Below are 144,179 nucleotides of genomic sequence, written 5' to 3'. Positions count from 1 at the left end.
CTATTTATATCTCAGTCATTCGAAGATTTGCATGTGCACTTGACCTTATGCAGAGTAAGTATTCCATCTATGCAAATGGCATGACAATAAGCACACAAATTAATCTTTGTAAAATTAAGCAATATGCTTATGGGGAAAAGATCTATAATCTGCAGTGACTAGCAAGAAATCTACACTCATCACTATGCTGCCCGTCAGGATTACTCAGAACTTTATAGTGGTGGGAAGGGGGAGGCTTAGGATGTCTGCTACAAAAAGATAGGTTTCTATTCCACGAGCAGCTTGCAACACAGGATGAAGGGAAGCAGGGTTTTTTTCACTATAAAGCAATGGTGTGAATGCATAGAGAAGGATAAACATTATGTATCTCTTTGATAACTTGTTAACGTAGATAAATTCAAATCTAAATGTATAAGGCCACGCTAGAAGCTTTTCACTTGTATTTTATACTGTAACTGCCAATTAAAGTTTCTCTACCAACAATTTATTCTGTTGAGAATAGTATGATGTAGATAAGAATTCTGGAACTGTAGTTCTTCCCCAATTGAGTAGACAAAAGGTAGAGATTTTCAAAAACCTTCTAACACTTTTTTTTTTTTTCTAAAATACCATTCTAGTGTATTAACACACTTTAAAATTAAGGCTCAACTCCTGATCTTACAATTATGCTTGTAAACGCATTTAAAAATTGGTATCTCTGTGACCCTGCCACTATCAAAATAGAGGCTTATTGCTCCATCATGTCACTTAAGACTTCCTCCCGAAGTTGACTGTCTCCTGAAATGCAATACTTTCTAAATCTCACCTATTTTCTCCAAGAATGCTCATGATTTGTTTGCCATAGCAGTACAGAGGAGCCTAAAGACTTGGTGCATCACCACATGCTTTATATGGAAGGTCCCAACTGAGATACCAGGCTGCCTACATTTGAGTGTATCTTGGAGACAGAAAGTGGCAAACCAGTGGGCGCGAGACCACAATAGAGACTCCTTTGTCAAGGAGTTTTACGGTGTACACATGCTATCATTGTGACACTTCATTATCGTGTTATGGTTTCATGCTAAACAAGGAAGAACTCTTTGTCTTTACTATGACATTCATGCCCAGAACCACAAAGACTATAAATATCAAATCCATCTCCAAGTTTCATGTCTATTTGAATAATTTGGTTAAGAAACTATAAAAAAGATAAAACAAATTGAAAATTCTGATAGCCTTAGTATATTCTAAAGAGTAGATCTCTAAGACCATCTTATTATTGCAGTAATTTTTATTTAATTACTATTTTAGGTAATTATACTGCCTGGTAGCTGAGTGACAGTGACCACCTGTTTATCCTGTTCCATCCTGTAAATCAGGTCAGACTGAAACCACTTGTTTTGCAGTATTCTGCCTTTTAGAAGGGTGATGAAGGAGACAAAAACTGGCCTTGGCATTTTGAACAGGCGTATAAAACACTTTTCTAAATGTAATTTCTAGTTGGTTTTTTTCCTCTGTTGCTTAAACATCAACTTGAAACATATATAGTTTTATCCTATGTCTGAGCTTGCTGCAGGAAAGAATTGTGGGTGTCAGGGGACTTGGAGGGAACACAGTAATGAAGATTTGACACCATCAGGCTGATATAAACACACTATGATGGCTTTCTCTAGAAGGGAGAGCTACTGTGTTGTCCACACCTACAAAAGCCATTCATTGGGACCATGGGATGCAGTTGAGATACCAAAGCTCAAGAGATTATTAAAAAGCCCTCTCTCCCCCAACTAAAAATACCCTACACTCCTGCCTCTTCAGCTTCTCTTTCTATCAAAAAGGCTTTTTGACTTGGCTGAGAATGTCACCATATATTACATTTCAAAAAAGCACAGGTTTGTAAAAGTCCAATCCAGCAGCTGCACTCAAAGCATGGCTACAGATACTGGCGAATTCAGTGCAGTGTGAAGCCAAGAAGTACCTTCCTTTTTGTCCAAAGCGTCCTGCAGACAGAAGGAGCGCATTCTGCTGCCCATTTGTGTAATAATCTAGAGAGAGTTCAAACTTTGAATTCTGGGCTTTCATCACCCTTAAATAGTTAAAACCCACAGCACCCACATTTTTCTTACCCACCAAACTAAAGGCAGCACAGGTTGGGGTTCAGTGCTCTCTCTTTCACCTACTGCCCCCGCACAAGGAAAAAATGCTGGGTATGGCTCCAGGAGGATGACCCCATCTGGGGAAGCACACACATGTAAAACAAGGAGAATCCTGACTTTTGTTTCCCAGACCTCTCTTTTTACTTTTTTTAATTTTTTTTTAACTAGGCACTTCTTAGATAAAGCAGAGAAACAGTTGCTTGAGTGATTTACTGAAGATGATCTCATACCTTATTTCATGGTATTTGTCACATGAGTTATCGTTGATCCCCTGTTGGAAAAAAAGATTTCAAGTGCCTATTCAGGCTGCTGCCTCACAGTTTGATTTTTTCTCGTGCCTAACCTCGTGCCTAAACATGGACTGCATTCACATAATTTCCCATCTTCTTTGTCCAAACTGTTATGAGTGGGATGTGTTCACCCAAAGTACTTGCTGTACAGAAAATTGCTCTGACTAACCATACTGCTGTAATAATGCTCTGTCAGAAAATGAGAAAGGGGGAAAGGAACAATTATTAGATCTATTAATAGGACCAAATTGGAGAAGAAAACACTTATCCACAGTTTTACAGCCAGCCATCCCTTCATGATAGCATAAGTATAATAAAATCTCCAAATGTAAAATTTCTGAACTTAGATTTAAATGGTTCAAATTTATATTTTGTGGTTTGAGCTCATCTCTAGCAATTAATCACTGTTTCTTTAATTATTACTTGGTGATACTGTGCAATTTCACAGTTTCTGCAATTTCCTATAGATTACTGTGCAGCTACCTTTAGTAAGTGATTTATGTCTGAGAAAGCCATGGAGTTCCTGTGCTTTCAAGCACTCAGTTCCTGGCTGTAAATGTTCATAAATTTCTCAGCTTAAGAATGCGTTTTCCTATATTCTCCTCGGCTCTGTGTTGTAAAGGGTGTCTCAGTGGGTTCTGGAGCTAAAAATTTTTGCTGTTCTGAAATGTCATTAATAATTTTACCATTCTTACTGAGAATTTGGAGCATGTTATTTGTAGGATTTTTTTCCACCTTTAGTATAAAAAAGAAAAACCCACAAAATCAAACAACTGCTGTTCTTTGGCCTTTCTAGCTGGGTAACTAGCTTTCCTTGATGGCTTTAACTTCCTTTTCCTTGTCTTTTTTTTTTTTTTAACAAATAATAAATAATAATAATCATTAATAATATATAAAAATAATTTTAAAATTCTAATGACAATCTGTTGTTTCCTTGTACATCTCATACTTCTTCAAACATTAAGTTGAACTCTTAGATCATCCCTTGATCACCAAACTACTTAAGCATGTATTTACATATTTTCACCAAAGCCAAAAAATGCGTAGACTGGAATATGTTCCAGTAGTTCCTGTGCCAGGGTCAGTCAGAGTGTCTAGCACTGTGCATGCTCAAGCCCTGATCTGATTCAAATACTTGAGGCTTTGGGCTTATGAAATCATGGAGCGTGATTATGAATACTGGTAGTAAATACTGGGAACTCAATTTAGCAACAAGAAACGGAACTTCTGTATCTCAGCCATGTCAAGAGATTTCTGTATTTCTTACAGAAAAGTTCAGAAAGTGCTCCTACTGGATTTGCCTTACAGGGCATTCCTCTCACTCTGCAGATGAAATAATGCTGAAGATATCTGGGATGCTATTCATCTGACAGAATGTCTGTAAACATCTAAAAAAAAAATTTTTTAAAGTCTACAGTCACCATCTAATCTTCCTTTTTGTAGCTGAAAAGAATGAGAAAGAGGTACTTCCTTCAGACTCAGCTCACTGCAAAACAGACATCTAAAACTGGTCTGAGGAACCCCTCTCAGAGAGTAACTATTTCTCCCATTGACTGCTAAAGAAGCTGAAGTGTAGATGCGAGCAGCTGGAGGAGATTAATCTTACTCTCGGAGTACAGATACTGTTTTTCATGGTGCCCAAAGCTCTATTATGGGGGATAATAGAAAATCAGGCTAATCAACCTTATCTGTAAGATAATTTCTTGGTTTTTAATATAAGAGCAATTTCTAAGTTTTGAGCATATTTGTAGTAATGTAGATAGCAAATCAGTTTTATCAATCGAATTTTTTCCTCATTGGCTTTGTGAAGTCTTAATTTCTCTCGCTCTCTCACCCTGTGACATAGCTGCAGGACCTTTTCTGACATCTGAAAATCTCCTGAATTTTAGTTGAATAAAGTAAATTGAAAGCATGATAAAAGATTTTTCAGATGCTTAAGGGGTCCAGATCGGCCTGAGGATCACACTGTCCTGTGGGTAGAAATTTGACTACATCATGAAATGTTTGGATATGAAGACTAAATTCATCCACTAATATGTGAAATATGGGTTTGATTTTCATAACATTTTAAATACACATTTCATTCCATGGTAACATTTCTAAGGAGGGTACTTACTCTACAGCCTCTTCTTGAAAAGAGTATGTCTACATTAGGGTTTTAGGTCAGATTAGGAATGTGTTTTTGAGATGCTATCCCAAGTTACTGCGAACTTCGGTTTCCATCACGGAGCACTCCCAGAATAGACAAACTGGATTACTTTCACATGAAATCGAGCAAGCCATGTGCTCTGGGAGCACCTCTAGTGCATTCTAGCTGCTATTAGACATTTAGTCCAAGGAAACAGATCAGAAGTAGTCCAAATCAAAACCTCCAAAGCACATATAGTGCAGACATCAAGGCCTCAGCTGTGGCTGTTTAACTCAACTGATCTGCTATTCTTGTGCTACCTGCTTCTGTGAACCTTGCCAGAGAGTCAACACCAGTTGTGATTTCAAACCAACAGCTGCTCTAAAACACAGATTTCTGTACCCACACGTTGCCCTCAACACCATTCAGCTCAGTTAAGTTTTAACTGAGGATGCATAGGGTGTAGATAAATTGTAAGTGTGTGTTTTCCTGGCTATTGTTTGACTGCTTCCAGTACACGTGCCATCAGTTTGTGAACACAATCTAAAACTTTATCAGGAGTTTGGTTTATACCCTGAAATGAGGGGGAATGGCAAATGTGATTTAGTCCAATGTGAAATACTATCCTTTTTGAAACTTAAGGTAAAATGCCTTTTAGTTCTAAGTCAGGATTTCGCACTGACTTTAAAGATTAATAGAGAGCAAATTTAATTTAACACTTAATTCGAAAGAATTATTAGTATTCCAGAGCTTCGTTTATTGACAAACAATAGTGAGATCCCCACATTTTATTCACGCATATACAAGACAAATTAATATTGTAATATCTTTTTGTTTTCTGCCAGAGCATGCTAATGGAAGGAACTCAGAACACTGGCATCATACACATTTCATTAGTAGACATTTCTTAGAAGAAAGTAAGGACTAGTGGCCTAGAACTGACTTCTCCATCTGAAAATAGTGTAATAAACTGACATCAGAATTGTATAACATTATCATAACAAAAAAAAAGACATACTAACATGCTAACAGAAGAAGAGTTGTTTTCAGTGTCTTTCAGCCAGTTAGATAACAGTATGTAAAGATAGCCCATACAGATATAAGGACTCTTGTCTTTTTTTTTTTTTTTTTTACTAAATACTGTATAAAATCTTGAACATCATCATAAAAAGAAGCTTGTGCATTTTCACTCCATGAGTTGTATTTCAGGTTTATACAGAAGTAGGAACACAAATTTATAGCCAAAGTATATGACTGGGCACTTTGTCAAGTCCCAGAACATGCTCTGGCAGTTTGATCATTGAGATAGGCATTTGACAAGAGACAGGTCATTGCTTGTGTAAGAAAAAGACAGAAATTTTACCTCCCTCAGCTCTAACTGCCCTGCAAAGATCTTCTAATGGAACCTGATTTCTTTACCTATTGGTTTCCAGTGTTTTATATTTACAGACTCGGGTCAGTATCTTAATTATCAACTTGACAATTAATCCTTGTTAAACTGGTATTATTCTGCTTTGCTTTGGAAACCTCAAATAGAGTTGCCAATACACCCAGCCATTCTGCAAATATTCAATCAAAATGGCCACAAGACTGCTCCTATGGAATGAGTTGTGAGGACCTGACAGTAAGCTGAGGGGCAGCATAAATTGTTCGAGTCCCAGGTTAGCAGCTACATAATGTAGCAACAATAGCAGTTACTGACAGAGCTCTGTTGGAAAGGGAAGATGCATGGCAGATGCTACAGTGTAATTTCTTGCTATCAGCAGAAAGCATAACAGGCATTAATCCACTGGTTTAATCAGAGGTAATAATATGTCCAGGGAGCTACTACTTCCAAGGCGCAAGTGCAATTGCTGTCATTGTACATTCGTCCTAGAAGGCTCTTTAGGCAAGTGCATGTCATAATATTTTAGGAGCCAAAAGAATCTGAGTTCATGTGACTTTAATTAGTAACGTATTTCCCTTTTTTTAAAAAGAAGGAATGGAAACATCATAAATCATGGTGTCTAATCTCATTCATTTTCTGTTGTTTGAGAACAACACCCAGGGCTTTTGAAGTCTGTGTATTATTTGTTTCACAGGGGAAAATGAGATTATAATAACCCTCAGAACAGCTTAGACAGAAAATTCTGTTGGTTTTGGATATTTTTATTTTAATCCAATCCAGTTTCTCTGTGCCATGAAGGAATCTGTGTTTGGTTTAGGCAGAACCATCTTAGATACCACAGTTGCTTCAAATTGTGCAGCTCATTGAGACAAAACAAAAAGTCTCTTGATAATTGATGACTGAATAAACAAAGAGGAAACTGGAGGCAGATGTGTGCTGGAAAGCTTTCTGAAATCCTAGGATGGGATGGGGGAGAGTTTGATTTTGATTTTAATCAGAAGCATCACAATTCTCTCTTCACCCTGAACTTTTCCTACTTGACATTTTTTGTTCTCAGTCTTTGTTGGGGAAAGCATCGCTGATGTTTAATTTTAAGTGAATTTCCAGTAGTAAATCTAGAAAGATTTTAGGCTGGCAGCTGTGCAGCCTCAAGCCCTCCCTCTGCAAAACAGGCTCTAAAGAAGGAACAGCATAAATCCCTCTAACATTGCCCTGCCAGAAAGCTTCTTCCTCGACATGGAAAGATCATCTGCAGGAATTACTAAGCTACTAGCACCTTTGTCCATCTGGTTTTTATATTCTTGCTGAAGCTGCCTCAAGAGTAACAAGATGTGCTGCAGGATCTCATATTATGGACACATTTAACTCCCTCCGTAGGAGCTACACCAGAAGCACAGGTTCACATTGGCAGAGCCCATCATTCAGCTCCTGTCTTTATTTCTCCTGCCTGCTTCTCTTCTGCTTGAAAACTTGCCTGCCTTTGATAACAAGTATGCATCTAAGATGGCTGGAGGAATAGTTTCTTCAGAAATGTTTGACAAAAATTGTCCTCCTGAAATTAGATCCTGTAATTACTTTCAGTAAAAGATGAAAACTTGAGACCCAAATCCAATAATTTTAGTGGAAATCCTTTGCCTGGTAACAAGCTTTAGATTCAGAAAAGCTGTTGCATTTTTTGCAGGCACAGTTGCAGAAGGTCTGTACACTTCATTATTTTATGTGGGATGTGCATCGCTCTGTCTCTCACTGAGTTACTCCAGCATGTGACAGGAGTCCCCGGTGACACCTCACAGCAGGTTCAGCTTGGCTGAGTAACCTCAGTCACAGAGGAAAATGGGATTATGAGAGACACACTAAGGCTCACCTGAGGAATTCCTATGGCATCTCTGAATCCAATATTTCCAGAAGGAAACTGAAATTTTGTTTGTGGGAGAAAATGAGCGCTAAATTGCTCTGAGCAATAGAAAGAATCCCATTGGAATTCAGAAACTTTTTGATAAAAATATTTTGTAGACAAAAGTCCAGTTTTCTACCGTGTTTCTTGATTGAGCTTATTCACTTAGAGCTAACAGGCAAGATCTCTACCCAAATGCAGTGACCCTGCTTTGTGGTAGTAACTTATCTGACATAAAGTATGACAAAGTCGGGTTAACACAGGGACGTGGATGACATAATGGGAGTGATGGAGCTGATGTAGAAGTGCCTGTGTCAACCGTAGGTCAGTGCTATTGTGTGGCTTGTGAGAGTGTCCTGCTGATGGAGGAGCTGTCTGATTGACAAGATATAAAACTCTGCTCCTCACACCCTCTGCTCACTGATGATCCTGTGGCATCTCTTTCGTAAAAGCAGTTATTAAGGTACTCTAAAAAAGCACTTCTTCAGTCATAAAATGAGTAAGTCGGTCTTCTATTCCCTTTAATGGTTGGCACAATGTGTAGCAACACATTGCTCTAAGTTGGATTTAATTGGGCAAGGTACAAGAATGAAGGAGGGGTTTAGTCATCCTCCCTCTGTTTCAGGTTGGCCAATGCAACACCTGCTCCCACATTCCAGGCTGCTTTCTCCCATGAGTGCTAATGCACGAACACTTGCCAGTTACCCTGTGATTATAACCAAAAAAAAAAAAAAAAAAAATTTAAAAAATCTGGATTTGATCAAGTTTCCCAAAGCCAGGCCATCGTCATCAAAATGAGAACGCCTATCTTGGTAGAACCGTTTTTTGTCTACATTTTCCCTGTCTTCACAGAGCTACCCTAAAGTGTTGGCTGGTGTGTAATGCAAGGCTTTGTGGCAAGTCATTTGTAATTTCTCCTAGGCAAAATATCACAGCAATTTGTGTCTGAGTCTCAGAGTGCCTGAGAAGTGCAAATGTCAACCCAAAGGGGGAACTCAAATGTGTATCCACTACATAAAGTAGCAACACTGGAAGAGGGAATTGGCAGGTCCTGTCTTCTGTAGTTATTAAGTATTGAAACAGTCACTCCAGTCCCAGTGGATCTCTGAAAGCATCTGGATATAGCTTATCAGACAGTTAGAAAAAGACTATGAACAAACTAATAACAAACAGTCACTGTTCACTTCAGGACTCTCACTCCTGCATTTGATTTGGCTCACAAGCACCTGACCAACTGTTAAACCACAGAAAGCTACTGTAAAGCTAGTTTATTTTTTTTTTTAAATCTTAAACAAAAAAGCCTGACTTTAAAGCCAAAAATGAATAAAATTTTGAAATTATAGCATAATCTGCTCCAATTAAAATCCCACACTACTGAAACAGCATTCTTACACTGTCGTCTCTGAACCAGGAGTACCCATGAAAGTTGTGTAACAAAATCCAAGAGCAGACTGTGAAGCATAGTCAAGATCCCTGTTCTCCCTCGTCCTGGGAGCATGTCATAACTATTACACTACAAAGTCATTTCACTCTTGCACACACGTACACAACGACCCTTGAACTTTTTTTTTTGCATAAACAGGCTGTTCCTGCTCAGCACACCTAATGCTGCAGGCAGGAAGTTCTGCTGGGAGCTGTGAGCTGTGGGAGAAGCGTTTCCCCCAGCCACCAGTGAAATTTAGTCTGCCCGTCCCATCCCATCCCATTTTATGAATAACCCATGTAAATGCTAAACTTCTATATAAATTCCATGCGCAGTTTTATTGTTATATAAAGAAAAGGTATCTCTTGTTCTCCTTGTCCTATTTTGTAATGGTCAGCACTAGAATTTGTGACAAGTCGCACCCTGTACCTGGAACGTGCCAAGAAAGCTGACTGGAATGAACACAGGGGGACTCCTGTAGACGAATGCCTCACATCTAGATGCAAATAGGACGCAAACACGAAAGCAGCAGTGGCTTCTGAGTTCTGCCCCAATCTGAGGTGCTTTTGAGCAAGCTCACACTCAGATCTTTCAGACACCAACTGGGTTTTAAGGTTAAAAAGCAAGAAAGCAAAACAAGAGATTTGGAGCAGGCACAGTGTTGAAGAATTTTCAATGTCAAACAAAAGCTAAGTGAGAGTTTTCAGGGTCTTACCCTTGGATTTAAGCACAAAATCCTATTTGGAATTCGTAAATCCCGTTTCAGAAACGTTTTTTGGATCTCGTCCTTCACATCTTGATGACCTATGCCATGTTCTCACGTTCAGAAAGAAACAGAGACTGGTAGGTCTCATCTGTAATAGCCATGCTTAGCAGCTGTAGGCTGCTTCTAACCATCAGCATTCTTCAATTATTAATAAAAGTTTTATTAGCCATGAGTCAAAAGCTTCTTTTTCTGTCAAAGGACTGGGAAGATAATTTTTCTTTCTAACAGTAGATGTTTTAAAGCAATAATCCAAAATTTAAACCACATTCAAATATATTAAATGCAAATCCCCAGATAATTAGCACATTATATAGTTAAGTTGCTAAATACATAATATATCGAATAGCTATTTCTATTAAAGAATATCACAAATAATTCTGTAATGAAAATCATGCCTTGTTTTTCTGCTTTATAGAGACTGTTCTTATTCTAACACAGTACAAGATGTTACTGTACAAAATTCATTCATGTTACCTTCTAATCTATTCTTAGGAAGCATTTTAATAATAACACCTGTTGTTCTAATAACAATTTTCAGTCTTTATTGCTTATGGGATTTAAGGCTAATCAGAAATGTAACACTTCACTGTGTGTGCGAGTGATTGATCCCAGTATATAAAAGATATTTTTTTTCCCAGTGCAAGGTATTCCTGTCTTTGTACTTTGCAACTACTGGCATTAACAAGAACCTGGAACGAAATCAGTGCAAATCAGAAATATGTACTGAAGATTTCCTATATGTATTTGCTGCTTTGTCTCTCGCAGGAGAGACTACCCCTGCATTCCCCAGCTACATTATCACACGCTATAGAGGAGGAAGTGCAATGAATGCAGTTGGTTTATTCCCCCCAGGAGTTCCCTCTGATAGAGTATGTCAAAGTACTCCCAGCCGTCAGTCTGTCAGGTCTGCTCGGATGTTTTGGAAGACAGCGTGCTCTGAATGGGAATGTAACAATAGCAGGCTGATTTTTCAGCAGCCAGCACTGATAACTCTGATAAACAATCTTCTTGAGGTAAGAAGTGACGCATATCAGAGGTTCCTGCCTTAGACGCCAAGGTTATTTGTCATGTAATTGGATATTGTTGGAGAAAACCATAATTATCCCAGATTTAAAGGCATAAGGCCATCTAGTTGATAATATGTGGTCAAAGATAATAATTTGCTGCTGATTCCACTTTAATCTTTCCTATTCATTTACTTTTAAGAGCTATGACCTAACCAGGTAAACACAGCTGTGACTTACTGGCTTCATGATTATTGCTAAATTACAGACCTGGCACTCTTGGAATTTCATCGCTATGGTAGGGTAAAACTTAGGCTGTTTTAATTCAGAAGTCCAGGAAGTTATCAGTTGACAAAAGCAAGGAACACATACATCCCCCGGCAGATGTGGAGGTCGAGTTCTAGCTCCAGCCAGCAGAAAGCATCTGTAGTGAATACCTGCTGTTGCCATCAAGTTCTGCCTAGATGCTGGCGTATTTCACCGTGCAAGTGCACTAGGCGCTCCAGATGATGTGCAAGTGGGGTCCATCGTTAACTATGCCTGAATTTGCCACTTTCAGCTGACCCTGAGCTGCTCAAATGGTGGGAAACCTCACAGGACCTAGGCAGTCTGCTACTCCTCTTTCCACCTATCTCTCATTCCTGCTTCTGCTCTCTGGCTGCTCAGTCATCCCTCTGATGAAATTGTGTTAGAACTGGGTCCCAGCAGTCCTAATTGTCCCTTTGGAACTGTAGTGGGAGTTTTTATCACATTGCCTATTGACTGGCCCAGGAGATTCTAGGAAGTAGCTGGTTTGGCTGCCCCAGTGTGCTGAGGCAATTAGTCATCTGGTGGGCTACCTCCTGCTTCCAGGAAGTCAGGGACTATCACATCACAACAGGTTCTAGCTCCTGCCCCCAGGGAAACAAACACATGAAAGCTCACGAAGTTATACCAAACAAAGTAATTCCTCTGGCTCAGGCCAGCTGCAGATCCCAGCAGCCTTCTCCCTCACATCTTCTGGCACCAGAAAATTGATATACCTCTTCTTCTTCAATGCTTTGCACAATCATGTGATGGGAAGTCAGATTCCCTACTGTGCTTGCTCTCTCTTTCATATGCTAACGCACACTTTTCTGTTTCTTATTATAAACATCCTCAAACCATCTACATAAGCATTACAAAACCTTCATTGTGTGTAAATCCTACAAATCCTGTATGCTACTTTTAAAGATAGGTTTTTGTTTGAACGGCCTCTTGGTTGCTCACTTGCTTTTTCATATTCCTAACATGGCAACCATACATTACAATACTTTCTTCCCTAAAGGCTGCACAAATAAATGAGGCTTTGGCTTTTCTCCAGATATTTTCCTATTGTTAACAGAAATATCTGTTTTTAGACCCTTTCCGTTCTTCCGTAAAGGTAGCCTTATCTTCTTGATCCATCAGTAACTGTTCGTTACTGATGTGGAACTCAGGCTCCTTGAGGTAGCCTTTCCTGTAGTTACTGTTTCTATCATTAATTGTCCCCTGAAACTTGGGCTATCCAAATGGGATTTGATGTAATTCCTTAGGGTTATATAGGGAAAAAAAAAATTATACCAGACTTCTTTGGAGGTATTAGTTTTGTTGTCTTATCATCATGGAATAGCTGTTAATGTTTGTAAGCTGTGTTCCTGTCATAGGCTGCATATGGAAACAGATAACCCTGGCTGAAGCTCTACGTGGTTTTTGGTGAGCGAAGTGGGAAAAGTTTGTGAGACTGGTACTGAGCCAAAATATCAAGACTCATATAGATCCTAGGCTTGTTTAGTCATGTTTTATGCATAGATCCAACATATTTTCATGCATATTTTTTCACGCGTAGATCCAACATATTAAATAAATTTACAAAAGAAATTATGGAACCTTGTAATAAAAACATCTCCTGGTTCTGAAGCCTTTGACTATATCCTCTTACTTCATTAAATTACTGTTTAAGAAGGAGTTTCATCTAGGAAAAGGAAAGAAGACAGGAGGCAATAAATAACAGAAAGCCATTGGAAGAAGTGGTTGAAGAGTACAAATGAGGGATCACAGCACTAAGCAAGGAATTTATATTGTACAATACTGAGAGTGGTAAATTCCCTTCACAGTTAGCACATAGCATTGCCAGGGGACCAGCATGCTTTCTCCTTACCTCTTTTGTACCTTTATATGTCCACAGTAAGAATGTTTATATCTGAGGCTTCCTGACAGTCAGCAGAAAGGCACAGGCATTTTGAGAGCTCTTTTCAGCTCATAGTATAGCAATGCAAATATCCCACATGAATCAAAAGAGCTATTTCTGTTGGTTAACTAGAAGGGATACGAGGATGACTAGCTCAAGAGTTTCCTCCCCTGTGAGGAGGAATAGTAATAAGAGAGGGTATTAAGACTTAGAGGGGGCTTACATGTATGAAGAATCAGATGTCCAAGACACTTATCACTTGTCTGCTCAAAACCTTCTGATGTCCTTCTACTGAGGAGACATGTTTAAAAACAGACAGTTCTGATTATAGAATAATTAAGGGAATTTTAAAACTCTTGATTGCAACTTGTGGTGTCCAATCTTTGCTTTTTAAAGGTGATCACAGGTAATTCAGCCAGAGGCGTAGAGAGGGAGCCTGATATTTATGGTTTTAATTCTCAGTGTCCCACATGTGCTTGTATGGGAGTGGGTGCGTTTGTCTTGCCTTTCTATGTCTGCACACATACCTACTCCACATACATGAGCATTAGTGTATATATAGATATTTTCTAGAAAATATGCAATGCTCATTGTGCAGTACTAAGCAAATACAAGGAACTATATTGTGCATGTAAAAGGCATTTTACATGGCACAATAGAGAAAAATCACTAAATTGGACACAGTCCATGAATGCAGATAATATTCCATGACACAGGAGGAATTACTCCAGCAAAGAAACACGATACCACATATTTAAAAATGAAATTTGGCTCTTTAAGAAACGATGATACCTTTTCCTCAGCTATCATACCTTTTCCATCGTAACTTAAAACCCCAGGTTATGATTCTATGATACCAATGTGCAACACATTAAAAAGATATCCTTCTTAGTCAGATGATACTTATTCATTAGTTCTTTAAAATCAATTAATTTTGCATGCTTCTAACTGGACTGTCTGGAATCAGGACACCGAAATCAGCAGTCCTCTTAGAAACCTGCCACTTCTAGGTTTTAAAATCTACTGCTTCATAATGAAAAGGGATATACTACATTTAAATTAATTTAGTGTAGTTCAACTGGAGGAATTTTATGTAAATTCTTAGCAAAATTTAACAACAAAATGAAACAAGTCTCTTCTGCAATGTGGAAAATAGCATCTGTGCAAGAAATGCATGGAAATTGCTTACAGATACTCAGAATGACAACTTTCCAAATTCTATTACTGCACATCAGTTCTGCTCAGAATGAGGCACCGTTACTTTCAGATGAGATGGCAAGATCTTCTTCCCACCCAAGGCCACATACAGCTGGAGCAGAAAAATCACACACAGGAATTTCTGCCTCCCTGTCTTATTGTTCCACAGCTCTTCACACAGTTTAGCCCGTGTCGAAAAGCATTTAAGTGCTAGCTCCTCTCAGAGATGCACATCCCTTCACTTACGATGCAGGCTGGCGTGCCTCAACATCAACAGTACTTTTTCGGTATTTAAGTGAGAAGGCAAGGATCTGTTGCAGCTCATTTCAGTGCTGCAGCACACAGTGCTGGCGACAGGCCAGACAGGGCAAATTCAGAGCACGTCTTGCTTCCAGAGCATCTCAGCCTCCAGCTGGGCCCACGGCTTTGCCCAACATGGGCCAGGCTGCAAGTGTGGGCTGCGGCTGCCAGCTCTAACTATTCGGTTGATCCATCAGTGATGGCAGAGCTGAAATAAAAGATGAGTTAGGTAAGCACTCTTCCCTGTGCTAAATTAAGGGAAATTACTTATCCCAAACAATACAGCGGATAAAGTAACTGAGTCCTTTGTTACTGTGGCTATGAAAGATGATTCTTAGAATTGGTCCTTATCCCACTTTTCTGACCAGAACTGATCCTTATCCCATTCTTCTGACCAAAATATTGCTTTGACCACAACACTACTTTAACTTTTCCCTCAAATATATTCAAGTTACATAGATACAAATAGCATTTATACTCAAGCCTTTTCAGTAGTGTTCACGCTCCAGCCATGGGTGAACAGCAGAGCTTATAGCTATTGCCATAGTTTGCAACTGTCCCCTCACCTACTAGCCCAGACATTATTGACAAGACAGGACAAATAACAGAAGAAAAAATAAGTGTTCAAATGCAGATGAACAAAAAAAATTTGTAAATACTTCTTCAGAATAAAAGCAACTACAGATGCAAAACACTTTTTTGTCAATAATAAGTGGCCTGGACAATAAGATAGCTGGACATATCCAACACCTCTTGAACACTGCACCTGCTGAGGACTTCAGGGGTGGCTGCAAGTACTCCATCCCTGCCCAAACCTGGCCCAGGGGAAGGCTGCTAGCATGTTCTGCAAACTGACACCCAGGCCTGGAGGTTAGCCAGGGAGACAGTAATTTGCAAGGTCATACAGGGCTGCCAGTGCTACCTGGCCTGAATCATAGGCATTGCAAAGTGATGAACTCCCACTTGACTCCCTGAAATAAAACACCTCCATTTCTGAACCAGGCTAACTGTGTCACATTTCAACATACATTTGTTATTTCTACTGTCCAGTCAGTTGCACTTGAACCCTGAGGGTGACCAGATCGCTATAGATCTTCGTAGTCCAGAATAACTATGTTTGAGACAGATCCTTAAAAATAAAATAATAAATAAAATAAAAAATAATTTAAAATTCTGAATGTTTATTTCGATTTATCTTAGCATCTTGGAATTCACACGGAAAACCTAAGATCAAAATTTTCTTATGAGCTTCTCCTCCGTGGAAACAACTGAAGGGTAGCACCTTCAGCACCATTCCCATCCTTCCACTTCTGATCTCAGCAGAAACTGAGGTGCACAGCAGACTCCAACATTTATTTATTTATTTAGAAATCAATGGAACATTTTGAAACTCAAAATAAAAAGAAGGAGAGTTTGGTCTTTTGGATTTTAGCCAAAGATGTGATGAATTCTACTAAACAATTGTTAAACAGCAATTGCTATAATTTAGGGTATCTGGTCTGTGCCATATGCTACCCCCTGTGCATTATTCTATTAGTTACCTAAATATCAGCAAAAAACTTTGCTGGTTAAATTATCTAGCTGTTTTCCCGTGGCTCCTCTTTGACTCAAAGGGAAGACACAGGCTCTGTGATACAGTGATTCAGAGTAGAAAGCTAATTTGGGTGCTTTGAATTGTACCCTTGGTGACTGCCTCATTCTCCCTTTAAGTTAGCGGCCAAACTGGGTATCTGAAATCCATGTTGTGAAAGTCTCCCTGTTTCTTCAACTGACCTTTGAATGACGATTAGGACCTGTCTGTGTAAGATCTAGTAAAACAAGACTCCAACCACACAGACATCTGTTACCAAATTGATTTAATCCAAAATGATTTGTACTCCCACATATACACTGAAGTATATTGGCATTTAGTAAAAAAGAAAAAAAAATTAGGAAAGTTATATTTGGCTTTATGCTGCAGGGAAATGGCAAAAATAACCTAAAACTGATGTACATGTTAAATAAAACTTCCATTTGCCTGTAAGATTTAAATACATAATCTACGAAGTTAATATTTTTCATCTTATCTAGACAAACTATCACCTGCTTAATAAATGTCGGCTCCTTTCATTATCTATTTTATAAAATAAAAGTAATTAACCATAGTAAATATCTACCAATCACTGAATGTATATAGTTCTCTTTCATTCATTCTCTCCTGTTTCTCTTCATAGTTTAACATTGCCTCAATAGGGAAATTTCTGCCAGTTCCTCTTACCACGGTACATCATGTTCCATTGGCCCCAGCCACAGGAGAGGTCACTAACAGCAGAGCTACTAAGGCTGGCTTTTACTACCGTGGGTGCAAAGATACTTGAGTGCTACAGAGATGCTGTCAGGTCTTCTTCTCTCTTCTGTGCCACATACAAGCCGTTGAGCTCTTTACCCAAATGCATCCTCATTCTTGCATTCACATTGTCCAGTGCTTGCTCTTGCTTCCACACACTTTCAGATAGAAAATGTTCAATAAGATAGCTACAGCAAGCTGAAATTTTTTCAGTGGAGTAATTTTTCCTCAGAAAAGGCAGTGTTACAACTCTTTTCTTAAAAAATTAATTTTACTAACATTTTTTCTGTGAAAGTTGCTTCTCATTTCTCATTTTGTTAAGAAAACAACGAGCATTACACTCTGACCTTTTTGGGTAATTTTCCTTCACTATTATTTTGTTAATTTATTTAGAATTCAATATTCTAACATGTTTATTGAAATGTTATTCAAATACCAGGTTAAATGTTATTCAAATATCAGGTTATAGGATCTGTTATTCTAATGCAATGTTTTGAAGTTATCTCAACAGAATACTTGCTACATCAAAAAGCAAAAAATTTTTTCTCAGAAGTCATTTACTGCTAATTTTTTAATTCTGCCTGATGGACATTCGGTTTTAACTTCTAATTTCTTATAAAAATAAAGTCTGACATTTTCATAAAACAAATTCTGCTTTCCAACTTGCTACTGTTAACATTATTTTTATGTTAGCAATTGTATTCTGAACTAAGGAACCATGCTTTTTAAAAGAAAAATATAAGAAACCAGCAGGCAGTCCTAGCTGAGCATGCACTTCTGTTTATGCTGCGACTAGAAAAGGAAGTTTATGTTCATGCAAAAATGAGACTTAAATAAGTATTTTCTATTGGACTTCTACAAGCACATGTGGTGGCATAGTTGGAAACCTGAGATTTAGATGTTAAAAAAACAGCTAATGTAGATGGCAAATGTCAGCAAAGGAGATGCAGTTCATTTTCCAACTAATTGGCATAGGAAACCAGTGGTTTAATAGGGTGACAGGCCAACTGATGTTTGATTTTTTTTCCACGCAGTCACAAAATCTGGTAAAAGTTACATCACTTCCTTGCACACTAGCCCCGCTAAATTGTTCCCTGTGCCAATATTCCAGCTGAAGTTGGAAATACTGGAGGATTTCTTTCCCTTTCTGAAAAGCCAGAGTTAACGGTCGCTGAAACTAGTTTCATCTGGTATTACTTGAACACAGATATTATACTTTAAAAATACCAGCAAAAACTATGTAACATGTTTCATTGAAGCGCATAAGAAGTTCCTGATAAAAAATAAGAGAAACCTTTTTACTTATTTAGTACATGCATAATATCCCATTAAAAACAAACCAACATTAGCAAGAAGACTAGACCTCTATTTGGACTTTTTTTTAACTCTGATTTTGTGACATAGTAACAAACACTCTGTAACGTCTCCACTTTTCAAAGCACTCAAGAGTGTGAACAGAGCTGTGTGGAAAGTGAATCCAGAACTGGGGAGCACAGTTGTCCCTGGCAGTTCAGTGCTCCTTAGAGCACCAAAATTTTCTTTCCTTGGCTAGTGAAGTCACACAGCAATATCTCCTTCAGTCAGCTTCTCTGAGTGTGAACAGAACTTTGCAGACTTCAAAATGGGTGACTCTTTGCCAAGCCCATGCTTGGGAGAGAGAAGACAGTCAGTGCCTGTCATTCTAAGGATCTGAGCTCAGTTTCTGAATTAAGCATCTTCAGACTGCAACTGCGGGCGGCAGAAAATGTGGGAGCAATCCCGATTATGTTTAGCTCTCTCATCCCATCTGAAGGTGGCTGAAAATGATTTTGTTGTTGTTTCTAGAGGATCTCTGTCAGCAGAAGGCAAGCTAAAGAGAGCAACTCAAGTCTCAAAATGGTGAGATTAAGTAACCAGTGATACCTTGTAATTAACTTGGCATATGATATTGCAGACCTCAGAAAAATAGATTGAGCACAGGCAAATATAGTCCCTAGCATTGAATAGATAGTGAAAGGGAGACAGAAATGTTGTCCTGACTGTCTCACCTGAAAAATTCTGAAGTCGCATTGCTGCTGATGGAGAGAGATGTTTATGGATGTCAATACCATGACCAAAGCTCATATTTTGATGCATGGCTAAGGTCTGGGGAAAAAACTGTATACAGTACAGTATTTGCATGACCATCTTATCAAAATAACTGGAATGCTTTCCTCTTTTACTAAGCTTTTGATCAATTATGGATTTTTTCAAAAGTAATGTGTGTTACAATCACTGTGCGTCTAAATGAATACTGCTATCATGAGAGCTGTGCGGAGCCATGCAAAATGATGTGTGATTGCCTGGATTGAAAAAAAAAAAAAAAAAAAAAAGTAACAGATATCTTAGGAAACATTGGAAAACATTTATGGTTTTACATATGGTCAGGATATCTTGGAAAGCACACTACAGCTGGAACTGCATTACTGAGAGCAGCCTGCCCAAATACATCTGAGAGAAACAGTTTTTCCAGAAAGCCTCCCTTCCATCTGCAGATCTAGTGGATGTCTTTAACCAGTTATAGGTAGCTTTTCCTCCTAGGTTATCTACTTGGAGTATTTTTTCTTTCTGCAGCATCATCAGCAAGGCTACATTTCAAGTGGAAGCTGTAGTGAAGAAAAGAACCATGTGTTTGCATGATTATCAATGGGGTTTGATAGCATAGTAATAAAATGCCAGCACAGGGGTGACATCAGAGCTCCAAAGCTGCTGATCCCAGTGGAGCTACATTTACACAAATGCATTTGTAAGAAATGCAAAGAGCTTGATTACAGTAAATATGGCCTGATTTTGCAGTCATGAGAAACTAGGTCAGAGGCAGCTTAGTTTATCACTAGGATGTTTGTGCATCATTGTTAGACCTTTCCCACGGCTTCCCAGCTGTATCTCTTGTCCATCCCCACAGCAAACTGTACTCGCTGCTGTCATGCAAGATGCAAAGAGGGAAATGAAGCCATAGCACTTCTGTGAGAGAGCCAGAAAGCTGATGTGCAGATCGAATAAAGACACACAAAGCATGGTTACAGTATGGGCATAAATGTAGAAATGGTGCTCGAGTACCATAGCTACACTTCATCTGAAACACATATCTGTATTTGTCTCGCTGTAATTTGATGGCCTAGGTATTCAACTCGACCGAAGTATCACACTTATTTAGTCACTGCTAGCAATAAGTCTGCAATCAGAATGTACATGGTATCAGGCAAAATCCAATTCAGTTGTGTTACTTTAATCTTGCATTGCAAATAGGAATAAATTTGGGAGAGTTCCACACAAGGCCTTTCCCTAACCTATGCCATCCTAATGCTCATGATAGGGTCTAAATGGAGATAAATTCACAATGAATTATTAAAGTCAAAAAGACAAAAACTAAAGAATAACGAGGAGTAGATACTCTGAAATATTAATATGTGCAGCCATCAAATATCTAACAAGTTGAGAAATATGTATTGATTTTTTTTTAAATAGTGCTTCTTTTTCTAGTCAAATATTATTTCCTCTCCATTTTGAAGGCTAAAAGGAAAACTAAGTTATCAGATCTTGTGATAACTGATTAACAAATGAAGGAGCAAGCCCTATTATTCCTCTATATTTGTCATTATATTTGTGTCCCATTTATTCTTACTGCACTACATTTTCTTTGACAAAAAGTCAATCTAGATATCACTTAATGCAGATTTTTCAGCTACTCACTTTATTTTCACAACTTCAAAGGACAGGAAAAGACAAAATCATAGTTGCAAGTGTTTTCCATATACCATAAGGGGCAAGGATACCATAGGCTGTACAGCCACTCATGCCGCCTCATTAAGGTAATAGGTGAAAGAAGAAACATTTCAAATGTGGCGCATCTCTCATCTTTCAAAATGCTGACATAATTTTTAGATACGTTTGTCCCGACTGAGACAATATGTATGCACATGCTCAGCTTTAAAGATGGCAATGATCCTTTTGAATTCATTGAGACTAACCAGTTACTTAATATTAGTTATCTATTTAAAGGATATGCATCTCTCATCTTGTTAGTCCCATTTCCTACTCAATCTTCTTTTACCTGTTCACAAAAAGGAATCCTGCAGGACACAGCAGTTATTCTTGTCATAAGGGTTACTACTTAAAAATGATGACCTGCATTTACACTGTCTTGTACAATAGGTTATTACTTTCTGCCTACCTGATTTCTACCTACATCTTCAATTAGATGCAGAGTTCTTAACCTCACGCTCCATTACCTTAGTCTATTATTAAGCATCCATTGCAAAAACGTTGCAACGATCACTGTGTAACAGCTTCTTTTGGGATGACAATGAATTTTTCTTAAATCTCTTGGCTTTACCTGGGCACAGGTAAACCTTGCTTGCTTGTAAGAACTGAGGAAGGAGATAAACTAATAGAGTCCCTCAGATACATTGTACAACACACTTAAATATAGTGCTGGCAATTCCCTTCTTACTTCTCCTTCAGCTTGTCATTATTATTTTCTTATTATGGTTTATTAAGGCGAGATGAGTCTATTATCTGATATCTGTTATTTCCTTTAAAGCCACATAGAATTTCACTGTGTACTGTAGGAGATTTTAAGCATCAGACTCAGGATACTAAACTTTTAATTTTCCAAAGCAGGCAATGGAAAAATTACACAACTTCACTGTTTCAAATTAGTTATGGGCTTCTGTTTATTTCTTTACCACAAGCATTTTTGCTTAGTTAGTAGTACAAATTGTTAATCATAAAAATGTGCTATCTGTCTCACATGTGCTGAGAATGAAAAAGGAATTGGCTTCTTGCCCTACAGAACTCAAGCAATCCTCACTTCTCCGTTTCCAGAAACTTTTTCCACAGAGACTGATTGATCGATGACAACAACCAAAAGATTACTGTGAACCCATAGAACACCACTGCCTGTCTTCAACGTTTCCCAGTAGGTGAGACTTTCAAGGAGTGATGCTGTGCACAGCTCAGGCAACAACGAAAAGTGCATCCTACCATCCCCTTAGAAATTTGTTTCGTTACTCTTGACAGTGAGATGGTAACAGATAAAAAAAGTCCTACTATGTACCTTGAATATGCATCCCAAAAAAATGTTAATTAATTGTGAAGAATTCATAGTAAAAATATTAAAATAACATCAGGGTCAGGAAAAAAGTTCTGATATAGAGTTTATAGAACTTAGTATGTCCAGTCTAGAGCAAAGATATAGAAATGGTCCCCAAATAAATACAAAATTATTCATATTTGATAAAGTATTGGCTGTGATAGAGATAACTAAGAATATTTGTTCTCATTAGTAAGAATAAAATTAATAGACATGTGGATTGAGACAAATGTGGGGCAAAGAATAAGAAAACTATACCAAGATTTCTAGAGCAATGAAAGAAATCTTCCAGGAGGTCATTAGAAAAATTCTTGCAATATCTGCATAACTGTGCCTGCTTCTGTTTCTTCTGTCATACTATCCAAGCTTCTTAGGCACTCTGTTCCCTTGTCCCTTCTAAAGGTTACACACTCACATTGTTTTCGCTAGTGCTCCTTTTAGGCTGCCCTGCAAATGCGCAGCATTCTTTTTTTTTTTATTTTATGGGTAAGGACTGTGCCCCAGCATTCGCAATCTTCTCTTTTAACTTAAACTCACATCACAGCCCTGAAGCCTTCTAAAACTTGATCCCAGTGATGGTGTCATCACTTGGTTCTGACCCTAGGCAATGGCCTAGCCTATTGTCTCTGCATGACTCTGTGACCCCTAGGACAGAGGCAAAGACATACTTTTCATAAACTGCTACTGATCTAAGATGATTCCAATAATAAGTGCCATTTAAAGACATGTGCTTTACATTTTCTGAAAGTCAGTATCTGGAGGTCCTTGAAACCATTCTGTACATTTGGATAACTTAATGTTTGCTAATCCCTTAAAAAGTTCGGTAGTCTTTTTCCTCTTTTTTTTTTTTTTTTTCCTGGGAATGTACTGTATAAATAGACAATATGAAATCTTTTCAGGTGTCTCTTTGGGAATGTACTCTTAGTAAGTTGTGACGCAATGCAGTGGTGTGGGTTAGCTGAAAGAATAGACAAAGTTTCCATTAATAATGAATCTGCCACTCTACTAATTCATGAGCCATTTTTTCAAAATTCGGCTATCAGATAGAAGTGAGAGGAATAATAGAATATAACTTCTCCTTCACAATGGTCTGTTAATACAGAAAGGCAAAGACGCCTGTACTCTAAGGAAGCTGTCAGCAAAGTTGCAGGCCGGAGGTCCCAGTACCACTCACAGTACTGGCAAGCAGGAGGTCATTGCTCGGGAATGAAGCTTGGGGAGGGAAGCAAAAGGAAAAAGCTGGGGGGGGTGGAGGGGGAGAATCAAGGATCTTTCTTCACCATTCTTTTTTTACAGCTTTTGTGTGTCTGGACTGATTTGTTGTGGGAGAGCTGCTGGAGACAGTATATTTGGCACAGGACAGGGTAGCTCAAAGCCAAAAGGATGGTGCTATTGCCAGTTAAAACCATGGTTTTTTTTTTTTTCTTCTCCTTCCCCCTCCCTCCTTTTTCTTTGAAGGAAGGAAAAGAAAAAAGAGGAAGAAAGGGACTTGCAATCAAAACCAGAGCAGTGGGTTAACGACGGCCCTGCAGGCTTCAGTAGACTGGAAAGACACACGAGGCACTTCCTCTACCATCTGGCATGCAATTCTGCTGCTACTGCTCTTAGTACATAACTTCGGAGTGAATAAGCAAACAAGTAAAACTCTTTAAGAGACACCAATTATGAAACACCAGCTATTAATCCGTCAGCTTACTCGCTTCCCTTTTCTCCCACCACAGTATTCCTTTCCTCAAGTCTTTTCCAGTTCTCATGTCTACCTGTGAAAATACGCACTGCCTTGTCAGATTACTCCTTTTGCCTTTTCGTTGGCATTGCTTCTCAGGATGAATGAGGGCCAGAGCTAATACATTTATATTTCTCTTGTAATCACTTAAGCTTCTTTGACTCGGAATTGGAGAGAAATGCAGCTAGTAGCAATAAAGCCATCCATCTCTGTTGAAAGATTTCCTTCAAGTTCAGCTGGAAGTGAGAATGCAAAAGAGGAGTTTTAGGTGAGCTGAGCTTGCTCAAGGACTGTTTAAAATTCGGTCACAAATGGCTGTGTACATGGCCTGGTAGGAATAGGTTACATTTTAATTCTGATGGCTTTTCTCAAGTGCAATGAAAAGCGTCATGTTGAGGTCAACTCTTGAAATGAGGTAAATCATCACAGCACAATGGAAGAAAGAGAAACAGAGAACTTGAAAAATCTGAGCATTTTGTCACTTAAAAGTCTCTGAAAGTGATGCTACAGCTGATTCCTTATGCTAAAAATCTCATCATCAGATGTGTATCTTCCAGGCTTCCCTGTGAGCAGCTCGTATCTGGCTCCGTTCTTACAACAAAAAAGACAAAAGGAAAGTAATCAGTAACAACAAAATCTTGGATGAATTAAGGATAAGTAATCACTGAATTTTAGTACAACTGTGAAGCACAAGTTTCGTAAGAATAAGATGTATCAATTTACAGGCATAGCCATTAATGCCAGGCAAAATTTTTTACACAATTTAGTTTTTTCATTCGCAACTGCTGATCCTTATACTGGTCAGAAAGCAGGAAAAAAAAAAAAGAAATGCCAGGCTATCTAGAGCAGTTACTTTCACTTGACACTCATTTTCCCAGAAAAAAATACATACTGTCTATTAGGTTTATTACATAGCTTCTTGAAATACAAAACTATAACAACAACAAATCACAGCTTCTGTTTGGTTTTTGACTGGCCTCCTGCTTTGCACCTGTAGAACTGTAAGTGAAAACAAATACAACAATTAATGCTTCGATTCTGACTGTCTGATCCTATCCACAAGGCAGGTACACACCCAAGTGACCCAACTACAGGTGGCACAAAACTTTTCACAGTTTTAAGAACACAAAAAGACAGTGTAGATTTTGGAAGCAGAAGATTACTGTTGCTGCCATCAAGAGGGTTGGTGTTCTGTTAAGCACTCAAATATTCAGATATTCATCTAAAAATTGGGCTGGGCATCTGTGAATACATTCTCTTCCAAGATGGTTGGCATGATTTGTATCCAGTGAAGCTGGAAATGGCGTAGGGATAGCCCTTCTTTCACAGTGCTCTGGCACTTCTACTCTTTGCCCCAGTGGGGAGAATGAAGTGCAGAGGTAAACAAAGAGGAAAAAACAATACCTGAAAAAAAAAGTAACTGCAACTCCTTGCAGCTCAAAACCAAAATGAAGTAGTTGGGGTGTAAGGTTTAACTTGCCCAGTAGGCAAGCAGTCTTCTAAGACTTTTGGACATCAGTTGCCTAGTTTATCCATCTCTAACAGGAACAACACTGCTTTAAAGAGTAATTGCCCAACACACGCTAATATGAAAAACCTAAAGTATCACAAGAAACTATACGAACCTAAAAACAATAAAATTTTCCTTCCCACAAAATTATAACCACAGACTGTATGAATGTGTTAATGCATGTGCTACTGTACTGCACATCATCTATTTGTTTTCTTTGTTCTTAACCCCTTTGTTCCAAGAGTCAGGATATCCTGATGCTAAGGACTCTGCAAAATAACAGTTCAACAATAGTATAATACTTCAGAAGCGCTTCACAATTTTCAAGACAGAGCCACCTGAAAGTGTAGTATGCTAATAGTATGGCATTATAACCTGCAGGCAAAATTGGGCTAGTTTTTGAAAAGCATTAGTTGTCAATCTGAGGTGGGAACATTAAGATAAGCGAGGCAGAGGATCCTAAAGGAAATAGCACACTGCCCCTGCTGATGTTGGCACGAGGAGGAAAGGCTTGTGAACTCTGTTTTCTACATGTAAGGGTGTTTGTCAGCTTTCAGTCCCTTCTCTTGGCTCCTCTTCCCCTGTGAAGAAAGCTCATGCCTCTTTGCCAGTTTGTTTTTCCATCTGGAGAGAAGGCAGAACATTGAATGTAACCCAGAGAAGACAAAGGTATTAACTATGCATGCTAGGAAATACTCCAATGCCCACTAAAATCCCGCTAAGTAAGTCTTCCACAATTTTATGGAAATATAAGTGCTGGTGCAAAAGCCTACTCCCCACCTCTCTGCTGTATGCTCTGTAAACTAACAGCTGAAGGACGAACCAGTACGGACAGCGGGCTGAAAGGGGTACACTGTATAAAGGCAAAATAAAATCTCTGCAAGTCGCGAGGTCCCTCCCGGTGGGGAATCCCTGGAAGGGACGGGTGCTGCTGCCGCGGTGCCTGTCCAAAGGCAGCCAACATGCCCAGGGAAGCGCTCGCTGGCGGCTGCAGAGCCCCGGCACGCCACCTCCTTTCTGCATGAGACACAGCACTCCCCCGGGCGGCTTTGCCTTGTTTTTAAAGATTAGCGATGAATAATTGTCTTCTCGTTGGAGTCTGTGAGCGATCGCTGCCACCAGGCAGTGTCCTAACGCGAACCCATTCAGGTGAAGCTGTGCAGCCCAAGAGACGAGGACGCGGGGCAGACCCCCGCACCCTCCCCGAAACCGTAATTTCAGCAACCCGTTCCTCTCCGACTCGTCAAGCGCCGGCACCTTCGCTGCCCTTCTGCGTGCTCGTTTTGGGCACTTTCCCTCGGGTCGGCGGGGCCGGCGGGGGCACCGCACGCTGCCGGCGGACTCCTGCCCCGCTCCCGGCCCCCGCAGCGAGTGGCGGGACGTGAATCACCCCCTTTCCTCCCGGCCGGAGGGCAGCCGAGGTTACCGCGGGGTCTGACTAACACGCCAAAACCCCCACCGGCTCCGTAGCCAGCCCGGCGAGGGCGAGGAAGGCGGCGTGGGGGGGTGGGGGCTCCCCCACGGCATCACGGCGGAGATAAAGTTAAAACCGCCTCCTCCCTGCCCTCCTCCTCAGTGCACGGAGGGGCGTGAGGGGTGGCTCTGCCCGCCCAGCCCCGCTGCCCCCGGCTGCCGCTGCCGGGCTGCGCCAGCCCCAGCGCCGCGCCGCCGCCGCCGCCGGCAGCAGCAGCAGCAGCAGCAGCAGCAGCGGCGGCGGCCCGAGCCCCCGCCCGCGCCCCCGGGGCTCGGCGCTGCGCCGCGCCGGCATGAGCGGCGGCTCCGCGCCTGCCCGCCAGCCGCTTCGCCCCGGCTGCCGGCGCCTGGCGGCGGGCTGAGGGCGCGCAGAGGGCGGCGAGCGCGGCGGCCGGAGCCCGCCGCGCCTTCCTTCCGCGCCCGCAGCGCGGGGCCGGGGCCGAGGCCAGGGCCGGGGCCGGGCGGCGGGGCGCGCCCCCTGCGCAGGCCGGCGGCGGTGGGCGGCCGGGTGCCCCCGCCCCGCTCTGGATGCCCATCGCGGCTGCTCGGGCCGGGGGGTGGCTGCGGCTCCCCGGCGGGGGGCGCGGGCCAGGATGCCGGTGCTGGAGCGCTTCTTCCCCGCGGCAGAGCCGGGCAGGCGGAGGAGGACGGGGGAAGAGCCGATGCCCTTTCCCATGGGCAGCCTGCCCGGTTATCAGCAGGGGACCCTGGCCTGGGACTTGCCCGAGATGATCAAGATGGTAAAGCTCGTTTGGAAATCCAAGGGGGAGCTCCGCGGGGCGAAGCACAGAGGGGGTTTGGAGAGCGAGGATGCCCTGGGCGGTTCGGCAGGTAGGTTTCCCCCCGCCCCGCTGCTCGGGGGAGCCGGGGAGGGGGATGAACGCGGCTGCGGGCCGGGGAGTCGCGGCCGGAGGCGGCCCGTCCCGCCGTGGGGCAGACCCGCTGGGGCCCGGGGCTGCGGGCGCGGGGCGGGTTGGAAAGGCGCGGGGCCGGGGAGCGGTGCCCGGCGGGCGTCCCGGGTTAAAAACGTGCTTTTGGCAGCTCTCGCTCCCCCCGCCTCCCCCCCCCCCCTCCAGCGGACATGCACCCGCGGAGCTTGTGCCGGCTCTGGAAGCCAGGTCCCTTTGCCGATGGCGCTCTCCCCTGCAATCTGTTGAGTGCTTTTATAAGCCGGGCGATAAGAGCTCAGCTAAAAACTAGAGCGAGGAGCACCGCGCCTTTGAGGCCGAGCTCAGCCGGGGCAGCAGGGCTCCGTGCCGGCGCGGGGGAGCCTCTCCCCGTCCCGCACGGAGCTCTGCAGCGGCGGCTCCGCCGTCGAGGTGCCGGGAGGGGGGGGGGGGGGGGGGCGGCGGGGCGCCCCGGGGGCCGCCGGGCAGCTCGGCCGCTGCAGGAGCTGCCGGTTGTTTTCTTCCCCGGTTGTTTTCGCTGTGGCTTTCTAAACGCACGGCCTCCGCTCTAACGCCGCCAAACTTCACCCTGGTGTTTGAATGCTCTTGGCTCGTTTCACATGATCTTCCCATGCTCCCCATCCCCAAAGCGGAGCGACACCCTTACGGCTTGTGTGGTGGTGTGAGCTACCAGCATTAGCAACTCGAGACCTGCTCTTGGAGTAACGCTGCCCCATCCCACTACTTTCTCTTTGAACGTGGTCTATTACTGGCTAAAGACGACATGCTTTTTTGTTAACTGTGTAAATCTTGCCTGTCAGTTTTTTCCTTACACACTAACACTCACAGGGCCATATGGCACCATATCAAGTACCACCTAGATGCGTTCCTGTGTGACCTACTCTAGGTGGTCCTGCTCTGGCAGGGGGGTTGGACTAGATGATCTTTCAAGATCCCTTCCAACCCCTAACATTCTGTGTGATTCTGTAATTGAAGTCCAAGTTGGACTTCTTGTGTTTTCATCAGGTAGAAATGAGTTGTCATGTTAGCATGGTACTTCTTCTGATCAGTTGATACTGCATCTTGTCCTGTGCTCCACATTGTTTGTGGTTCAAAACCTCTTGCCTTCCGTTGGAGACAACCTCTTGCCTACTTCAAAACCTCTTGATTTCTGTTGAAGTTAGGCTCACAGGACTATGATCGTCTCAGTATTGGGTGATTTTTTTTTTCTCCTGTCATTGTACTACCACCACTTAATAGACTTACTGAAACAGTGGTGTGGCTTGTTCCTTCAGCACTCTGGATTATCTCATCTCTGCAACCTGATCACTAAACTCTTCGGTGCTTTCAGTCTTCAAAGATTATGCCTTCATCTTCCTTTGCTGTACCCTGTATCAAGACTTATCATTTACATTATTTTGTACCAGAATAATTTAATTTGTTGTGTAGAATAACCTCGTTGCAGGTATTTCAAAGTGCGTGTCTGTGTAGGTATGTATTCTCTGTGTGTGTAACTATGTATAAACTTGAATAGTAAATAAGTATCTGTGTATCTCTTTTGAATGCCCAACAAGGTTTGCTGGTTGGTCATTGTGTGTCCATTATTTCAGACATTTGCAGTTAAACTAAGAAATGCGTGGTTCACTTCTCTTTTGAAAGAGGGAAGATAAGTTCCGAGGAAGATGTACAACCTGCCACCCCACTCTTTGGTAATCACTTCAGTTTGAAAGAATAATAAGTAAGAGTGTTGCGGATAAAGGCATAGGAGAACAAATTGCTCTCTAAGACTTGGAGCCAATCAGCTGGGAGTGTACTGTAGCCAACCAGGGAGACTGAGGTTTGTGTGGTAAATAGTGAGTGTTCAGGGATGGACTCTAATCAAACAGAACTTAAGAAATGCTGCATTGGTTACACCTCATGTATGAGTAACAGTGGTTTTTCAGTATGCTTATGTTATATCTGGTGAAATTAGTTTCATTAGGTAACAAATGAGATTTGCCTTCAGATTCCTGGAGGCAACTAAAAATGTGCATGAATGTACAGAGACAGATTAGTCCACTAGCAGGATATGAGTAACTTGCATGTACTCAAGTGGCTATTACCCGTATCCTGTGAAGGGACGGTCCTCTTCATGGTGCCAGATCCTATTTGATAAGCTCAGTTGACTTGCACCAGTACGAATCAGAGCAGAAGATGACTCTAACTCTCAACACTTTAAATACAAATCATCAGACAGTTTGAGTGAACCAGACCTGGGTTGCTGGTTTTTCCTCTTCAGCAACAGTCATCCTAGTAGTCTTCCCTCTTGTGGTTTCATTTTAGTCACTTTAAGTACATTGGAGTATGTGGGAAAACCAGTAAATGCTGAAATCTGGTATACTTAAATAGGTGCAAAATCAAAGAATGCAGAAATGGGAAGAAAAGATTATAATTTGGAAGGATCAGTAGTATGAGGTATTCGGTTTCATGTTTGTGTGGTGTTTTGTACGTGTTTGGCTCCTTTAAAAAAAAAAAAAACAAAAAAACAAGCGCCTTACATCTTATAAAAAGGCAGTACTTCAATAGGAAATCAGATTTTCTTCGGGTGAAGCTAAATCAACTTTTCCTCAAGGTACTGCTAGCTAGGCAAATGAAGGTTGATTGTTCGGTAGTAGAGTTCACAGCACTTTCCACATCAAGAGCTTCTTCATTTGAATGTGTAAGTGTTCATGTGATAACTCATGTCCTATTGTCACATCCTCATGAAACTACTTTGCTTATGGTAGGGAAGAAGGAAACAGATATGGATTCTGGAAGGAAACCGTCAGGATTTCTGCCTTGCTTGATCATGTTAATAGAGATTTAACTAAGCAAATTCCCTTGTCCTAGCTGGAGTGATTTGACTCGGCTTTGGGTTGGCTTTCTGGAAAGCAAAAATTCTCTTAACGATAGGTAGTGAGGAGAAAGGAGAGCTATATCTGGACATGATGTCAGTTCTGTGGATGGCAATATCTTGGGGACTCATATAGCCGTAATTCATACCGCATGCCTCTTCCCTGAGGTAGGAGTAGAGAGCTGCTAGAGAGCAAAACTGGCTGTGTGTCCTGGGCTCTCAAATAAAAAAGCTATATCTGGGTCTTTCATCTTGTTCAATATTGAGAATAAACTACTCAATCTCCCCACAAAAAAAAAACTGTGTTTGCAATACATCATGCAGCATATAGTTGGGATGAATGAAGAACCCAGATCTCACAGAGGCTGCTTGCCTGGTGTTTCTAATGATGACTTACTTTCCCTTCCAAAGCCGTCAAATTCACATCTTGAACCTTCTCTTATTGCTGCGCTGCTTTTTAAAGTTAGTATCAATTAAGACTGCAGACCTTTATCCTGTTCCTGGCCTGCTGTTGCTTAGTAACTCTTTTTTCCCCTCTGTTTCAATCCCTGACCAAATCAGCACAAAACTGTGGTTTGGTGAAGACTCTTTCCGGCTGTGCCAGAAGCCGTTTCACATACTCAAACTGGCCATGTGATGGTAAGAAAGTGCAGTAATGTAACATAATTAATTTGAAAAGCAGTGGGAAATGGGTATAATTCAGTGTCATACTTTAAAGTGTTTCAAATAGATTATTTGCAAGCCAACACTTTTTACTTGAATAACAGCATGTGTTGATATTACTACAATTGAATTATTAAAATGATTCTTAACTGAAACCATGTTGATCTTTAGGAGGGAACGGTCTTCTGTTTATGACCCGAACTTTATCACCCTCTCCTAGAGTTCAATAGCAGCTTTGCAGATTAAACAAAGTTGATCAGGCAACAGGTTCAGGTCTGTCTCCAAGAGTTTTCCTTATGAGCATTGGCAACCTCTTAAATTTAGAGTGATCATCCCAGATAACTCCAATGAGACCTTCTGTACTGAGTCTTGCACATGTCCAGACATGCAAGACATTCAGAGAAGGTGCAGTGGTACTTAGAATTATCAGGGTCCATTGAGACACTGATCTCTGTGGGTTTTTTTGAAATAACTCTGGACGTTTTTTTCGACCTATCTCTTTCTGTCTGTAGATGTTTTCTCAGAAATGTAGGTTCTGATTCATGCATGCATCACGCTCATTGTTAACTGCTGAGTCCCTTTGCCATGAGGAAGAAAAACAAGCAGTACCACACATCACTCCTACTACAGTTTGCTGCTGGGAAAATTCCCCCCAATTATTGGTGTGCTGTTTAGTTCTCTTCAATCAGCTGTCTCCTTTCCAGCTCAATAATCTGTTCAAGCTTCTTGCCATCATCCAAACTGACTTTTCTCTTTCACACTTTATAGCTGCGTGCTGAGCAATCTTGTGATACACCTGTTAGAGAGCTCAGAGTTAAATCATCTATGTGCTTCTTCACTGGTTGCTTGAAAGTCTTCCCTGAAGTTATTCACAAGACTTCCCAAAGACTCAGCTCTTCGATGATAAGGAAACATGCCTTCTACTTCATTTTTCTTTTGCAATGAACAGCTTTTATCATTCTGTGCAGTAGCTTTTCTGCACATGTTAAAATAAGCTTCATGCTTCCCCTTCCCATCATTACTTATAGAATCAGAATGATTTGGGTAGGAAGGGACCTTTAAATCACCTAGTTCCAACCCCCCCCCGCCATGGGCAGGGTCACCTTCCACTAGACCAGGTTGCTTGGAAGCCCTATCCAGCCTGACTTTGAACACCTCCAGTGGTGGGGCATCCACAACTCCCCTCGGCGACCTGTACTGGTGTGTACTTTCTGAATCATGTTTAGTTGTGACATCCTGAAACTCATGTGTGCTTTTGTAGTCCCACTGCAATAACTAATAGTCATTAAATGTTTGAAAATCTGAATCTGTGAACTACTAAGAACCAAATGGGGGTTTGGCTAACAGCTTAGAAAGCTCATCATTTTGTGTAGGTGAGGTTGAGCAGGCAGGTGCCACAGATGTCGATCCCAGCAATAAATAAAACACAGGAACTGTCAAATGGCATTGTATTCACATCTGACCAGTCTTGTGTTATTCCTCAGATGGGAAACATTCGTATCCTACTGAGAGATGCACAGCAGGCAGAAGGGCAGCTTGCTATATCTTTCTGAGGTTAGGTTAGGTTTTCTTTTCTTTTTTTTTTTTTTTTAAGGCTTATGTTGAGACTTCTTAAATCCATTACACTTGCTAGGGATAAAGAACGTGAATTTGATAGAATCAAGGCTACCTGTGGCAACCTTGATTGCTCTCTGACTGTTCTGTTGACACTCCAGCCCCTGAAAACGGGAAATATGCTCTTCTATATTCTTGTGAAGAGCTGATTAAATCAGTGGAACTGTGTGTAATGGTCTCAATAAGAACAGTGAAATTAGGCAGTATGCAGTAGCACTTCTATAGTGCATGTATGTAGAACAAGCAATAAAAGACTCAGAATTCAGACCACGTCTGTAGGTAGTGCTATTCAAACATAGCTCTTCAGTTTACTGACTGAACATAGGTTAGTAGTACATATGATTTGGAGTTCTTTTTTTTTCCAAAATACTTTACTAATTAGAGAATTGGCTTCAAAGATCAAAAAAATCATTTTGAGACATTGAATCATGGTCACTGTTTAGATTCTGGTCCTTTTTTTAGCACCTAACTCTTTATTTAGAAGGATTTTTAAAACATAGTGTAGAATAAGAAGTTGAACTGATATTAGAAGTCTTTGGTTTTGAACATGTCAAAATGAGCTGATGTGTTTGTCAACCAAATTCTCTTTATTTTGAGGGTGAAAATTTTCACTCAGCTATACCTTTAAGTGCTGAACCACTCTCTCCTATTTTGTTCCTATGTACGTTTCCTGTTGTGGATTTGTTAGGGTTTGGGGATATTCAGAATCACAGAGTCATAGAATCGTTTAGGTTGGAAAAACCTCTAAGATCCAACCATTAACCTAGCACTGCCACGTCCACCAAAGTAAGAGCTAGTCCAGTGGTAAACAGTAGAGAAGAAATAATCTGAAAATTTCCAAATGGTCTTTCAGTTCATCCTTGCTGGCACATTTTTTGTTTGCGTTATTGTGAATGTTGGAAAACAAAATTTGTTTGCAGAAATACTTAGAGAAGCTCTTTGAGCAGCTGTTCAACTATGTACAGCCACAACAGAAAGGAAAAGATTACAATATAGAGTTAAGACTTCAGGGTAAAGTTAGCAGATAAAATGTAATTGCCCAGGTTGGGTGTTGGCCAGCATGCGGAAAGCAATGCTGCTGGTGTGCTAGAAAAGTGACAGAGGTTTTATTGATATGTTGGTTGACTCGGAGACAAATCAGCAGTCTGCTAAAAACTATAAACACAAATAGAGCAGATTCCGTTAAGCTGTAAAATGGTGGCGAGATCTGTTGCTTTTAGTGAAACTCTTCTAAATATCAGGAGCCAAAGATGTGGCTTTATATGTAAAAATAGTGTTTCTAAAGGAAAATTTCCTGCACTATAATACAAACAAGCTTTTTGACGGGGTTTATTTTGTATGCTTGTTTGCTTCATTAGGGTTAAAGCTGATAGATTTATCTTTGGTAAATTGACTCTTAAGTGCTTTATACTCTGTGAAGAATTAAACTGATAAATGGCTACCAATAGAAAGTAGTAGTGATATTAGCCATGCCTGCCTAGTGGTGATAATTTTCAGTATTGCTTTCTGTATTGTGAGAAACGTTTAAAATGCACGGTGGGAGGCTTGATACTGCATCCAACTTCCAATGTTTCTGAAGTAGGAGAAGAGCATCGTATGCAACATGTTTGCTATTTCAGTGCTCCTTCATAACAAACTTACAGCTTGTGGTCTGTCATACTTCTTAAAACTGTGTGCTTGGAGCCATGCATCCCAGACAGCATTCTGTAAGCCTGCTTTATGAGGTGTGAGTTTGGCTTTCCAGGCAACACAAAGAAAAGGGTGCCTGTGTCACCATTTTCTCCACTATGATCTATTCTGACCCTCTCCCCAGAGTTCTGCATTCAGAATGTACTAAACCATGTTACTCAGGATTGCTCACTTGCTGCTTAACTGCTGTCACATTTCCATCTTTATGAACAGGCAAACTTGTCTGAATTGAAGACACACTGCAGGAACTCCCCAGTGTCAGCTTCTTTAGGTTGACTGAAAAATCTCGATTGACCTCAGGCTGTCTCTTCACAGCAGTTACGCACCCAGTTCTGTCAGTGATGCTGTAAAACATATTCTAGTCCTCCTGTCTTCCCTTGGTCTGGACTAAAACTTGCAGATATTTTAAAGAAACCTTCTTGAGACTTCCAGCTTGAAACATGCTTCAACATTTGTTAAAAACTTTTTGTAAGTCGTCCTAACCTTGTTCAAAAAGAGCATTTTAGCCTGCTTAATTATGGGATAAATTACAGCAGCTTTTAAGTACTTGGCTGGTTCTTGGTGTAGATTTGCAAATGCAAGACAAAAACGTCTCAGCTCTTCTTTTTTTCCTTAGCTTATGACATAAAATTTCTTCTGGGACAAACAAACTCTGTATGAGAGAAGGAATAAATCCTTCTGATTAACCTGGATAAAGCATTCTTTCAGCTCTTCTGTGGACAGCCAACTATTGTTTTCCCTCTCCCCTCCTCAAATCACGGTAAGATCACAACAGTTCCTTGTCTTAACCTGTCACCCGCTAGGAAGAGGCATCGTCCTGTGAAAGCTTCTGATGCTGCAAAGCTGAACATAGTGTGGTTGAAGGTGCGTACAAAGAGGAAGGTCAAACACAACAAAGGTTTAGCAGGCTCATCATCAAGAGTGTTGCTGTCAGATCTGCCCCCTATTACAGTAGCAATAAAAGGGCAAAACCCTTCCATTGCTGTTTGAACAGAATATCCTAAAATTCAGGTATCCTCCAAAGTTCTCTCAGAAAATGAAAATTTTTAAATCAGTTCGCACAGGTCGCTGGCAATCCTTGTGAGTGCTGTCCTGTGGGGACACACAGTTCAGATGGTTCAGATCACACTGAAGCCAGACAGGGTCTTTCCAAGGACATGGATGGGCTTTGTTCTAACTGGGATGTTCAGTGGTAGTTCTAGGTTAAACCCTGTGGAAGGTGTACTCTTAAATGTCTCCTTATACACAGGTGACCATGTGGAGAAATTGCCGTAAACTTCCCCAGCTCTGATCCCTTCTGAAAGGGGAGTGTGTAAAGATCTGCTTCCCTTGGGAGAGTATGAAATCCTTTCCTCTGTAGCCAGCTGTGGCTTGTGTGGAGGTAATGCCTCTAAAATTTCGTTATGTCAGTGTTCTCCTGCTTTCCATGACCTAAGATAAGGGCAAAGTATTAACTCTAAGACCTACTTAAAAGATGATCTGTGCAGGTGCAGTTAGAAACGAAGTGGTATCCTGGAGGGTTTTCAGAACGCACTGTGCTGTGGCAGGCATTGCTTCATTCCCTGTTGCTTAAGCGCTGCCTTGAGATTGGATGTTTTGTTTTCAGCTGCTGGAATTACAGATCAGCCAGAATAATTCTAAACTGAGTACTACACAGTAGCGTTTGAACATTGATCTTGAAAGTTGAATTGTAAAGTAGGTTCATCTAAGTAGAAGGAATTAATTTTAAGCTTGGTGGAGCTGTGTTCCAAAATGGTGAAAAACTAGTGTGTTGCACAGATGTGCCAGGTGAATATTCAATTAAAAATCATACAGAACAATTGGAAAATGCAGGTGCAGAACATCTTTTAAGCCATCAAAATTTCAACAGGTGCAGAAAACACCTTAAGTACACAGTCCACTAGCCTGGTTTTAATAGCTGTTGGCTAAATTCTTCCTTGTTTAATAAGAAGTGCTTCTGTGAGCAAGCTTTCTGTTAATTAAGGTTAGCAACAGTTAGTCCTTGAGAGGGTATCTGTGCATGTATCTTGATTATCAGGAGACCTGGTTCAGTGAAGCACCCAGGTGCTTAGCCAAATAGCTGTGTGTTCCAAACTTTGCTTATCCAAACATCTTCCAAACAGTTCATGTGTGCAAAACTTAAGCTGGAAATCTCGTAATTATAGGCTTTCATGGAAGATTTCTTATTTCCTGCTTCCAGCCTGAGTGGATATACTGCAGGAACAGCTGCCTCCACAGTAATTCTGCAATCGTGTTTCTAATTGCAAATGGAACTGAGAGAATAAAGGGGTGAGAGAGACTGGGCTTCTGTGAAACACCGAAAAGAGTGATTTGATCAAGCTTGGGTTTTGCATGCAGGTTTGTCTCTTTTAAAGAAGAGGTGGGGGGTGGGGGAGAGTTCTGTACACCCTGTTTGCAGATCACTTTAATGGTTCAGATGATGTTCAAGCACGCTAACAGCAAGAAACAGAAAACTGGTTGTGAGACGTTCTGAACTTTATACATGCTGCACGGCTACTACATTTGTTTTATCTTCTTCTTGGAAGCACTAGTGAGCATACATTTAATGCTCTGGTTTGGGAATGAAGGCTAACTGAATAAATTAGTACTGGCAATAGCTCAGGGCCTTTCTTGAACTCCGGTTCAGTGTGTGTGAAAAAGGTGAGTTGCTTTCCTTGACCACTGGAAAAGAGACTAAGCAGAGAATTTACTGCACAGCTGAGAACTACAGCCCTAAAACGGCAGAGGAACAAGGCTTTTAGGCAAGATAATGCCAGCATACACTTCCAAGCAAGGTCACTTTGAACATCCTGCTTAGAGTCAGCAGGCTGAATGCTCTGAAGAAAGCAGAGCAGCAAGGAACAGCAGGCACTTACAGGAGGCTAGCAAAGGGTAGGAGCTGGAAGGAGAAAAGGGTTTTTTCAGTGCTGTGCAGTGCACATCTCACTTAAATTTAATCCCAAGTTCCCTTCTTGTCAGTCATGAATAAGGCAATGACCACTGCTATACACCAGTGCTGGCACAGCTCTTTCCCCACCTTGTTTCTGTCAAGCAGTCCTGCCCTCTTATTGGAAACCATAATTGCAGCTGTGCATCAAGGGTATGGTGACACAAATAAGCTGGGCTTGATGCAGTTGTGCATTGACTCTCAGGGACTTTTTTTTTTTTTTTTAAGAAGCATCTCGTGAGTTGTGAATTATCAGCTTTTCTAATTTTGTGCATCTCAGCTAAAGTGACACAAAATAGTGAGGATAGCAACACAAGTTATGGCAGCGTGGGGGCTCGTGTTGAAGACATGCTGCAGGCATGAGGACAGAGGAGCTGTTACAGGACTATACTAGCTCAGCTTCATGAGTAATCAGAAGGTTTCAGTATGATATCTTCTGTTTCTTCCTCAACACAAGTGAAAGGGATAGTAGGACTTAACTGGCTAGTGCAGGTAACATACTGCATGCAAGGTGAAGTGCAGAAATAAGATTAAATAGTTTAAGACAGAAGTGTGCTTAAAGACCCTATCTTGCCTGGGGAGAAAATAAGAGAATCAAGAGGAAGGGATTTTCCTGTCTGAACTAGAAAGGAGTGTGTTCACTGGGTGGTCTGCATGGCTTACCCACTTGATATACTCAGAAGAAATGTATGATCTTTGACAAGGTTTCACAAGATTCTTGGTAGAACCTGGATGCTCAGATCTCCACTAATAATTAGGTCTAAAGTTCTCATTCATTAAGATAAAAGTCTGACTTTAAGTGTCTAAGAAGCTACCTGATCAATGTCAAATAAATGCTTAAGTTACCTACAGAATCCAGTGTTCTGGTTTTCTGAGTTTTAAGATGGGATGTGTAAAATGTGATCATCTACTGAAGGTGCATAGCTATTAAAGCATAATTACATTAAAGAGATGGAATTCAGAATAAAGTTATAACCTCTAACTAGGCAGACTCTGCAAACTCATTTAATTTCCCAGTGGAATAACAATAGAATAGATCTTCCCTTCCCCCATTGCCAGCAATGCACATCATTAAATATGTACTTAGTAGCTGGCAAAACAGACTAAAAGTTAAACTAACTTTGCTAATAATGGGCCGGAATTCTCATAATGAAAATGCAAGGTACCTTAGTTAAATGTTGGCCCCTTGACAGAATCTGCACACAAGCTTCACAAGACTGTCACTAATCTTTTTTGTAGGTGCCCTGTAGCCAAAAATGTGCTGATGTCTGACTTTGCACAGACTGGAGACCTGGGAGATTATATGTTTTGAATAGGATCAAATGACTAGAAGGGGAAAGCACTCTATACTTAGCTGTCTTGTCATACAGACAGAAAAATGTTTTGCATGTGACCTTGTTACCAGCATGAGTTAAGAGCAACACTACAAAGTAGAGGCAAAGCTACTGAAGCTTAGATCATAATTGAGAATCTGTGTTTTTCTGGTCAACTGCTTAACTTTTTTTTTTTTTTCCTCTGTTCTCCTATTTAGACTTAGTGACGTCAATTTTCATGCTGACTCCAGATCAGATGAAGAGATGAGGGTGAGAAAATGTAAGACAGCTAGAAGATCCAGTCTCCTGGTCCACTTCTCCACATTAGAAAGGCAGACCATTTTGATATGGGATTTATTTTTCACCATCTCTGCCAAGTCCTCCTTTTCTCTTAGTCATCTGTTCTTTCCTACTGCAAAGTCTGTCCTGGCGTACTTCTCAGCTGCCATGCCTTAGAGCATCTTTCGAAATTACTGTGACCAGGCTGACTACCTCCCTACAAATTAGTTCTCTGCTGTTGCAATGCACACCTATGTCTTCAACTTAACTGACTCCCACAACTGCAGTCTTATTTGCCTCTTCTCTAATTTAGATAGCCTTTTACATCTTCCCCTCCTGCAGCCTCCACCTCTCTGCACAGCAGATTTTTACTGATGCTTCTTTCAACAGAAGATTGACATCCCCTATCCCCCCACCCCTCCTTCCTCCTTGTTACAGGCAGAATTTTATTTACTGCTCCTTTCCTTTACCAAAGGACAGCACATGGTAGAGAAGACTGTGTCCTGTTGGAGTCAGCAGACAGTTAATCTCCCCTACAAATATAGCTTTCACCGTCACTGTGTGAATGGCTTGTGCAATGCCTCACAAATATCTAGTCCCTAGCTCAAGTCAACAGAACTCCTATTTTCCCCCAGATAATCACCCCACACCTTCTTTTCATTAGGGTAGATGAAGCTACTGGGATGACTGTCATCATGCAAAGGCAAGTATGGTGCCAAACAGCAGCTATTTAAATGATGTGTCTCAGCCAGGAGGTACATATTCTTTGCCCTGGGGGAGCTTCTCTTTCACCTTTGTCCAGAAGGAGAGAGTAGGTACCGAAACTTAATTTTCCATGAGAACCTCATTATATTCTGGATCTTGAACACTGCAACCACCAAAACCATATGGCTTGTAGGAGTCAGCAGCTTTCCCAGGTGAACTGGTAAGGTGCTGCCAGTAGAAGCTTGTTTGGCTTTAATACTGTTGCTCGAAAGTTCTGTTCCTGTTCCCAGAAACATCTTTTTAGGGAAAGAAGGGCCTCAGCCTCTTGTGAGCAAGCACTAGTAGGAAATACAACAGTAAAACTTTGTATCTGTCCCGCGTTGCTCTTGCAGTTGGAGTCCGATAAAATAACGCAGGACTGTCTGAGCCACACACAGAAGCAGAAGTGGAAGAAGCAGAGATCAAATAATATGAAGCAGCATGATAGTAAAAAGAAAAGCATGTAAAAATATGAATGCCAGACAGATGGCGGGGCGGGGGGGGGGGGGGGCGGGGGCGAAGTGCAGCTAATCCATGGGAAATCAAAACAGTTGGATCACTGTTTTAAAATCTTTTAAAGGGGGAAAACAGCAATTTCATCGAATTGGGTAAGGAGAGAGCAAAAATAAGCCAGATAGATTGAAAGGAGAGAAGAATGGCTTCTTAGACATTACTTAAGTTGTGCTATAGAACATCACAAATCTAAGTAGCCCATCTAACTTGAATGCCGTATATATCAAAAACTTCTTTGAAATCAAGGGTGTATATCACCTTCACTACGTGCTGTTGTCCTTGAGGATGAAATAAGAAAATGCTTTCTTTAGGGCTTGATGTGTATGAATAGATGTCTGTGGACAAACTTCTTATAGAAGCGGGGGCTAGTGGAAGGTGGCCAGTGAGTAGGAGGCAGCAAGACACAAAAGAGGTGGCATTCTGTCCCCTTTGAGGATGGGAGAACTTGTTCTGTGGAGGAGAGGCAGAAGAATTAAAACTCTTTTCTCTGTTACTTCTCTGCCTCTGTTATCGAATGTAAAATCTGCAAACACAGAAGTTACAATGGAAGCAGGGAAGAGCTGGGCAAATATTTAATTTTGCTGTCGCTATGTAGATGTTTCCACAAATTAAGAATCATGGATGAAATTACGGGAAAAAAAAAAAAAAAAAAAAAGTGCCTGCTAACTCCTGTTCTCACACCCTGAGTGGTGTATCTTCCTGCTTGCTTTGAGTGGAAAGCCACACCTGAAAGCATGACCAGCTGAGAGAAGCAAGAAGTCAAGCTGGTGGAGCCGCAGATTGTGATTATCCTAAATCACCAGTGACAGGCTCTGAAAATGCAACCTGCAAACTGTTACCACAAGAGTTTTCTTTCAAAGAGTGGTCTCCACTGCTTGAAAAGATAACTAGGCAAGGTGGGAGGAGGATGGGTGACTACTGCGATGGGTTTCTGTACGAGTCTATTACAAGATACAGGGTGGGGGAGGGAACTGACTTTCTTCTATTTCCTTTTTAGCTACTGAAGGCACGAACTGGTTTACAGGAAAGGTGCTAGGGTTTTTTTTTTTTGGGGGGGGGGCGTGGAGAACAAAGACTCTGTGTGTAACTTAATGCCTTCTGGGGGAAGTCAGCTAGCATTTAGAGCTCTTAGATTCCAGTGTGCAACAGATCAGAAATGAGCTTGGAGTGTCAGCCGTCAAAATACATACAGAAACCACTTTAAGGAAGCATGAATTATACATGAGGCACTCAGAAGCTGCTCAGAGCTAACGGTGTTGACATGTCACAGGTGATCTGCGCATCGGATCAGCGGTGGTCTGGTGGTGCCTTCTTGCTGTGTGGCACGGGGTTGTGTTTCCTGGGCTGCAGGAGGATGTGGAGATTGAAAGCAGACCTGCATCTCTGGCATGGGCTACTCAGCACATCAAAAATATAGTTGTACAGAGCTAAGCAGGGCCACAAATAGGGAATCAAAAGGAGCGGTCTTCTTTCCATGCAGATGCAGACCTCTTTGTACAGCAGAGTTAAGCTGCTTCAGGCAGGAGAGATTTTGAGCTGCTGTGGCACCTTTCCAGGAGCTAATAAGAACTTGAAATAGAGCCCAAGCCCTAAATGCACTCTATTTAGGCTCAGAGTGGCAGCTTTTCTTGCTGCTGTAATTCAACAAGAAAAAGCTTATAATCTTGTCTTTGAGTTTCTAGCTTTGAAACTGGATGGACTTAGAGAGCCTTCATGTTAGGTAATGGGTAAGATGAGGGCCAAACCCTCTTCTCATTCTGGATTTACTTTGCCATCAATGCTGGCCTCCATTACAGAGATTATTTTGCCTACAAGTGTGGTGAAAACAAGAGTTTGTCTTGTAGTGTCCTATATGGTTCACCTCTAAAACCAGTGGGCAGCATGTGGGTACAGATGGAAACACTTTGGAAACCACGGCGGTAGGTTCAAGTTACTGCACCACAAGTTCATTAGTCAGGTTAAATACGTTATTTTGCATTGAGGGGGGCTAGGGGTGTTTGCATGCTCCTCTAACAAAACCAGGAGGATGGTAACTTCAGCAGCATGGCAGTTACTTCATAAACCAATATACACTTCGAGTACCATCACTTAATCTTCTTTATGCTTGAAGGTTAGTGACTGCCGGGAAGAATTCATGTTGTTGGAAGCAGTGGCCTGTTAGCAAGACCAGCTACCACTATGGTTGTTGTAACAGAACAGATTGGGCCCCATATTTTGTAACTGACTCAAACCTTCCCAATTTCCCAGACTGAACCAGCGAACCAGAAGGGAAAGTTTTTCACTCTCTGACCCCATCTTGGCTGCTTGAGGCCCAGTAAATCATAAAGTAAACCCAGCATTGTAAGAATCATTCATGTGAAGCTCTAATTCTTCTTCAGAAACATTTAATTTACTAATTTATAGCTTTCATTTTTTAAAATATATATTTTCCTTTTGTACTTTGTAAAACAAGGAAGAGGAAAATGGCAGTTGGCCAGCAAAGCTGACTTCTCAGGTAAACCAACACAAAAATATTTCGACCTGCTGTTGAAGGAATTAAATGGTACTCATCCCCACAAGTTCATAAGTATGTCTAATTCAACCAATTGATATTTATTTGTACTATGTGTGCTGATCTGTAATTTATTATGTTTTCTAGAGATGCACATTATTCTATGCAGTCAGAAAAAAAAATTATCAAAGTTTAAGATACTTTTTCCCTTTTGTTTATCCTGATGATAATTAAAATATTTCAAGTGTGACTTTCATAAAGCTTTCTCCCTTCTGTCCCTCTGTCCAGTAAGGCCCACTCTGCCTTACTTTGTGCTAGCAAATGAATGGGAGAGAGGAGCTGAGCCTGCCAGTACCTCTTGGAGTTTCATGAGGAGCTGAGGTACGATTAGAAACTGGAAAAAGGAGACCAGAAACTTTTATGTGTCAGTGAGAAAGCATGAGATTTTTAGAAACAGTGAGTGTGGAATGTGAGCCAAAAAAATAAGGGTTTAAACTTTTGAAGATCTAGCTTCTGTTCCTGGGCATGATAGAAATAAAGAACTAATTGAGCAATAAAACGTGCTTATTGGATTGGCTGGGGTGTGATCACTTGCAAAGGATTACTAACAAGAGGACGAGGGTTTTTTCCTCTGCAGAAAAGAGAAATTAAGAAATATAAAATACACAGCATAATATAGTCATGAGCATTTGAAATGCACATATGTATAAGGTCCTATATCTTCCGACTTTTGCGTTCATAAAACATTTCTGCAGTTCTGGTGAGGAAGGGAGGAATAAAACCTCGGCACTGTGAACGAGAGGTAACTTCACTGTCACTTGTGGACGTCAGTGCTTCTTTGGGTGTTTTAAATCTGTGGGGTCTTGTTTCTGAAGTGCGGGTAAGCTCTGTCAGGTATAGTGATAGTCTTGATAGCTCAGGAAAACTCCCAAAATAAACAGTGCTGCCCATACTTTACAGTTCATACTGTTGTCAAACCTGATCTTGGAGGTTGCCCTATTGTGCAACCTAGAAACCCGTGCCCTGTTATGCTAGGCACTGTACAGGTGAAAAAAAATCTTCCAGTTGCTAGATTCCATAAAACTGAAAATAAAATCTAAATAAACAAATGTAATCAGTTGATGTGTTTGGAACTGTTCTCAAATGACTACCATTTGTAAGACTAACCATGTTGTTCAGCAGTAAGTAGTTGTAGAACTGGATTTTAAGGAAAGACTGAAGGAAACCAAATTTCTCAACTGCCACAAATATCCTGCTCTGTTCCTGTAAAAGAACATAAACCAACAACTAATAAAAAAAAAAATATTAACTGTTGGAAGAATTATTTCTATCAGCATTTCGCAGTAAAATTGAAGTGACTTAATTCCCAAACTTTCTTTCAAAAAAGGCGTTTTTCCAGGCTGTTGGAAGTTGGCCACTAAATGTGTCTGTAACACATTAGGGCGCTGTTTTTCAAAACACCTTGTGGACTGCTAATTGGGGTTTGCATAATACCACAAAATTGCAGGCATTCCTTTGAAATAAGTAGGAATGAAAACTGCTTTTCTGGGGTAAAAGAAAAAGGAATTTTTTATTTTTAACAAAAAAGCCCTAACAAAAATCCTTTGTTTGAATATGTTGTAATTATTGTTTGCTTTTTTTTCCTGAAGAAATTAGAATCATTTGAGGAAAAGTTTCTAAGAAGTTTTGAGTTACACAAGTTCAAGGGGGCCTCGTACATACAGTACTACTGTTCAGGCCAAGAGGTAAACAATTATGAAATGCCTTTGAAATGCAGGGTTGGTAAGGCTTTTCAAGGTTATGTATTTTGTCACTGAACACAACAGTAAGTTGTTGGGAGCAGCAGCGAGTGATACTTATGCACAGATGTGGAAATGAAAAAGTTATGAAATTTAATAGCTCAGGGTCCAGATTCTTATGTTATAACACCCTGTTGTAAATTTGACTTGCCCTGTAGGGACTGGGGCAGGATTAAAAAAAAAAAAAAAAATTAATTAGAGAAACACGTTTGCTTGGTCAAAATTCAGACCTATTCTGCTCTTTGACTGGTAAGTTCATATGCACTTCAGGGCTGTCTGTCCTGCAGATCTGGGGCTGTACTGGGTTTGGGCCTGAAGGTGTTTTTAGGGTAGAAGAGGATCAAACCACGGCTGGCACAGAAAAGCATTAGGCTGCACTCACTACTTCTGTCCTTTTTAACCATTGGATCACTCTGAGCTGTGAATCCTTTCCATGGCTTTGTATTTTAAAAATGTCGGTCCAAGCAAGCTGATTTTGGTTGTTTCCTAAGTGTCTGACAACTTATCATGACTGGATGTGGGTAGCAACTCTTACGAAGGAAAAGCTGGAGAAAGCCCGTTTCAGAGCATTTGAAAGAGTGGCTGGGTGCATGAGAGAGCCAGTCCTATCCAAATAACTCTTATTTCTGTCCTGAAATTCTGAAAGTGCAGTTGTAATATCTCATTGTGCTCTGGGTGATGTACCCAGCCTGAAATTTGAACATTATATTTCCAAATCTGTTTCACCTCACTGCATGATTCTGTGTTCAATGAGATGAAGCAAAAGGAAAGCTTTTAGGCAAGCAGATGTGCTAGATGCTAATAAAGCTGGGAACTTCCACTGTATTTACCAATAAGAACAGTCTTTTACGGTCAGGAGCTCAGTACAGAAAATAATATGGTAGTGTGGAGAATAGAGAGGTATTGGGGGAAAGGAGAATTTTTTGCTTAGTGTCAGATTTGACAGTACTTTTGTTTGTATCTAATAAATATCTAATGCTTATATCTAAGACATGGTATTTCAGACTTGTATAAAGAAGGTTTTAAATGAAAAGTACATGTCCTTCATGTTAGTCAGTTACACAAAAATAAGGAAAGAAAATTACCTGTTGTTATATCTGAAGCACAGGAGGAGGCAGCAAGGGCAGATTAGCAGGGCTTTGTGCAGCAGTGCCTGTGTATGAAATAAACAACTTTTGACAGGAAGATTACAAAAACTGAAATCATGAAGAGGGGAAAAGCTATTGCTAAATGGTAAGCATGAATTTGCTTTATTTGCCCACCATTTTACTTCTGCTTAAACAGGTACATTCCAGGTTCTTGGAGATCTTAATCATCCCCGAGCTGTTGAAAACTTTGTCACCTACGCAGTAAACACACGTTTACACAACCTCTTCAGTGTGAGAAGCCCCCTGCCCTCTCGTGCAGTGCCCACGGGCTCCGCCATGCTGCTAATGCTGGGGTGCAGAGTTCATGCATAAAAGTGGCTGCCAGCGCTAAATAGATTGCAGAAAGAAGGAGTGTCCGGCGCTGTGTATTTTTAACTTTATATATCTCTCTTGAAAAGACAGGCAGGTGAACAAAGGATATGCAGAAACCCAGAGGTGGAAAAACATCCTGATGAGAGAAAAAATTCCTTGTTCTAATGAGAAGTGTCAACCCTGTGTCATGAACTTCAGAAAATAATGCTGAGTGGTCATAAGTATGTACTAAGTGTAGAATTTGCTTCAGATTGAAAACAAGAGCAAGACGAGTGAAAAAATCTCTCCAGAAGAGCACAGCATGCACCTGTCTCTCTTTGCAGCAGTGGTGCGAATATCACCATTCTCTCCGTAGAGTTCTTATAAGTGTAAGAGATGTGAGGGTGAGAATCACAGAAAATAGTCACATAACAACTCATGCTCCCCTTCCTTACAGTTCTGTCTTTATTTTCTCTCATCCAGGTACAACTCTATAAAGAATGAAATATGTAACAAAAGTACTCGTGAGTTAAAATACTTTCCTTCATTTGCTTACAAGTTCCATAGAAATTTATCTATTCAGAATTACAAATACCAGAGATGCTAGTGATAGTAATTAACTGGAGATAACATGTTAGTACCTCAGCACTTTTTAAAAACTGCCATTTCTGTCAGTTTCAGAAGAATCTAGAAAAGCAGAGGAATGTAATTGCTTGCTGTCACAGGAGGTGCCTTTGCAAAATTTGTACTGAAACGCAGTTTCCTGTTGCAGGCGCACCCGTGGTTCAAATATATTCTGTTCTTGTGTGTCTTATTTCAGACCTGCTTCTTAGAAATGGCAGGTGGGGACCCCAAAAGACAGCTAAACCACACACTGAGAACAGTGTCTTCTGAGACCGGGAAGAAAGTTTTCTTTGCTCTTCGGTTTTTTAGTGCTTGTTTCCTCTGCAGTTTCTGGGTTTGGCCCACACTAGTTGAAATGTAAGCTTACACAAAAGCCTGCAAAGAAGTCTTATCTCAATATTATTTTGAGGACATGAAGGCTGTGAGTCATACAAGGCCTGTTCATGTGATCCATCCTTAACTGGATTTGGACCAGAATAGGTCTTAAAGTAATTTTACTCCTGACCTGAAGATGGTAGGTTTGTTTAATTTTATCATAGCCTATTAAAGTTCTTTACCTAAAATCTAGTGGAAACTGAACAAAAATACTGTGAGATGGGCTATTCCCTCAGTATTTCCAATCCAGCCAAAATGTGTTTTAACTTTCTTTGTGACTCTTTGCTGAGACTAAAAATGTTGCCTTTCCATTAGCCTGCTCCACCTAAAGGTAAGAAATTAAAGCAAAACTGTATCTCCAGCAATGAAAGCTCTTCATTCTAGCAGTAATTCCATTAAGTGAGCAGAACTTCATCTGTATATGATAATGCACTGAACAGCAATTAGGAAATCATAGCATTCCTCAGTCAGCTGAGTAAACTGTCATATTGACTCAAACTGCACTTTCCCCACACACGCATTTTGAAGATCCTTATTTTACTCCCTTATTGTTGAAAATCCTCATTTTCTCTTGTTGCATATAGCTGCTGTGAAGGTACAGTAAAGTAGGAGTATTAGATACTTCACAAAAGTGGTGATTTTTACATTTACATTGTGGAACCAAATTTGGAAAGACAACAGGAGCCTTTAAATTAATATTCACTAGTTTCAGATAGCCAAGATTTATAGATTTAGGCAAGGTGACAAATGATGTTTTCCTGTGTTGCAATGGGTTTGCACAGTCTGAAAGCATCTTACATACTGCTGCTCAGGAATGTATGAGACAGTAGTTAATAAACTGTGGTAAGCTGTAGTACTCAGATAGGGGCACCATACTATGTAGCTCAATGAATTTGACCACAGTTATTATATAAGTACTGTGGTCATGACTGGTTTCTGAGTTGTGACTTCACAAAGCATGGTTGTATACTGTTAGTAGTTACTTGTTAGGGGTTTGGTTTAATTAGTCAAGTTTAAACGTAGCTTGCTATGAAAAGCAAATGTTTTAGTATGTTACAGTTTTCCTGAGTTAAGATTGGGAAAGTGTGAATTTACAAAGAGAAAGCATAGCAAAAGCTGAAGTGTTCTTGGGTAATATCCAGAAAAGAGGTTTCTGCTGAAAACCTGTTTAGGTGTCTTTTTTTTTTCCCTTGGTACTGCTGAACTAATAGCCTTTAAATCCAATTAGTTTTATGTCAGGTAACATTTGAAAATATTTCATTGCATCATTTCCACAAAAAATAAGGTGGCTCTAATAGAATTTTACACATTATTCTAAACTACCTCCAGCATTTAATATAGTTATCTCCTTTCTACACAGTTTGTCCTGGAGTTGTAGTCCTTCTAGGGAATTTTGTTCACGGTCAGAAGGCGTCAGTGATTCAGCTCCAAGTTAAGATGCTTCAAGGTACTGCAGTTAGGTACGTAAGTTCCTGCTGTAGCCAGTGGAAATCTAGTCAACGGAATACTTCTCTAGGCTCCACTGACTTACAGCTTTGACTGTAGTGGGAGCTGAGACATGTAGCTCACATGCAAATGCTTGCATTTAAGTATTTGAAGTAGGGAAGTAAGTTTCTCTCAGCCTTTAAGTTCTGCTGCACTCTGGTGAGGATAGTTTGTGACGGTCTGATCTAGAGCCTCCTCAGGGTTTCTTGATGGAGAAGGCAAAGCTGGATTTAGCCACTGCAGGAACAAAGACACAGGAATGCATATTCTGTCCTTAGATTTGATGGCAGCAGAGCTCGGTATTTTGGTGCTAGGTAAAAGAAATTCAAGACAAGGAAGGCTCAGAAAGGCTGGCAGGGCATGACAGGCCGTGCAGGGGGGTGGAAGCTCTGGGAGAAGCAGATGGGCATGTGGAGAAAAGGCCCGGGAGAGCTCAGAGGGACATAGGGGCTGTGAGTAGGAGTTGCTATGTTTCCCAAATTGATCTCCCCAGAGGTTTTATTGGAGGGCTGGGATGAGTCCATGGGGAATCTCACCTCAGTGGTAGTACGAGGTATGGATCAGATGCAAAAGAGAAACCTACATCTTAGCTTCTAAGTCCACTCCCTTCCCAAAGCTGCCTTTATTTCTTATGTTGGCAGAGTAAGAGCAGCCAGGAGCACTCTCGTACCCCAGATACAACATCCATGGCAGCCCTGGCCCTCAGCCTGCCCGCCTGCTCTGCTGCCAGTGCCCAGCAGCTCCAAACGCATAAACAAACTAGGCAGAGGGCACACAAATGAAGCTTTTGCTGTTTATCCCACTCCCTTCCCATTGTAGTTGCAGGGAAGGGGAACAGCCCTTCCCCCTTCCTTCATCCGTCTCCTGCCTGACTCCTGGAGAAGTCGGTGCAGCAGGACCCGACACTCAGTGGGACTCAGCACACTAAACAGCTACTTTGCTTGGATGGGCGTGAAGGGGCTCGCCCCGCTTCTGCCTAAAAGCTTACAAAGTTTTTTTTAAGGATTTTGGCCAAAATAATTTTTGGTAAAGCTCATGGGATCTGAAGGTTTGCTGTTTGGCCAGTGCTCTTATCTCTTGACCTATGCAACTGTACTTCCTTTGCTGTGATGCTAAAAAGAGTAGGAAAAAGTAAAAGAAAGAACAAAAGGAAATTTCCTCTCACCCGAGTTATGGCTGTCTGTCACTTCACTTCTCGTGAAGTAATTGTTAGCAATTCAAGCATGATTTTGGTATCTCTCCTAAATACTTAATGTATATAGATGTTGACCATATTTTGAGCAGTTTCCTGATTCTGGATAAATGGTTTCTCCTTCCATGTGCTAAAGCATTAAGGAAACATCTCTAGAGGTTTATAGTTTTTATTTTTTGTGGGTTGGGGGGGTGGTGTGGTTTTGTTTTTTTTTTTTTAATCTGTAATGAATTACAGCTTGAAACAATTCTAACCTGCTTTTCTCTTGGTCTCCCTCCTTAGCACAGAATAGTATCGCAGTATTTTCCCCACTTACTTTGATTGTTAGGAACAAACAATATTTGATGTAGTCTGAAGCCTCCAAGAACTGCTTCTTTAATTTTATTTGAAAAATTACTACTTGACAGATAATTATTTTTTCCAAGTAGGGTGTGCTACTCTTGGTAGGTCGTTATGGACAGCATGGAGCCATTAGGAGTGAATTGCTCAGTTCTGTCACAGCATGGTCAGTGGTGGCTGCAGCTGTTTCCTTTTAGCTCCCTCTGCATGGTTCTGTCCTGATCCACAGTGCGATCCTCAGGAATAACAGAGCGCGTCGTCCTCTGGACCAGCAGAGGCCTCAAAACTCCTTACTAATCTCCCTGAGATGTTCACCCAATAGTGTAAATGGTAGCGGTTGTTTTATGACATGGAGACTTGGCTACAGAGCAGTGAACGCAAACCAACTTATTCTTAATTACTTTTTAAAGGAAAGCAGATTTCATCCATAGTGATAATCAAAGGGACTTGTGTTTGGAAGAAAGGTGGATTATTCAAAATGAAACCAAACCTGTCCAGGGCAGATTTCCAGTGGTTCTTAATCCTTTTTAAGTTCACTTATGCTTTTCTAAGTAGTTCTTAGTAATCTTTAGTAAGCGTAAATTAAAGAGCCACCTGTACTACAAAAATCAGCCAAGGTCTAAATTTGCTTTAGGAACAATTTTAAAAGCAGTGATCCAATTGTGTCAGCCAATACATTTTTGTTGCCTTTTATGATTTTCCAAACTGTTCAGTTTCCATATCTAAATGGCATTATAAAGGACTGTCATATGTATTTCTTTCAGAATCTTAATCTTCCTGATAGAAGTCAGTGCTGCCTTTCACTACCTTTGTCAATAAGAAAAACAGGACACAACTTGGGTTTCTAGGGTTTGAGAAGACACTATTAATAAATCTGTTGTAAACACCACCATAATCAGCTGCCTAAGTCACACCCACCAAGAAGCTGTACCTGCAGCCTGGGTTCTTGTACCCACCAAGTTCAGGTCTATCCCACATAATCTAGAACAGTTCCTTTGATAAGAGGATGCTTATGCTACATCTTTTGGGGGTCTGGTGTCTCATATGTATGTGTACGTTTTAGCTCCATGCTGCCAGCTTACCATCTCATGGACCAGCATGCCTCACTACTCCAATAGCGGGACTGGTGTGGGAGGCAGCCTACATTTCTAGCGCCTGCTTCTTCTCCAGGCTTGCAGCTGGAAATTGGAGGCAACTCATGGCCTATTCTCTTTCTGGCAGTTTTCAGGCTTGCAGAACTTAAAGCCAGTTTTGGCATGTAAGCCTCAGAAGTGCTTTTTATGAAAATAAACTTTGGGGTTTTTGAGAAGCACTGAAGCCACATGAATTAAAAATATCACATTACTGACTTTCCAAGTGGAGTGACAGATTGTTCCACCCTGTCCTGGTGCCATTGTCAGATAAGAGAATTGAATTCTTTACTCCTCACGATGTTTCCTTGGGTGCAAAAAGAAATACGGAGTCTTCATAGCTAGAACTGATTAATGTCAATTCTGTAATGACAAGATATTTCAAAATCAATCTCATGTCCTTTAGGTTGTTTTTTTTTTCTCTTCAGTAGGTCTCTGTTAGAACATGTTTACAGTAGGTACTCTTTTAAAAACTAGAATTTCTGAAAGGATTCAAAGAAAGAAAACAGGGAAATTACCTTGACATTCAGTGACAGCTGTAATATCATGTAAATCATTACTAATGGAGAACAATTATGGAGGCTCAGAGTCGACTGTAATAGTTTTTTCACACAAAGGAGGAAGGATGTTGGACCTACTGTAGAGCTGTGAAGAAGTAATTACATATCATCTTTCGTACCTATCAAATGAGATATTTTTAAAAATGTCACACTAGCTGTGACATGCTCAAGAACATCATGTTCTAGGCAGTGGGGTGTTTTGTTTGCATTTACATCTTTTAGAGCAGCCATCTGTACTGCAGCATTTGTGTGCCTGCTACATATTTTGGGTGTCCGTGTATGTTACCATTTTCATTTTGCGCAGTTGTTCCGTAACCTGTTACGGGGAACATTGCAGCCATTTAGGATCAGTGCTGTGTATGCTGACTGCCGGCTGCTGTCTTGCCTCAGCCAATGTGCGAGTTTTTTTTCAAAGTGACTTTTTTTCTACTTGGCAATGTGACCTCCTCAGGACTCTCCTCTAGAGAAAAGACATCCTATTTCTACAGTGGTATTTGTGCTGAGGTCTGAGAAGGTTTAATGAAATGTAGTAATTTGAGGTTCGAAACTCTAGTGAGAGGTAATTATCTATAGCTTATAAAGATGGAAAAGATGGTATTTGGATGCTCCCTTGCTTCAAGGACATAATGCCATTTGCTTTTGGCTATTCCGTCTATTGTCATCTGATTTTTCATTTCTCTGTATCAGCACTTCCCTTAGTTATGACTGGGTTTTAGTTAGTGCTACTTATCTCCTGCCTCTGCCTTACAGATTGTGAAAAATGACTGTAGAGCAGTGTGCATTGACCTGATAGATGGAAGGCTTCAATTGCATCTATGATTAGACTCACCTTTTACTGCATCCAAGTGGAAAAATAAAGTGGCACTAGGATGTAGCACTTACTCTGCCTGTTTGTGGACCGGAGCCCAGAACCAGGAGCTGCCCCTCCATTGGACTGCATTAGCAGAATCCCAAAACTTGGGTCCAGCCCTGCACCTTGCTCTGTATGTTGTAATGACATTTTGTGTCGTGGAAACTCAGAGCTATGTTGTAGGATCATTTAGGGACCTGATATAAATACAGGACCTTTTTCAATTTCAACATTAATTTACTTTAAAACGTGTCACATTTGGGGATCATGATGGTTTTCATTTCTTCGTATGTTGCAGTCATCTGGGCACACCACTTGTCTGCCTGTTGTAGGGATGACGGGTACTGAAAACCTGAGGTGCCACCCTGTTATCCACTTTTGTCCTGAAGCACAAAAGTCTCTTGGACACTGAAATAGCTTAAACTAGATCTTTTAATTAGTAGTCACATAAAGGATGAGTGATGATTGATATGGAGGAGTTTGGACTTCATGGTTTAAAAACCTTGGATTCTTAGAAGTCAGTTTCAGTTTCCAGCATCGACTTACCATCTGTGAAATGCATTTTATATTTAATAGCTAGATAAGAATGATTACATTCATGCTTTGCTTTTGTTAACTGGAAAAGGCTGGTGGTCTTCCTGTACTACTTCGGACTGGCCAAGACCCATCCAACCGTTTGTAGAAGACTTTCCGAAGGAAAGCAACTGCTAAAAATACTAGTTGAAAAAAACTGCATATTTTGTGATTTTAATCACTAGTCACATAAAAAATCTTCAGTGTTTCTTGAAGACATAACAGGGTCAAGGCATATGTGTTTTCTTTCAGTTTCTCCCCAAACATTTGTTTTCCCAGAGAATAAAAGTGTAAACAAGAGAGTGAGAGGACAGTATATTTTCCTGATTTCAACCTTTTTGTCAAAGTCTTTCATCTTAGAATCACACTGTAAAATAAAATTTTGAGAAAGAGGCATGTTCCTGAAATATTTGCAGTGTTTAAACCTTTGTTTCCCATGATAAAAAAGTTTACACTGAAACCATCTTGACTACCTCATCAATTCACTGCTGTGGGAGACATCACATCCTAAAAATCTTTAAAATATGTTTAAATATATATTTATATACATAAATATGTATTTTAAATGTGTATAAATATATATTTATTTTTCATTTTTCTTTGTGCTTTGCTTTTCTTCCCATTGAAGGATTGTTCAGGCACCTGGCTGCTCAAATGCAATACCAGTCTGATTTATTCGTGGCCAACTTTGTCACCTGCCACCTGTTGCTTTGCCAGTATAGTCTTTAGAGGAGTCCTGGATCATTGCTGTGCGTTAATAGTTTGTCATTAGAATTATTGATGTGTGTGATATATCCTGTGATTTAAAAAAAAACCCAAAAAACCAAAAAAACCCCACCAAAAACCAAGGACAAAGTACTTGGGTTTTACTCCTGGGCAGACTTGCCATGTAAATGTTTCTAGTGGTGATGTTCACTTCACTGGTTCTCATCGCTGTGCTGATGCCAAGTGATAATTGGGAAACTGCTGTGGGTGAGAGAAACAAATTTGTGTCAGACTGCTTTTGTTCCTTTTCAGACAAGTCAGTTTTCATCATGGCTGCCACACAAATATTTCAGCAGTAAAACACTGGAGGCAGTTCAGGGACAAGAACTTTGGGATAATACAGAGAAGAGTAGAGATGACTTGGCCAAGCTGAGTAAAATACATGTTAGTTCAGTACTGTTCTCTCCAGCTGCTACTTTGAATTGTCTTTGACCTCTAGCCTGTGATGAGACTAATGTACTCATCTTTACTGGTCTTGCTACCAGATACATCACACATATTATCTATTTCAAGGTTTTAAAGTATGTATTTTTAATTGCAGGAGTTAAAAAAAAAAAAAGATTGTGTGCTCTGGAGTTAAAAAAAAAAAAGATTGTGTGCTCTGAAGCAATTGCATTCTAAAAATCACTTAATGCATGGGAAACTTCACAGATCAAAGCATAGTGTAATGGTCTTATGATGGCATGCTGTCTGAAAGATGCCAAATGCCCAAGTGGAACCTGAGAATGTTTTATTTTTCAAAGTCTTATAAATTACTGGTGTAAATCTGCCTAGCTGAATAGCTCCAGTTACAAAGTCTTGATTCAAAGTCATGCAGCCGAGATGAGGGAGTAGGAGAAGGAACTTTTCTCACAAGATTTGAATTGTTTCTGCAAACATATGTAGTGAATTTCAGTAGTTGTGTTGGTTAAGGAAACTGTTGATCAAAACTTTGTGATTAGTTGCTCTGTAGACACCTGTAGGTGAGAAACATTTGGGAAACAAGATATATGCATCCTATACAGCAAGATTTTACATGTGCCTCAGCAGTTTAATGAGTGCATGCAAGAGGCTGTGGGAAAGCTACTACAAAATCAAAACATAAATAAAATCTGGACAATTAGAGAGTGACAGGGGCTGAGACTTGGAACACCACCACCCACCCACCTGCACTTTGTTGAAGGCCTAATGCCTCGCAGAGCCAAAAAAAGTGTTCCTTGGCTCAGAGAACACAAGGCTAAATTGTGGTGTGAAATGTGTCCCCAGAACTAGCAATTACAGAGCTTCAAGTAAGGTCTTGTAGATGAGAAGATAGGCTTTTAATAACAACCATATTCTTATCAGGAATTTGGCAGCTTAACCATTCAATAGCTCTGAATAGAGGTTAACACTTAAGCAAGATTTCTTGCAGGATTTCTGGTCTATTCCATTCCTGATGCAGCTAGATCAGTATTAAAGTGGCATTTTTTGGTACTGTCTGAACCCAGAATGTACAAGGAAGCATCAGTGAACAAAACAAATTAGTGGTGGGGGAGAAGAAGAGGGATATTGAATTGAATTTTTTGATGTGGAGAAAATCTACGACAGGTCACAAATGGCTGCCTGGACCCAGACCTCGACTGGATCAGATGGTGCACAGCATGGCACCTTCTTGGGCTGTCTGCAGCCTGCAGACTGCCTGGGCTGCCCACAGCCTGCAGACTGCCTGGGCTGCCCGTGTGCATGGAATGACGACTGGAGGAGAAGGGGACCTTTTGAAAAGCAGCTTCTCCAAAAGAAATTCAGGAAGGAAAACATGATCTTAGAGCAGGCAAGGTTTGTAGGGTTCAAGATGTTTCTGCCAAAGCAAAGATGACAAAGAGATTGACATCACTGCTAGAGATAGTCTTGATAGGTTAATCTCAGAAATTAATTCTTTCAAAATCTTCAACAGAAATGAGATTTGGGGGGATTAAATGTGATGTAGAAAGAATGATTAGTGGGGCCAGTGACCTGGAGAATGTGGATAAATGTTGGGAGCAGAACTCTCAGATTATATGTACAGATCCATGAAAGAAACTAACAAATTAAAAATCTCCCAAAGTGGAGAAGGAAGATCCTGTTAAATGTTTAAAGCAAGACATTTTTTTCCTTTCCAGAAGCAGAAAGAGCTGCAGTGGTAAAGAATCACACAAAGCTGCCTGCAACTCTGCCATCCTCTACTCTCAAACAAGCCCAGAGTCACAACATCGAGTTAAAATCCCCAGAACCACACAGGTGGAAGGGCCTTTTGCAGGTCTCCAGTCCAACGTGCTGCTCCAACCAGGCTCAGCTGTAAGCTCAGACCCAGTTGCTCAGAACATTACGCAGCCAGGTTTTAGGAGTCTGAGGATGGAGACTGCGCAGATTCAGTGGGCAACCTCTTATTGAATTCAAGAAAATTCAAGAGAGAGCTAGAGTCTTCCAACTTGTGTGGGAGGACGTAAGAGTTTCAGGCATTGTCCCAGGCTACTTTAGTGAAAAGTAGTCTCTGGCAAGTATAGTACGATGCTTGTCTCTCAGAGCAGTTGCCCAAAACCATCTGAAAAGCAAACCACTGCTTGGGTGAGGAGAGGTTAAACATATTTGTCACCAAGCTAGGCTGAATTTCCACATGTTGAGGAAGGAGAGGGGGAAAAAAAGAAAAGAGGAAAGGATCAGATGGATGGGACATAAAACTGAGTCGTTAACAAAGGTAGAAGTTGACTGGGCATTCCTTGATATAGTAGATTTTAAGGCAAAGACATAAAGGAGAGGCAACATAAGATGAGGGCTTATTAAAGAAACTGGAAGAGTAACCTGGGTGGTGATTTTCCCTCTGATGTCGGAGAAATAAAGACCGTTTTCATCAATTAACTTCCTACTACAGTTGGTTATATTCAACAGGTTTATAAAAGCACGGGCTGGGTTTATGCTTATGAGAGGAGCAGAATTATGTCCTGAAGACAAAGGGAAGAAAAGGATAGGAGCTTAGTAAATTATGGTGGAGAAGATCAGCCAATAAAAATTATTTCAGTAACTGTTAAAGGGATGAAAAGCCCTTCTTTATATGAATCAAAGACAGACGGATGTATTATTGTGCCGTTATAAGACATTCATTGATAGGATGGTCTGAAGGAGATATCTGACAACATGAGAACTGCTGCTGTGTACAGTTCCCTTTCCCCCAAATATTGAGGGAAATATTTCCTGAGCAGTCCGTGCTGGGGGAAAAGGCATTAGGCAGGTCACAAGTCTAGCCCTTGATCAGTGAAGATGGGTGATAGTTACACAAAGAAGCATACAGAAAGGCTTGTTTAATCAATGCTCTTAAGGGGGAGAAACTCCTTCCTCCTAGAAGAAAGCTAAGATATGTGTAGCACTGTTAAAAGGAGAGACTGCTTGTCATCTATACATATTTTATACACTAGTGTTGACAGATTAGTAACATGTTCAGTATGTATACCAGAGCAGTGTGGACTCATGATAGGGGGACAAATTTCACATAATAATAGAGAAGCTGTACTATGAGCTATACAATGCAGAATAATAGCATGTAAGTTATCTGGGGGTTTCCTGACAAAGAAAATGCCACTGAGCAGCTAGAGGGGATATTTAGAAACATTGCATTTTGGAAAATGTGGCTTTGGATGTAAGGTGAGACCTTGCATTTCTGTGGTGTATAAGGGTTTGGGGGCTGTTGAATTAGGGAAAGGAACATATTTAAGCTGGTTAATTAACATGGCAGGAGCTCCCGTGGTGTCTAGAGCTACAGCAGGAGAACATCTGTCTGCAGCAATTAGGCAGGAACTTCCAAACTAAAGGGCCGCTCACAGATGGAGCAGATAACTTGCCAGGCAGATGATGGACAGCTGTTATACAAACCCACTTTTCCTCTTAAAAGCAATAGAATAGCAAAGGTGTATTGCTGGCAGTCTTTAGGTATAAAAGTAATTATGATAAATCTGAAGTGTTAAGTGCCTGCTATCTTGAAAAAATTACAGTGGGAGGGGAAAAAACCTTCAAATTCATTAAGTAGGGTAAGAATTCATAGTAGTGTGACAGAAAAACACAAAGTCTTATTGAAAGTTTATTGGACTGCTTAAAATAATAAACGCCTTTGAAGAATATGTAGAGATGAAGGTTTCTCGAATGTGCAGAATAGCTTTCAGTAAAATGTATAGATTTCATACCTGTCCTATTTATTGCTGTTCTTAAGATTAGAGAATTAAGATTGTTAAAAAATTTCTTCTCAGAATCTATCAAATGTGTAAGCCTGTTTTGGTCAGGGAATATATTGCCCTGCAAGGAGTATGATGAAAAATCATGTGAAGATATTTGAAGATCTCCTGTGGTCTAGGAGGGCTTTTTCGGCATGTTTATTTTTACTGTATGTAATGCTAATATTTATAGAAAAGTTCTCACAACACTATGTGCTCCACTTTTGATTAGATGACATAGGATTTCATGAGAGCTAACATCTATTTGATTTCAACAGAAAATATGATGTGACTTAGTACATAAAATCTCGGAGAAAAAAAAATGAAGGAAAGGAGTTTGACAGTGAGAAAAGATGTAGAATAGTTGCCATTGATCTGCCCCCACTCCCTCAACCCTCTCCTAAATGTAGTGTAAAGAAAACATTTGTATTCTATGGCTACTATACGCTTTATGATCATGCACATTTTCTGGTGATGATAAGTAGTACTACAGAGGTTGTTGGCAAAGGTGCTTCTTTTTCCAGTACCTTGTAGTTGTGGAAGAAACTTGAATAACAACCTCTGTACTACTTTGGTTTAGCTACCTATGATTTTTTCTGAGAAGCTCATTTTATAGAGAAAGGCAATCCAATATCCTATCTTTTACAACTGCTAGATGAGGTATTGCTCAAAGCAATGATTTCCTATCGTACTCTACCAAAACCCGCAATTTGCTAAACACAGTTCAGCCTCTCTGTCGTCATCAGATGATGGTCATTGGATTAGACCAATCAAAAAAAAAAAGGATCCACATCTGAAGGACAAACATTCTGTAGCCAGAATCTTCTGAATTCCAATAGATATTAGTGTACAATGTAGTATTTTTCCTTTCTATATGTTAGTATGTTAAGGATGGATACAAGACCTACTTCTTGCTAACAGTTACATATATTCCCTTTTAGAAAGCAAATATTAACCTCAATTTCTTGCAATTTCTGTCTGTTCTGCTCCAGGTTTTTACCTGACTAGGAAAAAAATGATAATAAATGAAATTTGGATCTATTTTTTGAAAAGTATATTGGTCTCTGCTGAATTGGTCATGCAGCCTGACATGACTGCCCTAGGAGTGCGGGGTGTCTCTGCATGTTTTCACGTTTTTGTGGCAGCTGGAGCAAGGTCTTGAATACATGTAGCTTTTTCAATTTGCAATTTCCAACTCGGTTTCTGATCTGAAATGTCAAGACTCCTCAGTAATATGCAAACAGAATAGCTTGTCTTTATAATTATGATAGGATCCTGTTTGCCTGGGGTTGTTTCCAGCCCCCACGATCCCCAGTAAATTTTGTTCTTTCACTGATCCCAATGGTTCCTGCAGTATCTGCAGACTCTGCAGACTCTGCAGCATCCGAATGCAGATGCAGCTGCTCAGTTTCTGAAAAAGAAAAATTTGGGAACAGCGAGTGACTGCTGCCTCTGCCCCAGGGGCTTGGGGGAGCACTGGTGGGGCTGCTCCTTCCATGGAAGGCTCACAGCAACGTGTTCCTTTCTTCTTGCTACTCCCAACATTTCCCCAGACCAACACATTTACTTTTCCAGGAGTCTCAATGATGATGTCAGTTACTGAGATTGGAAAATGTGGTCACAGAGAAGATCAAGCAATGGGAAAGCTACTGGGTTGCCTCCAGAACCCCATTCCTGTTTCCATAGAGTTGAAATTATTTTCCCCTTTTATATACAAATGGAAATTCAGTTCAGGAAAATGAGATTTGTCTTTTCAGGTGAGAAAACAGAACAGGCTGTTCAGCTCCCCTGTGAGGAGTAGCCACTGGTAGCCGCTTCCACCAGCCCTTGTGCAGATGAGATCTCTTTGCCCAGCACTGATCTGTATCCAAGGCTGCTGAGACACCTGGAGACAGGCCAGCAGACCTCAGAGCAACCACAGGAGCCAACACAAGGACTACATAGACCAGTACTTAATACCTGAGATCTAGGAAAAAATGTTCTTCCTAAATTTAGGAAAAAAACTGTTGCTGAGCTTTATTTCATAAAAATGGAGAGAACAGGAGCATATCATAGTGAAACAACAAACCTGAAGTATGAGCTCACAGCTACAGTGTACTCGTGACACAAATAAGGTGGTGCTGGAAGAAGTGGTTTGTTTTTCTCTGTAACAGTCCCTCTGTGGTGCAATGGATCCTGTTGTGTTCTGGAGAAAGAATTACTCAGCCGTTAGCTTTTGGGAAGGAATAAAACAGGAAACTTATTGTAAGGTGAGCTGGAACATACATCCTTCCTTAGGAGTTTAGGCATGCTTCTATCTGCTGCTAGAATTTTAATCAATATTTTTCTCTATGTAGCTGATATGCGATCTGTGTTTGAATATCCATGAATACAGTGTACATTACCTTGCTACAGTTGTGTGGCAAGTAACAGAGTACAGCATTTTTCCCAGTGATACATCTGGTATCAGAGCCTGGTCCAAAACATTAGTCAGTTTTACAACTATAAACAGAATTTTATGACATTCTTCAGTAATGTGATAATGATGAGATGATTCTTACAGTTCTTCATGGACTTTCTCTTCAGTGTAGAACCAAATTAAAATCTAACTTTTTCAAAATTTTCAAGTGTTTAGGCAAGTGTTTCACTGGTTCGGTGAGACTTAGCCAAATATTTGGGGAGAGAAGGTTCTTCTGAGTTTTCTAGCAGAGTTTCTGAATTGCTTTTCTGTAGTAAATTCAAAAGTGAATTTGCAGAACCTTTGTATTAGATAACATATATAAGTAGAGTTTAACTAGTTAAGATTATTTTTCATATAGTTGTTGATTTTTCTTTGGTAACCACTGGCTGCTGAATATACTGTTAAGGTAGAGTCTAGAAAAACCAACTTTTTTCTGGATATTATTACTTTACGGTATATTCAGTGTTTATTCAAGCTGATGTGTTTTCAAGAAAAAAGACAGTAATCTTACTGCTTTTTCTGTTTTGTGTCTTGCAATTCCCAGAACAAAAAAGCAAACAAAAACCCAAAAAGAAAAAAAAAATCTCTTCTTAGTCTGAATTGCACAAGAGTATGATGACTCAAGAAATACTTTTTATATGCCTTCACATGCACATGCCAAAAAGTCTCTGCCAGAGTTATTCTCTATTGGAATTTACAGGGGTTTGTGAAGAGTAAATACTGAAGTGCTGTCTTGAGCTTTCTCCTTTAAAATACTATGAGGAGGAGCCTGAGGAGCTGGATTGCTCAGAAAAGGATCTGTTCAATTAATATCTAAGACAGAACTCTTGGGTTGCTAAACTGTAATTTAAAGGTAAATTTTGAGACAAAACAAAACTAAATTATTCTTTTTACAGTTTATTGTTCCATTGGGATTTATAAAAAATCTCCAGTATTTTTTGCCTCCACCCAAAAAATTCTGTTTGTTCGTTGTGTTAGAAGTTTTAGACTGCAGTTTCCTCCTCTTTCTGAAAGACTTTAGCAGTTAGTTGAATTCCCTAAGAACATGTTAAAACACAGGAGACAAAAGCCTCAGCTTCTGTTTTCAGCCCTAGTTGTGAAGAAAGGCAGTGGTGCAGTGTACGCTGTCAGTGAGAGAACCGGGCATGTCTCCTGTTAAATAGTTTGAAATATTCATAATATTTTTGTTGCTGCTTTGATTTTGTTGTTTTTATAGAATGATAGAATCATTAGACTGGAATAGACCTCTAAGATCATCAAGTCCAACCGTTGACCTAATACCAACATGCCCACTAAACCATGTCCTGAAGCACTACATTAACTTGTTTTTTGAACACCTCCAGCGACAGTGAATCCACCACTTCCCTGGGCAGCCTGTTCCAATGTTTGACTACTCTTTCAATAAAGAAATTTTTCCTAATGTCCAATCTAAACCTCCCCTGGCGCCACTTGAGGCCATTTCCTTTTGTCCTATCACTTGTTACTTGGGAGAAGAGACCAACCCCCACCTCGCTACAACCTCCTTTCAGGTAGCTGTAGAGAGAGATAAGGTCTCCCCTCAGCCTCCTCTTCTCCAGACTAAACAACCCCAGTTCCCTCAGCCGCTCCTCATAAGACCTGTTCTCCAGGCCCTTCACCAGCTTCGTTGCCCTTCTCTGGACACGCTCCAGCACCTCAATGTCCTTCTTGTAGTGAGGGGCCCAAAACTGCACACAGTATTCGAGGTGCGGCCTCACCAGTGCCGAGTACAGGGGCACAATCACCTCCCTACTCCTGCTGGCCACACTATTTCTGACACAGGCCAGGATGCTGTTGGCCTCCTTGGCCACCTGGGCACACTGCCGGCTCATGTTCAGCCGCCTGTCAACCAACACCCCCAGGTCCTTTTCTGCCGGGCAGCTTTCCAGCTACTCATCCATTCTCAGTGATGTCCAATGATAGGACAAGGGGCAACGGGCGCAAGATGGAGCATAGGAGGTTCCACATGAACATAAGGAAAAGCTTTTTCACTGTGAGGGTGGCAGAGCACTGGAACAGACTGCCCAGAGAGGTTGTGGAGTCTCCTTCTCTGGAGACATTCAAAACCCACCTAGACACCTTCCTGTGTGACCTGCTCTAGGTGGTCCTGCTCTGGCAGGGGGGTTGGACTAGATGATCTTTCGAGGTCCCTTCTAACCCCTAATGTTCTGTGTGGTTCTGTGATCCCCAAGCCTGTAGCGCTGCATGGGATTGTTGTGACCCAGGTGCAGGACCCGGCACTTGGCCTTGTTAAATCTCATATGATTGGCCTTAGCCCATTGATCCAGCCTGCCCAGGTCCCTCTGCAGAGCCTTCCTACCCTCAAGCAGATCAACAATCCCACCCAGTTTAGTGTCATCTAAGTGCAAACTTACTGAGGGAGCACTCAAAAAGGAAAAAATGCACAGGGCTTTTAGTTAATTTCAAATGTAATGTGAGTAGCACAGTTAAATATGTTTACAAGTGACAATTAAATGATGAAGTAATTGGAAGACATTAAATAGGAAGTTGTTACAGGGTGTCTTGGCCTCCAGAAGGGGTATGATGCTGGCACGCTCTGGACTGCCAGCATCCCTGGGAAGCTGCCTCGCTGGCTTCCTGAGCATGGGGTGCTTGCACATGCCTCTCGGTAGCATTGTTGGCACTGACACAACAGATGAAGCTTTAGCAAGGTTTATGCCAGTGATGAGGCTGAATTGGAGACCTGGCTTCTAGGTGTAGCTCCAGCATAGTGGTTCATGAGTGCAGACTTCTGGGTTAGGCCTGTTAGCAGATTAACTAGTAGTGTGACATTTATGATGTTGATTCCTGTTCCTGTCCATTCATGGTGGTTTTGGAAGATTATTAAACAAACACATATTGATGCAAAGATTGAGCAGCAAGTAGTTTGCTGTCTGAAAACCAGGGGTTTTCCTCATTTCTTGTGGAAGGACATACAGAGTAGGAGGAAGGAGAAACATACTTTCCCTCCCCTTCTGTGTCCATCCTCCTCAGCGAGGGGCCAAGCACAATCCATTTCTGTTTCCAGGGCAAGACAGGGTTTCACTCACTTTAGGTATTCCCGGTCTTTCCTCCCAAAGGGTAGTGTTTGGTGCAGGTAACTTGTGTGACAGTGCTATTCGTGTCAAGGTGAAATCAAGACTAGGTGTACATAATTACAGGATGGGGGAGGAAGATGGTGGTGTAAAGGATCATTGAAATGGGCTCTGGTTACAGCAAGATATGTTTAGTCCACTCTGCATATCTTGCTAGTTGCTCTTCCTTTCAGATATTAAAGTTTTGCAGTTTCTGGAATAAGGAGCTGGGATAGAACCCCATATTCACCAGAACAAGTTGAGCAGAGGCTACCTGGCAGCAGCTTGCACATTTGATGAGCTCAGCAAAGCCATGGCTGCCAGCACATCTGCTGGGGAAGAAGTGCCAGCTGCTCCTGCCGCAGCTTGGCGTCCTGGTCGGGGCTCAGCCAGCTCAGCCGAGGGGAAACACAAAACCAGGTTCTGGGGAAATACCAGTCTTTGCCAATGGCAAACACCTAAATAGAGGTGTTTATCAACTCTTTTGTAATTACAGAAATATGTAGCTAATTATTTTTCTTTGAGCCAGCTCATGCTTACCTCTCTTAAGAATGTGCCATGAATAAAGAAGGTAAACTGCTATTTAATTGTACTTTAGACAGTAAATATTTAATGCGACTGAACCATAACAGTGAATGGGGCACAGAGAGTAGGCTAGTGTTTGAGTAACATGAGATTGATCCAGAACTTTCTCTCGTGACACCCTTTTCTAAAGTTTTAATTTTTAAATGCATAGTACATAGCAAATGTGGTCCAGATCAGTGATCTGTGTAAGTGCAAGAGGTAGTGTATTTGCTAAATTCTAGCCAGGTTAGGGTTCTGGATTTGATGGCTTATTTTCTTCCTTTTTTTTTTTTTTAAGATCTAATGAATTGTTTGAAAAATACAGTGTAAAAAACAGGAAGAGAAAAGCATTTTCCAAGCGGTAGAACAGTCAAGTTCAGCTTCCACTTTATGCAGCTTTATTCTTGTGTCTAACATCAAAATTAAAAAGGTTCCACTCCAAATTGTTACATTGTCTACATATGCTATTTTTTTCCTAAACAGAAAAACATTCTTACAAGAAAAAGAGGTTTTTATCAAAATAATACTTTCTGATGAAGAAATATTACATGATAAAATGTGAGCAAGCTCAGAAAATACTCATCTTGAGGAAGAAAAGAATGCTAAGGTTACCTGTGCTTATTTTGGACAAAGTTCTCTTGCCTTATTGTTCAATAATTCGCTGTGTTATGGAGGTGGTCATGTGTTCCACAGAGAAACTACACCAAATTTAAAACCAGTAAGAAAGAAAGTTTACTGCTATTTGCTATAGATACTGCTTTTAAATACAGAAAGGATTTATTGCAATACATGGTGTACAAACAAAAGTCAAATCATTAATCTCAAACATTTGTTCCTGCAGTCTCATGTGTAGATAAAGCTCTTAGTCAGAGCAAAGCTTCGGGTGGCGAGTAAAGTTTTCTCCTGCAAGATATTACAGGCACTTTCTTGTGCTGTCGAGCCAATGCTCAGCACTTCCTTTTCCTCCATCCCGCTTCCATTGCGCTCTCCCAGCCATGGAGACTCCTGGGGCAGCCCCATCAGGAGGAGTAAGTAAGTGGCCAACACTGCTTGGCTTGCTGCTACGAAGCCACACAGTACTCCAGCTTCAGGAGAAGGCAGTGAGTAGAGGGGAGGCTGAATTACCAGTGAGTCAAAGAGAAGGGGAGAAAGAATGGTCACACCCGATTTAGGAATGTATACATATATATATATACATATAGTGCAGAGGAGAGCCGGAAAAGAGGAGGTGAAGAACATGCAGAGACTGATGAGGAAGGACCATTGGTGGTTAATGCACAAGACCGAGACTCGTTTATTTTACTGTGTCTCACCTCTAAAGTTGAGTCTGTACTGATGTACCTTAAAGGGTTGTGCAAGCACCATACGATCTTTAGAAAGAAGTGCTGGATACAGGGAGACAGGCTGAATAAGTGGAGACTGAATCTCATCTTGTGCGAGATGAACGGCAGCCGTGCAGTTCTAGCACAAAATGAGAAGGGAGCAGATCCCAAAGGTCTTGCACTTTTCCTGCTTGGCTCCTCCACAGGCAAAACCGCCGTTCTGTAAAAACTGTTGTCGGACTTTAGGTTTTGGCTGATGTTAACCGTTTCAGAAGTAGGTGTTGCTATAACGGCAATTGCTGTATCACTACTTACAGTTTTGAACACATATCTTTTGTAGTTTCATTGGAAAGGGAGGATGTAGAAATCTCGTGGGCAAAGCTGTGGAAATGGAGGGAAATTTTCTTAAGTGTCCTATTAAGAGCTGAAAGTAAATTTTGGTTTGATGGCATGAGTAAAACCCTCTACATCATTTTCTTTGAATGCTGTCTAACAGCAGAGATAATTAGTTGTGGTGATGTAGAAACCATGACCAGGACTGCAGGTAGAAAATGTTGTTGAACCACTGAGGCCCTGCATTACAGAACTCGCTATCTACACAGAACAAACAAAACACAGAAGTGGAAAACTGAGGCATGGAGAGGAAAGTATGTGTTCCATAAGAAACCAGGAAATGAACTCAGGCCTTATGGTTGCCATCCTGCATTTTAATTCCAAGAGTGCCCTCTCTTTCTCTCTCAGAAATAAAAGATGTTAATTTCAAATTATTGAACATTTCCCCAAAACAAGCTCTGTTTGTTCTATTCCACTTTGGCATTATCAGCATTTTTTTCTATTAATATTTATGTCATTATATCGGTTATTATTTTACATAAGTGTATATAATATATATCGATTTTTAATCAATTGCTATGTTAGAGACATATGAATTGTAGTATCATCCAATTTCTGCTTGTCTACATAATAATGCCTTAGCAGAAATTGAGAGTGATACCTTGTGGCTCAGGTAGCTAATCAATGCAACCCATAAAATGTGTATACTTGCAAACAATGGTTCTTGGGGAACTTGTAGAATAGAAAATAAAAAGTTAATTAAAAAGATCACGTAACAAATATAGGTAGGTGAGAAATGAGAATGCAGAACAGTAAAGCAAACTTGGTGGAGTAAATGCTCGACAATTACCTCAACTTTCTGCAGAAAAAGAATCCAGTCTTCAACCGCAAGACCCTCACTGGTGGATTCAAGGTGTCCGGTTGTGTTCTCACAGTGGAAGCATTTAAAGCGTCGATATTGGACAAATCAGAAATCCATGTGGTAGAATAAGATGCAGACGTTTGAGAGAATTAATTTTGAAGTTGCAATACATAGGCAGATGTAAAGGCATCCCTGAAAGAGCAGCTATATCTAGAACATTATTACAGTTAAGAAAATATAATTTATAGTTTGGGTAACTTAGGGTCTGGGTGTAACTATGAGTGAAGAAAATCATATCTTTTGCGCACTGGCAATAGAAGTAGCTTGACCTAATGTGCTATGCATGTAGATCTCAACTCTATACTTCTTTTTGGCATTGGTCTTGGACAAAACACAGAGTCTTTGTGCTATTTCTTTTACACAAAGTGAAAGTTATTATATTAAACTACTTAACCTGTTTTGGAAATTTGTGTGTATGGAATCGGAAGCGTACAAGCATTAGAAGTTTGTTATTAAATACATGTTTATTTTAATAGTTGAGAGTCTAGCAGAAGACTAGAATCCAAAAAGTACAATTTAAATAACTAATAATGTGGGTTTATTTATGCTGTAATTTATTTGGGAGAGGGATGGGAGTAGCTTGACAGTAAGACACTATCTTCAAAGTTGCCATGGTAATGAAACCTACTACCTGTTGCTAAGAGCATGCTGTAGCTATTGTTACTACTTTTATTAATTACAGGTCTTAACATTTCAGGATGTATCCTTTAGTTTTGAAGTTGTTTTCGATTCAATTTCATATGTAAGAAAACCAGCAAGTTTTGCCACTTCCCAGCAAGGCAATGATAGCAATGCAAGAACCTGATTCTGCTAACATAGCTCACATTCTCTAATGCAGAGTAATTTACAAGCTATCTAACCATTTAGAATGACAAGAATGACATTTAGAAGACAAGAATTACCAAGACAGTTCAGTGCCCTATCTTTATTAATATCTGCTTTCCCTGTAAAGTCAGTGATCAATATTTGGAGACAGAAAAGACTAAAGTCCCAACAATAATGCAATATGAAAACTTCAAAATACAGACAGGTGGTTCTCAGCACTAGCACTAGACATGGTAATATCCAGTTTGCTAAGAGGATTCTGTCCACTGCAAGTCTGGTTTCTTTATCCAGCAAAGTGCCCTGGGACCTCTTTTACTACCCAGAACCCTGCCGAGCAGCAGCTGTATGATAAGCCTCAGGTCAGCCAAAGTGCTGCCATTCAGGACCACAGCAGCAGCGAGACTCTCAAGATGCCATCAGTCTTGCAAGCTACTGCTTACAAGTATGATAAACTGGAGGCAAGAATGGGAATTATAAATTGATGGCTAAAAAAAAGGCAGAATCGTCTCCTCCTAGCTGCTTGTTCTCCCAGGCTTTCATTTTCATCTTTTACTAGTGAGTTTAGCCCCCAAGATACTAGGTGACTAGCTCATTACAATATAGTTCAAGCAAAATATTTACCAAAGTCAAGATGGTTGTCTCAACTGTTCCTTTCAAGTATGGAGGTGGTGATAGATGACTTCTGTCTTCTGCACTTATAATGCTGTATTTATACAAGTCTCTGTTGTTGGATTATTTTTTCCAAGATCTGCCTCCTGCTTTTAGTTCAGTAACTCTCTATTCTTTGCTGCTAGATACCAGTGTTTGTTTGTTTTTTCTCATGCATGTGAAAGCCATTAGCTGAATTTCGCAAAATTCGTGCTGGCAAACTCCTATATCTGCATTTCTCATGTCTTCAGAATGAAAAGTTTGTATGTGAATAAGCATCTGTGTAATTTTCCTGTGTTCTTATGCTCCCTTTCTGTCTTTGTGTCCTGTGATTTAGCACTTTATGTAAACTTTTATGTAAACTTTTGTATTTTTGTCTAGAAAATACCGATAGATGAGTAAGTATCACAGAGTCCTAACAAAGAGCTAGTTATTTCTTTTTGTAGAGAACAGTACACCAACTAGTATTGTGTAAAAAGTGCTGTTTAACTGAGCTGTGGGATACTACTACACTGTATGACTGTACACAGTACGTGTTTTGAGGGTGTGCCCACACTGGTGTGAACTGAAGGTGTATGTGTCTCCTATAGTTATTTCAAGACAAATAGTAACAGTCACAGAGACAATCATAGTGAAAAGCATACTTACAGATAGGAGGTTTCGTGTGTTCTCAGCTGTCTGAGACCTTTGTGGGCAAGGTCTCAGATTCTTCTCCCCCCACCCGCCTCCGGTATGCTATGCTCATAATCGTGGCATCTAATTTAGGAGCAGAAGTGTCCTAGACTCCATCTGCAGTCAAAGTCAAAACCATGCAACTCTGAAAGGCAATTCAGTCTCTTTAAGCATTAGTCACTGGGCAGAGGCACCTACTCTTCTCTGCTGACTTTCACCTATGAGTACATGAAACACATCTGACCTTAGGGCAGTAAGTCGTAGCCCATTATCAAACTCAGAAACAATACAAAGCGTTTCCAGTGCTATATAATGTAATGACATTTTGGAAAGCTACCTTCTGTAGCACATGCAGGATTGTCTATCCTAATCAGCTCTGGCCATTTTTTCAGTCAGAGGTAGCGACTTACTTTTGCAGGCTTTGCGTTTGCTTATGCCAGAGCAAACAGATCTGTGGAGAGGGCACTGTGGGTACTGCTTCAGAATCTGAGTTTTTGATCACTACTGTTACATGACTGCATGTTGTAATCGCTTTGCCTCAAGATATTTCAGTTCAGAATCTTTTCACCAGTTACTGATGTGATCTGACATGGTTTAAGGGAGGATTTCAAGCGTTTCTGTAAAATAGTCATGTAACTTTAGCCTAGACGTTCATTTGTCAGAATGGACTGGTTGTTAAAGGCATTCCTGTGGATCCCAGGGTCCTCCTCTGGCTGTATATCCAGATAGGCTATGCATCAGTGCAAAAGCGAACTTACCATGGGACTTTTAACATTGAGGAAGGTTTTATGAACAGATTGTCATCTTCTGTTCCTTGCGTTTTACTGATTGGCACAAGCAGTGGTGATAATATTGTTTAAGAGATTAAGATACAGCAGCTGTATGGATTTTGGTCGGTAAGGGAGGGCAGAAATTACAATTGGCGGGTACAGTCAGGCAGTGACACTAGTTTATGTCGAGCGTAAAAACCACCATTCACTCCAAAATACAGTTTTGTAAGAAAACAGGATGAGTTAAATGTTTCATCTGCAACTGTTGCTGATCTGGAGACGGAATTTTGAACAGCTGAAATTCAAGTCATTGACTGGCAAAAAAAAAAAAAAAAAAAAAAATTCATTCACGGGGTAGGACCACTGCAGTGGAAATTAAGTGATTTTCTGTGTGAAAAAAATCTACAAAACCAAATGATGGTTTCTACACCATCATTTTATCTCATTTTTTGTAAAAAGGGAGTACCAACAGTTACCTTCCTTTGCAGAGCATTCTGAAATGAAACTGCGGAATGCAGGATGCGAAAATGTTATGATTCTATGAATGCATTGGATGAAATCACTACTTACAAACTCATTAGGGCTATTACCAGAAGCAGAACTGTGCATCGTATGGCACAGAAAACCTCATGGTTTTGAATATTTACATCTTGGACATTCAGTGCTTATAAATGGATGAGGTGAGGTGGCTGCCCCAGTTTCTCCTGCAGGAAAAGAGAGTCGTCCTGTCTCTAACCTCTAACATCGTTCTCAGTGTGTCTGTTCAGAGGAAATGTTCTTGTTCACTGAAGATCTTATATACATGAGGAATCTGCATAAAATGCTTTCTGCAGACAAGAACTTACAGTAACATTTATAACGCTAATACAACAGAATGAAAATAATCCAGACAAACACAAATCACTATGAACAAGCATTAGACGTCTTCAAATCAAACATAATTCCCATAATTCTATTTGGTTTTAACCTAACTTTTTATCTGAGTTTGCTACTTTTACACAGCAGCACTTACCTCTCTTAGAAAGCTTTTCCCCGAAACCAGAACGATGCTTAAAATATCAACAACTCATTTTCGTTCATCTCAGAAATCCCAAGCATTTTCATAACTGAAATAGTGAAGGAGGTAAGGGCTCCTCCATGGAGCCCACAGGAAGCCTTACTACTGCTACTTGGTTTTCCATGGAAAGTACTCAGCCACTGCAGCAGTTGTCCTAAAACAGTCAGCTTAAGAAACATTTGGATGAAGATAGTAGAAAAGCTTGATTAGAATAAATACTTGTAACCTCTTGTGAATTTGCTGTGGTATTCCTGACTTACCACATGGAGCTGCATACTAAATAAAATCAGTAATTTGGTGTTTGGTCCTAACTTCTGCTGCATGAAGCTGCTCTGTTGTTTTGTCACAGCTATGGCCCTGTTTTCTCTCCTAATTTGTTGTGCTTGCTCAGTGAAATTGAATCCCACGTCATTTCAGGCAAGTGTTGGAGAAGTTGTTTTCCTCAGTGCAGATGGCTCTTTCTTCCAGATGTGACAGGCAGCTAAGAGCTGCCTCATTTTTTCTTAACCCTTCTGCCCATCTTGAAATCGCTCTGGTGCTATGACTGCAGTAGTACAGTGGTTTTGGTTCTTGCCCCATAACTGATTTTCCCGTGACTATAAGCCGTCATGCATGTCAGTCACAGCATGTGCCACACGGGCTCTTGTTACCTAGTGTAGGTTGCTTTGGTTTGTTTTCTTGTCTGTTTTAACGAGGACAAAGTAAAATTCAGGAGCCCTGCGGCCCCTGGGAGATGTCTTCGCTGGAAGCTCTTGTGTCAGCTTGGCTCCGGCAAGGGTGCAGCCCTTCATGTTTGCAGCTGCAAATGTTCCAGCCTTGCGTCTTCGGCCCAAAGCAGACAAGGAGAACCTGTACCCTTGCTGTTTCCCTTCACCCTGCTTGTTTCACTTGAGAACACAATGAGCTGTCAAAATTTCCTGCCCTGTTTCCACAGAATCCTTCCTTTCGCTCCAAAAAGGATAATTTATCTAAAATTGCTAATTGCATAAAGGGTCAGAACAATTGTTTAGCTTGATTTTAAGGTGGAGAGCAAAGAGATGTAAAGGTCTGGTGGACTGATGAAAGTCACCTTCAAAGTCCTCTGTCAAAATGAAAAAAGAGTCTGGTGTGTTGCCACGAATGGCCCTTGCCTCTTAGAAATTAAAAATCGTGTGCTTTGGTGTACATCTAGTGCAATCCCTATTTTTAGTATCTCTGTTGAGTGTACTTAGAGGTAATCAAAAGTAATAGGGAAGAATATAAAAGTTTTCCAAATAAGTGAGCCAAGAAAAAATGGAGGAAAGCAGGCGTGGTTGATTTAGCCCACCACCACTTCCTAAATAATCTTTCTCTAACTATGTAGAAAGAGACTAGGTGGCACCTGGTGAAGTATTTTGAAATAACAGAATCATGAAGTAGAGCTACTTGATAACATCTTTGACTCATAAGAAAGTTGCCTTCCCTGAGGGAAAAGTTACTAAATCTCAAATATAAGGATTTTAGTGGCTTTTACTAAGTCAGCGGGGGTACAGATTTATTCTGCATCTAGATTCCTATAGTGCTAGAGACAGCCCAAACTTTTATTATTTGTAAAAAATGTAAAATGACACAAATAGCCAATCGGAATCATCAGTAATTTAAAACTCATTCACATTTTTTTGATTTGAATAACAGAAGAGATGGTGGCAAGTTTATCAGTCTTCATGCATAGTCCTTAACTATTTCAGGTCATCTTTCACTGTGTGTGAAGCCCATGCCATTAGCTGCTTCAATTATTTTCGTCTCCTCCTTTGGAGTGATATTCCTCTGATCAGCTAAGTGGTTCTTTTCCCAGTCTGCTGCATATCAACGGTGGGCATTACTCCATGGTGATTTTGCTTGAAATGGTTCTTTAGTGTCCTGATCATCTTACTAGAGGTCCTTCTCTCCACTTTTTCCAGGAGGAATTCAGCTTTCTCAGAGCCAGTGTTTCAGATGAACTTACACCAAGTGCATTGACTAACAGCATCAATACCTCCCTCACTTTCCCTCTCTTTACTGGAATTACCTTGCCTGAATAGTGTACATATGCGTCTGAGTTGGATAGTCTTTCATTCTGTAGGAGGCATCAGCAGCACCATGAGAGGAAGCTGGACTACCAGTAAAATGAAAGTGGAAGCTGCAGGTAGCTGGGCTGTAGAGCAGTTAGGACAGAAAAGGTGACAGTAGCAGTGAACTTTATTTAAAATAGCTGTGGCTGTATATACCTGCTGTTTACTCAGCTTGGTGTTATCATTGTCTCACTAGTGCTCTACTAATCCTGTGTTAAGATCAATAAAAAATTTTAAGACCATTCCCAATATGAATCTTCTGAAGATCATGCAGTAATTGTTCCCAAGCTAAAGTTTCCTTTCAGTGCAACTTGTTACCTTCATACTTTTAGTCTTTTCCAACTTTGTACTCACCTCTTGCCTTCTTTTATGTGTTTAACAAAGTCCGTATGGTTGAAATGCACTACAGGATTGATTTTTTCCACTTATCTAACAGTTAGCTATTTTATTCAAGGTAATTAAGTATCAAGTTTTATCTTGTATGGTCTACTTTTGGGAAGTCCACATTGTGTTTTTGTCTGTGTCCCCGTTGTCTACCTACCTTTAGTGTTCCTCAAAATTTGGGATCATACTGTTAAGATCAGGAGGTGTTTTCAATATGTAACCCTGTATGACTTTGTCATTCTCTAGTACTATGGTACCTCTCTTCATCTGATACATTATTTCATGTCCAGAAGGAAAAACAGCCTTTCTGTATTTACAGTATCATATGCCTTGTGTTTTTTTCAGATTTTTTTGAGTTTTAAATTCTCTCTTTTTTTTTTTTTAAAGGGTCTGTTGATTTACTCAGGTGTGGCGTTTATCAGCGTATTAATGCAGGGGATTATTTGCAGTTTCCTGTTAATTCATTGGTGCATACAGAAGAACAAAAGCCTCAACCAAGTCATGCTCTGAATTTACACCCGTTCTTAATTTGCTGATGCTTGTATCAGTGAGAGGCTCAAGCTGCCTGATTTTGGGGGGGGGTTATATAATGTGTAGCGTATATTTGCCATTCTTACTCTTTCTGCACAAATCAGCCAATCTGATGGGTCTACCTGTGGCGGAGAGCAATGCTTTTAAGTCCAGGTGCTGCCTTATGAGCTCTGACTCATGGGTGCTGATGAATCTTGCTTGGTGTTTTATAAACTCTCCAACTATTTGCTCCACCCTTCTGCCCTTTAACAGAAGAAGTGCAGGGGAATAACTTTATATATTTCCCTTGCCACAAGTTGCACCTGATTTTAAACTGCTGATGAAGGTAGACCCACGCTATTATCATACCTTTGAAGTGCAACAGCTGAAGAGCAGGCAGAGGGTTGCACCTCCTGCGCCTGCTACCAGGAGGGGTAAGTGGGGTCAACAACAGCTTGAGTTGTTTCACACCGGTTCCTTAGAGCAAGCTGTTGGCAAGCAGGAGCAGAGTACAGGGAACACATGTTCTGTCTCTGGAAACAAAAAAGCAAAGCGAAAGTAAGGATGAGAGAAAGTAGATTTATATTTGTAATCAAAAGTGACTGTGTTTGAAGTATTCCTTATTTGAGTGCACACTTCTCTGTCTTTCATACCTCTAAGGACCCCCAGAGGGCACGGAAGTTTTTCTCCACCTCGAATATTTAACTTAATAGTTCTCCTTGGCTTTCTTCCCTTAAACATAATTGTAAGCACATTTTAAGTGAACATTAGATAGGAAAAAAATAACAGCATCTAACTAGGTCCTTCTTTTATGCTGCAAGATGTTTTCTTGTACTTAAACACAAGCGGTAGAAGCTAACACTAGCAGCCAAATTCTTAAATTATTTTTGTTTAAATTAGTCAGATGCTGTATTTATATCCCAGAGGAAACACAATTCAAACTAATAATTCATAATTTTATTGTAAACTTTGAGAGGCCTACAGTGTGAGCTGTCTGAGGAAATGCTGTGGGTATGCTTTCAACACTATGGCCTGTGCTTCTGTAGAGCAGGAATTGGTGTTGTGAAGAGCTGGACTACTCTAACCTGAGCCTCTAAAATCTCCAAACTTCATCTTACTTAAGAATTTTTAATATTTTGCTCTTGCTATTTGCCTATAATGAAATGACTACATTACAGTATAAGATATTTAAGGTTATGGAAATGTAAAAATGACGTGTGCTTCCCACTACTTCCTATCTGCTTGGGGAGAACTTTTGTAACTCTTATTCATCCTGAGTAGCATTTTTCTCTTTAAATGGGTTTTGCCTACTTCATCAGTATTACATGGTAAATCAGGAGCTAGTCAATGTGAATTACACAGTGATCCTAACTCTTATACTATGTTGTCACTTTATGATATTTAAATATACATCCTAAAGTTCTGGAGTAATGCTTATCTGAGAACATCAGGTTTCACTTACATAAAGCAGCTTTGGTGTTTGAGGAGAAGGCTGACATTTTCCAGAGTGCTCAAACAGCAGAAAGAAAAACAGAAACAAACGAACAAAAAAAAACCCAAACTTAAAAAAATCTTCATCTTTTGTTTGGGGATTTTTTCATCAACTCATGATTTTGAGAACAGTCCCACAGCTTTGGAGGTCAGTTGGACTGTGAGCCTCGCCCAAGGTTGAGACCTTTGTGCGTGATGCCATGACAGTCAGAATCCAACTGGTCTCATCTGGGTAAAAAATGGCCTCTGCACAACTCCTGAAACAGTGAGTCTACTTACTGGGCAAGAGGCTGTTCAATAGAATAAACATGAGGGGGGTTTCATGCCTTTGTTCAGAGGATCAGCTGTACTGCTTTACCCAATTACCCAGGGATGTCATGGGAGATAATTTTTTGGACCTTAGTTTTCCCACTGGAGGAGTGTAACGTCATCACTTTGAATAGAAAATAGATCTAGATCTAAACAGCAGAGAGAGGCAGCAGCCCCTTCTAATGTCTCTGGGGATTTTGTGTTTTGCAGGAGATGCACGGGTGAGAGGTCAGACAGGAGTTCTCTCCGAGCGCCGTGGCTCCTACCCATTTATAGACTTCCGTCTTCTTAACAGTAAGTGCAACCCTTCCTTCAGGTCTATATTTAAATAAATAAATAAATAAATAAAAATCTATATTGAAAGTATACGAACCAAAGTATCTCATTTCATACAGATCTGTAGTTCAGCTGTCTTCACACAGTCAGCATTAATAATTCTGTTATTCCCACCCAGTGTTTGACTGTGAAATGTTTTGATTGTATGAATACTGTCTGTAATGCTGAGTCTGTCAAGTAAGTACAGTGGTGCCATGGGGTGTGCTGGGGAGCACAGGGGGCTTCAGAATTAAAAAGATAAACCTCTGTGTCCTTTAGCCTCTTAGCCAACAGTTGGAACAGATTTATGTGAGTCTGTTATCCGATCATATAGAATTGGCACAGAAGGGGAGCATGTGACAGCACTGACCAGTGGTTTACAATAACATTAATTTTTCCAACAATTAGAACCCAATCCAAAGCCCCATGGAGTCTTCTCATTGACGTCAATGGATTTTGGGTCAGGCCAGCAGTGAACATCTGTTAAAAATAATCTTAACCTCATTTTGATTGAAGTTATTTTGCTTCTGTTGTAAATAAAGGAGGACAAATCTAAAAGAAAAGAAAAAAATCGAGATCCTGTTGGGTCTTTTTCACCTGATGGATTCTCTGTACTGATGCAGACCCATTAGCCAGTGTGTAAAAAATAAAATAAAACAAAAAAATCAGAAAACACATAGTCTTGGGCCCTGGACGCCGTGTAGCTCCAGTGTTCAGACACACGCAGATCTCGATGTGTCCTTGTGTACTGCACAGAGCACTCCATGTAACCTTTGAAACAAAAGTCATTCACACTTTAAAACAGATTGAAACTCCGACAGTTTGTTTAGTGATGACATTTCTAAGCTTCTAGCAATTATGCTTTTAATGAAAAGGCAGTTATAAAACCAAAGTTTTACATCTCCTTTTTGTAACTGCTCGCCCGTGTGCCTGGGGAAGGAAGGTAGGTGGCAGGGGAGGGGAGTAGAAGCCCAGCCACAAAGGGTGAGGTCTGGCTGGGGAGTCTGAGGTCTGAGGGGCTGATCAGAAGGGGAGGACTGGGGCTCTGATCGGCTGCATTCGCCCAGGCTGGCAAAGTGCTTGCTTTCAGTCTTGCTGATAAAAGGTATTTTCTAGGTGATAAGACCATTGGAGTGCTTGCTATGGCTGAGGTAGAAACACACAAGGAGTAAGATGGGTCCAGCAGTTTTCTCAGGACAAAGGGAGTAATATGCTGGTTGAACAGAGGTCTCGGTAATTTAGTCCTGGCTTGCCAATGAAAAATGTGAAGAAAAATTTGGTTTAGGCTAGCTGGAAATATTATTGTTGATGCCTTTATAAAGCCTGAGACAGAATAAAACACTTCTTTTCATCCACGAAGTAGAAGTGAATATATATTCACGTTCGAGTGTGACTAAATTAATTATTTCCTTTTTATTTTGAATACATACCCGTATTTGAAATTCTCATCATTCTTTCCTCTCCCTGGTTAAAGAAACAAAAAACATTTCAGCTCTTTTTTTTCTAGCAATAGGGCTTTCACTTTTATGCCCTGTAGATGAATCGTGCCATCTTTCAGATCCTGCCAGCTTCTGGGAAGTGCTGGTGCTGTCTGTGGGCTGTCTAGGGAGAGATCCATGGTGAGAGATGTACTGGTGAATACTCAGCCTTTGGTCATACAAGGAGAGGGCACTCCGTGTAATCCCTCTCCTGTAAAAGCAATGCCTCTCTCTGCATGCACCTCTGGTCCCACAGAAGTGGGGCACCTGGGCATTTATGTTCCTGTGCTCTCTGTCCCGACGACCTCTGACATACTCTTTCTTCTTACGGCTTTTCCCTAATCTGAAGGAAGTCACTATGGCTGATCATGATCTCTGTGTAAGGAAAAGCAGTGATCCTGATTTTGGATTTCCCATTGTTTTCCATTTTTTATGTATTTACTACTTTCGTCCTAGGGAGTGGCGGTGGCTTCATTTTTCAATGCAAAATGAAGTGAGATTTCTAGGCGCTTGGCTACTGATTTTGTAGATGGCAAGTGCACTAGGCCTGGCTCACACAGAGACCTACAGCCGAATGAAGACGCTCAGTGTCAGAGCACGCAGACATGTGTTTTGCCAGGAAGTAAACAGACTTTTATATTCTTTGTTATATACATCTATCTGTCAAGTCCGTTTCTGCTGTGCATACCATATAATCAGCAAAAAACATGGTGCTGCACACTCTGTCAAAAAGAAACATATGTAAATGTCACTACTGCAAACTTTTTTGAAAAGTGCCTAATACTTGCAGTAAAATTTTGGCACCATGTTACATTTGTTCAGGAGCAATAACTAATAGGCAGCAACCATAACATGACATCGGAGGAATGAGGCAGAGAAAATTTTATGGTAAATATCTTCAGAAGTTGTAAAGAAATGCAGCATAAACATTATTCCAGCTTCTCACTAATTCAGACAAACTGAGCTTAAATCGTGATTGTTCCCTCTAGCATCTGAAATATTATTCTAAATAACAGTACCACCCTTGCTTTAAAGTAAAGGAAAATACTGAAGCTCATTCTTGAAGAGTTGACATTCATTTTGAAAATTGATTTTAAAAGGTCTTTTTTAAAAAATCAGGGGGTTTGGTATTTAATGTCAGACTAAAGCTTGCTTAAATGTAATTTTTTTTACATACTTATAGATTCAGTCAAACTAGTGGATTTTTCCCTACTATGGCTATTAAAGGTTAATAGCGAGTAGACCATATCTTTTGTTTTTTCTGGAATCCTGCAGTGAAGCTGATGTGTAACTTAAGACACCGTTAAGTCTTTTTGGATAGGAAAACTTCCTGCACTCTGAAAATGGGATTTTCTGTAGCCCTAATCAAAGCCAACTGGATTAGTGTTGGCTTCTTGCTGTTTGAGCTAACATCTGTGATGCCATCTACACATTCCTCCGGTGCCTCTCTGCAATATATAGAAAGTTTGTGAGTGTTATTTCACCTTGTCAGTGCCAGGCTGTCAGGACAGTGAGGATTTTGCAGGATTGTGTCTGGAGTTGATACAAGGCTTTAGCATCTTCCTGTCCTTTCTCTGCCTAGTTGCAAGCTTTCCTTGAGGCGTAGTTGCAGTGGTGAGTTTTGGGACTCTTAAGATGACTCTGGAATACAAAATTGAATGTAAAATATCCCTGTGTCACCAAGAACTCCTCGGTCCTGCATTGCGAGGAACGTGTTTGCCTCAGCCTCTTGAGTCAGTTCTTGCAATTCGCGGAGACCTGCATGATCAGCCAGATACTTGTTTCTGTTGACTGCATCCAGCCAGAAGCTTGAAGGGGAGCTATGTAGCAGCTCCACTCCCCGGGCAAGCTGCAGCCACTGATGCTTGTTAGCCAGCCCCGTGTGAAGACACCCAGAAGGCCAGCTGACCATCCTTTTTTCCATCCTGCCATAAGAAGGCAAGGGGACCACCTGCTCCTCACAGCCACAGATATACCCCAGAAAAAAATAAGCTGGACATGGCAGACTCAAGGCTCCATGTCCACTGGAGTGCTTATGAACGAATATTCATACCTCAGAAACTGCTAAACTAAAAGATAGACATTTTGCACAGCCCTGTATGTTTCTAGGAAAATGGGGAGGTTTTCTCTTCATGCAAATAAGGCATTCCTTAAAATGAGAGCAGCAGCAGAAGAAAAGACTTAGCATTATAAACTTATTTTCCAGAAGGAGCAATGGGATGGAATAGGCAAGTGTTAGGGGCCCTCAAGCAGCTGAATGCAATGTATGAATGATGTAAGATTGATTCCAAACCAAAGCTCACAAATTTTAGGAAAGTTTGACTCTGAACTCGGTAGCTGTAGCTTGTAACTGAACCTAATGCAGGTTGAAATTAGCGATGGCAGTTTATTGGCACTTCTGCATTTCTGTGAATTGAATGAACCTTTTTGAATTCACAGGACAGAAAAGGAGTTAAACTGAATATTTGCAGGGTAATAATTTAGAATTTGAAACACTTCTGGAGTGAAAATCAACTTGACCCAATTTTCCTTTTGTTTTGGAAAACTATTCCATAGTTTTGATTTGTTCTCTGATTGACAAAGTTGCTCAGTGAGTTGTTGAACCAGATCCTGCCAGTGACTAATATGCATTGATTAAAATAGATTTAATTATTTCATGAAGAGTTGTGCTGGTGACTGTGATGGTACATTTCTTCATTGCACTAACCAAAAGTTTGAGCAAATTCCTTGTGATAAATCTAGAATTGTAGGTAAACATGCAGCAATAACCAAGACAACCTCACCCTGCTCCAATTACGTTAAATACTTTGTTTTATTGCCAGGTGAAATTAAGTAGAGTAACAAAAATAACATAGGTTACATCTGAGATTAGTAACTTTTTATTTACAAATTTCCTTGTAAATACAAATTTGCTTGTAAAGCTTGTAAGTCAGAAGATAAGGAGATTCTTAAGACTTAAACAGTGATTCTCCAGTTCCCATCTTGTTTATGCTAAGCTTTTCTCTGGCTTGAATTCTTGCTTGCAGATGACAAAATTATTAGCCTCTACTTGGCTATATTTAAATGTCTATCATGGAGTAATATAATTAAAATAATTTCTGCTTGCATTTTAACTTTTCCTGAAAAATTCATCATTAGGGGCTCTTTGTTTTTCTCACAGTATCAGCCATACCACTGCTTTGCACCCACTTGTTTTCAGTATGCAATCCACAGTATCCCTGTGTACTGATTTCAGAGGGATAACACGGAAAGAGAAAGGATGTAGTATGTGACCGGCAAAGTGAAGTCTGTACCAAAACGGTGTTACCCAAAGAGATTTCTGTTTCCTTACACCTTGCATGACAGGAACATAGAACAAGATCTGAGAACATCTAAAAGTTCAATACATGTCTGTAGACACTTGAAAGGTATATCTGTGTATTGCCTAGGATCTTGGTATTGTCATGCAGGCAGAACTTGAGTCTCAGAGAACCCCACCTGCTTTAAACTTAGCTTAGCAAACTGTTAGATTATATACTTGTAGTACCAGGTGGTGATAAACAGTGATATTAGGTACCATTCAGTCTGTTCCTTGATCTGCTGTCTGATTTAAGTCAAGCAAAATACTCTGGTTTTCATTGTGTTTGCAAATAAAGTGACGCTTTGCAGGCATGTGATGAATTGGGTACTACAGAAACTAAAAGTGTTGTCAGGGCTAGGAAGGGAAGATACAAACTCATGAAAAAGCCTCCGTCTCAAAGAACCAAAGTCTGTAAACATTTGAATCTGTGGTTTCTGCCTGTCTTCAGAAGGGTCCATTTGCAAAATTTACGTTCATTTTTGGTTTTGGATTTCGAACACTCCAGCGCTTCCAGGTAGGGCCCGTCTCCAGGGAAAATAAAACTTAACCTCAGCCACCAACCCAAAACTGAACCATCAAGGACCCAAATGAGTGAGGTTAAAAAGAGTTTGGTTAACTGTCTTGTTTTGTTGCCTTTGGCTAGAAAAAGAAGTGGGAGTGAGAGATGCCTTTTTAGATACTTCTGACCCAGGTTAAATTAGGACACTAAAAGTCTTGTGAGGAAGATTCAAGGGCTGATTGCCTTAGTGGGATCCCAACCCAGCCCATGGAGATGAGTCCAAAGTTACAGATGGTTATTAAATTAGAAAGGGAGAGATCTTATGAGGTCTGCATCATTTCTACATAATACCTCCCTTAGTTCCTCATGGATAAGCACATCCAAAAGATACTCATCATATCCCGAAGGCACGCAGGCTTCTCAATCTGGTTAGCTTGTGTCTGGTTTGAATGGGAAGAACATTTCCAGAACTGAAGTCATCCTATGGCCTTGCTTTCAGTTACTTATTCAAGGAAGAGGAATTGGGATTCTCTTAATAATGTTTCAGAAAAAAGATTGTTCTGTTTTCTAGTAGTACTTCACTATATTCAAAAATTCTTACTGTCATTGGAAGTCAGTCTGGTTCCCCCTTTTTATCAAATGACAGGAAGTTTTTTTTGGTTTGTGGCATGGTTTACATTTTTAAGTGTCTTTAAGAGTTGTTACATGCAAAATTTAATGACAAGGTAGATCGAAAAGTATGTTCTACTTCCTGTCATTCGTGCCCTTTGTTTAGGTTTTATGCTACATTTGTAGAAAATGAAAGCCAGAATGTAAAACCGATTAATGCATGCGCCCTCATACGCTAACAAAATGCAGCAGTTTGGGTTACGAATGCTTCAGGAGAACTCATGGGAACAGGCAGAGCAAATAAAAAATTAGTGTGCTCTAAACACAAAGTCTTAGTGAACACTGACCTGATTATGCAGGTTTGTAACTTATTTTTTTAATACAGATTTGGGATTCAGTGCAACTGAGAATGTTCCTTTAAAAGTTTCCAGATTATGCGTGACCCATTCCACCACCCCACCTTCTTTTCCCTGATTAGAAAAGGGAAAGGGTGTACTGAAGATAACACTGAGGATACTTTCCAAATGACCAGAGGAAAAGAAAGAACAAGGAGAAGCGATCATTAAGATGATAAATGAAAGTTGGGTTTGCTGTTATTACAGGTTACTTTGCTTTTTCTCAAGGGGAGTGAAGGGGGAGGGGATGTACCATTTCCTGTTGAAAAAACTATAATCAGCTATACAACATTTGCAGTTTTAGGAAAAAAAGGTCCTGGCTGTGCTACTGCACAAAGATTGAAGTGGCAAAGTGAAGGTTCATATTGAAATGATAACGACTTTGTGGCGAAACGGAACACAACATGCCATTTCCTAAGAGCTTGTCGGAGGCTTAATAGAAGATGCCAAGGTGTTTGTTTGCATAAAGATGATTGATGACCCTAATAAAGGCTGCAAATGGTGAAGAGAAACACATATAAATTAATCTTAAATTTGGATTTAATCTATTCCTCTTCCTGTTATTAAGGCTAATATTCTGTTACCTAACTGGTCTTTGAAACCCTAGTTTCTCCACAACCTGGTGTAATGGCATAATTCAGTATATAATGTAAGTGGGATGATCTGCGTAATTCTTAAGGTCTGTAGTCTCTTTCAAACAGTATCAAAAGGAATATATTTTGGGACATGAGGGGAACTGCATGATTAGTGTTCTTCAAGATGCCAACAATTGTGCAGGAGATTTATGATTTGGAAACTGATCTGTACAAGCAACCATCACCTCAAGAGATGTTGAAAGAAAAGGAAACCCCACAGCAAGGTGACCTAGAAAGTTTATGTCCCAGAACCTCTTACATTTCATTAACTACATCAGCCAAAGAAGTACACGAGCACCTCTTCTGTAAACAGGGCTCTGCTTTGATTCTGTGCACTTGTGAAGGTGGTTGAAGAGTAGAATCTTGACTCAAAGCAGAAAATTTTAAAGATCTTTTATTTTGCTTCTTCTAATTTTCTGCTTTTCTCTGATGTGCTCAGAATCCCTCTCTCTCTCTTCCTAATTGAAAAAGTATGTTTACCCGTTTAAAGAGAAATAATACGGTTGCAATCGACATGAACAAAGGCAGCAGAAGGCACTTGACCTCTAAAACTGAATTTTATCAAAAGTCAAGGAGCAAATTATTTTTTAGACATTAGAGAAGCGTGTAAAACCAAAATGTTTCTAACACAACCTTTTTGGATTCACATATAGTTTGAGGAAGTCTCCTGAGGATTTCTGCATTGACAAGATTTCAGTACAACTGTTGCTTATCTGTAGATATGATGTAGTGCAAGGTGTTCGTTTCTGTCGTGTTCGTTGCGGTGACCAGTGTATATTCAGATGATAAAATTGACACAATCTTACTATTTTTGAATCAAACCTATTTGTCAGTTTCTCACACCAGCCGCAGACAGCTGAGAAGTACAACTGGGATATTCATCTGAGCTTCTTGATCCTTCTACACTAGACTGAAAGCTTTCAGGTGGCTACACCTACATAGGTTTCTGGTGCTTTGTGTGTTTTCTCAGGCCTTTCTTCAAAACTGCAGTTTTTCCTCTCTGAAGGGTTTTTTGACTGCAGGGTCCAAGGTAACAGGAAAGCCTAGACATTGCAGAGAGAAGAGGTAATCTGTTCTTCTAGAACACCAGTGACTTTTCCAAAATTCAAATTTGAAATACTATGTTTAGAATTATTTTTAGATTACCTTTGCTAGTTCAGCTATCTCTACTCAGGCTGCTATTGTCTTTTGGATGATATGATAAATCCATGATGTAAGAAGATACTAAGAAGGCACAGCAATTTGTTTCTATCATCAGTGCTATACACTCTTCTTTATAAGAAAAATTTAGCAACCAAGTCATGCAATGAATGTGCCAAACAAGACTTCAGTAAAGGGGATCTAAATGCCCAGCATGATTTGACAAACAAAAAAAATGGACAAACAGCAATTTTTCCTCATATGTCAATTACGTATCTCTTGGGCTCTCAGAAAAAAAAGCATTCTAATCAGCTGTCAAGCCAGGAACCAGTGCAGGAAATTACCTCCATAACATATACGAACAGAGACAAGTTGTTTCCCAGAGTCCTTGCTGTTTGCAAATTGTCCAGACAGTAAATTGCAGGTCTGTTCCTCTCACCTTATCTTCCAAATATTCCAGCACTTTTCTGCCAATCCTGCCTGACTCTTCAGGAATACAGTTGTAGAGCAGTGGCTGAGTACAGAATATCTCTGCACCCTCAGAAGAGGGGAAAGGATATTGTAAACCGTGAGACTCAAAGGCAGGTGCTTGAGGACCTGATTTATTCTGCATCTGTTGGAAGGAAGAGGAAAAACATTTTCTGCTTCTGAATCAGTTGACTTTTGAAGATTAATAAACCTGTTGTTACCCACTCATGCTGCTGGATGACCTGTTTCTATCGTACACTGAGGTGCAATAAAATTAAAAAAAAAAAAAGCAATACTGCGAAGGAAAGCACAGAGGCCTTATTTGAATGCATAACCAAGTTTGTTTACTTTGAGAGAACAATAACAAAGTAATGAATGTCTGGTGCAGAGTTAAGTACATCCTTGTCCAAATTTGATTTATGTGATCATAAATCGTTTCTGGATGTTAACTCAACCATTGTTAACATAACCTCCATCATTTTTATATTCATGCTGCCTGTGGGCACACACTGGCACAGCAGCGTGAAAGAAATCTGAAACAAAACTGGTAGCAGTTCCTAGTGCAGGAAACCTCTTTCCCTGAAATAACAGAGCTCAGGGTCTAGTGGGCCAAAGATCATGTTAAGGTGAGCAGATCTGTGTAACTGGAGGAACTTAGGAGAGAGAGGCATACCAGGAGAGAGATTCCTGTAGCTTTTTAACCTCTTGAGGGCCACATGCAGTATCCACACATCATCCATGGTCTGATAGTGTGTATATGTGATATGGCCATCAGGTTAGCTAAAGAAAAATGCAACTAGTTTTGCTGCTTGCTGAAATGCATCAGGATACACAGTAGAAGTTAAGCATTTGTGATGAATGCTTATATGGACGTTTCTGTAAATGTGTATGTAATCATACAATAATATGTCTACGTAATTCATACAATAACTTTGTTCAGTATACAAAAAAACGGTTTCTCCATCTAGGCAGTAACTCCACAGGCTATAAGGATGGGTATCTTTTAAGAGCTACAGATGATGCCTTTTTTAGGTAAGCAAAACATTCAGAAGTTGCCACAATGATTAAAGATAAACACAGTTCTCCAGGGAAGTTTTATGGGTGTAAACAAAAGCTATTCTTGATTGTCTTTCACGTTCATTTCAAAATTGCCCATAATTACTAAATCCTTCCCATGTGAGCCTTGCAGCTTGTGTTCTTTAACTAGGTAATATAGCATATGTTTTAGTACCCATAGTTCCACAACTGAAGTTCAGTGATACCTGCAATGATATTTTTGATTAATTTACTTGTAATTCAGTTCAACATAAGCAGAAATAGCTATCAATAACTCTTTATGTTTTAAAGTCACTATACGACTTACATCAGGTGTCATTATTGAAATTTTATATTTACAATTTAAATTGAAATTTACAGTTGTCAATAAAGAAGTGGTATGTTCAGCATATTACTGTAAGTCATTCATATAAACACTTAATTTAATCTTAAAACCTCATCTTGATTTTGTGTCAGCTGCTGGATCCCATATGCTGGGAATAGCTCTTTGCTGCTTGGAGATTCCGGTGCGACTGCTGAGCTGAGGACCAAATTTGAGCATTCACTCTCAGCTGCTTCACCTTTTTCTCTTCTTTTTTAATAGTCCTTTTTCTCTTAACTTCATATGGCTGTGCATTTCTTTTTTGCTTAACACTGATATTGGGAGGAGAAAGAGAAAATGCTGATGAGATTATAATAGTTTGGGGTGTGTTGTGCTCGAAGAGGGGCAGAGTCTTAGTCCAATTTTATGTAAGACACCATCATAATAAGGTACATTGTTGTGGATGTCATAGTAATCTGTTATGGGTCATAGCAATCATCTGACAAGTCTTGTGATTCTTGGACAAATCAGTTATTACTGAAATGACCCAAAGGATGTGATTTTAACATCCAGATTTTGCATGTGGATAGCCTGTGATGTGGCGTTTGGGCTATTCTATCAAGAGCTCAATTTTGAAAATACATTTCCTACTGTTCCTTATCAGTATTGTGAACTCCTTCCCTTACGAATGAAAATATAGGGCAACAGGTTATTCTAGGTGATCTTTTTTTTTTTTTTTTTTGCATATTATATTGTAACACAGTGCTCGTCTAAAGCAGCAAGTCATGTTTCAGGGGCACTGTCTGCCAATGATTAGATTTCAGCTGAGACTCGTGACAACCACGCGGAGCAATGTGACAGAGCAGTGGCAACAAGTTTGATAGTTCAATTCAGAAAATGTGTTTCACAATAAGAAATTATTTATTTCAACCTGATGTGTGTGTGGTTTGGTAAATACTGTTTTGTGCTACTGCAATAATCTGGTAATCCGAGGGGTAAAATAGCCACTTCATAATCCAATGTATGGCTGGTTGTTGGCACTCGGGCCAAACTTTCACCTCATCCACAGCAAACCCACATGTGACTTTTAAAGACAGTTTATGGGAACATAGGTGGCAATTTCAGTCATCCATCTTTAACTGAAAAAACAGATGTTAACTGAGATAAAAATGAATTGGAGCAACTACTTGTTTTTAATGTACAAAAGGGAAGTTTTCTGTACTTTAAAATTTAAACTTGTTACCTGAAAGCAGTGATATTTTGAGGGCAAAGATGGAATTAGGGGAGTTGGAAAGTAGAGAAACAGCTGACACAAGTTTAAAAAGTTAATTAATTGTAAGAGTGTTTTGTTATCCAGGAATTAAACTGAATGCCAGCCACTTCTTAGCAGCACTGTATAAATGAAAAGAAATGTGAAAACAAGTCTACTGGTTCCTCCACATGTCGCTGTCACTGGATAACTGTTAACACCTACGTTAGTCACTCCTTCAATGGGCCATGAAATTGTTCCAGCTTTTAAAATGTGTGAGAGAATTAAGGCAGGTGCTGGCACATCATAAATGAAAATTTAACCTTCAGGCTGGTACAGTAGTGACATTGTTACTGTTTGCATTCTTGAAAACACATGGCTTGTCAAGTTGCAATAAAATTATTTTATGCTTTTATATTATTGAAACTCGGTGGAGTCTTTGGGCTGCCCATAAGTGTGAGACTTACAGGTGTAAGAAAATATATTAATTATTGATACCCGGTATGTGCGTATGTATTTTTTTGTTGTTACTGACTTTGCGTCGCTCAATAGCTGTTGGATTATTTAAGGAAGAAATTTGCTACAGAAGAAGCTCACACATCTGTTGTTGGAGAATCAAATACTGAACTATCTATGATCCAAAAAACCTTAATGACTTCTCTGAAAAACCCCTCAGAATAACAATTCTCATAAAAACAGCATACAAAGTAATATTTTAATTTCATAGCAGAACAAGTACTCAACATTTTTTCATAAAAAGAAATAGCAGAATAGAGAGTCATCTTCAGTCCATGGATATTTTTCCTGAGCTCTTATTTAAACCTGAAATCCAGTGAATTGCTATGCCTATGCAGCTTCTTATCTCAAGCAATCTTTACTGTTCTCTAAAAGGAGTGCTTAATCTTCAGTTTCTTAAAAGGTTCCTCTTATGAATAAAAACTGTGTTGACTCTTACTACCTTCGAACAACTGTCCAGTTTCTGTGCTCTCTTTTTCCAAACTTACACCAGACTGCAAAATGAAATCATCACAACTCTGTGTATGAGGCTCTTTTAGAAGTTCAGATGAAATTGCCTAAATCATTATCAGTTTTAAGAAGCCTGCATACTATTCGTACTAACAATAAGGTAATATAATTACTCTAATTACTGATTCAATCACTGTATAAGAACTGCCTTGATTTTTGTGTCACATTTAGCCCTATACGAAAATCTCCTAATACAACATGAGGGAACTAGAATGATCCTGGTACTGAATGAAAAATACATATTGTGTTGTGCAACCAGAAATGCATGTATTGCCTGACTATACTTGCTATTCTAATTGTAGAACTAAAAAATTTTCTTCATTTATAATTTGCCTTAATATGTAGGAAGGACAGCAGACAATATAACAGGATTATTAACTATTCTTACTTCTTTCTCTCTTTTGCACATTTGTGCTTTCAAACTGTATTTCGAGGTCTCTTCTGGTGTTATATCCAAGATCACCTTGTATGCCAGTGCTATGCAATTTTAATGTATTCCAGTGACATTCCTGTGAGGTAGCAAGGTAATGCTAACTTTAGTTGTATAGTAGGGAACAGAGGCATAGAAGAGTAAGAGTAGCTTTCCCATACTGACTAAGAGCAGCTAACTCTGCCCAGTTATTTAGAGTCCCTCTAGACTGCCCCAGTGACTTGTGTATCACCCCTGCAGTGACTTAGGCTGGATCACATTAAAGTCTGTGGCAGGCCGTGTACTGAACTCAGATCTTCCAAGTGCTATGTTAGTAATCTTCTTACTGGAATGTATATCCTTCCTGAAATAAACAAATAAATTATATTATGCTGAATTATAAGGATTTAATATTGCTCCTTCATGTGGATTGGCAAGAAGCATGAAGTTTATGATTTTTGTATCACTGTTTTAAAGTCTTTGCTATTTCTGTTATTAAATAATTGAGAATGTCGTCCTGGGTTTCATGGTTTTCTGTACTGATTGTTTTTCACAGATACTACGCTCTCAGGGGAAATTGGCACCAAGAAAAAAGTGAAAAGACTGTTAAGTTTCCAGAGGTATTTCCATGCATCCCGGTTACTGCGTGGAATTGTACCACAAGCCTCTCTGTACCTACTGGATGAGGACTACCTTGGGCAAGCAAGGGTAAGACGGGTCACCAAATTTCCATTTCTTTTAATAATATTTCAGAGAGTGTCAGTTTTCTATCAGTCCTCAGAGAAAAAAATGTAGGGCTGTTCTTTCTTAAATGACCCACGTTACTTGCCTGCCTCACAGCAAACAGACTGTCCACTCCTCTTTTATGGTTACAGCTTTAAAGACTGAGTCTCAAAGCAACAAGAAAAATGTCTAAATCTATTCATCGTTTTCTGATTCTGTCAACTAAAATTATAATCTGGATTTATTAAGGATGAAGGATCCCTGGCTGAGTTACTGATTTAAGTAAGTGCAGCCTCGACACAGGATTTAGTTCATCCGCTTGAAAAAAGACAGATGTCTCTCAGCTGGTATGAAGCAGCTATTAGGCAACCCACAATAGCTCTCCGTAATGGCAAAGGCTAGGAAACAGGGAACATTCACTGCAAAGAACTTCATAACAATCAAAATATAACTCTCTCATTTTGCAGCTCTGATACTTGCTTTGAATAGTATTTTCTAGCAAAACTTGCACAACTGATGACACTGGAATTACATGCCCAGGAACTTTTGTTCTCTGCGAGAGAAGATTGTGTGCTAGGCATTAGAAAGTAATTAAGAATCCAGAACTCATTTAAATATAGACTAACCAATGGGAATAAATGCACATTTCATTCACATATATGCCATTGTAGGTCATACAGTTAGTCCAGACTCAGTCTCTTGACTGAACTGATGTAGCTGTAAAAACACTGTATGTGGTGGTAATGATGGATTCTTCTGCATGGCTGAGTGGGCTTCACAGAAGCACTGTATCTAAGTTTATAAAAGCTATTTCTGTATATTGGTTTGTTTAGCAAAATGTAATTCATATTCACCATGAGAGCTAGGATTGTGTTTTGCAGCAATAAAAACCTAAGAGAATTTGTACTGAATTGATTTGGGGATGCAAAAGAACAATAAAAATGTTGTGCAGGAAAAGGGAATATTTTCATAATATTTTGTTTTATATTATTCCATGTTTTGAGCTCCATTTAGAAGGTATTTTTAGTGTCAGCTTCAAAACCCCCTCAGTTAAAAGTGCAAGCGTATTTTATGCAGTGTAGCTAAATTTGGTTCCTGATGTCTCTGGTATTTCAAATACATCTCTATAGCTTTCCCGAACAAAACTTTAAAGCTGCGTCAACCAGTCCTGTGATTGATTAATGTGGAAAAATAATTTAAATCTACTTTACAGTCTGACATACCAGTCATTTGCCTTTTCGTATTTGGTTTTTTCCAGCATATGCTGTCCAAAGTGGGAATGTGGGATTTTGACATTTTCTTGTTTGACCGCTTGACAAATGGTAAGTAATTTTCGAAAAGTTTTTATTTTAATATCTCTTATATATGAGTATTCTAAAAATCCCTAATTGCTAACTGTTTCCAGTTGAGATTACTGGAGATAAATTTGACCAAGCTAACTTCTCTTAAAATCATATCATTGAATATTTTCAGGCTTTTCCTGAACTGTAAGATAATATTTAAAGTGTGTTTTTGTACTAATCTAATCTCCTACATTTGTTTTGGTCACATGTTCAAAGTGTTACAGTTTCCTTTACCTGGAATATTTGAAAGGTCCTTTAAATATACCTATTAGATACATTGGTCAGTAAGTCCAGACCTCCATAATCAGTCAATTTCTATCAACATGAAATACCTTTAACTGAAGATACCCTTGCTTCTGTTCAGCAGCAAAAATTAGGAAATTCATTAAGACAGTACAAATATGTGAAATGTTTTGTTTAAATATATGCCTGTAACACCACACACACACCAATGTCTCAGCAATACCTCTTGATCAGGTAACTGCTGAAGAGCATCATGATCACACTTCCTCCTTTCTGTACGGCTCATAGGAGTGAGGGATCTCATTAGGTTTGGCTGGGGCAGAAGGTGTAGAAAAAAGTTGGTTTAGAGGTTAATTCAGCTGAGTGACTGGCAGTGAGGAGTGGAAAGGACTGCAAATGGCAAGGGAAGCAAAAGCATTATCCTTCTAAATTACTTTTCTGCACCCCTGCTCAGTAGTCAAGGCCAAGTAAATTTCCATGTCCTCTTCGTACATATATTTATTTTCTTTCCTTAGTTACATTCAGTAAGAAAAGACTCCCTTCAGACATTGTTTATACATTATATGGGTTGATTGGTTTGGGGGTTTTTTTTTCTAACTTTTCTGGAAACATTGCTGATGAATTACACAGTGCAAATTTTTTAAAATACTGTGTGTATGTATAGTTGATCATATAACACGAATTGGCTCAATTTTGCCAGTGTTCCCAGTATTGGATTCACAGTAAGGCCAGTGTAATGTTACAGTGGGACTTGAGACTGTAAATGCTGCAACACATTTTTCCTGTCTGCATCATTATTATGAGATGCAGTTGTAGCTGAGCTAGGTACGTGGTTTAATTACATCTTTGTATAGCCATATGTAAAATAAAAAAAAAAGAACTACAAACTACTGATTTCTCAGTAATTAATGAATTAGTACAGTATGGCAAACTGAAGTGGCAGAAAAGCCCTTCTTTCTGTTGTTTCTGGAGGTAGAACAGGATTATGAAGATGATCTGGTTCTCAAACAAGCCTGTCAAAATATTTCCAGTTAAAACCATGTCAATTCACCTTGGGTGTCATGTTGAAACAGCAAACGTGACTTTATGGCACCTAGACACAAGAATGGCACTCCTCTGGTACAGTGGTACCATCAAATCTTGGTTATATGTAGGAGTAATTTATATAAGCTACTTTTGAGTATATGAGTGTCATCTAAGCTGTTATGGTAGGAGCTAAGGTGATAGGCACTGACCAGTAGTTAGGAAATTACCAAGATTTTTAGTCTTGCTTGGTTTGTAGCTACATGTTAAGAGAATCTAAGAGTTGTTCCTTTCTGCTTTTAGGAAACAGTCTCGTAACACTGCTTTGTCACCTCTTCAATGTGCATGGACTTATTCACCATTTCCAGTTAGATATGGTTACATTACACAGGTTTTTAGGTAAGTACTCACCCCAAAGCCGTCTTTAAATGCAGTTTACAGCTTAAGTATGGTATCAGAGAAGGCACTGGCTTGGTCTGCGTATCTGTGTAAAATCATGATGTTGTTGCAAATAGTTCACCAGAACATTTCCGTGATATATTTTAGCATACAATTTACAGGCACTTAGGTACGTGGTTCAGTACCTATTAAGTCTATGGAGGGACTTAAAAAGGCTCTGCCTTGGGCTGAAGCATCCCAGTACCACAATTGCACTGGTTATTTAAAAAAAAATATACACCATGCAGAGATGTGGCTGGCTAAGTAGGCCCACACAGACAGACAGACATTGCAGAACCTACCCATGCACAGCACAATTGTGGTGCAGTGTAATTATTTTAGTGACTAATAGACCACTGAGACCCAGGGCAGTTAAAAGCTTATGTGCAAAATTTAACAAATTATATCAAGCTGTCTGCACTGAATAGTGTTGATGAAAGCCCCTGCTGCTGTTACTGCCAACAGAAATATTAGCCCCATGCTGTCAGTGAACCAAAAGAAGAAATTGGCCAAAATCAATTACTTTTTTGCATCATGTTTTGAATGCAGCTGAATGCCAGTTTGTAAGCTGTCAGGCAGAGTTTCCAAGGCAGGGTCTCTTCTTTAAGACTGCCTAATTGTTGCTTCTGGAAAGCATTCCTCCGGTGTGGGCACAGACAAAAATCTCCCTGCTGTTTCTAACTAACTCCTGCGAGCAGCCATGAAGTAGAAGCTCAGATCACCAGAGCTAGCAGTACTCAGGGTTTAAAGGACTATCCACCGTAACCTCAAATGCTTGTGGAGCTGGAAACAAACTGAAGGCTAGGACTTTCTTTGGTGCTCTCCATGCTGCAAACAAGTACCATAGGAAATTTTCTTGTAACCTTTCTGTTTCATTAATTTGATAGTGTCTAGGAAAGCACTTTGGCAAGATCATGTGCAGTTTCCAGTGTTCACATGGTGTTGCCATGAGACCACCTAATGGTGCAGGCATGGCTGCAGGGGCCAGCTGAGTGTGAAGCACACCCCTCGATGATTTTCTGTGCAAGTGGAAGCTGAGAGTTAAAAGGTTGGTGCTCCTGGTCCGGCTGGACCAGTTCCAGCACAGCAAACTAAAACAAGAGGGACTGGTGTTTTAAAATTAACACATAGATTAATAGACTAAAATTATCACAGAAGATTTTGTTCCAAATACCCCAATGCCGTATCTTTGATTCTCTGCTTGGACGATGTAGAAATGCTTGGCTATACTTAGTCACTCAAATAACAAATGATGCCAGGGTATCAGGGCCTCACCCCCTGCTGCTGTAAAATAGGTGGTACTGCCTTAATGACATCTTACTCCCCTGTCACAGCAGCCTAAATAATTACACTCCGTTGTGGATAAATTTGCCTCTCTTCCTTATTTATTTTACTCCTGAATGAGAGCCTTCACTAAGGCAAGAAAGAGTTGATTTATGAACTAGACCCAGTATATCCCCTTGGGCCTCACAAATCCTTTCATGCATTTTTTCTCTAAAGGTATCACAGTAAGAGCACCAGTCTAAGTAAGCTACAGCTATTTGAAGAAACTCCTTAGGCAGCTAACTGTAAAACCTCAAATTGTGTTTTAAATCCGGTTCCCACTTGTGGCCATGGCATTCAGAGACAAAAGGATCTTTGTTTTCTGTTTTGGTTCCCAGTTATGGTTCAAGAAGATTACCATAGCCAAAACCCATACCACAATGCTGTCCACGCTGCTGATGTCACACAAGCTATGCACTGCTATCTGAGGGAGCCCAAGGTAACGACAACCTTTCATACTGATGTTGCTTTCAGATGATTCTCAATTTTTTTCCCGGGATCGGATAAAAAAAAAAAATACCAAAAAGCTATTTTTAGATAGAGGAAAATGATTGCATGCTTGAAGTCAGCAACAAGTCAGTAGCAGAGTCAGCTGCAGATTACAGATGTTTCAAACAAGCTACTGGAGTCACTTCTCATCATGCAGGCGACGTATCAAAGTGCTGTTGTGTGAGCTCCAGCTAATATGACCGTATGTACCAGCCACCCACGGGTGGCTGCAGTCCCCCCATCCCAGCCAGCAGAAGGCAGCACGTGCCAGTGCCTCAGTCACCTCAGGGCATAAGCCCCTCACACCAATAATTTCAAAATACCACATTGGACAGCGCAACACCAGAAACGGGGAAAAGGGTCCCTTCGACTGGGTCTGTTGCAAGGGTGTCCTCTGCACGAGGGAACAGCAGCTTTTGACTGCTGCAGTGAGGGTGTTACTGGCAGGCACTGTAATACTGTAGTGCTGAGCCATGGTATAAGAATATAACGAATATTTCCTGGCTTGACTGCTAGAATTAGCAAGTTGTTAGACCAGAACATACTAGTGGTGAGGACAGGAGCAGGCTCCAGCTTTCCTGGATTTACGTCTTCTACAAGATCTGCAAGTCCCTTCTGTCAAGTGCTGAGGACAGCCAACATCCAGAATCTGTACCATAATGCTCTTCATTTCTCATCTCAAGATGCTTTTTTCAGCTCATAGACCTGTACTCTGTACAGACTCATTGGGCTGGTAATAACTACCTCACTCTCAGAAGCAGACAATGCTAAGACTTCCTTTTTTTTTTCCCAATTATAACAAAATTTGCTTCATAATGATAGGCTGTATAGAAGAAAAAAATCTGGACAGGTTTTTGAACTTGGATGTCTGAAGTTAGAAAGGTAAATTATGTTCTCTAATAAAATACCTGGTTTTGAACTGAGATATCTAACAGCCAAGTTTGAAATTTCAGAAATTTTTACCTGCATTTTACAACACAGTGCCATGCTAGAAAAATGAAGCCTGATGTATTGTTGGTAAATACTGTGTGAGGCAGAGCTCTTACCATGTATGCTAATGTATGCCAACCCACTCGTATACTTTACTTTTTTAAGCTGCATCTTTTAGACTATGCTCAACTACTTCTATAATAACAATCCTTATATTGCCATGAATGATAAAGAGATAAGAAAGACAAACTGTAATAAAATATGAGTATATAGTCTGATACCTTTATAGATGTTTGTTCAACAGTCACCTTAAAACATTGTTCACAAAATTTATTTTATATTTGACATTTGTGTACAAATGCCTGCAAAATTGAGCAATGCCACGGTGTCAGCTGGCTTGTTTATTTGCCAAAAAGAAAAAAAAAAAAAAGTGCTTACTTTTCATATTCTTGTTGTGATTAATACATGTGATTCAGCTTGCCAACTTCCTCACCCCATCGGACATCATGCTCGGACTGCTCGCTGCTGCAGCTCATGACGTGGATCATCCAGGGGTCAACCAGCCCTTTCTGATCAAAACTAAACATCACCTTGCCAGCCTATATCAGGTAAAACTTCTCATCGAGCTGATAATATGTAAAATGGTGTCAAGGAGCTTTTAAGCAATTTGCAGTGAACTTTAACACCAAAATCTGGCAGCGGGGCAGTGTTGATCACATCAACCTTCACTTTAGAGTCTGGACAATTTCAGTTAAGCTCATCACAGGGGGTCTCTTCTTACAGCAAAGCTGATACACATGAGAAAGAAGGTGGAAATGTCAGATACTGTTGAGGACATTTCAGCCAAATCAGTTTCCTGGGTTATTTCTGCTGTAGCTCATCTGAGGTAAGGAACTGTGGGTAGGAGATTTAAAATCACGGCGAGACAATTTGTACTTGATTTTCCTTCAGAAAGCAAGTAAGCAGCAGGCATATTCTAAATTGATGTTGCACTAAAAGAAACTTTTCCTTCATGTGGTTCTAGTAAAATTAAACACTTAATGAATATTACAATTAAAAAAAAAAATAGAAGATAGAGGAAACCAAAGGAAAAGGTGTAGATATTTACAGAAACCTGCCTAGGGATATAAAGAACTTAAAAACAGCCACTGCAGGTCACAACACAGGCTGTCTAGACTAGTATCCTGTTTCTAAGAGCAGCCAGTAAAAGATCTCAGAGAGAAACATAAGCCTGGGATAAGTATAGAGTTGTCCTTCACCTGGTATACATCCTCCCAGCTCTTGCAAGCAGTAGTGGAAGACTTCCTGAAACAAAACACAGACCCTCTTGCTCAGTAACTACCAATGAACCCATCCTACCCTGATTTTTGTGGTCCTTTTTGAATATGTTTGTAGTTTTTGCCCATGGTAGTCACTGTAGCTCTGGATTTTATCTACAACTGTCCTATGTGTGTAATCTTTGCATGCATGTTTACGTTATTATGTATGCACATCTCTGTTCCTTACATTATACTTCTGTATATGCAGCGGTGCAATGCCGTGAATCGTTTTGGTTACACTAACTGTAATTCATAGCTGATGAATGGAGAGGGCATTGATTTCTAGCCTTTGGAAGAGTCAATTTCAGCCTTTGTAATAAGGTGTCAGGAACAGAATATCCCAAGTTAAAAATTAATCTAACTGAAGAAGACTCACTAATAGCTATGTAACTTTCTGCACATACTTAGCAAATCGGGAGCTTGCTGTGATGTGCTTGTTTCTCTTTTTTTCCCCTACTCAAGCAGCATTTGGGTTTTCCCATAAGAAGTGGATTGTGTAACGGTGCAGCTGTCCTGCTCTGAGATATGGGAACGAGCCGGACTGTGGGAGCCCCAGCCAGGGCACAGTGATGCTGAGACACTTAAAACTTTGTGACTGGCCTCGTCACAAGCTGATGCAGCTTATTAAGTCATACCCATATGTGTCTGGTGCATTTTGCTCCAGTCTTTTCTAAATGTCAGGCCAGCTGAGTGGGAAGGCAGAAAAGCCAGGGGACTAAGCCAAGGGACTTTGGGAAGGTTATGTTAAGGATCCTTTGAAGAAGAGTGGGCAGAGCCATTCCACAAAAACCCTGATGCTAGGAAAAGGTATAAACAACTGCTCAAATTAATAGTGGGAAACAGTAATGTATAATTAGGTTGAAAATCCAGGCTGACTTGAAAGAAATGTAGCTAACATAAAATATTAGTGTCTTGGAGAGGTGGTTTCTGCTTAGCTAACTGGGCTTGAATATACTTTCAAATTTTGGTTAGAAAAGGCAGTGACAATATAGAACATGCAATCTTTCAGCAGCAAATGAGATTTTTAAGTATCCTGTTTAGGGACGTTCACTGGCAAGTTTTACTTGTATTATTTTATCTGAAATTGATCCCAGACTGTTTCTGAAGATTTTAGTAGTATACAGTGTATGGATGCCAATAAAAATAACAATGCTGGGAAAAAGTTTTGCTGAAAACATTTTTAGTCAAAAATTTAGATTCAGTGAATAGTCTTTAAAACAATAAATTATTTTCTTCTCAAGACTAGTACTTTAACATGTGCTTGAAACTGAAACAGTTAGAAGGTTTTTGGGTTTTAAGTAGCAGAGCCACAGAACTGCTGGGACTAATCAGAAAAAGGATCAAACAAAAGTAAGTTTATTTTAGCGTAGCTGGCTGTCATCTCTCACTGAGACAGTAGTAATTGAGAGTAAGGGTTATCTGTTTATGGCATCTCTTTGCTCTTGATTGTACATTTTAATTAGAACTTTACATTTGAATCATCCAGAAAAAAAGGTTTTGCAAAACAAGGTCAGTCAGTATTTGACGAAGACGCAAAGTGTTTGACAGCTTCTGAAATGCATATATGAGGAGAATTGTGTTTCAGGGAGATAGGTGTCATCGCCAAGGAGTTCAGAACTTTCAATGTTTATTTTCAGACTAAATTCATATTTTATGCTGCAAGACATTTTTTTGCAATCTATAGGGTAATTTCCACAAGAGTCTGTTGCATGTGAGGCACCATAGTTTTCTACAAAATAAGAGTGCCTCATTTAATTCATTTAAGTCTCCAGCATGATAAAGACAGTTGAGAGTGTAGAAGGTGACAACAGGGATCTGGAGGTCACTTACTTCTCCTGTGAGGAGCATACCACCATTCCCTGTTATGTGATGCAGACTTTGCTTCTGATTTTCGTTGGCCGTTAAAATGAAAAATAGAAGTTTTATTCTTTCTTGATAATCATTGTCTTAGGTCTCTGTAGTCTTAAAAGTCACAATTAACTCAAATTCTGGTTGATACATTTTGGCTTTCCAATACTATTTCTGCTTCTTTTGACTGAAACAAGGATACAATTCAAGGTTCCTCAGTCAGATACAACCCTGCCTTGTAGTTACCCAAAACTCCACATCAAACCTAACACCAGAAAAAGTCATACAGGTTTTGTTGTTTGGTTTTGGTTTTGTTTTTTTAAAAAGAAACTCTGTTTTACTGAAAATGATTTATGAATTTCCTAAGGGAAAAAAATGGCATTGGTATAAATAAAATGCTATTTTTAAACTTCAGTAATAAAGAGTTGAGATCTATGTTTGCCTGGCTTTTGTGTGAAGGGTGATAGTTTAGACATCTAGAATGATCAGATACAATATCTGTAGTATGAAACAAGTTTTAGAAATCTATGAAAGAACGCTTTACAACTGTAATACAGATGTATATAAACTAGAATTAGGAAAGTATGTTTTGAGTATCAGTTATGACAGTTCTACTTTGCAGTCTTCCTTAAAAGCACCATTTCTAATTAAAGTATCATTTGTAGGTATTTAACATTGTGTAGTTAAACCAACTGCTCAATGACCAAGACTAGATGACCAGATTGAAAGAAATTTAGATCCCTTTCCACTCTGAATTAAAATTGGAAGTTTCCTCTGCACCTAGTTAATAGCAATAACTCTTAAGTTATTATTCTTTTCCAAATGCATATGACAAATGTTTGAATGGCTCAGGGAATGTCACAGATTGGAAATGTTGTGATAGTCTAAGTAAAAAAATAGGGGGTTTCCCTTACAGTCCTAAAGTCTGTCTTATAGCAATCTGCAGCCTTTAAAACAAGCCTATGCTACTCAGTTTTTTTTAAAAAATAAAAAGTTAGGGGAAGTAGAGCTGAGAACCCCAGTCTGCAAGCCAGCACATAGACTTTTCCCTGCATGCGTTATCTCACCACCAGCCTCTAGGCAATCAGATAGCTCATGGCAATTAGTCTCAATAAGGCAGTAGAGTGTTCCTGGGTGGAATAGCTGACTCTATTAATTGTTGGCAGCAGCTTCAGGGATTCTGGCTGCTTGCATTTAAGAGGGGAGTCATATGACTTCATGCTCAGTTGACGCTTGTTAACTTGACCTTTCTTTTTGCCCTCCTCCACGTACTTTAAGTGTGGGAAACTAGACAGTGCAGCAGCTTTGGTTTAAGTTTTCCCTATAGCAGCAGGCAAAGAGCAGAAACTTACAGAAGTGGAAATACTTTGGGATGGATACCTGAGTTTGCGTTTTCCTTTGAGCAACTATTAGTTGGATGCAAGAAAGTTCTTGGGTGCCTACACGCTCAGCCCTGTTCTGGGTGGCCTTCAGCACGGCCAAAGGGGAACTGCATCCATGAAGTGTAATTCCCCAGCTGAGGCAGATGCTGCTGAAGCAGCTCCTCCCAGCAATTAACGCTGCCATGCTGGAAGGGATGTGGGGACACAGGCTGCTCTGAGGGGGATCTCCCCATTCAGGGTGTTTCAAGGGCGCAGTCAGACTGGGGTCTCAGGAACTGTGCACACAGGGACTGTCTTAAACGAGTGTAAGCCTTCCCAAAAACCAAAGGTGACAGGCAGCATTTGTCTAATTTACCTTAGGGTAGGAAGATGGCAGCCTGTGGACTTGGGGTGTCTGTTGGGACCAGGATTCAGCTCCGAGACTGAGGAGGAGAAAGAAGCCGAGAAAATTATTGTTATGTCCTATTACATTCCCTTATTTTTCTTGGTCAGAGTGTAGGGTTGCAAATGTAGGCAAAAGGAGAAGAGGGATATTTAAGTTGGCTAATGAACAGAATTGCTGTCAAAAGTAATTTAGATATTGCATAGCTGATCCTGAGTTCTGAGTCTGTCAGCTCTTCCAAGGAAAAGGACTTAGTCTGTGCATAGTTGGAAAGTTTTGGGGTTAGTTTTATTTTGGGGTTTTTTTTTAATCCCCGATATCCATGATGTCTATTAAGGAAACAAAAAAAAACCCAAAAAAAAAAAAAAAAAACCAAACCCCAAAGAAATACCGAAGCAACATATTAGTGATTGTGTGAATTCAAAAGCAACAGAATGTACTGCAGAAAATACTGCAGTAATAGGAAATCAATCCAATTTGCACTCTCACCTTCGCAGTAATTTTGAGCATGAAATTTCAAGAAAAATACTGACAAGATGATCAAATCACAAACTGGATCTTGGTTAGTGGCATTTTTTAGTATTTCAACAGTCATTAGATGTGACAGGATTGCAAAGGAGGATGGGGAAGTCTTAAGGAGAAAATACTGCTTAGTCCCTCTTGGAGAAGTGGAAGCTGTGCATCAGATCTAACAGGAAAGGCAGCACTACTGCAGCTACACCTCAGAGCTGTGGGACTGTGCAGAAGGGAGCCAGAGATTGACAGTGGCTGAGAGAGGGATTCTGACTCTAGTTTCCCAGTTGGCAGTGATGGCGTGGAGTCCTTGCTCTGCTACCTGCCTGGAAGGTTTGGTTGTGTTTGTGTGTTTTTTTAATCTGGTGCTCATCTACTGCAGAAGCTATAAACTGCCCAAAACAGGAGTCAGATGCCCTAATTCCCCTGAGATTGTCCCTACTGCTAGGTGACAGTTGTCTTGTTCACACTGTGCATGTTGTTGTGGATAACCAAGGTCTGTACTGTTCACTCTAGGGGTGCTCCGCTGGGCTGCTTCTCTGCAGCAAGCAGATGCTTTTGTGAATTAGAAGAATTATGTTACAGGTTTCTGAACAAATGACATTTTGGAGGCATTCAGTGCTAGAAAGTACGCTGTGAACTAAACAAGTAATGACTGGCAAATGCATTGCCTGTTAGGATAGTTGTACAAAGTCATCAGACACAAGATACCAAATTTATTGTAATTTACAGACAACCTAGAAAGACGGGTTTCTGTTCCCTATGAATTTTTCAGACCTAACTTTGGGGTTCCACTTAGCTGGAAGCAAACAAACAAAAAGTACTCAAAATTTGTTGCAGACTAAGTTGCTGAAGCCTGCAGATGCTCAGTGACACTGTTAGTCCTCTTGCTTTCCCTGAGCAGCTGCAGGCAGCTTCCAGTTCCCTGGCTCCAAGGGAAATTTGGCAGTTTAGTTCTCTTGTTCTTGTCCGCTCTGTATTCAAACTGTAGAAGCTGAGAAGTCAACCTCGGATCAGTAGGAGGTAAAAAGATGATTTTGCACTCATGCTTTAATTCATTTGTTAATAAATCTGTTAGAATGCAAGCTACCTCCCACTCAGATGAGATTAGCTGCTCTGTTCACAGCAGGACTCAAAAACTGTAGAACAGGACTCTAGGGCTGACCTTAGCTAGGAAACCTAGAAGCACAAGGTCCTTAACTATAGAAAACCAGGCCAATTCCTCAAATCCAAAAGGTGGCTAAAACCCACACATTTTAGGCTCATGTTACAGCACTTCCAGCCAGATCTAGGCATCATGTGCTACGGCAAATCTGTATCTGTACCATGGATACCTGCCTAATCCTTAAATTTATTCCTCCCTAGAACGTTTCAGTGCTAGAAAATCATCACTGGCGATCTACAATAGGCATGCTTCGAGAGTCACGGCTCCTCGCCCATCTGCCCAAGGAGGTGACGTAAGTGTCCGCTGGAGGAAATGTTTCTCTGAACGTAGTCCATGGCTTCCTTCGCTCTTCTTAAAAGGACACTGGCCAAGAGGCCCAGGCTTCAGAGTAGGCTGAAATTCCTGCCCTCTCTTGGTGCCAGTATGAAATCACGAGACAAAGTTATACAGCAGAAGTATTTTCTAAGACTTTGCCACTTCTGCAGCACAGGAATGGCCACTGTCAGCATGGGGAACATGGGGAGTCCCAGCAGGAATGGACCTTTTCAGATGCGGTGTTGGCATTTTTCATTTTACATAGCACTAACCAACTACGGAAAGATTTAGTGATTAAAAAGCATGAAATCGAAAGAAAAATGAAGGAGTTGGTAGCATTGAGACTGCTCAAGACTTCCACACCTGACTGAGAAGGTGTGGTACAGTCTCCATTGTCGTTTTGAGTGAAGCAAAAATACATCCAGCAGCATGAGCACTTTGTTGAAGTTGACGCTAACTTTTTACCTGCTGGTTACTGCCACCAAGGAATGGGGATCGAGCCCATGAACAGCCTGCAATATTAAATTTTGCATCAGAACAACAACATCAGTTGTACTTTAAATTACTTCAGTCCAGTCCTTCCCAAGTGCAACTTCAAAGTTGCAGTATTCACCACCCAGCTCTGAGCAGCTGAAGACGTGAACATTTTTCTAGATGCATCATGCTGTTGTTTGGGGTTTTTTTACTTTTCTAGCACTTTTCAGAAGCTTTCAGAACCACCTATGCTAACAAGCATTTTTCTTCTATATATCTATTCCTCCTGAACCCTTTTAGGCAGCTAGAGCAGGTGTACCCTGCAAACCCCAGCAGCGACTGACCAAACAGATCAGACTGGGTCCGTAAAGAAAGAGGGAGCTTTATGCTAACTATGATCCATAGCAGGTTGTTTTGAACTACTAACAGTCAATGGTTCCATGACTGAAGGGGCTTATTTTCCTTAATTGCAGACAGGACATCGAGCAGCAGTTGGGCTCCCTGATCTTGGCAACAGACATCAACAGGCAGAATGAGTTTTTGATCCGTCTAAAATCTCACCTTGACAATCAGGATTTGAGGCTGGAGGATGCACAAGACAGGCATTTTATGCTTCAGGTAACTTTAAAAAATATTTTTCCACTACTGTTTTTTATTAATTTTTCGAGTCACAGTATTTCCTACTATAAGTTAGAATGACATACAATAGTATGTCTGCACATCAGCACCATAAACACTTTTCTTCTGCCACCTGGCGTGTCAGGCAAGCATAAGGTGCCTCCAGAATTTTCTTATGTAATTTCCTTGAGTTAGAAAGCTGTGAATGCAACAGATACAGGACAGTGTCAAATGCTGAGAAATTAAGATAAGCTATTATTTTATTTCCAGGCCACTGCTTCTTTTGCCAGGTGATGCTTTGGTTATAGTCTCTCTTCTGGCAAGTGTCACTTCACTGGTGTTACTTTATAGCTCCGTGCAAGAGAGCCCCCTTGTCAGTGTTCCTTCCAAGACAGCCTGACATTAAGTGCCCAAGTCCTGTTCCTGTGATGGATGTTCAGAAACTGCCTCTGCAGAGACAGTTGTCATGGCAGCAGGTGCTTCTCTAGTGGATCTGCCCAGCTGGTGAAAAAAACATGCTTTAAAAATCAAATAGGTTCAGGCTGGTTCTTCCAGCTAAGCTGCAGTCATTAACAGGCTCTTCAGAATAAACTTCTACCTGTTAAAGCGTTATTGTGATTAAAGTAGCTGCATATACATGCTTCTCTGGAGAAATTACATTAATTTCACTCTTAAATACATAAAGGAGTTTAAATAATAGTTATAATTTATAAAACAAACATCTACATGTTATCACTTTGTCAAGGTTACAGGAAAGGTGACAGGTGCAAGGGAAGACGTGCTGATCTGTTAATTTTGCCCCCTCCAGCAGCGTGGGAAGTGTAGTAACTTGCTGTCCTGTCCTCCGTCAAAGACGGTCTTCTTTCAGGTTCCTTCATGGACCATGCAGGGTAGGATGATAGGCTTATCATATTTCTGGACAGATTAAGCAAGAAAGTTGTGCAAATACCAGAGGCAGAGGGATTACAGATCTCAACGATGTCAAACAGTTTCTTACATGCACAGACATGGTGAGATTTAGTTATCTGGTGGATTAGTTGTGGAAGAAGAAAAGAAAAAAAATTGAGAAATCGTGATTGATGGGGATAAGTGAAGAATGTTTGAAAGGTCATTGTAATAGACAGTGACATTTAGATTAATCAATTTAATCCAGAGAGAAAAGTGACTTGGAGACTTCCCTTCTCTAGTTCACAGGTCTGAATTTTTACAGGAAATTTTTCTTATGTTGTTCTCTTGGGTGCCAGAATGATTTCTGACCTCTGTCAGGCTAACTGACTGTGTTCAGTCTGTGAAGAAATGAGGCACATGACATCTTGTTCCAAGGCAGTAAGACAGACAGCCTATTACGTGGTTTGCTTTTCTCAAGCAGTTACTTGGTTTTAAAAACCTCTTGCCCTCCTGTACTCATGCCCCTGCAAAGCACTCCAAGGTACTAGTTAACTAAGTGAAACCAAGCTGAGGCAGTGTGGAGAGCCCTGTGCGTAGCCTTGTAAACAAAAATATGCAGACATTAAGTGTAATTGAAGTGAGATGCAAGGTCAATCACTGAGACCGCAGAGAAATGATGCCCAAATACACCAGCTTGGCTCTTCCCTTCCTTGTCATCAGCCATGGATGCTGAGCCAGGCAGTCAGCAGGAGCCAGCCTGAGGCTTTTGTTGGCTTATTCCTTGCAAGGAATATCCAAAACACTTTGCAGCCTTGGAATGTGGCCCTCCTCTTGTTCTCACTACGGTAAAGCAGAGGGCTGAATGAAAGCTTGTTTGCAGCTTAAATAAATGCTCTTCCCTCAAAAGGCAATTTGGGTGAGGCTGCTTCTCTAAAAGGTGATATTAACCCTTCCTAGCACCACTGGTGAGGCCTGGGAGTTTCATGATTGCAGATTTACTGCTGAAGCACTTCTAGACAGTAACTCCTTTTCTCACCACTACATTTCTTCTTTGCTTTCAGATTGCACTCAAGTGCGCTGACATTTGCAACCCTTGCCGGCTCTGGGATCTGAGCAAACAGTGGAGCGAACGGGTCTGTGAAGAGTTTTACCGGCAAGGTCAGCCCCTTCACACGCGGCGAGCCCCTTTCACCTCAGCTTTCCAGGTTTTTTGTGTGGCAAGACAGAGGTAGCATTCAGCCTACCCAGCTTGCCTTGAAATGTCCCTCAAGAATGAGCCGTTGAAGAGGTACTGTGCCTCACTTGAAAAGTGGGAAGGGGTAGCAGAGCAGCAAGCGTTTCTTCGCCCTCACTGCTCTGGTAGCAGCGTCAGGCAGGAGGGAGGGCTCTGCCATGCCTCAGCAGTTGAATTCGGCTGGAGAGCCCACGGCTGGATTCTTCTCCAAGAACCCTCCAGTCACCATTAGCATTTCTGAGCTGCAACAGCACCAGGGCTACACTGCACCAAAATCCTGCCACTGTCCACTGTGTTTTATCTCGCTTTTCATGCTCCAATGGGAGCCTTACCCTCGCTGTTTCCCAAATATGACATATTCTTCTGCCTACAAATGCAGAGAAAGGGTTCAAACACGCTTCCCAGCACACTGTTGAAAGAGCCAAAGCAGACAAGCCAAAGCTCAGCTAGGACCTATTGCAAATGTTTTCAAACCCCTGCAGAGAGCGCAGTCAGGCAGGGGTTTTTTTGAAACACACTAATTACACAATTTGGCTCCATCTGCACAGGCAAGGTCATGCTATGCTACAACACAGGGTGCCGCAGAGTTTAATCACTGCTAAATTCTTTGTTCGGAGCATCCTGAGAGCCAAAGGCAAGTGGTACAAACACTGGAAGAGCACACGATGAAGTTCTCAATTAATTTAAAATTTTGCATTGCAAAATTAAGCCACATCCAAGCTGGTACCTGGTACAGTTAGTCCATAACAAGGACAAATTGGTCAGGAAGTTAATTTTCAGCCAGTGTCAGTTTAAGCTGGTGAAATGTCTTTGACTTTGATGCTTTTGAAGCAACATAAGCAACTTGACAGGTGCAGGCTTATTTAGTCAGATGTATAGTCAAGGCATAATCAGTACCCAGCTCATGAGGACAGAGCCCCAGTTGTATGATACCTCACCTTTAGTGTGTTGAGGGACCATGCTGAGAAAGACAGCACTCAGCTCTTACAAATGTAAGCTTTTTCCCCAAGACTCAAGATTTACTAGTATAACATCTAAAATATACCTCTGAAAGGGGACACTGGAGCATATGAGACCAGTAAGAAGCATAACAGGGAGAAAAAGAGCATTTCATGTGGGAGAACACACAGAAACTGTGATCTGACTATCTCTAGCAGCTGTATAATCCGGTAACTGATACAAAACCCAATATTAAATAGCATGTATTTAGATACTGTTATCACTTTAAAATGTTGGTTTAGACCTCTCTACCCCTTTACACACAGTGCTGGGGCTGAACGTATTTTTTGTCTCTTGAGTTTAACATTTGCAAACTATAGCTCTCATGTTTTGATTTTTAACTATAGATGAAGCAGATAATACCACAGTTAGTGCCTTGTTTAATCTTCCTTCTGGAATGCATACAAAGTTTCAACATTTTTTGTATGAAACATTTCTAATGCCATTTTAACAGAGACTCAGATCCTCATCTTCCAGTCATCTGGTGCATCTACACTACAACTATTAGCAAATAAAATATACAACTCAGGTACATTTGAGGGAGCATCTGATGCCTACAGCAGTTCCTAACACAAACCTTTCCTAGAAAAATACTTTAGATTGTTCTCAGATGTTTTAACAGTCAATTAGAAACACAGGGTAAGTAATGCAACTTGATTTGTTTATATAAATCTGGAACTGGCAAGAAACAAGTTTAAGAAAATGGGTAATGTTTAAGCAACATTAATGATCAGTTTCACTGGTGAAGTTTTGAAATTGCTTGGAAGGTTTTCCACAGCATGAAAGTTCTCAGCAACTAATTCATGCAGTTATTTTTATAGTAACTTCAAACATAAGAAAATTTACTATCATTTAAGTTCTTACCATACAAAGGAAAAATCTTATTTTTGTCAATTAAATGTCTTGTCAAAGACAAGATGTTGATACACTTTAAGCCAGACAGGTCAACAATTTTGAACCCAGAATACCTATAGAGGGGACATCACTGGAGTTGTTAGACACTTATTTTTTCAGTTAAAAATTTTTGGAGGAGGTAGAGGAGAAGAGGAGGAGAGTTGAACTACACATTTGGAAACATGAAAATGTTTCCTCAGTTTTGCTGAATTCTTCCTTTTGCTTTTATGTGAAGCTAAATATGTTTCCCTAATATTTTCTAAATATCTAATTAAAACTGAAAATATTCCCGTCATATTTAAGAAGAAATTGCATACTGCAGGGAGAAGAAAAGCAAGGCTTAAAAATGCACATGGTATTTTATACAGGGCTATAGATCTTGAGTAACACAATAGCATTTAAGTCAAAACTGTCTATTAGTGGGCAGAAAAGCACTTTTAAACAAAACCAGTGCATTTAAAGCAAAATGTTTCTTTATGGAATGAATACGGTGTTTTGTCTGACCTAGCAAGTCCATCTTACTTATGGGGAAGTTTTGTGTAACCAGCCCTCACTGTATCCTTATTAGTAAATCAAATGGACAAAATATTGTCTGAGAGCAAGTGGCACATCTGAGCTTGCATGGTTAGTCTCCCTTCCCTCCCATACTGTAGACGGGAGAAGTCCTGTTCCTCAGCACTGTACCCTGGCAGCGTCTCAGACAAAGCTAGCAATCACATTGGGATGGACGTGTTGCACTAACAGACAGAATTTAAAAAAAAAAAAACCACACAGAAAAAACCACAAACAAACAAACACCACGAACAACAAAAAAAAAAAACCCACAAATGAAACCTAACTAACTCACATCAATCTTTGCGGGGAGTAATTGCTTGCATGGGGAAATGCAATCTCTCCAGCAGAACAAGTGATTGTTGGGATGGCAATGGGTAAATGAGACTCCCTGAGCTGTTTTTCTGCTGAATTCTTAAATCCAGCTGGCCCATGGTACTCTGTGACCACTCCAGCATACGGATGATCATTGCTATTGATTACCTCTCCTGTCTTAGCCATAGACAGAAGACTCTTGCATGACCATTTCTGCACCTACAGGAGTAGAATCATTCAGGTTGGAAAAGACCTTTGAGATTATCAAGTAGTTTCTTCTGACTGTTTATAAGCATCTTTGCAACACCAAATTTGGTCAGTTGTGCAGCAGGAGCAGTCTGGAATGAGCAGATCCCCCAGACAGGTTGTTCTTCAGTAATTTGAAACAGACCCCGGGTCCAGTCCCAGCAGGAGCTGCCTGCAGGAATCTTCAGGGCAGTCCCAGATCTGCACTTAGAGACCTCCTGTTCCAATTAGTCAAATACTCTGCTATGAAGGTGGCTACTAGTTCAGCCAACCACTTTAAGTCTGCTGTCTCAAGTCAGTCCTGTGCAGATGGCTCTCTGGGGTCTTCCTAGACCACCCAGAGAATTAGCGCTGTAAGTTCAGTGCAGCAGCACAGGCACAGCCCTGATACCCAGCTACACGACAATAATAAGACAAACTTTTAATTCATCCTTTTTCCACATTTATAACTTAAACTCCATAGCTCTTGACCCATGAACACATGTTGCCGGAGCCTGTGCTCTGGCCCTAATCAGTTTGTTAGTGCACAAACAGACGTGGACTGCCAGGCTCCGTCACCCTGCCCTTCAACAGCCATTTCCACAAGCACATGGTAACAACTCACACTAGAGTACTAATGGAGGCACATTTCTTCTAAAATAAATATTCTGCAATTTTCTACTAGGAAGACATTTGGACAAACTAGAATGTCTTAAAAATCTTTCACGTGAGAACGTATTTTAAAAATTAAGGTCCTCAGAACACTTAAGTGCTCAGATTTAATGTTCATTCAAAAGTCATCTTTCCTCAGAGAGATTTTTCTTTGTATATATACAGTATCTCCGATACCTAAAAAAAAAAAGTCAAAAAAATTAAGGTATTTAGACATTTAACATGGTCGTCGTTGGTGGAAGATTTCAGCTGCTCAAATCCACAGTTGCAGTCACTGTAAGAGTTTGGCATAGGTATGGAGATGAGATAAAAGTGGCAGAAATTTTTTTTTTTTTTCTTTTTCCTCACAGGTGACCTAGAACAAAAGTTTGAACTGGAAATAAGCCCCCTTTGTAATCAGCAGAAGGATACAATACCAAGCATACAGATCGGTAACTATTAGTTTCATTCTCCTCTCTCTGTGTTTATCTCAGTATGCACAAGCTCAAAGAGGAACTTCAGTGTGTGTCCCCTTTCCCCAATCTAGTTGTTTTAACATAAGTACTGCAGGTACCATAGAGAGTCACGATTCACATTCTAAATAAAAATTTTCAATAAGAAACATAGCCAAGCCAAATATTCAACAGAAAGACGAAGGAGTCATTGCATAGAGAAAAAAGGGGCCATTCTAATACCGTGGAGAAAAATTGCAGCCAATGTGATTAAATACTGGTTCCTTTCTAGTCTAAAATCACCTCAGAGAAGGATGCTGTCTCTCACAGCTTTTCCTGTTACATGTATAGATAGAGCTACATCTTGTCATGCGCTCTGGTCAAAAGCTGTGCATTTCAAAAGGAATTGATGGCTGCTTGAGGGTTTGTCGTTATTTCTCATCAGGGATTTTGCCACTTACATTGCTGTATCCTGTCGAGGCGCTCTGTGGGGCAATGCGCTCATGGAACGAGTTTGTTCTGTCCTTTATTTGTTTCCCCAGGGTTCATGACGTACATCGTAGAGCCACTCTTCGAGAGGTGGGCCCAGTTTACAGGCGATACTCCCCTATCAGAAAATATGCTAAACCATCTCAGGAGGAACAAGGCCAAGTGGAGGAGTTTGCTCCACAAGCAGCACAGCAGTAGTAGGAGCAATGACCACTCAGGTCAAGTGACTGGCAGCCAAGAACAGACTTCAAATAAGGAAGAGACTCCTTAGTGGCAGCTTTGCACTTTTCCTTATAGCACTGCTATCTCCGTCTTGATCACAGCAGCAAACAAAGTCCCGGGGAGCTAGGAGCCTGTTGTCAAGACTGTGGAAAGGGAAGAAATGGCAAAGCAGAAGCTGTAAGGGTCCTCACAAACAAGCCCGCGGTTCTGCTGGGTTCCTTTCTGGATCTTCTTCACGTTCCTCTCCCCGTTCTGCGCATGCCTGATGCCATTTGTCACTTCTGATCATGAACTGCCTGAATGCAGCATCCCAGTCAGCAGTACTGAAGCCAGGCCAGTTACGGCTGCCAGAGAGCAGGGAGTACTGAGAAGACAGGGGAGATAAAGGCACTCTTGGTTATATATTCATTTACCACAAGTCATACTGTGACCCATGTATATAGGCCCAGAGCGCCGTATGCTTTCCAGGCTGGCAGCTGGGCTGCACATTAAACCACCAGCATCTTCAGCATCCAGAGGACACTGGCTGAGTGAGCGCTCACAGAGGGCAGAGAGAGTCTGGTTATTTTAGTAATTAAAACAAAAACCTTTTTAACTTTTGTATTCTGTGCACTAAACAACAGATCTATAAACCTTGGACTGAAGCTACTCTCCATATACACGACTCCAGTGTAACAAGGCTCATTTTGGTAATCATTTTTATGCCACTTTGGATAAAAGACAGGCATCTTCTCATTGCAAGGAACAGTATTCCCTCGCAACTGAAAGGGAAGGTGTTGTACAGTCTAAACCTTTGAAACACAAACAGATCTATCTTTTGAGTACTGTTTCAAGTAACATGTTTATATTCATACGTGTACATTTTCTGTAAATACAAAGCGCTACTGATTCCCATGCCAAAATACTGGAGTACTGTGGGATTGCTACCTGTAAAAACATTGGCACTGTGAACAGAATACTGTTAGTTTTAATACAAGAGAAAGCATTTGTAAATATGGTATAGAGTTTATTAATATACACCATTGTTTGTGGATAAAAGCCTTAACTTCTAGCATCCTTCACCTTCTGATAGCTGCCAAAAATCATATGATCACAAGATAGGATTCTGAACTGCCTTTCCACTATCCAAGGTGTATCAAAGGTCATTAAGGAATGAAGTCTGGCAGGATAACTTCTTGAATACTTCAAACACATTCCATATGGGTCCGTGTTGTTAATCCATGGCACCTTGCACATTTGGTCTAGGCAAATACTTCACAGAGCCTGAAGTTTTAAGTTCAAAAAACCCAAAACCCACAGCAACACCACATAATTTGACAGTTCAACCTGATTACCATTTATTCAAGAGTGTGAATTTTTATTAAATAGCTTAGTGATCAGCAAAGCACGACATTCTAATAGTTCTGGAGTCCAGTTGTTTTCTCGAGTGATGTTGCAGTGTAGCTGATTTTTTCCCCACATTCCCTCCTTAGATAGCCAGCATCAAAACGCATTTGTATTTTTCTCTTCATTAAAAACATACTTCAACTGACTTTTAGATCAGTGTCACTCAATGAAGGAAAAAAAATGTGTTGTAGTGAGACTATTAAGAAAAATCCTCTAAACTATCATAGTAGTTGAGGAATTTTCTATGGTCTCATACTTGTGAAAGATACATGGCCTTATCTATGCCATAAACAACCTCAGTTTGGATAGTCTTTATAAAAATTTATTTAAGCTTCTATCATTTCAATGAGATTGTATTCTCGGACACTACTGCATTGCACCAAAGTGACTGTCCCCTTCTCCTCTGGCCCCAGAAAAACTAACTGCATTCAGGTAAAGTAGAGTGTTTCTGTAAACTGTCAGTACATCAAATCTGTATAGCTGTTTTCCAAAAGAACTAGCAAATACGGCCATATAATCACGGTTGGATGTGAATACCTTGGAGAGGCCAACAAAGAAAAAGCTACTTAAGTTGTTATTTGAGAAGGATGATATTTACTCACAAAAGTGCAAGGGGAGGTATAACAGAATTTTTCTTAATTGCAGGGAATATTCATTTGATTAGACAAAGTGTTCATGATCATAACGTGACTAATAAGTTTAAAGGAAAATAAAAAGCATAAGTTTTAGTAAAGGATGTTTTACTCCACTAATTCATTGGACATGTATCTTCAGAGAAGGAGATTGAACCCAGTGAATTAGGAAGGTGGAAATCACTGTGAGAACACAAAGCATCCTGAGAACGGTTTTACTCTCCTCTACTTTTTTCTAAGATATAAGGAGTAGGAAACATTCTTCTTCCTCCTCTTCTAAATGGAAGTCACATATTAGAAGTACCATAACAAGTAAAGAGAGAGAGTTGTAGTAGAATAAAATTACTGATAACTACAGGACATAAATTTTTAACCACCTGAGGGTGGGGGTGGGAACATCTCCACTTTGCAGCTTTTCAAGTGTATCTTTCCTTCTCCTGACAGATTTAGGACAATTATTAGGACATTACACGAGCAGTGTAATGTGCTGCTTAGAAGCACTTAAGTACATACAAAAGGATATAATTTCCCTTCGTTTGTCTTCTTACTAAGAAATGGAAGCCATTTTCCATCTAGTTCAAAGATTTCTTTTTTAAAATGTTCTGAAGTTTAGTTAAAGAAACCTCGTGTCTAGCAGCATAAAAAGCTCTTGACAGATACACTGAGCTGTTTCTGGGGAGCTTCCAAGAAAATAGACCCAACAGGAAAGCTTAGGTACAAATCAAGTTCTGTTATAGCTAGGATAAAACCAAGACCTTTTCTGTAGTTAGAGCCTACAGGGTCCATTACAAGTCTGCTCTTACCAAGTTAAAACTTCCCAACTTTGAAAAGCTGCTCTTAAAATGAACAGGTCATGGGGGTTTTTTGGTGCACTGAACATACTTGCTAGATTTCAATCGCTTTGTCTAATGAAACAATGCTTGAAATAGGTTCAGGGTGGCTCCAGAAATGCTTCTATACTTGTAAGCCAGACCCATTACACAAGTTTGGGTCTGGGCCAGTTTGCCTCAGGTGCTCTAGACAAAAGTGCACTGAAAAGTTAGGCTCTGGAAGCAGATGCCTGGCCGACAGATTCACTGGGGTCTGTAATGCAAAATGCTACCATTGGACTTCTCATAGAAGAAGCCAAACTGTACCCGATACAGCCAAGCCAGCAGCACCAGTGCTCAGTACATGCGGTTGTGATATATATTTGGTATTCTGTAGTCTGGAGAACATTTCTATACCGGGATTTATTCCCAGGAAGCCAACAGAATGCTGGATGCCCAGAATAGAAGAAAAACCTATGCAGATAATACAGATTTCTGTGTTGTCAGCCCTATTAGCCACTTTACAGAAAGGCCTTGTAAATTATTTTTCTTTCTTATTAGGCCAGTGCAGCTAAAAGATTATGAAGTTTTAAAACTGAGTTAGGTTTTTTATACAAGGAAAGAAGCAGAAAACTGCTAAAAGCAGGAGCTTAAGATGCTTTTATACCCCACAAATACAATTCATTTGATTAAAACCTAGTTTCTTAAAATGCAGAAGCAAATTCTATATAAACAACAACAATAACAGAAAGTGGTGATAAGTGAAACTTCTAGGCTGGTTAAAATTATGCATATGTATACATTTTCATTAAGTAAAGATCCTACCTTTGGGTTTTCAAGGATCAATGTTCCAGCCATGAGCCAAAAGGGGAAAAAAGCACCATTGAAAATGTGTACCTTTGAAATATGGAAACAGAGAGAAGAGTAGCTGAGATTAAGTAGAGTCTATGGAAGAAAAAAAAACCCAAACCACATGATCTGCAGTTGTATCTAACCTAATCTACAACGTGGGTCAAATATTTTTGTATAATCTATTGGCTTTTGTGAAAAAAAAAAAAAATAAAAAAATCAAAGTCTCCTTAAACAATCAGTGAGAAGGCTGTTACCACAGTAAATGAGATAAACCCGTTTTCACACTGCATAGCTATCTTACCAGCTTTTCCAATCTGTAGTTTAAATTTCTATTAAAAGTTATAAACAAAACAGAGACAGAATACACACTAGCCCTTCCAAATGGACTCTCCTCTGAAAAAAGAAACACTCAAGTAACTACAATTTTATTTTCAGGTATCAGCCAGGGTACCAGCCATAATTTATAGCCTTATATTTTAAGTCACTCAGCTGAGTTGTCCATACAGTAACCCCTTTCCCCTCCTGATGCCACCATCCTCCGCTCATGGCCCACAAAAATCAATACTTAAATTTGAATTAAGATCCTGCAAATCCAAAATAGCCACCCCAAAACACAAACAAAACAAAAGCCCAAGACAAGCTTCATGCCGTGAATATGTATCCAAACTACTTCGATTGGTGCAAACTATTATTCTATTATTTGTTTCTATAATCCATCCAATATTTTAGGTACATAAACTTTAAGTGCAGAGCATAAGTTTGACTTGGATGTAAAATATATTCTGCTTATCTTTGAATTCAAGATTGTATATGTCATGTTTATTGTAAAGCATTTTATATATACATATTCACATATCTTATACAACTCTATGGGCCAAACACTGGTCCCACCAACTTCACTGGGACCAAGAATCAGCCCCCATATGTGCGTATATATGCCATATGCATCATTCTGAAAGGAAGCACTAGATTGTGTGAAAATGCTGTGACTGCTATGCAGTGATGCCAAGAGACTTAACTGTATCTTTTTTAACATACTGCTGTAAGTATTCATCATGTCAAAGAATGACAACTAATAAAAAAAAAAAAAAAGAAGAATGAAGTGTCCAAAGTTCTTTGGTAGAGGCAGTTGATTGAAAGCATCTCCTTATTTTGCAGAAGATATTCTGGTTTGAGAAGGCAGCAAAAGTCCTGCTGCATCCATCCTCCCACTGCCTCTCCTTCCTACCAAAAGAATAATCACTTTCCTAGTGCACTGTTTCCAAGAAGAACTTTTCTCTAAATTTACCCTTAGCCTTTGTAGGAATTTAAATGGAGTTACCAGCAAGGAAAGTTTTTCTGTATATTTCTTCTAAGCATATAATAGAAGGATTTTCAAACTCCAGGGAAAATATTTTCCCTGTTTAAGTATGCAAAGAAGAGGGAGTTGTCTTTTGTTTCAGTTCCAATAACTATTCTTAACATCATTGGTCAGTTTTAACCTCTGTTTTCTCATTTCTCAGTTGCAGACCATGTTATATATGACATATGCAACGTGACAGAGGCTTGTGAAGTTCAATTGAAAACATGAGAAGTACTGACATTCTACGCCAATAATATTTTTAATTGAGAAATGCCTGTCATTGCTGATGGACTTCTGCCACTGTAGGAACTCTTCTTCATGACTTCGAAACATTTGAAAAGACAGAATTTGTTTGTACCTCAAAAGTCTTCAGTAATAGCACTCGCATCATTTGTGCGGAGCAAATGCTACAAATGAACTGAATACAGGAGCTGGAAATAGATTTGGTTTCAGTGTTATTTAGCCAATATTTTAAATTCACTTCCCTCAAATAAAAAACACCCTTCAGAATCATAACAAAAAGTGTTTTCATGTGTCCCCCAGATGCAAGCTGAATTGCAGAATGGATTCTAGACTGAAGCCCCTTAGAGATCTGTCCTATATATGGATGGAGTTGTGATGGTTTCTCCAGGAGAAGTTTTACATAGTCAGCATTGGAAAACCACTCACAATTTTCCACAATGGATTTAGCAGTGTTATTTTCAAGAACAGCAAGTCAATACCTTTTTCTACTCTGCACAAGCACCATCTGTATGGATGCTGATGTTTAATGGCCCAAAACAAATAATGTAGACTAGCATGCTGAAACAAACCACTGAACAGCAAAATAAAAATTAATAATATGGCAAATTTTTTGTCCTGGCCAAAGACTTAACTGTGGTTTTAAAGCTCAGATGGAGAATCTGGAAAATATAACTATTCATTAAGAAAAGAAGCAATACAATATGCACATGACAATTATTTAGGTGACAGACACTCCTTTTCCCTGAAGGTAAGGAAGGCAGGGTCTCTCCAATGTCCAGCACAGTCCAATTCTTCTCTGAGCTGACATACGCATAGTTACGAAATACGCCGGTTTTAGCAACAAGGCAGGCTTATGGCATTCCCATTCATACACGTCTGATCTTTCAGTGATGTTATGTATGCTACAGTCTCAAACAGCTGTTTAGGGACAGACAGAAAATGAATCACAGAACAGAGAAGGAAAGGCTTAAACTGACTCTGCCACTAAAAACAACAGGTCGCTTTATTATATTGTGGGCTAGTTTGGATCTCAGACGGTTTTACTAAACACCGTGCAACAGCTCCATCCATGACAACTGAATTTTGCCACCAGTGGCACCACTTCCTAAAAGCTACCTTGGGTGTCTACGCAGGGCCACGTAGACCTACACACACAAGAACGTATCACAACAGCAGATTAATTTCATGTCAGACGGTTTTATGGTAATACATTTTAGAGAGAAGAGTTGAATCCTATACCCTACAGAGCTCTAAATATATTGTACTAGTTTAGGAAGGGAACCCAGGTGTCATAAGAAGTTGTAACTAATATGGATTATTAGAATTAATACAAACAGGGATAAAGAGGAGTTGTACTATTATCTCCACCTCTCCTACCAGCTGGAGATAAATTCTATGCCATCATTTTCACACTAATCACCCCTCTCCAGAAAGTGCAAGTACAAGAGTGGGAAGTGCAAAGAATGTGGCAAAAAGCAATCTGAATCACAAAAATGCCTCCGTAAAGAAGAGACAGGAGGAAAAAAAAAATAAAATACTGTAGCTTCATTAGTACCACCTATATAAAAACTGAACATTTGGGTAGATCAAGAGCTGCTTTTTTCCCCGAATAAAAATATAGGTAAAAGAGAGTAAAGCAATAAACGTCAAAGTTGCTGCCACAAGAATACATTAACCTTTAACCACGCAGCAAAACTTAAAAGAAGATTGAACATTTAAATGAACAAAAAGAAAACTCATGGTTACAAACAAATATTACTAAAATAATAATCTTGGGGAAAACTTACTTTAAGACTTAAATCAACCTTTTGTTTAGAATGACACTTTCACAACCTACTCGTGCAGGTCAGCAGCTGTTAATTCCAAATCCAGAGTTTTCATTCGTAGGAGTGGATTCCTACGAGCTTAGCTCATACATAAGCATATTTATGAAAGAAATATAGCTACCAAAAAGAAAAATCTAGAGCTACACTTTCACATGTATGTGATGCCCAGCCTCATTTCTACAAAATGACCTACTAACATCTGGAGACAAACTTGGGTCTAGTCACTTCAAAATTAAAATACAAAGAAAATAGGAATTACAGAAATGTATGGTAGATTCAGAGACAGATTCAACAAAAAAGACAAAATATTGTCCCAAAGACCACTCTTTTGTATCTTTCGTGTTTTGCAGTGGATAAATGTATTTTGATTCAACCTATAGAGTAAGGAAAAAAAAATATATATATTTTAGCATCATCAACCGAGAGACCAAAATACACATGGAATTTCCTTAAAATGTACTGTTTTGCTGGGATGAGGTTCCATGTATACAACAAGTAACTTGGGACATTGGCACTGCCCTCTATGGTACCCATGCACAACACATTTCCCCTCAATATAGCAAAAAAGTCACCACCACCAGTTCTACCATTACTGCAAGGAACTTTAAGGAGTGGCCATTTGCACTAGGTGCTTTGAAATATCTTTCATCACTACTGAGACCTAATTAAGATGCATACACACATGTATTCTAACTGCCCTGACACCCACATTAAAAGGAAACTGTCCTCAACAATGCTGCTACCTGAAGACTGCCTATGTAAAGACATGCATTAAACAAAGAAACATAAATTAAATAAGGCAGTGGTGATGTTGGATGGGTACTTCAGCTACCCAGAACAGCTAAGCGACACTGGCACATTGTATGCTTTAGGTGCCTAAAAGTGTGTACAAAAGTTTTACCGCAGCAAATACACTTCCTACATTTACCTTCACCATAGAGACAAAGACAATACACACAGAAATTGTATTACCTGAAGGTATTAGTGAACAAAAGTGAAGAAACCTGGATAAGAAGCTGTATAGTCGACTTCTGCACTCAATCCTCACAATTCCTCTGTGCTCACTGTATCAGGAGATTACTAAAACTGATTATAAAGCCCCCAATTTACCTTCTTAGTTCTCTTGCCCCCCATGCACACCTAATTATGGTCACCTTCTTGAAGACATCAACTCGGCACAAGCAAGACAAAAAATAATTTGCTTTGGGAAAATACGGTATTTATTATGTTCCAAACCATATGTTATGTTCTTTCAAAGAGTATAGTGACTTCCCTCTCACCCTCAAAAGAGGGGGAATTCTTCCTTCTCTGAGATGTTCTGGATTGGGCTGGAAGAGAGAAAGGTCAGAGACTGCAGGGTATTTCATGTAAAAGAGCCATAGCAAGAAGCTCACAGCTGACCTGGAAAACTGAGCAAGTAAACAACATTCTTGCAAGGCTTCGCTGTCACCTAGACATGAGAGGGGCCTGAGAGACTTCGCTGCAACTCAGAAAGGTGCTGAGTTATATGGAAGCAAAGACTCGCATTCAAGGGCACAATAAGCAGAGGAAGAGTTACTTCCAACCCCCTTTTTATTTTCTGTCTTCCTCTGTCATTTCTGAGTTCTCCCTAGTTTTAACTATGGAGATTTTAATGTAATAAAACCTGGCTTTTTGAATTCAGGAGAAATTTTCCTGAGGCTCAGGTCAGCTTCAATTCCTGTCACACTTCATATTAAGCACATTTCACAACAGTATAAAACTTTTTTTTTTTTTTTTTTACAACTTTATCATATACATTTCAGTTTCCCAGTTTAATAGTAATGTTTTTATCTACAAAACCTTAAATGTTTGCTTAGCAAGGAGTGTAGGAAAAGTGTCTGGACTTCAGTTGTCTTTTGCCAAATCCTCCATCTGCCTGAGACCTAAACATCTCACAATATAACCTCGCATTCCAACAGCTTTCATTTTCTGCTACTTAGGCCTACATGTTTGCAGGCTTTGAAATACAAACCGCTAACAAAATGATCTGGCATTTTGACTATTACAGCTGAACAGTCACATTGTACGTGAAATGCTAGACAAAATTTATTTATTTGCACTGTGGTTACACTTCAGAGCCCTCTAGTTATAGACCAGGACCCCACACGGGACACCAACACTGTTCCTACCACAAATCTTCACAATAGAAATAATATAATAACAAATTCACGTTACTTCAAAGCTCCAGAAGAAAACCACCACAGACCATGTACAGAGCTAGATGTAAAAGGACAGCATTTACTTTAATGATAAATTAGCTAAATTCCTATGGTGGTGTGGAAAAAGTTAATTCATCACCTCTAAGTACCTTAAAAAAAACATGTATATTTTGATGTTTTTTTTGAGGAAAGAGTTTATTCCACCAATTCAATTCTTTCATTTTGGTCCCTTAGTGTCATTAATTTAAAGGGAGAGCTTGCATCATCACTCTTCAGTCACTTGACAGCTTCAAGTTTTGCCTGTGGGTGACATATTGCTCTCAGGGACATCTTATATAATAATGCAGGTGCCATTTTTCAGCTGGCACAGCACTTCGTACATGTTACTGAGATCCATAATAGTATGGAGTCTTCTTCAAGCTCTGAATATCATCAGCAAGGAGTTTGCACCCTCAAAAGTAGCATAGGCTCCTCCCTCTGTGAAACTAAAGGTATTTTTGAAATGTAAACCAAATATCTTCAGTAAGGGCTGATCTCTTTGTAAAACAACCTATGATAAATACATTAGAACATAAACACACTTCAAAACTTCTTGGCAGAAAACAATGCAAGGCAGAGAGAAGGAAGGCACCATTGTCAAGACGTGACTCAGACAAGAAAAATCTCTTAGAAAGTTCACCCGATTCATATACCCGAGACCTGAGCTTTTACATCTAATAAGCCTTGATCACCTAGATACCTGAAGCCATAGGGGGGTTTTGTTGGTTTCGTTTGTCCATTTCACTCCATAGTCAGTTCACTGTAGAACTAGATTTGGGTCCTACTACAGAGAAGAAATAAAGTAGAGACACCACTTTCCACTGTGGATGTCACTTGCTCCTTACTGAAACACACTCTCATTTAAATTACTCCAGTTTTCTCTTCATGCTGCTAGTTAGTATTGTTTTTCTCTGTCAGAGTAAGAGGCTTTTGGTACCTTTTTTCTGTCCTCTTCATGCATTGACAGATAAATCAGGTCACTGAAAACAGATTCTGTTTTCGAAGAAATAGAGTATCAAAACCTGTAAATTTGAACAAAACTCTTTTATAGTTTCCCACCTAACTGTACTAGAATGTACTTTCTTTCTGAAGACCTAACCTACTATGGCATTATCGTTATGGCTTTGTGCCGTCATTCCCATCTTCATTATTTCTCTTAATGCAATTTCTGTTTTTAATTATCCACAAGTTCTATCACTTATTTCATTACTAAAAATATGAAACTGTATTAACCTGGAACCATTCTCTATAACCCTAGTAGAAATATTTCCTTTCAGTGATTACTGTTATCTGCCAGTTAATCAGTTCTACGTCAATTTAACATCTACCTTGTGGACAATATGCTATATTTTAATTTATGCTATTCTATTACAGCTATTTTTGTCAAAGGTTATTTTAAAAGATTTCTTTTCCAATATAGTCACATGAGATCACTCCTGTTACCTATGTATTTCCAGATCTGCAGTAGGAACCCATCGTACAGATATTTTGCCTAGAATTGATACATGCTAATTGACCTACAGTCACCTGGTTCACCCTATTTTTCTTAAAAAGAAAACTGAGATTCCACAATAACTTTCTGATTTCTGTATTACTCCGTGGTTTATCCAAACTGAACATAAAAGGCCAGGTATGTCCTTCAGGCAGCTTCTTCAGAATATACAGATTCTAACTGCTTAACAATTTGCAGTTTACAGCTTTTTTTCTAGCAAGTAGAGTTTAAGTTTTTCCTCCATTAGAGAATTCCTTTACTAGTAATTAGTGATTTTTGAGGTAAGTATTTTTTATCTTTCCTAAAATCCATGCAATTTATAAGCAAGACTTTCGTTCTTGTTTAAGGAATGGAATGGCACCAACTTCCAAATGAACGTGCCAGTGACCATTGCCAGGTGTGATGTTCATGATGCTCAACTCTCGTCAGGTCAACTATTGATGACTATTGTGCTCAGTCAGGGTCTGGCCATACACCATTTTCTTCAAAGCTACTGGGTCTTTACTGTAAGGGAGACCTGTACGCTGCAGAATGAGAAAGGACTTAGTCCTATGATTGAGATGCAACAGCCTCTCTCTATAGCTTTTATTATGCTAGAGAGGAGGAAAAGGGGAGTACAGGAAAGAAAAAGATTGTCTGTGAGTTCGTACAGATGTGCAGAAATAGCACAAGTTTCTGCGGGTTCCCCAGGCAACTACTGGCTTAGAGGACTGTTAACGTGCTGTTCTCCTAGCAACAGCACCAAGAGCCTACAAAGCATTAAGCGGGATCTCCCAAATTCTGTTTATTTCACTTACCTTATGGTTAGTATTTCTTTCATTTGTGACCTCAGAATTCTAACTCAACATCAAAAACCATGACATCAGTGACAAACTAGGTCATAGAGCAGATTATTTGGTAGAGAGCAGTCTCACTAGCAGCCTCATTGTTCTAACATACTAAATACACTCTTCAATTCTTAAAGAAAAGGCTATGCCACTGCTGAGAAATAATAAAGGGGCTGAAGATTTGCTAGAAGTTTTGAAAATGAAAAAAAAAAAGACCCTTTTAAAAAAGAAAAAAAAAAGAAACATAACAAGTAAAACCTTGATAAAATTCATACACATGCAGACAGTGCATGTGAGAAGAACAGAAGACATAAACAAACACAACCAGATGAAAAACATCTGAGTGCTCAATTGGGCAGATAAGGAACAGAGGTTTTTGATAAAGCCCACATTTCAACTGAGTCAAATAAAAGTACAACCTCAAACTAGCTATTTTTACTATCGCAAAATACTGACTTTCAGATTACTTTCCCACTGTACATGCTGGTAAGGCAGCTCCTAAATTAACAAATTAAAAACAAGAACATCGAGCTTGACCTCTATTCAGAAACACTTCCTCACAAGCAAGGAAAGAGCATAACAAAAACAGCCTGGCTTATCACGCTTGCCCCAGCAGATGACAGTCAAACATGGTGTATAAGTCAAGCAATACACCTACTAGAAAACAAGTAATGGAAAAAGATGACTAAAATACCAGCCAGAAAAAAATAAGTAAGAAACAACAGAATACACGTACAAAAAAGCAGTATTCTAAAGGAAAAAGAAAACCCTCAGTTCAGTAGTAGAACACACAACCAGCCTCACTGATCCATACCTCTATTTCAGAACTTATAACACAGATTCCTACAGCTCTCACTATCAGAAAACAAGACAAATACTCACAGGCTGTAAACTATAAGGTGACAAAGCATCAAACAATCATAAGGCAACAATAACACGTGAAGAAACTAAAGCTAAGCTTACTTCCAATTTCTTCCTACTCCTCCTTTATACCACCAGCTGCTGCTCAGTAGCAACTGCCTCTCAGCAAATCCAGACACTGTGTTACAGCATAAGAACTAAAAAGTAAACAGAAGCGGGAACAATCAATCTAGCTTAACTTTCCCTGTTGAGTAAAATGCAGAGTACTAAAGAGGAAGCACAGATGGCAAGAACAGAGATCTTAAATGTACAAGTTATCCGCAGTTCAAGGTGAACAGATGGGTAAGGTATTCCTTATTTTAGAATATGTAGCTAAATTAAGTAGCTAAATACTGCCTTTAGTTCCACTGTAGTAACTCTAACAAAGTCAATAGTGATGCAGAAGCATTACTGAAGGTTGAACTTTGACCAACCCTGCAAACATACACTTACTCAGCTTTATGAATGCACCTAAACTGGTTCAAGTCATTGTTTAGACATGACAAGCAAAGAATGTGTATGCTTGCCGGAGCAGAGTACCATCTTCCATCTGAAAGAAAGACGTGAATTTTTATGCCAGATGGCCACTTTGACATTCAATCAGTAAGTAGCAACACATTTTGTCTTGTATAACCTGAAATATATTTACACAAATCCCTGCAATTCCGTGGCAATGTGCATTATGTGTGTACTGCACCACAAAACAGAAATTTTCTCCAACAGCCAGTTTACATGGGGTGCGAGAGGATATTCCTCCAGCAAAAGACTACTGCCAGATGAAGCTCATCTCTAACTCACTACATAAAATCTTCTGTCTGTTCTCCTAGAAAATAAAGTAGCAGGTTTATTTTGTGAATAAGAGACTTATTTTGTGAATAAGAGAATAAACTAGCCTGGTGTTGACTTTTTACTAATCCAAGTACACATAAATATAGTTTACCATAACACTAGTAAGTTAGAAGCATGTATCTCTGCAATTTAGTGAATACCACTAAAAAGATAAAATTATAAAGGGGTTAAAATTTCCCTGTTAGACCTATTACTGACAAAGCAGAATTACTTTTTAAGTTAAGATTTGCAACACAGATCTGGTATAACACTGCTCTCTTGTGGTTAAATACATGCAGTTCATCTGCAGAATGATCAACTAGTTACATCAATTATTTTAAAAAAATTTCAAATCTGTTTTATTCTAAGATTTTTTTTTTGCTGATCAGTGGTTTACCACAACCAGTGCCAACTCCACCCCATACAATGTGCTGCTACCTCTCTGTTACCTAAAGAGAGGATTTAGGTTCCTGCTTTTGGTTCTCTGACCCATTGAAACTAAATGCCTCAATTAGCCTTAAACAAAAGTTATGAATACTTCTACCCCAATAATAACCAAAATAAGAGTCTGAACACTCTTGTTCACATAGATAAATAAACTGCTATCAAAGCCGCCTTCAGCCTTCCAAGCAAATAGCCTGGATGAAAAATTAAGCAGAAATTAAAATGTAAAGAGGACTAGAAATATAGCTGTAACAAAAGCACCACATTGTTTTTCTTTCAACATAACAAACAAACAAACAAACAAACAAATTCCCATTGCAGAAGGAGAGATCCTGCTGACAGGATTACTGGGGAAAATAATTAATATCAAAAGAAGGGCCTTTTGATCATTATAATTAGTTATTAGAACTAATTGTCTAAAGAAAGCACACAATGGAAACTAATGTCTAGCACAATCAAAAATGTCCTAGCTAAATAGCTAAATTATAGCTAGATAAAACAGTAAAGTTCTGATATTGCAAATGAAACTACTATTTCAATTTCCTACTACAAAAGATGACATTTGAATTTAAATAAAAAGATCCTTTTGGGAACACAGAAGGTTTTAGAATCTTCGTTTTTTGCTAGGATGGCAAGGTCAAATACCTATTATAGGTGCTTCCCCATACATCTGAATGAATTAGGACTCATATTCTCAATTAAGTTATTTTCAGTCATTTCCTTCTAGTTCTGTTAAACACAGGCCAAGATCATTTCTCTGTAACTTAATTTTGAGATGTCCTAATATAAATTAAATAACACAGACATTTGGATTAATATCAGTTATCTTATTATTAACACCAACAGATCGACAGGCAAAACATTCCTTTGCTGAATAATTAGATACAAAAAGTACATTGAAAACTGATGATAAATAGAAGATATTTCTGCTGGCGAGTGGTATTAAAAAGAGAGAAAATTTTCTGAAGCACACGAATTTGAGAGTAATCTGGGCAAATAACACTAAAATAGACACAATATTTTCGATGTTGAAGGACAGCTACCTCCTTTAGCCTTTATCCACAACACAATTTTAGATCTTGTTAAAACTATTACAGCTAGACATTTGGCTCCTAAACAAAATGTTTCAAGGTATAGACGTAAACGACTGAAACTTAGAGGAAAAAGCTTGTCAAATACCCTTCTAGATTGTGCCTTTCTCATTTGTCAAATGGCAAGATACAAAAGCAGAATTATTTATACAGACACAAGAATTAATGCATGTCTTGTTTCGGTTTACATGCATTATTTTCAATGACTTTACAAGATTCTTCCATTTCTTACAAAATCCCTTCTATACTTACTATCCAATACCTGTCCTTTTTTTTTTTTTTTTTGCTATAGTGTAACTTCAGCTTTGTACTTCAACAAAGTATTTTGAAAAATAGCGAAAAATTTCCCTCTTTATACATTGCTGATTTACAACAAGCATCCTGTTCCTTCTAGTTAAGCTACATGCTTCCCATTCAAAGTACATTGAGTTTCTCCAAGAGAAGCTCCCGTATCTACCACTATGGAATTTACCTACTTCCAGTTTCTCAGAGGCAGAACTACATTTGTTCATCAAGGCTGGCACACTGGCTGATGAACCAGATGGTTCAAATGCACTTTTTGTAGTAACTTCTCCCTGCTTCTTTTTAAACTCTTTCCTTTCTCCCCTGAGGATTAATATTCTCTCTCAATAATCCTCACACCCTGAAAAGAGAAAATCTTAAAGTAGATCGTGATCCAGAGAATCTGGCTATGCCAATACAGGAAGAAATACTGAGACAAGAGAAGTTGGTGAAATAACTGAACAGAATAGAACTGCAATATATAGAGAGTACAAAATATATGGTACTGCATACAAGAAGTAAAGCCAGAAAGGAAAAAAAAATAGTACATTTATGGAAGAAACACTACAATAGCTTCACTATCAAGTTATACTAAATTTCTAAGTACTGCAAAGATATAACCACCTTGTGTAGATTTTATCCACGAACAAAGATTTTCACAAGTTTTGCAAGGAAAAAGAAACAAAAGAAAAAGTTGGAAAATGAAACTGAGGAAAGGATAGTATGTCCTTTATAAGACATCTCCAGAGACAGAAATCAGTTCAGTATTTTAAAACCCCAAACAAAAATCACAAAAGCGGGCATTTTAGCAGGAGTTAGTGCCCTAATAGTTATTAGCTGCCTTGTAAGTCTTTTAACTACCACTTAGACTCTACAAAGTCAATTACAAAAGTTTACAGGTACTTTAAAAGAATTTGGTAATTAATCCCCAGACTTACACTTCAAAGAATTTTCAAGAATCATTTTCCATATCTAGCAGAGATTCTCCCAAACAAGATAAAAGGGAAAACAATCATTTTTTCTGTGTGTCTTTCAGCCAAGTCACAGCAGTATGTTAAGCATTGGAATAGAATCTGCAAACTATTCAAATTTCACACAGACATGCAACAACAATGCTCTAAAACAGCATACACAATTAATTCATAGATTATTCAGCTAAACCTGGAAGGTAACACACATGTAGCTGAAGTTGGTGTCACTATGAAAAACATATTGGTAGATCAACATGAGGATCTGAGAACCTGGTACGGGAATCAGGACCACAAACGCCTCCTGGATACCTACAACCACTGGCAGATTTCAGATAAAGCTGAAATTAAATCTGGCTGCAGACCAGACCCCAGTTGCTTCGACAGTCTTGCCTGCAGGACTTCCTTTCCCCCAGGCTTCTCATCAGTAACTCAAAGGCTAACTTGTTTAGCAGGATCCCTTTGTCAACTAGGCTTTTGCAAGAGCCCCACATACAACTTTACTATTTAGGCAGGACTAAAGAACAATGTAATTAATACCTGAAAGAGAGAAACAGACTGAGGGCAGTGAATACTGTGGCATATTCTCTCCTGTGCCTTTCCCCAAAAACTCTGTACCCACACAGAGAGAGATGACAGATTACTTATCAACTGTCCCTCACAAGTAGTGAGTATCTGGACAGATCTGGTATATTATAGGAGTCCGTCAGCAAACAGTGATATTCTCACAGTTCAGGTAATTGTATTTATTAGTCATCTTGTAATGGGAGGCTCACTGACAGAAAATGCAAGTCTCTTGGCATCTCCTAGGGAAAAATCCTTAAGAGTGCTTTTAAACAACTGCATTGTACTTTTCCTTCTAGCCCTATTTACTCAAAATATTTTAAACAGTTATTCTTTTCTATCAATTGAAAACCTGGATATACTAATACATATTTCTTAGTCTTTCTAGGGGAAAAACAAAACCAACATTCACTTCAGAGACTCCCTAGCAACTCCTGAAGGAAGACATCCTGCCCAAAATTTCATCAAGAGTTGTAAGTGAATAAATTTTTCAGACTTCTTCAGTGACAAGAAGGCACAACATTTCAAGATTGTTCCAGCAGACCAGTAGAGGGCCCATGTTCCCGAGTCTCCTCCTCCTCGCCCATACAGCTACATCTCTGAGTTGCACTGTCACCGAGCAATTCAGTCAGGGACTTTATGTAAACAGTTATTTGTAGGCAAACAGGGCATGGATTCTAGGTGGGCATGGATATCCTTAGAGAACCTCGAGTTGCTTCCAAGTTGTTGTTTTAGTCAAAGAAAAAAAGATGAAATTTCCATTAGTTTGAAAGGGAGAAGGATCTCTGCAATGTGTGCTAACCTTTTAAATACTAAACATCACTGTCTAAGGTTTGCAACATCTTAGTATTGAAAACTGTCAAATGTTACCAGGTGCCACCCACAGACTTCGCAAGGTATACCAGGGCTCAGTGCCGAACGTAATTAACATCTTGAACTGTGTAAAACAAAGAATCTGTTCTCTGTGTAGGTGGTACACAGTTAGAGAAAAAAAAAAAAAAAAAAAAATCACATGGCCCATGACTTACCCTTTTCCCTAAGGAAGCGGACCAGCTACACAATCTACATTTCCGTACAATCCACATCAGACTGACACAAAAATCAGAGATGGCACCAGACATGCTCAAGGGTCACACGGCTCACTAAAATTTGCAGGTGCTTCTGAAGTCTGACGCTAGATCCTTTGTTTAAGAGGTACTAAGAAATTTCTGAGAGAATTCCCTTCCAAGATGAAAAGACACTTTCAAATTCAAAATTCCCACTGCAAAATGCTCCTGTAGGCCTAACTTGTAGTTAAATGATGAACTCTGGAGAGAACAGGAAAAAGATATAAAAGGAGTCCAAAACCATAGTTCTTCCTGAAGAGAAGAAACTGCTGGTCACATAAAGCAACTGAACCAGGAGAGAAAACTACTGTATTCGGGGCTTTCCAGATTATTTCAGTCTCCCACAGCAAGAATTCCACCTTCATGTTTGTCAGTCACAACACAATGGCCACAAAGCCTGACATCCCCATGATCTACAAATGCTGTATAACACAGGAGATAACTTGCTCCACCTCACCACACTGCAGATACTGCGCAAAAGGGAGCCAGTTCATAGGCTTTATGCTCACCAGGACTCACCTGCCTTCATATCCTCTTCTGCAGGTGCTCCACAGACTTCCTTCACTGTCACTCCCTGCTGCCCTAGGATATCAGAGACCAGAGCAGCAGACAAAAGACAGCAGGGAGCTTTGATAGAAGAGGGTAAGATTGCTAAGTACAGGGCCAACCTGGCTATTCTGTATGGATTTCATAGCCGTTGGCAAGTTTAGGTAGAGAACGCAGCAAATGCGTATTTTGAAAGTGGAAATAAAATGAAGGTCAAAGTGTTATGGACTGAGAGAGGAAGGAGAGAATGTGATAAAGTTCAATAATTACCAAATTCAGAAAAAAAAAACAACATATAGAAGACAATCTTAGAAGCATAAAATAGCAAGCCACTTAAGCTCCAGTTTGTCAAAAGATAACTTTTAAAATTAAAACAGAAGTATGGGATTTGCACAGCAACCTCTTACAAATGAGACTCAGCAGTAAGAGGGAATCCAGATGCCAGTCTACTCCGTTTAAGTGAGCACGAAAATAGAAGACACAGAGAATATACAAGGGACACATCTGACAGTCTAATTGATAGGATTTGGATTTTATACACCAGGATCACTAGACAAAAGATTAAGTGAAGGCAGCTATGGTAGGCAGTGGATCGTAATAAATTTGTAAATAAGGGACTGCATCGAGTACTCTAGCAGGAAAAATGTACGCTCTATTCTAATTAATTTTAGATAACAATTTATTTAAGAAATGGTCGAATATGATCTGTTCTTAAGATACAAAAAAGTTAGTCTGCAACACAAAATGCCACTACCACACACATCTATGATATAAAGGAAATTTTATTTTATAAACTCTCATGAACAAAACAGTCTTCATATGGAGAAGCCAAGGAGGGAGTTAATGTTTATTTACAAATGGAATTTAGTCTACGTGCTAGCAGATCTCTCTACAAGGTCTTTTTTATCTCAGAACACAACTCCCCCATATTATAGGCATTTAACAGACAGCTTGCAGTTTACTTACAGTCCAACAAAGTTTCACAAACATAAAAGTTCATCAACTGACTCAAAATAAATTAGAACACTGCTTGCACATGGAATATGGAGTTGCATCAGCAAACTGCAAAGAAAACTGAGGCAACTGTACCACTCTAATGAAACAGTATTAGCTACCAATATATACAGTCAGTTATGTATAACACATGAACACAAAGTTTACACTTCCTCATTACTTACACTGCAGTGCAAACAGAGCACACACCTCAGCTGCCACATCAATAATTCTTTTTCTTTCACACACACTTCTTTCCTGCATTTCCCAAACACACTGCTCCACAGCAGCAAAAGCCTTCTTCTGGTTCCGTGCTTCTCATAAAAGCATCACACTCACAAGTTTGGCTGCTGGGAAACTAAGGAGGAGGAAGAGGCAGTTTTACAAACCCTACTACACCCAAACTTCAGTAGCATAGGAGGGACCTTCCAGGCCACGTTACAGCACCCTACAGCAGTTTCAAAGTGGACCCGCCACTTATATACACGATGAAGTTTCCTCAGAAGTGTCCATCAGTTAAATATGAGCTCTCGCTTTCCATGCTGGTACCTGTTTGACTTCATCGGTTCTTAAGAGGCTAGATTTTGTATTTGGCTTCAGACTGCAACGTCCAACCTGGGGAGCAGGGATGGAGTTAAACAAAGTTATACCCAAGACAACTGAATGAGAAGATGTTTACAATAAAGACAGTTTGGAAGAGTGATTGCACTCCTCTTAACATAGGAATAATAAAAGATTAAGTCTATGCAATTGCTTTAAGTACATTTATTCTTCAAAATACTCAAGGATAAATAATTAGAGGCTTGATTACAAGGTCATGAGATTATTCTGCTTTAACCAGAAAACGCCCATCCTTTCTCTATCTACTCTTGAATAAGCTGGTCTTAAGCAGTTTCTTTTCCAGGACTGTAATTCAGCTATCAGATCCTGGAACAAAAGCTATTCCATAAACAAGCTGTTCCAGGATTTAACTTTGCTGTTTATATCTAGGATCAGGTATGTCAGCTAAGCAATGCAACCGTCTGCAGCATCCAAAATAGAAGCCTGGCTACTTTTAAGAAGCTTCTAATTTTTCCCATGGAAAAAAAAAGTCAACAGGGAAATTTATTAAGACTGCAACAGAGGTGTTGACTCACTACAGTGTGTAAAACACATGCTACATTTCATTTGCAAAATCCTTGTGGCAGTTGAAATAAAAAAATCGTTATAGCTAGAAATAGAAACAGACACCTTAGTTCCCCTTATTTTCAGCCAAGGAGCTAGGCAGCTAGCCACGTGTATAAGCAGTAGCCTTCAAAGAATGTCTGGATTTCCATGGTTTGTTTTGCATTATTATTTCCCTCCATTAGGCTAACAAATGCCACAGTCCAAATGTTTATCTCACTCTTTAAGATATAAAGATAGAATTGCAAAGCAGAGAGACGCAGTTTAAATCTCATTTAAGCAGTTCTGAGGTTCGTGGAAGTCTCTGACAAATAACCAACAGTACCGATGGACTGTGGACATGGAAGTAGCTCACACAGGCTGCTGTACAGAAACCAGCGCTCAGAATCCCCTTAGTCCGACGGCTCTGTCTACCACACTTGTCTTATTCATAGCAAAACCTGTTTTTCATGGGCTTTGCAACAGCATTCAGAATCACACCTCGTTCTAGATAAAGATGAAAAATGATATGGAAATACTACATCCAATGCTTTCATTTTCATTTCTGAACACGTAGCACATGTTAGTCAGACCTGTCTGTATCTTCCTAGCATCTTTATCTGTAAAATTAGTCAGTAAGTAGTTAGTATTACTAACTAGACACACAGTTTCTATGCATGGATACCTGCCAGTTACCATCAAGCAAACGTCCATAGTTCAATCAACTATGAGCTGAACTTTAAGTCAGTCTTCTAAGTTTTTCCTTTTGGCACATCTAGAAATGTATTTACTAGTCTAAATCCACCCAAAATAATTAATCTTTTAGATTCTCTGCCTTGATTATACTTGAAAAAAACTACTGCCTAGGCTGATGGCTTAAAAACACTGTAGAGAAGTTGTAAACTCGTTAAAACCCTGCACCTATCCATGAAAACAGCAGTCACTTCAAGAATATTAAACGACGTTCTTACATAAAAACATACCAGTGGGATCTCTGGACTAGAAAATGAGGAGCTACCAGAAGATCGGTTTTCTTTGTCCAAGGAGTCATCTTCATCATTATTTTGATGTGCAAATTTCTGCTTTAGTGCATGAGTTAGTAAAGCAACTGGATCCCAATCTGTACTCCGCCTCTTTTTGGGTTTCGAAAGAGGAGTACCTCCAGGTGACCTACAAAAAAAAAAAAAAAAAAATTATCTCCCACCCCTAATACTATGCTGAGTGATGCAGAATCTAGAGACACAACTTCTGTATACACTCTATCCTACAAATCCCTGATTACAGAAGTAATGCCGCTAATGTTATTTTACAGCAATTCACCCCAAAAAAGACTAATGTAAGTACACCAAACAACTTGTCAGCCAGATTCTTAGCTTGAAAATACAACTTGATGCTGTTCCGCAAAGGAAAAATGGCAGTAAATCAACACGAAGTATTAAAGTATTGCAAACAGGTGATGAGAAAAAGCAGCAAAATGTGCAGTTTTCATAGCAAGTCTCATTTATAAGTTATATTAAAGTACGGAATCCCCCACTAACATATTTCATAACCATTGTGAACATAATTTGATTTAAACTTCATGAAGTTTGGAACAGTATGCCTTTCTATAGTCTCACGAGAAAGAACAAACTTAGAAAACTCCTCAGAGTAATTATATTTCAAGAAAACAACCACTTTGTTCAAGTCAAATATGCAGCCAGGTGACCTTAAAGCCCCATTTATAAACCACACTTAACTCAAGTTCCATTATAAAAAAAATTATCATCAGATTTGGCACAAAGGCTTCAAACACAGTTTTTTCCCCTCCCAGTGAGCATCTGAGCATCCAAATATGAAATTTTTAAGGCAGAAATCAAAAAGTAGAGTTTGTATTTCAATTCAGAAAAACTGTTCTTACCAAATTCAAAATCAAAAGATAGCAAACAGATGTAAGATCAAAACAGCACCTGCACCCCAAAATCTAACATAAATGTGGAAGTTAGTGACTAGCCCAAGAAAATAAATTGTAAGACTTCCTAACCATTGAGATATTGGAAAAAAAAAAAAAAAAAAACCCACAACAAAAAACTAGAGGTATTCAGACTTCTGCTAGTAAAGTGCTGCCTCCAGGCTAATGAATTGTACCTACTGATGCACGCTGAACCGACAACACCGAGTTCAAAGTCTGGCAGTTACAGTAGATGGCATTTAACATGAAACCTGAAAGGACTGAGTTCACCCTTCCTATAAAATCAAGCTGTTAGAGCACTTGCCCAATGTGTAAGCTGGTGCTCAAGTGGCAGAAACTGGGATCTTCAGGCTCTCAATTTCCAAGAACAGAGGTCTTCCCTTTACAGTGCACGCATTAAACTACTGTCAGACTGCTGCCTGAAAGATTATAGCAATTTTGATCATCATTACTCCTTCCAACAATATAAACTCATGATTCAGCTAAGTTCTACCTTCAGAATACGGACAGATGCCTAAACACAGAAAGTGTTTCAGATGCACACCTACCACTACACTAATTATGCCCCTGCTCGACATGATGGTTGTTAAAACCATCAACCTGAACATTTCACTTTCTTCACTCACCATACATGGAATTACATGGAAGAAAAACATACATAAGGAAACACACAGGTTTACCTAAGTGCACTTTGCATTTGATTTACTGTGAAAGTATCATCAAAAGCATAAAGATATGCTTTAGAGTTGCACACAGATAATTTGGCCAAGACTTATGCTAGTTATTTCCATGGGTAAGGCTCACAGTTAAGAAAATGCTGAAATAAGAATGCATTAAGTTTTAGTGACATTCTTCCCACACTCAGAGCTTCAAATATTCACTACAGACTGTATTCTCACATACTTTTTCATCTCAAGAAGTTCAGCAAAGACATCTGACAACCTCTATTAACCTAGCACAGCAGAGCAACACTGACCCGAAGAAGTATTGCAGTCTTTAGTAACGCATTTTTGTAACATGCCAACTGTGTTTACCAGCAAAACAGCACACCGTTAAAAATATTTATAATCCAACTGTACTACTGAAATACAAGTTTATGAAACATTTTCAATAAAAGATACAGCTTTAACACTTCAAAGCGAGGACCAGGATACTTTGGGTACATTAACAGTAGTTTTCCCAGTGTTTCCCCAAGGATTTGTCCTTTCACAGTGAACCCAAAAAGTTCATTTGTTCAGATCATTTTCCTGTGACTGTGTACACAACTTTTTAAGCGATCTCCAGATAACAACACATCCACCTCCCCACACCCACCTGCGATTCCTATGCTAAAGCAGCAGAGTAGTTTTAAATGCTGTGATATTCAGCATGTTTTAAATGCATCCAAAAGCCATGTCACAAGTATCTTACGTTCCAAGCTGTGAACTTACAAGTTGCCAACTTGTCGGCAGTAGCTGCTCATTAGGTGATGTTTTACATTGGTGTTCTCTGGCACTACTTAAGTGCTGTCATGCTTACATTGTCTTGGCTTATTCAGACACACGTTCAATTCAACCTACCTCTCAACAGCTCGCAACTGAACTTTATTTAGGTCTTTCAAAACATCCATCATACTAGGAACGTCCTTTGTCCTCTGGTGATCAGCACTATCAGTTGCAGTTGAACCACTGTTTCTTGCAGCACGACGTTGTTTTATAAGTTCAACTGCTGAATTACTAGCCTCAACAGCAGATGGTACACCAGAAGGAAGTGGAGGAGGCGAGGGAATTACAAAGTGATTGTGAGAGACGGACAATGGCGTAGAAGTCATGGCTGGCACTGGGTAAAATCCATCTGGAATGCTGAATGTTTTAAAGGCTTCTGGATGCAGTTATAAAAAAAAAAGTTATGTCATTTTTAGTCAGTATACCTTCACAATTAACAATATTAAGCAACACCTAGGATGATTCAGTTTTAAGTCAAGACAGCCCTCTTAAAGCACTTTCTTACACATCTCACACATTATACCACAGAAGAATTATATGTAAACCAAAGAATATTTCTCATTTCAAAGCCACAGATTCAGAACACATGAAATAATGAGTCTGAGGCGTCTTGTGCTGCTCTGATTTTCTCCATTTGTGTCTCCAACCTAAGCACTAGATATGTCAGCAAAGCAGCACTCGAACAGCAAAGCAGCCTGCTACTACAGTTCATTCTCAATGGTTTGAAGGTTAGACTAACACACACGAAGCAAAAGCAAAGATAACCACAAAATATGTAAGAGAGACTACAATACTGAGTGCAATGGAGAAGAGAAAAGAAGAGCCAACAGCTAACAGAATCACAGAGGTGCCTCAAAATGCCACACAAAGGTAACTACCTCGTGCCAGTCCAAATATTTCAACATCACAGTGGGGTTAGTCTGGAAGTAAGACAATCAAGACCACAAAACAGTCACAAGTTAGTTGGTCTCCCATACAAACTTCTGTCTTTGATACTCTATTGACACATCTATTTGCAGCATTTGTTTTTGTTAAAGCCTGAACCTGACTGACTTAGAATACTTTTTCTATCCATTAGTTTGATAACTTGTCAGAAACAACACAAAACCCAAAAGGGATAATTAATAGTCTGTAACTTTTTTAGACATTAACTGGTAGCCTATGGGTAGTGGTGTTACCAAGCTCCTTCACAAACGTGGAAATGAGTATAAAGACCACTTAGGATCAACTGCATTTGAAATTGGCAAACCGACCCCAAAATAGAAACAGAAGTAGGGTGAGCACAAATACTAAAAAGAGAAACAAAATACTGTAGTCTGTAAATGTAGTTAGTGCAAATTCAGTTAGAGATGTCCTCTATGAATACCAGACATGGCAAGCTGTGAACAGGAACTCTAAAGCAAAAAAGAAGGAAAACTGGTTTGCTGCAAACCAGAAATGCTTACGTGACGGAATGCTCCCCAATGACTGCGCTGAAACAATCGCAGCAATCTGAGCACGAAGAAAGGTTAGCTCATCTTCAAGCACAGAAATTTTCTGGAGTGTTGCTTGATCAACCACACTGTCTTTTTGTGTACTGTTTTTTGGAACACTTTGTATTGAATCTACAGATGGATGTAGGTCATGATAAGCTGTACTTTTTTCTTTTCTCCATAATTCAGTCCTAGAAAGCAATAAAAGACAGTTTCAAAAGGCTCATCCAACAATGGAAATCTCTAAACTTACTATCTTTTCAAGCAAGTTCTCGTCATTCAAGACGACAAATTTGCAAACTACTTAAGAAAACTTTACGCTTTTGATTACTCATAACCTTAAAAATATTTTGTCTCCCTTTGTTCAAGTACTATGCAGATCCTTGAAAAGTCATCATAAAAAATAGTCAGACAATTTACTCTGGGATAATTATAATCTAGATCTTCATATAGTCATAACACAGGATTGAACTGTTGTTATTCAATAACTATTAGACTGACATCATAAAGGTGTCTCTCCCTCCTCCCTATCTGAAACAGCAGGTATGAAAGACGAGAGTCAATGAATAATGATGTCTTAATTAGGCGTCACAAATTTTAGTCATTTATCAAACTCCACAAGATGGACACTGTAATCAGCAAAGAAGTTGCAATCTTTCAAAAAAATATATTGGAGACTAATAATGAATTTTAACATGCACTTACAAAATAAGAACATCTTCTGTAAGCTACATATGAAGACAGACCACGCTATAAAATTGTGCTGCAAGTCTCAGGTTTTAATTTTAAAAATTGTTTCAAGTCTGTGCCTGCAGAAATAACCTTAAACTATAGAACAGGTGTAAACTCCAACTACCAGGATTTCATTACGAAACAAAGAAAGAAATTAAATTTGCTTTATTTAAAGATGCACTAAGTTTTCATTGAAACAAAGCCAGACCCTTTTCCCTTCTATTAATCATCATTTTACTTCAGATGAGACCTGCAGCATTGCTTTCTGATTTGTCAAAACCCCTTGCTATTCACACTAGCTCAGAAGGAAGAGATATCAATTAGAACATTTGTTCTTGAAAAAAAATTCACAGAGCCAGGACAGGAAGAAGAATGGAAACAACAAAAGAATGAACTTGCATGGATCTGCAAATCGGATCAGCTAAAGAACATCACAAGCAAGACAGGACAGGCCACAGTTCCTTTAAATAATATTCTTACTCTTCCAATATTATACACCTGTTGCAAAAAAAATTTTAATAATTCAACAGTAACGTTTCAGGAATCATAAGTTGAAACACAACTTTATCAAAACTTCTCTAATAAAAAGCTTGTCATTTGCATTACTCAGTTTCTTGTCGTTTTAATACCAGCAGAAAGATCACAGACAAATACATGCCAATATGAAGTAGAATTACATTGTCTCATACGGACGTAGTACAAGACAATACAAGTGTCCAAATTTTAGTCTTGCTTCTGGCTGTCTGACTCATCCTCTGATTTTGAACAAATCCATTAGAGGAACAGTAAGACAGCTTTCTACTTCTTCTCTAGTGGGGTAAAAAAAGACAAGATTTGTATACTATTTGTGTCTGCAAATTCTTGGATAATTTGTTATTTCACAGTATTTGTAATATTTTATAATTGTAAAAATATTTTCCTTTTGCACTCTGTAAATGCTATAAAGTACGATATAGCTGGAGAACAGAAGGCTCCGGGGAGACCTTACAGCAGCCTTCCAGTGCTTAAAGGGTAGCTACAAGGAAGATAGGGATCAACTCTTGATCAGGGAGTGCAATGACAGGACGAGGGGTGATGGTTTCAAACTGAAAGAGGGTAAATTTACATTAGATATTAGGAAAAAGTTCTTCACCGTGCAGGTGGTGAGACCCTGGAACAGGCTGCCCAGAGCTGTGGCTGCCCCCTCCCTGGCAGTGTTCAAGGCCAGGTTGGATGGGGCTTTGAGCAACCTGGTCTGGTGGAAGGTGTCCTGGCCCATGGCAGTGGGGTGGGAACTAGCTGGTCTTTAAGGTCCTTTCAACCCAAACGGTTCTATGATTCTATAAACTATATTCAAGGTAAATTTTTGAAATAAAGAAACTATGTTTTTCTTTCCATCAAGGTTTACACACATAGCACTATAGCAAAAGGAGACGTTTAAGCATTTTTTCTTGTTTTCCGCCTTATAAAGTTTATCAAAGTGGTTGCGAACTAAAAGGATAAAGAATAATCTTATGCTATGTTGCAATACTCAAGTTTCCTTTAAACTCCCTCTCTCACAAAATACTTTGTGAGTGAAAATAAATTAAAATACCAGTAATGCATCTGACATACTATTAGGAAGAGAAAAGAGGGGACTCGATTTCAGAAATCTTTCGGATAAGAACTCTCTGCACAGTAAAAATTTTCAGGTAAGCAGGAACTGCCCCCCAAAAAACACAAAATGTTTCCAGGGTTGGTTTAGCTGGAACCCTGAAAGCGCTAGGAAAAAAAAGAAAAACAAACACAAAACCACACGCCACAAAGAACAGAAGACATAAGTTACTTCTGTTACTCCTTTTCATACTTTTACTTACCTAAGTCTAGTAAATGCTTGTCCCTCATCATTTGCCACCCACAGGACATCAGCAAGAGATGGAACTACAGGAGTTGGAGCTGTGCTTTGTTCATTGTAACCCAATGGACTTGGGTCTTGAACCAGCTAAAAACAACAAGAAAAAAGTACGGAGAAATCAGATTCAGCATATACTGAAAGTTCTGCCTCAGCAAAAGGAGTTTTTAAACAGTAAGGTAAGCAAGTTGAAAACAATGAGCATAAGGCATGCAACACACAAGTTACAGAAGCTAAAAAGAACAGGAAAGCTATCATTAAATTAAGAAACCAGAAAATTTAAGTAGTTGAAGTGTATGTATGACAACAAAATCGCTTACTTGGAAATAAGGTCTTGGGTAGGGCTGTAAGGAAAGAATTGTCCCAAGTCTTCGCACAACACTTCGAGTAGATCCGTATTTCTTTTTTTGGCAAACAGATACTACCTAGAAATCAGAATATCTTTTAATCTGACAAACAAAATCAAAGCCCTCAGTTCTTACAACCAAAATTATTAAATAATTTCATGTTATATGTAATTAAACATAACGCAATTAGGTTAACCTAAATTTTCAATGCTCTTCTTCCAAGTAACAAGCAATAGGACAAGAGGAAATGGCCTCAAGTTGCACCACGGGAGGTTTAGATTGAACACTGGGAAAAATTTCCTCACCAAAGGGTTGTGCAGGGAAGCAGCTGAGTCACCATCCCTGGAGGTATTCAAAAGAGTGTAGATGTACTGCTCAGGGACATGGTTTAGTGGTGGGCTTGGCAGCGTTATGTTTACAGTTGGACTCAATGATGTTAAAGATCTTTTCCAACCTAAACAATTCTGTGATTCTATGAAAGTCAAGAGAGGCCTACGCTGGTTTTAACAAACTTTCCAAAACGCTGCCAAGATATACCTGTGTCCAGTACGTTTTAGAGCGGTAGAAAGGCCAACAAAGAATGTAGCAGCTACATCATGAAGCTAGTTAATAGCCTGAAATACTGACAAAAGACAAAGCACTCATTTAAGTAACCATATACACCTATGTAAGTCTTGGGCAAAAAAGTTAGTAAAAAAGTTAAATAAATTTAACATACCTTGGCCTGATACTTCCTCATGACTACATATAACTGCTGGAAATGCCTTCTCGATGAGATTGCTGAAGGAAGGCACGTTCTGATTGTACGACCGATACTGCTGCCAAACATGTGAGTTTCCAAAAATATGGCCTGTCAAAAAAACCAAGAGCTCCCAACAACGAAACCAGAAAATAACCAGCCTAGCTCAGTCAAACTATAGTACTCCTAGAGACACTTTAGTACTTCCACAGAAATAAACTAGAACTTCCTCAGAACTCCAAGCTGCAGCAGTGCCTCGCTATTGACACCCACCACTACAGAGGTGCCCACAAGCTCCAGCTCGAACACCAGACCCCGACACCGCACTAGTTAATCTGTTCCGTTCCCCACGCGATACCCTTCCCAGCTCTCTGAGCACACAGGGTCAGCTGTTGCTCAGAAAGCGTTATGTCGCCTTTCATTTAAAAGAGCAAAACATTAACAGCTAAAGTTACTGATTTCTTTCCCCCGTTCAGATAAAAAAGAACCACCTGACTGGCTGTATCAGAACAGCGACCCGACGCAATCCCACACCGTGTCCAGTTACACTCACGAAGCCCCCCCATACCGACAGGGCCAAGTGTACGCAAGGAGCAAGGCCCATCCTGCCGCAAGCAGGAGACAGCCCCCCGCAACCCCCCCCCGGGTCTCACCTGCTCGGGCGGCCAGCCGAAGTACTCCAGCACCCGCCTGAGGAGATCCAGCACCAGCGCCATGGCCGCCGCGCCAGTTGCAGGGCTGGAAGAAGAGGTCGCCGACCCCCGCAGGCAGGGACACCGCGCCGAGGGGCGGCCGGCCCCCGCGGCACTCCCACCTCCTCAGAAGCAACCGCCGACCCTCTCTCTTCCGCGGAATCCGCCAGCGGGCAAAGAGCCCGCACACCGCCCCGTGCCACCGCCTCAGGCCGCGGCCGCAGGAGCCGCCCCGCAGCCCAGCTAGGCCGCCCGGGCTTGGCACCACCAACCAGGAGTAGGGGCGGGACAGAAAGGAAATATCGCCAATAGGAAGTAGACAGTGCTTAGCGCAGAGCCAATAAGGGGGCGAGGGCGGGCGGCGCTCGCAAGGGCTGTCGGGAGGGGGGCACGTTTGAATGACGCCGCGGCCGGGCGGCGGGCCGGGGCCGTTGCCTGCTCGTGATCCCGGCCTGCCCGGGGCGAGAGCCAGCACCGCCGCCGTGGCGAAGACCGGCTGCCCAGGGGCTTCCGGTGAGCGCTGCCGGGAGGGGGCCGCGTGCGACAGGGGCAGCTTCAGAATCATACCACATGTTAGGGGTTGGAAGGGACCTCGAAAGACCATCTAGTCCAACCCCCCTGCCAGAGCAGGACCACCTAGAGCAGGTCACACAGGAACATGTCCAGGAGCATTTTGAAGGTCTCCAGAGAAGGAGACTCCACAACCTCTCTGGGCAGCCTGTTCCAGGGCTCTGGTACCCTCACAGTGAAAGAGTTTTTCCTTATGTTCATGTGGAACCTCCTGTGCTCCAGCTTGCGCCCGTTGCCCCTTGTCCTGTCATTGGCCATCACCGAGAACGGCCCGGCTCCATCCTCCTGACACTCGCCCTTTATGTATTCATAAACACTAATGAGGTCACCCCTCAGTCTCCTCTTCTCCAAGCTAAAGAGACCCAGCTCCCTCAGCCTTTCATCATCAGGGAGATGTTCCACCCCCTTCATCATCTTCATGGCTCTGGGCTGGACTCTTTCAATCAGTTTCAGCCCGCACAAGTGCAGAGCACCCTCACGTCAACAGAAGAAACAGGCTCCAGCAACGGGACATCACTGAACTCGTGCTCAGGAGCTAAACTGAAATGAGACAGTGTAGGTCCCCCTGTGCAGTGAACTCCTCAGTATTTCCTTTGGAGAACTAAATGCCACAGCAGCAGCAGGGTTTCAACACACAAAGTATCCTGAAAACACCAACTACCCACCAGCATCTGACCAACCGCAGCTCCCTGTGAAACAGGACATCTGGCTTTGGGTACACTACTTGCTCTTCCATCTTGCTTGTCAAGATTTCTGCCATTTTGCTAAAGAAACTTTGAAAACTCCAAGAATGCCAGTAATGTGACAAAGTAACACGGTGCTTCTACTCGGAGAAGAAATGTGGAGGCCTTTCTCCTCCAGCTATGCAGTTAGCATTACCAGCTTGTAACTTCAAAGTCTTTCAAGGACCCAGTAGTACTTTTCCCAGTTAACACTAATTTCACCAAAGCTGTCAAGAAACGAAGATAAATGGATTAGCCATTTTTTTTATTCACACTTACAGCTGTGCCTCAGCAGCAGCTCCTAAACAAGCCAACCCACACAACACGCAGCTGGCACTGCCCTTTCCTGTAGCTACCGTTACCCACAGCTGGTCCTGGGGCCTGACCCTCCAAGCCCAAACACAGAGGAGGAACAGCACTGGTAACGCACGCTGTCCCAACCCCCCACTAGGGGCCTGGCAGGGTTTGAGCTTGAGGAGAGGAAGGGCAGGACTTCTGTAACGGGAATTTTGACAAACGGTACTACAGCACTCGCCTCTGGCCCGCTCCTCCACCACCATCTCACTAAGGAAAGGGAAACGGCAGCGTGATGGGACGGGAAGCCCTGCGCGCAGTTCTACCACAAAGCTAGGAAAAGGCGGGGTCTCGGAAGCAGCAGCAGCAGCAGAACTGCTGAGGCAATTTAGTCTGACTGCACCACCAGTAACAACCGCTTTGGGACCGGAGGTGCCAGCCGGGAACTCGTACAGAAACGCTTCCAGTCAGCAAATACACTGACCAGCGCGGATGGGACCTGCAGGAGCCCCTTAACGAACGGATTTTACGAAAGGCCAGCTTGAAGAAGTGAGAAGTGACATGGGACTCAAGACTGATCACTGCAGCCTTTACCTCTGGGGGCAAATCAAAGCCAGGCCGCCGCTCTTCTTCTGAGGCACCAGCACCGCAAAAACTAACGCATGAAAGCTTTCATCATAGGTAAGTGCCCACCGTTACATCAACGCTACTGACTGTTCCCGGGAAGTAAGAGGGTGTGAGATCTAATTCCAAACCAAGAACCTGAATGAGTGCAGAGTCTAGACTAGCAGTACGGCTGCTGCATTCTGGTTTTTTTTTCTTGGGTTTTTTTGCCAAGTGAAAGTCTGCTTTTCTCTGAACTGCAAGGGTAACTTCAAACTTCACAAGCACACCGCACACCACACAGAGATGAAGCAGATTCAGAAACTCCTTCATTGCTGGAGAGCAACAAGTCAGAACGAATTACTGAACTCAACATGTAGTTAAACATTTTGTGCCAGTAGAATGCTTGGATTTTTTTTCCTGCAGGTCCATCAGTGATAGTCTTTACCTTCTAACAAGAGAAATGTAAATCGCACCGAACTTCCATTCACAACAGTCATACAATCACTCCAGCAGCACCAGATGAAAACCTCAAAACATGTTTTCTCTTATCACAACAGGGAAAATTCACTATTCACACTGAAGGGGCTAGTAAGTGCTGAAGCATTAGGTTTGGATCTAAAAAACAATAATCTCAACTTCCACTTAGTTTGTTTCTTACAGCTCTCTGACTGCAACTTGCATCTTTGACTAGATTTTCTTAATTCAAGCAGTTTATTTAAATGAATTTATGGCTGTCACTATGTGTTCTGTAATCAACAAATGGCATTTTCAATAAACTGCACTGAAATTAAGCATAAGAAAAGAGAATTTTTATGATCCAACCTACAGCCAGGTCCGTAGGAACAAATGCCATTACCAAAGCAATCTCCACCAGATTTCCCTGGACCTGCCTCATCACGCAGGGGCTATCTTGCCTTATGACACACACACCCCCCACAACAATCCACTTTCAACATGACCTAGATGACACCGATTATCTGTTCAAAGGTTCTGACAGCGCAAGTAGATCTTGGTCCTATTTGTTTCAGACGGATGTGAAATTTCACATCATTCGGACAGACTCTGGCACTGCCAAGTTTGTTTTCGTTCCTTTTCTTGCTTATTCTAACTTACACAAAGTCTGTGTGAGCTTTGCTCAAAAGTCCGAGCAATATTCAATTTTGGATTTCAAACACCTATTAAAAGATACACTGTACATGTAAAAGCAGATCTTGCAACAACACAGTTTGCCTGAACTTTCTAAAACATAAGGCAGGAACGACCCTACAGTAACTACCGCTGGCGGGCAAGTATTATTCCTGTTTCCCTTTCTACACAGATGCTGGCAAACTGGTGCCATCTGAGATGCAGTTTCCTCACCTACAGTTAGGACTAGTGACAGTACTAAATTTTTCTGCTTTCTAGGGTTTCATTTGGATAGGGCAGATGGTTAACTACTCCCTAACAGAAAAGCCAATAAGAGGGGGCATACCTTGTACATGTATTTAATACCAACACCTCTACCAAAGCTTTTCTTTCTTTTTTTCTCCTACTTTTTTAAAGATAGTATGCCATTCCAAGCGGCAAAGTAAGAACAGCTATACCTTTAACTCCATAAAACATTAAGATTTACTACATGTACAGCAGTCTGAGGAAAAAAAAACCCAACCTCAGCAGTCTTCTTGTACCAGAATGTCCTTGTTCTAGTAATTCAAGTATGTTACTGTCACCCTCAGCATTCTGTAGGTTAAAAGCATACCTACCACTAAACTAAGTTTGTTGGTTTTATTTATAAAAAAATAACTGAGTAACTTCTGCACTTTAGCTACAAAAATACTAGAAGCACAACTATTTAGAATCTGTGTCAAAGACAGTAAAACTCATTTCTCACACCTTTCGCTAACTTTTACCACCCAGTTCTAACTTCAAATTTACACACGCCATAAAGTGGAACAGTAAAGAAAGGTACTGACTGATCTGTTCTAGACACAAGCTACAGGAATGAGCTAGCTGTAGGTAGCTCTGCACCAACTACAGAGATTGGGAAGGAACTCCAGTTTTCAGATCTGTTTCAAAGTTTCTAGCAGGAGTGACTTGGAAATCGGTTTCTAAAACTCGCATCCCAGAAGGGAAATAATACGCTTGAAACTCACTTTAGGATTTATATACACATGTATTTGTCAGGCTACTAAAGAAGAGTGACAATTTCACTCTAAGATAAAATGCTTGCTGCACTCTCTAGCAGGGCGGAATGAGAA

The 144,179-nt window shown here is 40.1% G+C and overlaps 3 protein-coding genes across 8 annotated transcripts in view; 1 reads left to right on the top strand and 2 right to left on the bottom strand.

The window, feature by feature from the left end:
* The first annotated feature begins 27,450 nt into the window (after positions 1-27,450).
* PDE7B (phosphodiesterase 7B) lies at positions 27,451-110,022 on the top strand. Its single transcript, XM_086461210.1, has 12 exons — positions 27,451-27,688; positions 75,815-75,898; positions 89,081-89,232; positions 90,506-90,569; positions 92,160-92,255; positions 93,956-94,056; positions 95,513-95,644; positions 101,846-101,937; positions 102,908-103,052; positions 105,002-105,098; positions 109,182-109,262; positions 109,805-110,022. Exons 1-12 carry the CDS (start codon positions 27,451-27,453, stop codon positions 110,020-110,022), a joined length of 1,500 nt encoding a protein of 499 aa, XP_086317336.1.
* Positions 110,023-129,425: 19,403 nt separating this feature from the next.
* On the bottom strand, positions 129,426-139,774 carry MTFR2 (mitochondrial fission regulator 2). Of its 2 annotated transcripts, none has more exons than XM_086461208.1 (8): positions 139,712-139,774; positions 139,038-139,169; positions 138,293-138,397; positions 137,938-138,062; positions 135,344-135,561; positions 133,974-134,274; positions 131,450-131,636; positions 129,426-129,938 (listed from the first exon to the last, which is right to left on the bottom strand). In XM_086461208.1, the coding sequence occupies exons 1-8, from the start codon at positions 139,772-139,774 to the stop codon at positions 129,840-129,842; spliced, it is 1,230 nt and encodes a 409-aa protein (XP_086317334.1). In that variant the 3' UTR covers positions 129,426-129,839. The 2 variants fall into 2 exon arrangements, with proteins under 2 accessions (XP_086317334.1, XP_086317335.1); XM_086461209.1 differs by having other exon boundaries at positions 133,974-134,271.
* A 4,300-nt stretch (positions 139,775-144,074) lies between these two features.
* BCLAF1 (BCL2 associated transcription factor 1) overlaps positions 144,075-144,179 on the bottom strand; it is a 25,317-nt gene continuing 25,212 nt past the window's right edge. For all 5 annotated transcript variants that reach the window (XM_086482407.1, XM_009952576.2, XM_009952648.2 and 2 more), the window contains one exon: positions 144,075-144,179. This exon is cut by the window's right edge and continues 540 nt beyond it. The gene's annotated coding sequence lies outside the window, so the exon portion shown is untranslated.

Source organism: Leptosomus discolor, chromosome 2 (genome assembly GCF_034619465.1).
Source record: "Leptosomus discolor isolate bLepDis1 chromosome 2, bLepDis1.hap2, whole genome shotgun sequence".
NCBI classification, from domain to species: Eukaryota; Metazoa; Chordata; class Aves; order Leptosomiformes; family Leptosomidae; genus Leptosomus; species Leptosomus discolor.
The sequence above is the reverse complement of the archived record's forward strand: the minus strand, read 5'-3'. Positions and strand labels throughout refer to the sequence as shown.

Bases quoted from the DNA above. Each gene is read 5' to 3' on its own strand.
- PDE7B (XM_086461210.1), top strand. From the start codon at position 27,451: ATGCCGGTGCTGGAGCGCTTCTTCCCCGCGGCAGAGCCGGGCAGGCGG. The intron at 89,233-90,505 runs GTAAGACGGGTC...GGTTTTTTCCAG, and splicing joins ACTACCTTGGGCAAGCAAGG to CATATGCTGTCCAAAGTGGG. The intron at 92,256-93,955 runs GTAAGTACTCAC...TTTGGTTCCCAG, and splicing joins TACATTACACAGGTTTTTAG to TTATGGTTCAAGAAGATTAC.
- MTFR2 (XM_086461208.1), bottom strand. From the start codon at position 139,774: ATGGCGCTGGTGCTGGATCTCCTCAGGCGGGTGCTGGAGTACTTCGGC. The intron at 139,170-139,711 runs GTGAGACCCGGG...TTTTTTTGACAG, and splicing joins TCGGCTGGCCGCCCGAGCAG to GCCATATTTTTGGAAACTCA. The intron at 134,275-135,343 runs GTAAGCATTTCT...AACTGCATCCAG, and splicing joins ATTGGGGAGCATTCCGTCAC to AAGCCTTTAAAACATTCAGC.